A 144,179-nucleotide genomic window follows, 5' to 3' on the forward strand; every position below is an offset into this window, starting at 1 on the left:
GGCCCGAAGCTGGTGGGTGCCTTGGAGTGGTCAGGAACCCCTCTGGAGGAATCATTTGGGCCATGGGTGTGGCATGTCCTGCCAGCGACCCCTCTTCGAGGAGCCCCCTACCTCTGGAAAGATTCCCCTGTGGTGGGAATGTGTCAGGGAGTGGTCATGACGTGGCTTCCCCCTATTTTCCCGGCACCCCCTGCCGCCTCCATTCTGATGAAAGGTCTCAGAACTGGAATGTTAACTCTGTTTCTCTCTCCAGAGATGCTGCCAGAATGGCCGAGTATTTCCAGCAGTTTCTGTCTTTATTTCAGATTTCCAGCATCTGCAGTATTTTGCTTTTGTATAAGTTTGTTGTGATGTGGACTAGATTGAACTTATTTTAACCTCCATTCCTTGACCATGTTGGATTAATGTCATAAAATGTTATGAACAGTTTTTATGAACTGTAATATGGAAGATGGTGTGTCATTGTGACTAATGAGAGGAAGCTGGAGTCTGCCACATGTTGCTAAAGTGCGACCATTTGCTGCTGAAGGAAGAAAAGTAAAGAGAGGAAAACGATATGTGCAGGAAGGGTAAGAAAAAACACCGATCTCAACCCAAACTAAAAATTGATAAGAGGGATCCTCCCTAGCTTGTTTGGCTCAACTATTGAAAGGAAAGCCTCACTGGGCTGCTGGGGAGACCTGAGCAGGGAAGGAGCTGAAGGAAACTATCGTCCCATGGTTTTAGGATTTTAAACTAATCAAGCAATTTTCTGACCCCCCAACTGTATTTTGCCCCTACTTCTCTCCCTTCACCAGTGGTTTAAAATTCTTTATTTGAAGAGCCTTTTTCATCACAAACATTCCATTTGAGGTACTAACAGAGCCAACGTGTGAAGCAGAGGAGTACACAGTCAGGTGTGGCTTGTGATCACGCTCACCAGCTCCAATTGGTCTGGAAACCCGAAAGCGGGATGTTAATGCCACGGCTGAGTTAAAGAGCTATGGCAAAACCTGCTCAATGAACTTTCAGGTTTCCGACCTGTTGTCAATTTCTCTGCTGTAAGTTGGTCCAAAGGTTAAAATTCTGCCCATTGTAACATTCCCTCCCTCTGTAGTATTTTGTTGTTCCTTAAACAATTCTACGAGTTATGCCCCTGCTACTCTATCTGGAAATTTATTCCTGAAATAAGTCCTAAAAGTACCCCTTTTCTAGGGTGTACCTGTGTCCTTTTGTTCTTTCAGTTTAATTTAAAGTAATATTCTGGGTTAACTATTCCCACACCCTCAATGAATTCTCAGACACCTCCTTTTCAGGCTTGAAAAACCTAAGTGTCTCAGCCTTTTCCCATAACTCCTACAGCTAACCCTGGGCTTGGCCTCATGGCTGGTCTCTACCCTCTCCCTAGCACTTGAATATCTGTCTTGTTTCTTGGTGACCAGAACTGAATGCAACATTCAAGGTATGGTCTGACCAGAAAAATATATTTTGATCAATACCTTCTCCAACTTATATTTATTGTTAGCTATTTGTGCACCAGTCATGGAATACTTGTGTCATGTGTTTTTCCTTCCTATGTAGCACTGGACATATGTCTGCAGTAATTTTCATGCGCCATACAAACATGATCCATTTCATTCTATAATTTCTGAACTGCATCTTCTTATTCCACTGCCCCTCCTGATTTTACATTGTCTGCAAACCTGACTACTTTTCATTGAGTTTCTAAATTCAAGTCTTTTATTTAGATTGGAAACAGGAGTGGTTCCAGCACTGAGCCCTGAGGGCCCCCCACTCTGCCATACTGCCTCTTACAAGTATTCATTGTTTCCTACCCTTCAACCAGTTTCTCATCCGTTCCCAGGTTTATCTAGAATTCTGACAGCTCTAAGCTTAATTAATTGTCTTTCATTTGGAAGTTTGTCAAAAGCCTTTTGGAAGTTATGGTATATCAAGGTTTACCACAGTTCACTTGGGCTGCCACTTCCACAAAGAAATCAGCCAGGCAGGATCCTTTCTATCTGATTCCATGCTGACTGCTGTTTACCAGATTGTTATTGTACAGATAGTCCTCATGTTTACTCCTGATAATCGATTCCCAATATTTTACATAGAATGGAAGGAAAACAAATGGGTCTGTAGTTGCCTCTACCTGTTTTGTCACCTCTTTAGAATATGAGCAGCACATTAGTCTGTTTCCAATCTTTTGGTAGCTCCTCAGTGTCCAGTGATTCCATCATAATGTCAGAGCTTCACAAATCTTTTGCCTCATCACATTCAACACTCTGGGATAAATGCCATCTCTCCAAGAGGATTTATTTTTTTTTGAGCCAGAACTTCCATTTAATTTATAACAAAGTCATTGTTTGTACTTGGGATATCTTTGCTTGGAAGGGCATGTTGCTTATATCTCCACTTGTGAATACTTGGAAGAAACAATCATTTGGAATATTCACCACTTTGGGCTGGTCCTCAGCATCAAATCTGTTTGCATCTTTAATTGCTTTCTTTGATTGCCTTCTTGCTGTTGTACCTTTTTTGTATCATGACTGGACTAATTGTTGCTTTGGTGCCATCTTGAAATAGTAGACAATGGCATGCATAACATCTTTATCGATGTGAGTGTGCGTGAGTGTGTAAATGTGTATTATACCCCATTGATATGATGCTATCTTTAGAGGCAGTATTGTTCATAGAAAAGAGGTACTGCTGCATTCGTCCCAAAATGGTTTTGCTCTATGTCTCCGGGAAAAAGCATGACAGGCAATAAAGATAAATGGTAGCTGCACATGCATCATTTTACTCTGGTAAAAGTGCAGCAGCTGTTGCTCAGCTGGTAGCACTCTTGTTTCTGAGTTAGAAGGTTGTAGGTTCATAGCCCCTTCAATGAAGTACTGAAGGAGTGCTACACTGTCAGAGGTGCTGCCTTTTGAATGAGAGCTGCCCTCTCAGGTGGATGTTAAAGATCCCATGGCACTATTTTGAAGAAGGACAGGAGAGTTTTCCTGCTGTCCTGGCCAACATTTATCTCTCAATGAGCATCACTAAAACAGATTGCACGGTCATTATCACACTGCTGTTCATGGGATCTTGCTGGGCACAAATTAGCTGCCATGTTTCCTACATTACAACAATGGCTACACCTCAAAAGTACTCCATTGCCTGTAACATGCTTTGGGATATCCTGAAGTTATGAAAGGCACTATATAAATGCAAATCTTTATTTCTTTAACAGGTGGCCTGAACTCACACACATACATACAGAGCAGCAATACAATTTTCACATTGTTACACTACAGTACAACAGTGACTGCAGAAGTTTGTCAGGGACTTTGATGCATTTTGAGCAGTTCTGAGATTATGAAAGGTGCTATATAAATACATATCCTTTCTTTCCTCTTGGACTTTATGCAGCTTCCCTTGGCATCAGACAAGGCCTGCTATTAACATGGGAAAGTATGAAGATTTAGAGGAACAGTGCAGGTGCTACTTAGATGACACAATAATGTGCTATGCAAATACAAGTGTTCCTCTCTTTACATTCTACCACCTAAAATAAATGGAGCGAATCCAAAGCACCAGCAGGCATAACATGTTATGGAATTGCTTTCACTCAAAATATTTCCACATTATAAACAGGCTATTATACCATCTTTTGGGCATTGTCATGCCAAACATGTTAGCATGGCATTCACTGCCAACAGTGCAGTGCAACGCCAACACACAGTGCTGAGAAAAACTCCTGCAACAAAATCCTTATTAATTGGAACGGAGCATCCCACAATTAGCAATTTCCAATACATTATATAAATGTTAAGAAGAAACATTTTCCGCCATGAAGCACGGATAGATTTCCCACAAGGAAGAAGCTGCGGGAGTTTACGCTTAGTTATTATGTGATAATGATTATTTTGCACCTTACCGACAAGAATAATTAACACATTTCGCTACCAAATAGACAAAGGCTGTTCTGCAAACAGATTTAATTGTCTTGTTAATAGCAGCATTGTGTTGACTGATCGTGTGACTCTTTTTCATTAGCAGGAAAGCTTACTGGGGTGAGCCCCGGTTGGGGTGGGGTCATACTTTAAGTGAATTCATTTATGTGGAGAAATTATTAAACGCAAGTACCTTGCTATTGCTCATCAGAAAGTTGTCAACTGTCTGGAGGTTTGGAAACTGCCTTACCAGTGTTTGAAATTTTTGTAATCTGATGTGTTTCCTCTGTCACTTGTTTTCATAATGAAACACAATTAAATCTGCAGCTATGGACTTCATTTATCTGCTGAGTAAAGCTGCCCTGCTAATGATAGAAATTGGTCTAAATAACTGTATCAGTAGAACTAGAAATGAGTCATTTCATTAATTGCAGGTAGTGGTATTTAGTAAATTTAAACAAAGTGTCATCTAATCTGGTAGAAACACAGCAATATCTAAAACACTTTGCCAAATGTTGTAGCAATGCTATACAGAACTATAAAATGCATGCTTTTCCTTTGTATGATGTGATTGCATGGAGAATAAAGTCCACATTGTGGTAAGACTGGCTGAATTATTTACACGTAAAGTGCCTAGTTAAATATTAACCTAATTTGTACACCCGCTGGTATGCTGTTATTATTTAACTTCTGTCAAAAGTGATTCTCAGAACAACATCTTCAGTCCTCACTTTTAACTGTGTTTAATTCTGTATTTAAATCTACTACAGTAGGCAAGCAACAACATTCCAAGATGAGATGCTCTTTATCAATAAAACAATTAAGCTCAAGTTTCCACCTAACTTGCTAAAGACAGACTTGACAGAAATCTATGTTGTATTTCCATTTTACAAACAGTAAGAGCACCTCTGGTCAGAATTATGCTTTTAAAAATTTTGTCTGTTTGCAATTACAATGAAATCACATATTCTGAAAGAATGCACATTTACCAATTCACTAGAAATACCAAACAGAGGAACTCTTTCCAAGGTCTGGACTGACTGCATAGCTCCATGGAGAGTCGGCATGTACTCGATTGGCTCAATGGCCTCCTTCTGTGCTGTAAATGACATTGACTTTATGACTGTTGATGCACATAGTTACAAAAGTGCTTCTATTTTTTGTAAAATATGTTTTTAAGGACTTATAGTTGAATTATGGACATTGATTCATCTGGAAGCTTGAAAAGATGTTGAACTTGATGTTTTTAAAAAGAAGTCATCAAAAGGTTCCTGGACTTGGCTTGTAAACAAGTCCTCACTGAAAGGCACCTGCTTTCAGGTAAAATAGCAGCAGAGAGCTTGTTGTTTTGACTTGGGGAGATGTTTACAAAGAAGCGACAGGTCAAGATTTATGGAGATCAGGAGGCTTGACTTCTGGAATAATTTTGGTTTCACTTTGAATTGCTATAAAGGACAGTTGTTTGTTGCCTGCCAAGAAAATCCAAGCTCATCTCTCTTGAAAAGAAACCCTGCATATCCCGTGAGTCAGTCTCCTCTTTCCTCCTGTATTTGAAGAAACCTTGCATATTGAACGTATGGGAACTGAAACGCCTGTTTCCGCATTTCTGCTGTAAGGGCTATCTGAAGCCTCTGTAGCTGCATTTCTTGGAAAGCCTACCCAAACTGCTCTTCAACATCGCCTGGAAAGAACTGTTCTAGAAAATTCGAGTGACAGACATCTATATGCAATTGAGATGCCAAATCAAAACAAAGGCCATCTTTCCATATCTTCTCTTTTTCTTCAAGAATGAGCAAATATTCAGCCTAAGTGTTGTTTTTGTCTTTTTATTGTAACAGAGCTCGAAACAAAAATACCTTTTATTTTTCCAGTTAACAGGTGTATGTGTATGTGTGTTTGTGCATGAGGGGCTAAGGTAAAAAAAAGGAACTTTAATATTTCAATTTGTGTGTTTATGCTTTAATTCATTACTGGTTAAGACCTGTTTTATAATAAACTGATGATTTTGTTGTTTATTAAAGAAACTTGGTTGGTGGGTTTTATTCTGGGATAAAAATAGAGTCTATGATTGACTGTATTGGTAAGTGGGAAAAAATTTAAATATATGTTGTGACCTGTGGAGAGGTGGAACGAGAATAAACAGTGCACTCCTCCTGCCTCAGTCGTAACAACATGGTGACCAGATTAATTTGAATTCAATGCTTTAACTTTAAACCAGCACAAATAGCTTGAAAGCAGATCAATGCTGAGTAGTTCCATCCTGTAACAATTTGGGGTTGGAGTGCACTGGGCCCATCGTGGCATCCAGTATTTTGGAGTTGGTGGGCCATCTCTTCCAAGTTCTTTGCGTTCTGCTGCTTCTTTTGCTGCTGTCATCTTTCCTGCCCTTCCTCATCCGATGAGGAGCAGCTGCTGTAGTCCGTCTCAGACGTTAGTCTCCTCTTGCCATTGGTTTGGATGGTGACCTGTTCCCTTTTTTGGGCCTTCTTTGTGGTTTTCCTCTTAAACACTTGCCCGTCACCTAGTTGTCCCCACTGTTGCCTCCTCCTCCATTGATTCTGTCTGCTGAGGAGGGCTCTGGGCACAGGGTTGGTATTTGGAAGATTGCTGCAGCTGCCTCTTCTTTCTTCTCCTTGTCTTCCTTAGATATATTTTCCTTGCTGGGATGTTTGGTGGGGAGAGGCTTGCTGGTCTTCTTTGCAGCATAGCCACGTTCACCGTCCCATCCTCATGCCCCTCCTTGGTTCTTGCTGCCTGTGCATAACTGAGGCAGCTTTTCGGGCAGGTCCTGTAGAGGTGGCCTGCTCCATCACATAGGTTGCAGCACTTACGCTGCTTGCAGTCCTTTGTCTGATGGCCTTCCTGCTTGCAGAGCACTGTGCTGCAGTTGGCTGCCATATGACCAGATTTGCCACAGGTTTTTTTTATTTCCAAAATATACTTTATTCATAAAAATCAAAAAAAATACATTACCAAACAGTTTCAAACAGCACCATGTCAAAAAATACAAACAGTGCAAGGGTGATCAGTTTCCTTCAATAAAATCATGAGTTGTCTCACAACCCTTCCATTTCATTGTCATGCCATTTACATTTTTACATTTTACAGAAAATGAAAATTTTCCCAACACAGTTCGAGGGGTTTCCCATGGGTCCAGCCCCTCAGTTCAGCTTGGTGGGGGGATCTTACACAGTGGTCTTTCCCCATTGAGGCTTTGCTGCAGCTGCCCCAAGCTTTAGTGCGTCCCTCAGCATGTAGTCCTGGACCTTGCAATGTGCCAGTCTGCAACATTTGGTCATGGACAACACTTTGCGCTGGAAGACCAGCAAGTTTTGGGCAGACCAAAGGGCGTCTTTCACCGAATTGATAGTCCTCCAGCAGCAGTTGATGTTTGTCTCGGTGTGCATCCCTGGGAACAGCCCGTAGAGCACAGACTCCTGTGTTACCGAGCTGCTTGGGATGAACCTCGACAAAAACCACTGCATCTCTTTCCACACCTGCTTTGAAAAGCCACATTCCAGAAGGAGGTGGGCAACCGTCTCTTCCCCACCACAGCCACCGCGGGGGCATTGTGCAGAGGGGGTAAGACTTCGGGCGTGCAGGAAGGATCTGACGGGGAGGGCTCTTCTCACCACCAGTCAAGCTACATCTTGGTGCTTGTTTGAAAGTTCTGGTGATGAGGCATTCCGCCAAATGACTTTGACGGTCTGCTCGGGGAACCACCCGACAGGATCCACCGTCTCCTTTTCCCGTAGTGCCTTGAGGACATTCCTTGCAGACCACTGCCTGTTGGATCGGTGGTCAAAGGTGTTTTCCCGCAGAAGCTGCTCCGTGAAGGATAGGTGGTACGGCACGGTCCGACTGCATGGAGCTTTCTGCGGCAATGTGACCAGGCCCATCCTTCGCAACACCGGGGACAGATAGAACCTCAGCACGTAGTGACACTTGGAGTTTGCGTACTGGAGATCTACACACAGCTTGATGCAGCCGCACACGAAGGTGGTCGTCAGGATGAGGGCCACGTTGGGTACATTTTTCCCGCCCTTGTCCAGAGATTTGAACATCATGTCCCTCCGGACCCGGTCCATTTTAGATCCCCAGATGAAGCGGAAAATGGCTCAGGTGACTGCCACAGCGCAGGAGTGGGGTATGGGCCAGACCTGCGCTACGTACAGCAACAACGTGACGACAAACACTGGACTGCCCCGTGTAGACCAAGAATCCCTGACTTCCTATAGCAAAGCTGGAGATGGCTCTGTTGGTGTCTACCTTCAAGGTCACCTTCGCCTCCTTCACTATTTTTCACCGTCACCCTAACGGTGTTACTCACCACCTGGTGTATAAAACCCATGTTCTTTTTCCAAAAATATACTTAATTCATGAAAATTTGTAAAAATATATTACAGAACAGTTCAAAACAGTTCAAATGTCACATTTTGGGAAGTACAATAGAGTTCAGATTTCTTCGATACAGAAAACATGAAGTGCCTCACGATTCTTGCCATTCCATTTTAAATGCAATGTACATTGACACTACATAGCAAAAAAAACATTTTAAAAGTGTCTACAGTTACCTGCACTATTTGTTACACCTGCAGGTGGTGTTATGATTGGCATGTACAGTGTTAAATCCCTGTCACAGTAATTCTAGGAATATAACAGCACATTTGTACAGGATTGCAGTATGTGTTTCAGCAGCAGTAAGTGATCACCAACTGAAATTTAGACTATGCTGTGCTATGTCAGGTTTTTAAGAAGCCATTAAGCATTATACTTATAAACGATACATTGACAAAGCCTGAAGGGATAATTTCACATAAAACACACATGGCTTCCCTGAGCTACTTCCTGGCTCATGCATTCACTGCTGACAGTTCCATGCCAGAATATTGTTGATTTGTCTCTCCAGTCCATGAATCAACTCCTCCCACTAGTCCCCAGACATTTCCCCGAGCTTCCCTGTGAGCAGTCCAAAGTTGTAACATTTTTATAATGTGGGAAACTCCACAGAATTTATTTTTAGTGTGACAGTCCGCTGATCGTGAAGTAAACAATCAAAATCTGTTGCCACCCGTGTACACCATCCCCACCACTGAAGCTTACCTTCCCACTGCAGCCTGTGACAATGCTGATGGTAGCCTCCTCGTATTTAGCAGAAAGATGGAGATGGTAACAAATCCCACCCCATTGAGCGTATAACTAGGCCCTGGAGGAATGTGCCTTCCAGCCCTTATTGCTGCTGAACCCATTCCCTTCTCCTGCTCCATCCACCACCCCTTTCTGTTCCTCTGTTCTGATCCTATTCTCCTTTCCATTTCCCCTCCCCACTCACTCTTCCCCATCCACTTACTCCCACTATCTCCTTGCTCCATTCTGCTCCTCTTCCCTTGTCTCCCTGTCACTTCCCTCCTCCCCATTCCCCCTCCTGTCCCTATCAATTCCAAGAAACAGATGGAAAATATCCATGTGTGTAAAATAATTGGATTACAGCAAAGAACCAAAAAAAGACAAGTTATGTGCTAAACAGTAAAATATCATTCTCATCCTTGGGGTTTTGGTTGGATAAATTTAGGAAACTGTCATGTCAGTGTTTAGATTCATTAAATAAAGACAAATAAGGTGCTTGCTGCACTAGCGGAGGGACAGACCAAATTACTGGAACTTGTGTTGTTACTGCGCTTTGATATAGGGTTTAACCAGACAGAACAGTTAACTATTCTGAATATATTATAATTAACAGAAGAATTAATTTCAAAATTCAGGTGAAGTCTGAAAAGCTCCAAAAATGCAAATATTGGGCTCAATTATAAATCCTCTCCAACAAGCAGGAAATGATTGTCAGGGCCTCCATGTTCGTGGCCTTGCCAGGTTCTTTGCTTGGTAACAGGCTCTCCTGCACCCTTCCTAACTCCCCGTTAATATCACATTCATTGCCTTCAAGCTAAAGAAAATTGTTAAGATAAGTAGATTAGAGATACAGCACTGAAACAGGCTCTTCGGCCCACCGAGTCATCAACCACCCATTTATACTAATCCTACACTAATCCCATATTCCTACCAAACATCCCCACCTGTCCCTATATTTCCCGACCACCTACCTATACTAGTGACAATTTATAATGGCCAATTTACCTACCAACCTGCAAGTCTTTTGGCTTGTGGGAGGAAACCGGAGCACCCGGAGAAAACCCACGCAGACACAGGGAGAACTTGCAAACTCCACACAGGCAGGACCCAGAATCGAACCCGGGTCCCTGGAGCTGTGAGGCTGCAGTGCTAACCACTGTGCCACTGTGCCGCCCCTAATGACTTTGCCTTTCTCTTGTCTTAAATTAGTAGAATGATTCATGTTGCATGGCATGTGCTATGGCTCCCTACATTGCAAAAATAGATTCCCATTCATAGATTCAGATTTTTGCCATTGCCGCGTTGAGTGTTCTGGGCTTTTTTATTGATTGTGATTTCCCAATGTTACTTCTTTAAAGCATTCTTGGGCCGTGGCATTGCTGGCAAGGCTGGCATTTATTGTCCATCCCTCGTGCAACTGAATGGCTTGGTAGGTCACCTCAGAGGGCAGTTAAGAATCAGTCACATTGGTGTGGGACTGGAATCACCTATGGGGCAGCCAAAATGCTTTCCGATTATGAACATTTTGTTTTGTTTTTGACCCAAGAAAATAGTTATTTGCTCACAGCTGATTCTATCCAGTTTCAGGAAAGGAAAATGGAACCTGTCATTAAAATAAGGCATTGATTAGACTCCACCTACAGTACTATGTGCAGTTCTGGTTGTCTAATCATGGGAAGGATATTATTGCCTCTCAGAAAGTACAGGTAAGCAGGGTGTCAGGGATTGAAGTTATGAGGAAAGGTTAAAGAGGTTTGGCTTGCTTTCTTTGAGCAAGTGGAGATTCTGAGGTGACTTAACTAATGGGGGTCAACAGAGGTAATTCAGGCGAATTGTTTACACTGAAAGGGGACAGAAGTTAAAAATTAGAAAGTTAGGAGCAAGAAAGGAAGTCAAGCGCAACATTTTTATACATAAAGGCTAATCAACTTGTGGAATAAGTTACCAGGAAGGCAATTGAAGTAGAGTATAAATGGGGCTAAGAAGCAATTGCAACAATAACTTGCACTTTTATAGGAACATGTAACAGAATGTTTCCAAGATGTTTTACAGGGGAGCCAGAGGTCATGAACAGGAGTGGGATAAACATTAGGTAAGATGGCTTATACACACTACTGAGTCAGCGGCGCTTGAGATGGCTTGGCCATGTGAGCCGCATGGAAGATGGCAGGATCCCCAAAGACACATTGTACAGCGAGCTCGCCACTGGTATCAGACCCACCGGCCGTCCATGTCCCCGCTATAAAGACGTCTGCAAACGCGACATGAAATCGTGTGACATTGATCACAAGTCGTGGGAGTCAGTTGCCAGCATTCGCCAGAGCTGGCGGGCAGCCATAAAGACAGGGCTAAATTGTGGCGAGTCGAAGAGACTTAGTAGTTGGCAGGAAAATAGACAGAGGCGCAAGGGGAGAGCCAACTGTGCAACAGCCCCGACAAACAAATTTCTCTGCAGCACCTGTGGAAGAGCCTGTCACTCCAGAATTGGCCTTTATAGCCACTCCAGGCGCTGCTTCACAAACCACTGACCACCTCCAGGCGCTTACCCATTGTCTCTCGAGACAAGGAGGCCCAAAGAAAGATGGCTGAAAGCACAATCAAAGAGGTAGGTTTGCAGGAAGCTTTTTTTTAAAGCTGAAAAGTAGCCAGGTGGAGGGATTTTAAGAAGAGAATTCCAGAGCTCACAAGTGTGTGATGTCTGCGAGCTCTGAATAGATAGAATTAGATAAATAGGAGACAAGAGCCAGAAGAGTGAATGTGGGACTATGGAGGGATTTGAAAATGAAGGTGAAGATTTAAAAGTCAATGCACTGGGGGACAGGGAGGCTAAGGGAAGCCACCGAGGATTGGGATTGCGAACTGCCAATAAAGGGTAGCCTTGTTGGGTCCAAAGGCTTTTTCTTCTCTTCCTAAAAATGATGTTTAATGCAATCAATTCTAATAAATACTTCTAAGCAAGTAGCAGGATGTAATGAAAAACTGAATCTTATTGTTCATCATTAAAATGTAATACCATTTGTGCTGCGATCATCTCCTTCGCATGTATTTGTTCACAGATGAAAAAGTGTCACATCCTCTGTCTTCTGGAACAGTTGAAATGCATTGCTGGTCTTCTCTCATAAGCTAGGAAGAGGGCAATGAGAAAAGTTGAGCAGACTGCCTATCGTCAGCTGAGAAAAATGACAATCAGACATTGAGGGAAGTGGCCAGAACTAATAAGAAGGAGGAACTAAGGAAGGGGGTGTGGAAGATTCCATGCCTAGCTCTTGACAGCATAACCACTTAAGGGGCTATTGCTGGTTCTGGGTGCACATGAGAAACACTAATGTTTTCAGACAAGTCAGAAAGCAGTTGTTCAATTATTCTGATTTTCAGATAGGACATGATGATTTGCTGGAGCAATAGCACCAGAGAAGGATAGCATCTTTCCAACAGATGGATGGCAGGTGCTAAAGGATGGCTTAGACTATGTGGCCATATGTAGCTGCAAAAATTAGTGAAAACTGCATCATTGAGTTTGGCACCAAAATCCACAGTATCCATCAGCTAAGCTGAACTATTCTCAGCCAGTAAAGTCCTAGGTTTAACTCTGGGTTTGTGCTGAATTAACTGATTTTACTTGGAACAGCAGTAGGGATAAGAGAGGAAAAGACCTCAGGATTTCTGCTTCTAATTGTGATCTAAAGCCACATGCTGAAACTGTGTGTGACTGGGTGGTAACTGATTACAAGATAGGCAATGGATTTGTTGCCTCATAAATAAATAACTCATTGACTGTCACTCTCAAGGCTCATGTCTGAATAATTTCTGCTACATTACAATAGCAACTTGTTGCTTCCAAACTGCTTCACAGAGGCATTATAAAACAAAATACGACACCGAGCCACATAAATATTAGGTCAGATGACCAAAAGCTTGGTCAAAGAGGTAGGTTTTAAGGCAAAATAAAAGCAAAATACTGCAGATGCTGGAAATCTGAAATAAAAACAAGAAATGCTGGAAATACTCAGCAGATCTAGCAGCATCTGTGGAGAGAGAAGCAGAGTTAACGTTTCAGGTCAGTGACCCTTCTTCAGAACTGGTAAATATTAGAAATGTAAAAGGTTTTAAGCAAGTAAAGCAGGAGTGGGGCAAGAAATAACCAAAGAGGTGTTGATAGGGCAAGGTCACAGAGAATAACTGACCAGAAGGTCTTGGAGCAAAGGCAAGCGGTATGTTAATGATGTGGTGAAAGACAAAGAGTTAGTACAGAGAGGATGTTAATTGACAGAAAAATGAACAGCCCTGGCTTGTTTAGTTTGTTTCTACTGTGCCTAGCCACTTTTTTTTTCATGTTTGTGCTTGGGGGGGGGGGGGGGGGGGGGGGCGGCCAGGGCTGTTCATTTTTCTGTCAATTAACACCCTCTCTGTACTAACGCTTTGTCTTTCACCACACCATTAACATATCATTTGCCTTTGCTCCATGACCTTCTGGTCAGTTATCTCTTGCTCCACCCCTGCTTTACTTGCTTAAAACCTTTTACATTTCTAATATTTGCCAGCTCTGACGAAGGGTCACTGACCTGAAACGTTAACTCTGTTTCTCTCTCCACAGATGCTGCCAGATCTGCTGAGTATAGCCAGCATTTCTAGGTTTTAAGGCATATCTTAAAGGAGAAAAGCGAGACAGAGTGAACAGGTTTAGGGAAGGAATTCAAGGGCTTAGGGTCTAGGCAGATGAAGGTTGGGCCACCACTATTGGAGCAATTAAAATTGGGAATGCTCAAGGGACTAGAATCAGGGGAATGAAGATTTTTAAAAAACTTGCATTTATATAGCACCTTTCATAGACACCGGTCGTCTCAAAGCGCTTTGCCAATTAAGAACTTTTGATGTATAGTCACAGTTGTAATGTAGGAAACATAGCAGCCAATTTGCACACAGCAAGCTCCCACAAGTAGAAATGTGATAATTACCTGATAATCTGTTTGTATGATGTTTATTGAGGGATACATATTGACCAGGGCACCAGGGATAACTCCCTTGCTTTTCTTTGAAATAGTACCATGGGATCTTTTATGTCCATCTAAAAAGGGCAGAAAGGGCTTCAGCTTAGCATTTCATCTGAGCAACAGCACCTTCCTCACGAGGGCATTGCAGGTTCAGCCTTGATTTTTATGTTTAAGTTCTGGAGTGGGATTTGAATCTCAGAACCTGACTCAGAGGTGACAGTTCTATCAAATGCGCTGTGGCTGACATAGTTTCTTTTTCAGTCTCCAATCTTCACCTTTAAGAAACCATACTCTATTACCATGTTCCTTTTCAGAAAGCCAGTTGGTGAAGAATAGAACTGGAGCCAATCTTTACACACTTTTATAAACATTTATTAACAGGTTACACATTTCAATCATTCCCCTCCTAACCTCAACAACCACAGTTTCTGTCTGTGTCTATTTATTGTCTCACTCAGATATCTCTGAGGGTTGTGGGGCTGGCAGAGGCTACAGAGGTAAGGAGGGGTGAAGCCATGGAGTGATTTGAAAACATGGATGAGAATTTTAAAATCAAGGCATTGCTTATCCAGGAACCGAGAACATGAGTGATGGGTGAATTGGAGTTGGTGTGAGCTGAGACACTGGCAGCAGAGTTTCGGATGACATTAAGTTTATGGAGGGTAGAATGTGCGAGGCCAGTCAGGAGTGCATTGGAATTGTCAAGTCTAGAGTTAACAATGGCATGGATGTAGGGTTCAGCAGCAGATGAGTTGAGGCAGGGATGGAGTCGGCTGATGTTATGGAGGTGGAAATAGGTGGTCTTGGGAATGGAGTGGATATGTGTTTGGATCTCATCTCAGGGTCACATAAGACACCAGGGTTCTGAATAGTCTGGTTCAGCCTTAGACAATTACCAGGGAGAGGAATGGCGTTGGTGGCTAGGGAGCAGGGTTTGTGGCAGGGACCAAAGACAATGGGCTGAATTTAGCAGAGGTGGCGGGGGCCTACCACTGGGGCCGAAAGCGGTAGCACAACCCCGCTTTGGCTGGCAGCGGGACCCGGGGCCACAGTTTGCCAGTGGCAGCCAAGTAAGTGGCTGCCGCTGGGGTTGCAGGGCTCGATTAAGGACAGTGGCCTGTCGTGAAGAGCTGCCAACCCAATCAGAAAGTCGGCAGCTCAGCAACCTCAGCAGCGCCACTGCTAATGATGGCCACTGCTGGGACTGCACCTGGAGGATGAGGGCGCATTGATGGCTGTGCACCCTCAAAGTCAGCTAAGTGGGATCTGGGGACACCAGAGTTGGTAAGGCGGGCATTGGCGAGGGGTGGGGGACTGGGGTTCGCTGAGGACAGGCCGTTGGAGTGCCCATTGCCGCCGCGGGTGATGGGGGAGGTGCCTCTGTGGGCCAAAGAGTGCCCAAAAAGGCGGTACCCCATTTAAGTGGCTCAATTGGGCTCTGGGTGGGCGGGCTGTCTGCTAGCTTTCCCATTGCTGGCAAAATAGCATGACAGCAGGAAGACATCGGGCACCCAACAAACGCCTTCCCCTGCCATTTTGCCAGCCTTCCCTTATCCCAGTTCATCCCCAAAGAGCTGGTAAAGTTCAGCCCAAAGGCTTCAGGCTTCCCCATATGTATTTGGAGGAAAATTCTGCTCACCCAGTACTGGAAATTGGACAATCAGTCTGACAAATTAGAGACAGCAGGGTTGGAGGGGGAGGGGGAGGGTGGGTCAAGGGAGGTAGAGTTCAGTCACGTTTCCATATATACAATGAGTAGACTTTAAAAATAGTATCTAATTGGTTGTAAATCAATTTGGGATGTCCTGAGGTCATGAATGGTGCTATATAAATGAAAATCTTTCTTTCTAATGGTCACTTGGTGGATAATTGCCACCTATGGAACCATACCCAAGCAAGGAGTCAAAACTTTTCAGGGAGGCAATAAGATTGCCAAAGACAAAAAAAGAGTAACTTCATTCTGCTGCATTAATACAAATGTCTTGTAGAATCATTAGGCCTGAAATTCTGATGGCATCATAACAGTGCCGACAGTGAGCTGGGGCAGCAATTCTGCTTGCTCCACATTGCAGGATTAGTTAATTTAAATGCAGAGAGATGTGCAGGTTATGTAAATCTGGCCTGCAGAGTCTCAACTAGGCCAAATGGAGTGGAGTATTTGTGAAGGACTTGGAGTTTGGTCCCAAAGTGCTCATAATGGAAGTCAGACTCAGCTGTGGATTTGAAAATACCTGGAGAAGAGATGGAGGCCCAATAAAGCAGCAGGGATAAAACCTGCTCTTGCTTAAAGGACCAATGGCAGCACTGGGGAAATCAGGAAACCTGGGCAAGAAGGATGTCAGCTAGAGTCCTAGATGTTCTCTTTATGGAGACGCAAAGCAGAAGGGATCGGCCGTTTAGGATTAGAGGCACAGACCCATAAAACATTTTGCATGAACTCCATGGATCAAGATGGATATGGAAGTGTGTTCCATCTCCTTGACACCCATGAGTCATGCAAAGTGTAAGAAGGAGCTTAATGACCTCACCAGATCAGCCAAGATAAGCTAGATGCTTCCACCGGACCTTCTTTGCACTATTTTATATTTGTGGCATGCATTCATTCATTACCCTCATGGTAGTCTGAGACTATAGTCTGAACGTTTGATACTTTTTCTCATCCTCCGTCACCCGCCACCTGCAAATCAAACTTCTCTCACAGTGTGCCATGCATGAGCAAACTTCCCTTAACTCACCACAGCTTTCTGGCTTTTTGCTGCTCAAATAACTATATGTGTCAAACTGTTGTAAAAAAGACTGCTCAGCTTTTACTGCAATAGTCATGTCCTCTTTGTTAGAGGAGAAGATGGTCTAAAACCACAGAGAATCTCAGACTACTGGTGCTGTATCCTCTGTCAATAGATCCGGACCTATTAAGGGAAACCATGGAATCATAGAACGATATAGAACAGAAGGAGGCAATTCAACCTATCATGCCTGTGCTGGCTCTTGGAAAGAGCTATCCAATTAGTTCCACTTCCTTTCTCTTTCCCTATCATCCTGTAATTTTTCCCCCTTTAAATATTTATCCAATTTCCGTTTGAAAGTTATTATTGAATCTGCTTCCACCACCTTCTCAGACAGTGTATTCCAGGTCACAACAACTCACTGTGTAATTTTTTTGCTCCTCATATCACGTCAGGTTCTTTTGCCAATTACCCTAAATCTGTGTCCTTTGGTTCTGACCATCCTGCCACTAGAACCAATTTCTCCTTATTTGCTCTAACAAAATGCTTCATGATTTTGAACACCTCTACCAAATGTCCCCATTCCCTTCTCTGCTCTAAGGAAAACAACCCCAGTTTTTCTAGTCTATCCAAGTAACTGATGTCAGCCATGGAGATGCTGGGGAGCCATATAGCTAAATTTTTTGGGGGGGATGAAGGCTTAGGACGGCCAATAGCAGTGGAAGGTTTGTCTGGACCATCCGGAGCTGGCCTGTATAAAGATGTGGGAACACAAACACACTAGCAATCAACATGATCAGACACCTTTGAGAGCTATGGAGTAAATATCACAGTAAATATCACATGTTATAAAATCTCTTCACTTTCTTTTTCTCTACCCACAACTAAATGATGCTGAGGAGGAAGAAAGTGGCAAGCGGTTTTCCACATCTGCTCTAACAGACATATTAGATTTACCAACAATGAGGTGAACAATCCCACCTCACCCCCACTGCCCATCCCACCCCCCCCCCCCCCCCGCCCCATGTTGAATTTAATAAGCCGCTTGCCAGAGGAGGGCTTGAATGAGATTACAAATAACCTGCTTCTGCATGAAATGGGTGAATTTATTTCCATGATCCATAATGAGAACAAATAATGCATGTGGTCCTTCCCTTAGAAAACCCAAGGTCTTAGTGATTGGGTAGTACAACAGCCTTAAGGATGGATGGTATGGAAAACAAAAAATGCCGCACAGGTAACTGTGGAAGGAAAAGTGAATATTATATCCCCCTTCCCTTAAATACCAATCCCATGTAGTATAATATTAACACGTAGGGTGTATGGTGTAGTATGTGAAGAGTAGTCCCTTTGTACCCTTGTCAGCTGCGCATCCATGACAGAATGGGTGTGGACAAGGATCATTGGTTTCCCACTGCTACACAACTCTTACTTATGCCTCCAAGGAGCTGGTAGTGCACACCAGCGGGCACACCCTGGGACCTCGCCTCGCCTGGGGTGCTTGACTAATTGAGGAAAACAGCAACTTTGCAAGATGCTGTACAAGGGGCATCACTCTTTTCAAGTGCACAAAGCCTGAACTGGTGGCTGAGGCAGAAGAACCCACTATTCAGAGTCAATGGCTCACAAGGTGCAACAGCAAAATGTGTGACACATCTAGGGCAGTGCCATGACGCTTAAGGACAAATGGCCAGTTACCTTGGAACAGTCAGGGTACTCACCAAGTAGTTGTTACAGAATCTAGTGTGGACAGTAGTCGTAAAATAGGCAGATCCGAGTCTCCTGTGGAGATTTCTTCTGTAAATAGGAACAGGGAAGAAGAGGACTTACTAGGAAGTAGGGATAGCCGGGTGAATAATGAGGGCTGACAAAACTCAGAAGACCACAATCTGATAATGCCAGTCTCAAACCCAAGCAAGAACAATGCAGGGGTATTAGCCAATATCAGAGAGAGTGATTATGGCAAAATTTAAAGTGAAACCTATGAACATTGTATGTTTACAACTGTATGTGCCCGTGCAGGATCAAGTGGAAGTATTCTATGGGGAGGTGCAAAAAGCATTGAAGCATGTGAAGAGTGGAGACATCTTGAGAGCCATAGGTAATTTGAAAACAAAAGTTGTGGGAGAGAGGTGTGGAAATGTGATAGAAGTTTATGGACTAGGAATGAAGAAGAGCAGAGGTGAACAGTTCTGTGAGGAAAACTACTTGGTCATCTTGAATACACTCTTCAAACAACACCTGGAGGAGTCCAGGAGATGTTCACAGAAATCAAATAGATTTTCTGATGATCAATGAGAGGTAAAGACCAGCATCAAAAATACCTTCACTTACCCAAGTGCAGACATCAATTCAGATCACTGCCTGCTTGTAATGAAGATGAAGATCAGGCTGAAAATCCTGAAAAGAAATCTTCTGAAAGATCAAGGCAACCTAGATAGACTGAGTGAGGAAAATATGATGAAGAAGTATGCCGTGGAGGTTATTAAAAAGTATGAAGCTTTACTTCAGGAAGGGACAGATCAAGATCTTAGTGAGGAGGAAATGACAGAAAGGCATTGGGCAAGGTCAAAACAGAGCATGAAGCGCACAGTAACAGAGACAGTCCCTAAGAAAGAGAAAAGGAAACATCAAGAGTGGATGACTGATGAAATATTAGATATGATGGAGAAAAGGAGACTGAATAAGAACAATAAAGAAGAATATGACGAAATAGAAAAGCAGATAAGAAAAACATGTAGAGCAGCCAAGGAAAGGTGGTATGAAGAACGTTGCAAGGAAATAGAAGAATTAGAGAAAAGGCACAATATGAGAGCATTGCATGAGAAAGTTAAAGCACTGACAGATAAGAAGAAAAGAATAACTACAAATAGTGGCTGTATAAGGAGCAAAGAAGGTGAACTTCTCTGAAAAAGAAAGGGTAGAGAAACAATGGGTGGAGTACATCAGAGAGCTGTATGACAATGAAGACAGAAGTGAATTACTACCATCAGAGGGAAAAGAAGGACCAGAGGTAATAGAGGCAGAAGTCAGTGCAGCGATCAAAAAGATGAAAGCAAAGAAAGCACCAGGAATCGATGAAATGCCAACAGCATGGCTGAAAGCCCGACATGATAACATTGGGAAACTGACAGACCTCTGCAACAAAATTTACAGGATTCACACCTGTAGATCTTATGTAGTCAGTGTTCATTAAGCTCCCAAGGAACCAAAAATCCTTGAGTGTTTAGAGCACAGGACAATAAGCCTCATGAGCCATGTGATGAAAATGATCTTAATAATCATTTTGGAAAGAAATGACCAGTCTATAGAAGCAGAGATAGATGATAGTCAGTTCGGATTCAGACCAAAGAAAGGAACAAGAAAGGGTACCTTTAACTTGAGAGTAGTTGTTGAAAGATATTGTAAGTTCGAGTCAACGTTTGGGACCTTTAGTTCTGACTAGTCACTGACCACTCTGGGTACGAGGCATTTGGTACAAGCAGTAGTAACTTTATTAAGTGGAAGCACAAGTAGTAAAACAAAATGGTACTTAGCAAGGCAGTAGTCACACTCTGTTCTTACGAACACCAGCTCCGGACTCTTCAGTTGATTGGGGTGCTGTCTCCTGCTCTGTTGTCTGATAGACCATAGTCTAACTCCTGTTCTCTTGGTTGTGTGTTGAAGGTCACAAGCCTCTTCATCTTATACCTGTTTTGAGTCCAGCCTTGTGCCGTATTAGGTGACTGATTAGTTTACCCTTGAGTAGGGCGAAACCTCATCTTAGCCAACCTGATCAGTTTACGATTATTTTATTATTGACCTGATTAGATTGCCATTATTTAATTAGTGTCCGTTACTGTATTGCAAACTTACATGTCCCTCTTGCATGTTGTTTTTGCTTACTACAGGAGACCCTTTATCTAACATAGTTAACATAACATAGTTCTCTATCTATTGCTATGGTCTTATTATAGAGTTCGACAGACAAAAACGCTTATCCAAGCTTCTAAGCAGCCAAAGGTCAGAATATTTCCTGACCTAAGCTTTTAAAACAGCTTGACATTTCTTTCCACTGTCCTCCATACATCGGAATCTTACATTATTTAATAATTATGCCTCGCTTCTCGCCATTTTCCAAATTCATACTTCCGTACTAACCTACAATTCCTGGAAGTGCAAAAACCTGTGTATGTATGCTTTATAGACTACGAGAGGGCATTTGATAGAGTCAACCATCAGAAAATAATGGAGTGCTTAAACAAACTAGAAATTGACAGAAATGATTAAAAGATAATTCAGAATCTATATTGGAACCAATTAGCTGTGATGAGACTTGATAGCAACATGTCAGACAGCTTCCCAATCAAAATAGGAGTGCATCAGGAATGTGTTATGTCCCCAAAACTATTCAACCTGTACAGTGAAGTTATCTTTAGAGACATAGAAGATCTACCAGGTTGCAATAGTGGTGGGTTGAACATCAACAACTTGAGAGACACAGATGACACTTCATTGATTGTAGAGTCAGAAGAGGCACTGCAGGAAATTGTAAACAAAGTAAATGCAAGGAGTGTGGAACATGGATTAAGAAAGAATGTGAAGAAAACCAAGAAGTAAGTTGAAGAAAATTGAAGTAAATGAACAAGTCCTGGAACAAGTGAAAAGGTTCACATACCTTGGGCAGATTATCACAGATGATGGGAGATGTGATTGTGAGATCCGAAGGAGAATCGAGATAGCCACGAACAGCTTTGTCAGAATGAAGGACTTGTTAACATCAAAGAAACAGAACCTCATTCTGAGGAAAAGAATGCTGAGGTGTTACATTTTGTCGTACGAACATACGAATTAAGAGCAGGAGTAGGCCACTCGACCCCTCGAGCCTGCTCCGCTATTCAATATGTTCATAGCTGAACTGATTGCTCCACATTTCCACCTACCCACGATAAACTTCCACCCGCTTGCTTATCAAGAATCTATTTACTTCTGCCTTAAAAATATTCAAAGACCCTGCTACTGCTGCCTTTTGAGGAAGAGAATTCCAAAGACTCATGACTCTCAGAGAGAAAAAATTTCTCCTCATCTCTGTCTTATTTTTAAACAGTGACCCCTAGTTCGAGATTCTCCCACAAAGGGAAACATCCTTTCCACATCCACCCTGTCAAGACTGCTCAGGATCTTATATGTTTCAATCAAGTTGCCTCTTACTCATCTAAATTCCAGCGGATACATGCCTAGCCTGTCCAATTTTTCCTCATATCACAGCCCACCCATTCCAGGTATTAGTCTAGTAAACCTTCCCTGTATTGCCTCCAATGCATTTACATCCTTTAAATAAGGAGCCCAGTACTGTACACAGTATTCCAGATGTGGTTTCACCAATGCCCTGTATAGCTGAAGCATAACCTCCCTACTATTGTATTCAATTTCCCTCGTGATAAACGATAACATTCTATGAGCTTTCCTAATTACGTGCTGAACCTGCATACTAACCTTTTGCGATTCATGCACTAGGGCACCCAGATACCTTTGCATCTCAGAGCTCTGCAATCTCTCACCATTTAGATAATATGCTTCTTTTTTATTCTTCCTGCCAAAGTGGACAATTTCACACTTTCCCACATTATACTCCATTTGCCAGGTCTTTGCCCACTCACTTAACCTATTTATATCCCTTTGTAGCCTCCTTATGTCCTCTTCACAAGTTACTTTCCTACCTATGTGTCATCAGCAAATTTAGCAACCATATCTTCGGTCCCTTCATCTAAGTTATTTATATCAATTATATAATGTTGAGGCCCCACACAGATCCCCGTGGCACACCACTCATTACATTTTGCCAACCAGAAAATGATCCATTTATGCCTACTCTCTGTTTCCTGTTAGCCAACCAATCTTCTATCCATGCCAATATGTTACCCCCTACACCATGAGCTTTTATTTTCTGCAATAACCTTTGATGTGGCACCTTATCAAATGCCTTCTGGAAATCTAAGTACAATACACCCACCGGTTCCCCTTTATCCACAGCACATGTAACTCCCTCAAAGAACTCCAATAAATTGGTTAAACATGATTTCCCTTTCACAAAACCATGTTGACTCTGCCTGATTACCTTGAATTTTTCTAAATGCCCTGCGATAACATCTTTAAAAATAGCTTCTAACATTTTCCCTAAATCAGAGGTTAAGCTAACTGGCCTGTAGTTTCCTGCTTTCTGTCTCCCTCCCTTTTTGAATAAAGGAGTTACCTCGCTATTTTCCAATCTAACAGAACCTGCCCTGAAGCTAGGGAATTTTGGAAAATTAAAACTAACACATCAACTATCTCACTAGCCACTTCTTTTAACACCCTAGGATGAAGTCCATCAGGACCCAGGGACTTGTCAGCCTGCAGTTCCAACAATTTGTTCAGTACCACTTCCCTGGTGATTGCAATTTTCTTGAGTTCCTCCCTCCCTTCCATTTCCTGACTTATAGCTAATACTGGGATGTTACTTGTATCCTCAATAGTGAAGACCGATGCAGCATGTCTGTTCAATTCATCTGCCGTCTCCTTATTATCCATTATCAATTCCCCAGACTCACTTTTTATAGGACTAACGCTCACTTTATTAACTGTTCTTTTTTAAATATCTATAGAAACTCTTACTATCTGTCTTTCTATCTCTAGCTAGCTTTCTCTCGTACTCTAATTTTTCCTTCCTTATCAATCTTTTAGTCCTTCTTTGCTATTTTTTATATTCTGTCCAATCTTCTGACCGGCCTCCCATCTTTGCACAATTATAGGCTTTTTCTTTAAATTTGATACTATCTTTAGCTATTTTAGTTAACCACGGATGGCTGGTCCCACCCTTGCATTTATTTTTCTCGTTGAAATGTATCTATTTTGTGCATTCGGAAATATTCCTTTAAATGTCTGCCATCTATGTTATATGCCTTGGAGACAAAGGCCAGAATTTTAAGCCTCCCCAACAAGTGGGATGGTGGCGGAGTGGGGTGGGTGTAAAATGGAGCGGGAGGCTCCAGGAGGCATTCCTGACCCGCTCCCGCCTCTTCCACCCTTTACGCATGGCGGGGTTGGGGGGTGGTGGAGGAGGTGGGGGGCGAAAAACGGTCCACCTGCCCCAGGCCACTTAACGGCCACTTAAGGGCTTTCACCTGCCTCCACGCCGATTTTACGCGTGGCAAGCGGGCATCCTGGAGCCAGTAAAAGCCACCTGGGAAAACTAGGCAGCTGCTGATTGTCCCGGGGTGGGGGGGGGGGGGTGCCCTGCTCATCAGGCACAGGGTGCCCAATGGAGGGCCACTTCCGCTACCCCAACCACCCCCAGCACCCAGCACGCCCCCACCCGCCCTTCCCCCCATCCGACCACCCTTGCCTCGCCGGGGCCCGACCGATTGCACCCAGCAATTGGCCGGCAGCTTAATGAGGTGGGACTTCCTCCCTTAAGCGGGTGGAAGTCCCACCTCGGAACAATTAAAGCCTGGCGATCCGTAAAATACGGAACGGATCCCCAGGCGAAGGGGAAGTGGGTTCGCCACTGACTTTTCAGCTGGTGGCCAGCTCCCGTCTGCCCAACATAAAATCCCGGCCATGGACAACAAAGAGAGTATTGATAAGCTGAATGCATACGAGATGTGGACAAATAGGAAGATGTTCCGCATATTCTACACAAACAGAAAGACTAATGAGGAAGAGCTGGAAATGGCTGGAGTAAAGAGAAAATTAGTGCATAACATCAAAAGAGAGAAAGATATATTTTGGTCACATCATTAGAGCAGGAGGTAGACAGAGACAATAATTAGAAGGAAACATTGACAGAAAATGTAGGAGAGGGAAGCAGAGAAGAAAATGGATGGTGGAAATAATGGACTGGATGCAGCTGACCTCTGCAGAATGTGTAAGAGCGGCACAGGACAAACAGAGTTGAAAATCCACGGCAGTCAACCTCTGGGAAGAAGATGACACTAACGAACAAACAAATATGTATATGAATAAGCAACCCTTATCAGATATAGGAAATGTGACAACTATAACATTATTTACATAAAACATTCAACCATAACAAGAACATTTGGAACCTCAAGGTGTAGTATTTGTTTGGAACCGTACTGGTCATCAGCTGACTCAACAAGACTTTGTGACAATGACTTGTGGGTCTATTGTCGAACAGTCCATCCTCTCCGCCTGAGGATTGCGTTTGGGAGGATTGTCCTCAGTTGTCGGTATGTTGCTTGTTGTCTCCTCTTCTTCAAAACGTATGCGGGTATGCATAGGCAATGCTGGTTGGTTGCCTTGTGCATAGCTAGCAGAGAGTCCCCTGAGGTGAGATCGATTCCTTCGCAGTACCACACCATTTGGTGTTGTCACCTTATATGAACATGGTTCTTTGCACAACTTGGACACATCTGCTGGGATCCATGGCTGTTCTTGTTGGTGAAGGACCCTCACCTTCTGGCCAACGTGGCAGTAATTCTGCACATCATCTGGGTCTTTCAGCTTGTCTTGTTTCTGACGTAACTGGTCTGTGATCAAGGACGACTTGGTGAGATGTTAACTTGGTATTGTGGTTCTCAGCGGTTGACCAAACATAATCTCAGCAGGTGATGACAATCCGGAGTCTAATGACAATGTGCGAAGCTGCAATAATGTAACTTGGATATCCTGACCAGTTTCTGAACACTTTTAAATCAGCGATTTGACTGCCCGGACCATATATTCAGCCATCCCATTCAAACAAGGATACCTGGGTGATGATGTGATATGGTTGATGGACCATCGTTCACACATATCCTGGAACGGTTTTCCGGTGTATTATGGGCTGTTGTCAGACACCACTTCTACTGGGACACCAAAAAGACTAAAGATGGCATTAACAATGTTGGACACTGCTGTACTTGGTGTATCTCAAAGCTTCTGCACAATAGGAAATTTGGAGTGATAATCAACCACTAGCAGATAGTCTTCTCTGCCCATAAAGCACAGATTGGTTGCTTTCTTGATCCATGATAATGATGGTATGTGGTTGGACAGGCTCTTTCTGTTGACTAGCCTGGTGTTCCTGACATGCATCACAAGATATCACCATTTGGTCAATGTTCTTGTTGATGCCGGGCCAAAATATTGACTCGTGGGCGAGTTGTTTTGTTCTTGCTATTCCCATGTGTCCTTGGTGGACCTGGTCAAGTATGCCAGACTGAAGTGTTGCTGGGATGAGTACTTGGCATCCTTTGAACAGCACTCCATTGGATATACTGATTTTGTCTCTGTATGACCAATATGTTATTAGATCCGTACGGATCTTCTGAATGGTCTCTGGCCAACCCTCTACAACTACTTCCCATAGAGCTCAGAGTTGGGGTCTTGAGAAGTCTCCCTTTGGAGTTCCTCGATCTTGTTTTGACCGAAGCACATGAGATCTGCATCGTAGACATCCTCCAAACATGTGCAGACTTCATCGATCTGGAAGTCAAATTGCATTTCTCGCACCTTCCTTTTGTTGGGCAGTTTACTTAGTGTCCAAAAAGATCATCCGATTACTGGGTTTGTATCTGACATCACAGCTGTAGCCCTGAATCTTGATGAGTAACCTCTGGATTCGAGGTGGTGCACTCATGAGCGGTTTTCTCCAGATCATCTCCAGCGGCTTATGATCTGTCTCGACTGTGAAGTCTTTTATGAATAAGTACATGTGGAACCTGGTGATCCTGAAGACAAGAACGAGAGTCTCTCATTCAATATTGGAGTAATTTGCTTGTGCTGGTGACAGACTTTTTGAACCAAATGTGATAGGTTTGCCATCTTGAAGAAGACATGCACAGAGAACTTTCTGCAATGCATCCACTTCTAATGCTGTTGCCTTCCAAGGGTCATAGTGCTGAAGACATACCATCAGTACTGATGACTCAGCTGACACTGTTTGTTTCAACGCATTAAAAGCATATTGGTGATGGTCCTGCCATAGGAATGGCATGTTTTTCTTCAGCAATTCCCTTAGTGGAGATGCCTTCTCCGAAAAGCTTGGTATGTATGCAGTAAGGACTTTGAATTGACTTAGACACCTTTGTAGGTTGTCCTTGTTTTGCTGTCTCAGCATTGACTGGATGTCTTAGATCTTCCCAGGCAGATGCCTGAGCTTGAGTAAATGGCACCGAAAAATTTATGTGATCAGTCTTAATGGAGCACTTTTTGCTGTTGAAAATCACACCTTCGTGTCTGGTGGTCTCTATTAATAAGTATAAGTTTCTGTCATGCTCTTCTTCTGTATGTCCTACTACGGCGATGTCATCCGCAATACACACACAACCCAGGACTCTTTCCGTTATCTGGTCCGTATGCTGTTGAAATATATCCTGGCTGACCGACAGACCAAATGGTAAATGGAGGAAACAGTACCTGCCAAAAGGAGTTCTGAACATTGTTAGCTCTTGACAAGCATTTGGGCCAATATCCGTTCCTTGCTGCTAATTTGGAAAATAGTTTTGCTCCAGAAAATGTTGGATTATCTCTTTTAGTATTGATATCTTGTGAGGACATCTCTTTAAGGTGTTGTTTAACCTTCTTGGGTCTAAACATAGTCAAATTGAACCATCCTTCTTGATTGTCATAGTGATGGAACCGCACCAGTTGTGTGATGTTGCATTCGTCAAATGATGCTTTGTTTTTCCATTCCATCAAGTTCCATCTTCAACTTTCCTTGAATGTGCATGCTGCATTTTTGCGGCATGTCAGTTGATGGCATTGCACCTTCTTTAGGGTGTAGAACTGCATCTGCGTGGAAATTCCCAACTGTGTCAAACCGATCCAGGTACAACCTCTGAAGGTCTTGTACCGATCCAATGGGATTGCACCTATTTTGACTTCTGTGGTCTTCTGACTGGGCCAGCTCATGGATGGTGACCATGTCAAGTTCATTGCACGCTGGCAACCCTGCTATTGCTGGTCCTGACACATCCACTATGTAGAATATCTTAATAGACCATGTTGACCCTTTGTACCTGCTTTCCAAGTCGAAGGATAAAAGCCAAATACTGCGGATGCTGGAAATCTGAATTAAAAACAGAAAGTGCTGGAAATACTCAGCAGGTCTGGCAGCTTTTTTAAAATTTTCAAATTATATTTTATTCATAAAAATCTGTAAAAAATACATTACAAAACAGTTCCAAACAGCACCAAGTCAAACAATACAAAGAGTGCAAAGAAGATCAGTTTCCTTCAATACAGGAGTGTGTTGCCTCACAACCCTTCCATTTCATTTTACATGCCATGTACATTTTACAGCAAACAAATATTTTCCGGATACAGTTCAAGGGGTTTTCCATGGATCCAGCCCCTCATTTCAGCTTGATGGGGGGACCTTACACAGTGGTCTTTCCCCATTGATGCTTTGCTGTGGCTGCCCCAAGCTTTAGTGCGTCCTTCAGCATGTAGTCCTGGACCTTGGAATGTGCCAGTCTGCAACATTCGGTCGTGGACAACTCTTTGTGCTGGAAGACCAGCAAGTTTTGGGCAGACTAAAGGGCGTCTTTCATTGAATTGATAGTCCTCCAGCAGCAGTTGATGTTTGTCTCGGTGTGCGTCCCTGGGAACAGCCCGTAGAGCACAGACTCCTGTGTTACAGAGCTGCTTGGGATGAACCTCAACAAAAACCACTGCATTTCTTTCCACACCTGCATTGCAAAGACACATTCCAGAAGGAGGTGGGCAACCGTCTCTTCTCCACCACAGCCACCTCGAGGGCATTGTGTGGAGTGGGTGAGACTTCGGGCGTGCAGGAAGGATCTGACAGGGAGGGCTCTTCTCACCACCAGCCAAGCTACATCTTGGTGCTTGTTTGAAAGTTCTGGTGATGAGGCATTCCGCCAAATGACTTTGGCAGTCTGCTCAGGGAACCATCCGACAGGATCCACCATCTCCTTTTCCCGTAGGGCCTTGAGGATATTCCTTGCAGACCACTGCCTGATGGATTGGTGGTCAAAGGTGTTTTTTCCGCAGAAACTGCTCCACGAAGGATAGGTGGTACGGCACAGTCCAACTGGATGGAGCGTTCCGTGACAACGTGACCAGGCCCATCCTTCGCAACACCGGGAACAGATAGAACCTCAGCACTTGGAGTCTGCGTACAGGAGGTCTACACACAGCTTGATGCAGCCGCACATGAAGGTAGTCATCAGGATGAGGGCGATGTTGGGTACATTTTTCCCGCTCTCATCCAGAGGTTTGAACATCGTGAACCTCCGGACCCGGTCCATTTTGGATCCCCAGATGAAGCGGAAAATGGCTCGGGTGACCGCCACAGTGCAGGAGTGGGGTATGGGCCAGACCTGCGCCACCTACAGCCACAACGTGAGCGCCTCACACCTGATGACCAGGTTCTTACCCATAATGGAGAGAGATCGCTGCTCCCACATGCTCAGCCTATGGTGTATCCTGGCTACTCGCTCCTTCCAGGTTTTGGTGCATGCCCAGGCCCTTCCGATGCTGCAGCTCTGGCAGAATCTGTGGAGACAGAAACAGAGTTAACGTTTCAGGTCTGTGCACTTTCTGTTTTTATTCTGAGTCTAAGGAACCTAGGCACTTTATTGTCGAGCTATTGTATGTCGTAAGCTTCATGTTTGTGGGTTGGACCACAGACTTCGATGCCTTGTGGTACATGTCCTTGGGAATGCAGAAAGGAAGAGTGTTAGCACTTGCACCTGTATCAATCTTCACCCTCAGTTGATGCCATCCAGCCTCATTTGGGCAGACGATCTGGAGGGTTGCAAAAGCTTCCATTTTGTTCGTGGAATGGACCAGTTCCACGAGGATGATTGTGTGAAATAGCTGTTCACCTGTAGTGTTGCCATCTCGATCCATCTGATTCATTTTGATCAGACGTTCCCTCATTTCATGGATGGGTCGATGCATTTGGCGATGCAAGGAAAAGTCTTGCCTCCCTTCATCTCTGGGTGGTGTACTTCTGCTGCTTGGTCACCACCCACACTGACTTCTTCCCGCGTTCTTACAGCTGGATCTTCTGCAAAGTTTGGTCCAGTGCCCGCTAAGCCCGCTAACCATGCAGATGTCTGCATATGCCAGGTATCTGAGCAGTTGGTGGGAGAGCTCACAGTTACTGCACACCTTGTTCTGCCTGGGTGCCTTGGATATCATACCAACAGGCGTTTTGGACCCTGAGGCTGGCAAACACTGTTTCCCTGCGATAATTGCCTTGTATCTACTCCCGTTCTGTAGCATATTCTCCACGCTGTTTCTCTTCAGCCTTTCCAGGAGGACCTTCTGGAATGCCTCAATAGGAGTGGAGACGATCACCAACTCCATAATTCATTCTGAGAGTTCAGTATCAGAGAAGTCGCATTCTTTTGCTTTCTCACTGTACTGGTTAACAAAGTTGTCCATGCTCTCCTTGGCTTTCTGTCTATACTGCACAAGTGTACTCTGAAATGAAGTTTAATCATAAGCTGATTTTCTAATGTTGCCCACAGCTTTGATGGATCCTTCTGGTAAGCATCAGATAAATCACAGGTATTGATTCTGTGCAGACATTAGTTTCCTTTGGCGATCCTAGTTTTTGTCGCCTGCTTTTCTGCATCCACAACCCCATGGTCCAGGAAGCATAGTTCAATCCTCTGCTTAAACCATATGAACTCACCACGGACAGAACCATAGAACCATAGAAAGATTACGGCACAGAAGGAGGCCATTCAGCCCATCGTGTCTGCACCCCCCCGAAAAATCTAGTTGCCCAATCTAATCCCAACTTCCAGCACCTGGTCCGTAGCCTTGCAGGTTACAGCACTTCAGGTGCAAGTCCAGGTACCTTTTAAATGAGTTGAGGATTTCTGCCTCCACCACCGCTCCTGGCAGTAAATTCCAGACACCCACCACCCTCTGGGTGAAAAAGTTTTCCCTCATGTCCCTCTAATCCTTCTACCAATCACCTTAAATCTGTGCCCCTGGTAATTGACTTCTCCGCTAGAGGAAACAGGTCCTTCCTGCCTACTCTATCCAGGTCCCTCATAATTTTGTATACCTCAATTAAGTCACCTCTCAGCCTCCTCTGTTCTAAGGAAAACAACCCTAGCCAATCCAATCTTTCCTCATAGCTGCAACTTTCGAGCCCTGGCAACATTCTTGTAAATCTCCTTTATACTCTCTCCAGAGCAATTATGTCCTTCCTGTAATGTGGTGACCAGAACTGTACGCAATACTCCAACTGGCCTAACCTGCGTTTTATACAGTTCCAGTATTACATCCCTGCTTTTGTATTCTATACCTCAGCCAATAAAGGAAAGCATTCCATATGCCTTTGTCACCACTCTATCTACCTGTCCTGCCACCTTCAGGGACCTGTGGACATGCACTCCAAGGTTTCTCACTTCTTCTATCCATCTCAATATCCTCCCATTTATTGTGTATTCCCTGGCTTTGTTTGCCTTCCCAAATGCATTACCTCACACTTCTCTGGATTGAACTCCGTTTGCCACTAATCCGCCCACTCAACCAAGCCATTGCTATCTTTCTGGAGTCTACAGCTATCCTCTTCACTATCAACTACACGGCCAATTTTTGTGTCATCAGCAAATTTCCCAATCATGCCTCCCACAATAAAGTCCAAATCATTAATATATAGCACAAACAGCAAGGGACCCAATACTGAGCCCTGTGGAACACCACTGGAAACCGCTTTCCATTCGCAAAAACTACCCTTTGTTTCCTGTCACTGAGCCAATTCTGGATCCAACCAGCCACATTCCCCTGTATCCCATGGGCTTTCATTTTTCCCACTAGTCTACAACGTGGGACCTTGCCAAATACCTTACTAAAATCCATGTAGACCACATCCACTGCACTACCCTCATCAATCCTCCTTGTTATTTCCTCAAAAAACACAATCAATTTAGTAAGACATGACCTTCCCTTAACAAATCCATGCTGACTATCCCTGATTAATCTGTGCTTTCTAAATGGCAGTTTATCCTGTTCCTCAGAATTGATTCTAATAATTTACCCACCACTGAGGTCAGACTGACTGACTTATAATTTTTGGCCTATCCCTTACACCATTTATAAATAATGGTATAATGTTCACAGACCTTCAATCCTCTGGTACCTCGCCCATATCCAGTGAGGATTTGAAGATGATCCTCAGCGCATCTGCTATTTCCTCCCTGGCTTCCTTTAACAATCTGGGATGCAATCCATCTGGCCCTGGCGATTTATCCTTCCTCAAGGATGTCAGACCCTCTAGTACTTCCTCTCTCATTATGCTTATCGTGTTTATCCTCTTGCTCTTAATGTACTGATAAAACATCTTTGTGTTTTCCTTGATTTTACCTGCCAATAATTTTTCATGTCCTCTCTTTACTTTTCTAATTTCCCTTTTTACTTCACCCCTGCACTTTCTATACTCCTTAGGTGCTTTCCAGTCCATCTCTGGAAATATGGCTGCCATTGCCTAAGCCTTTCACTCTTTTCTCCCCACCGAGGGGAGTTGCAGCAAGCTGTGATGTCTGCAGAGCCGAGCAGGAGCCATGCCCTGAGCTGTGTTGCTGCAGAATGGGCTTGTGAGCTTGCAGGCGGGAGGGGCCCTGGCGTCGGGGTCGGCTAATGGTGTGCGAGTGCGGTGATGGCGGAAAGGAATCCGCTCCAAAACATGACACTGCACTGATCTCTGTGGCTGAAACTACCAATAATTTTCTTGCTGGCTTAAGGCAAAACTGGGAGTGCCCTCAAATCACCTTCAATCTCTACTCACATCATTGCTGTCCCGATGTGAGAGCTGTGATCCAGTCGCAGTGCTTCAGGTAGGATTTCTGACATGATTAGTCGTCTTCAGCTGCTGATCAATGCTGTTCATGCACTACAGCTGTCACCATATTGTATTATCTCTTTCTAGACTACAGCAAATGAAGCTGAAGGGCAGGCCTAAAGGTTTCGAATGCAAAGCTTTTATGAAGACTTGTTGTTGCTTCAGCTTACACGTGCTAACTAACTGTGCAAGAGAACTGAATCACTTCATAGTGCATCACTTTCTGTGATGGCATATATATTAGCATAAATATATATTAAAATTATAATATTTAACATACTAATAAATGCACTCACAACATGGGTAGCTTGTTAAAATAATTCAAAGTCCAACTAAGGCCTACAGCGTCGGGAGCCTGGCAGTTGCCTGCAGGCAGCCTCCTGGTGACAGACTGAGGGGTGGGGGGGGGGGAGGGGGTGGGACCAGCAGTCTAGGATGCCCCACCCCCCAGCCTACCTGGCCACACCCTCTCCACAATGGGGCTTGGCCGCTGTGGCCATCTTTTATTTTGAATTTGTTAAAGTTGCTGCGAGAGCACCTCCAGATGTAAATGCCCTCTCTCTTACCTGCAATGCAGGCTGCAGTCCCTTCTGTGTTCAATCTGATCTGCCTCCCTCCTCACAATCTGCTGACTGCCCCGTAATCTAAAGCCCCGTGATGCGTGAGCCAAAACCACCACCCCCCTCCCCACAACCCGCGAACCAAAGTTTAAGAGAATTGAATGGAGCATAATTTGTAATTGTTGCTGTTTGACTGCTTCAAGAGATAAATGAAATTAGGAAGAGTGCAGCATAGCAGAAATTCATGTGATCCAATGAAAGGAACATACATTAAATTCTCAGTTTAGTTCCTTGTAGACACAAGCCATCAGGGTGTGGATTGTGGAACAGTAAAATTAAAAGGAAAAGCTGCAAATGTTGTAAATATGAATAAAAAATAGAAGATGCTGGAAATTCACAGCAGGTCCACCAGCACCTGTAAAGAGATAAAACAAGTTACGTTGTGGGTGTAAATTTTTGGTGGAAGTTAAACACTCAGACCAGATCTGTGATGCATTTTGCCATTTTTCCTGGGCTACTAGCTGTAGTATGAACCTCAGATAAAATAATCCATATTATTGGTTGTCTATGGGACAATCCTTGAGTGAGAAAACTGGCACAATGCATTTTAGCATTGGACAAAAAGCCACAATGCAACACTGGCATAGGATGAGAGTGAGGGTTTGAAGATTACTTGCTTGCTTTGTTGGCTATGAGCAGACATTGAGGTTAGAAGTTTTAGGGAACTGGGAAGGAAGAAAATAGAGAAAATAATGAATTTCATATGAAACCAAGCATTTGCATCCTCCAGTGATGTAATTTCTGTTGATTAAAACTTTTATCATCAATTTAGCTCGAAATATATTATTGGACTTCATTCTGTGTTAGATATCTAACAAAATGCAGAGGTCTCCATTTTCATGTTGACTATCAGTGCAACTCCTTCTGAGGTCTCTACAAAGTAGTGCCAAGCTAGCTTGGCAATTTCTCAGTCAATAGAACACATTACAGATATGAAGTTCATAGCAGTCTGATGCTTTGTTAATAAGATCAAAACAATTTGAGTAGATAGCAATCATGAATACAACTATTTCTTTCAACAGGATATAGGTGTGCGACTCGGGTTGGATTTTAAGTCGTCTCTCGTGAGCTATTCAATTCCTTCCATTTACCTCCTTACTTAAAGAAGAAAGAACAGCTGGGGGAACAAGATAAAGTTCTTTCCATGCTGATATTGTTCCATCTGTATTTTTTTAAATGAATTGAATAAACTAACCCTTACCTGTTAGGATAAACTTTAGTTTTAACATATACTGGCTTGAATGCTTTGGGATCAGCTTCGAAACTAGGGCTGAGGTATTGGCCCCCATTAAAATAAAAGGATATACGCAGACTGCTAGTAAAACAGCTCTCACTGCAGTAGCTTAAGGTATGAGCAAATAATTCAAAATCACAGACCTCAAGAGCATGAAGGAGACTAGGCCTGCCCCAGTCTTGTGCTGCTGATCCTCTCCAGTGCTGACCTGACTGTAAATCGTGGAGGTCAACTCATTTACAAATCTATTGATGTTGGCTGAGTACAACTCAAAGTTCACAGAAGGATGCTACGCAGAGGCAGGATTTGGAAATGATCAATTGCAATTTAAAAAGCTTAGAAAGGCTGAAGGAATGTAGTAGCAGACTGGGGGAACAGCAGGTGAATGGTTAGAAAGAATGAGTAATCTGTCAGGTAGCTGTAATGCAGGGCTGATGCTGCACTTTTAAAAAAATATCTTCAAGTGGAGGAATGGGAAGAGGCAGCAAAGAAGGGAGTATGTCATTGGAAAGAGGTGGAAAAGGAAGAGCAGAACATTTTAGTGAGGCCACCTTCAGACATTTCTGGATGGGCACAGGGAAAGAAAATACTTACAAATCATAACACAACTCTTAATTGTCCCAATTCACTTGCAATCTTGCAGAATCAAAAGAAAACTTACCAGACTCAACCAATTAAATTGCTTAAAGTTATTTTTCAAAATTCCTTTTTTTCTCAGCAATTGACATTTCTAATTGTATTTGCGACATAAAAATGACAGGGTTGAGGCAGGCTAGTTATGTTGGAAAAGGGACGGAGCAGTAATATTTGGTCTGGCATAGAGCCAGGCACATCTCACTGTGCTGATATACCAAAGGCTCCTCCCAGTGCTGACAGATCCTGGGACCTCACTCCTGAGATGACAGAGCTATTGATCTTTCTATCAGTGCGACCATAGCTTGGGACCTCCTTTTCATTAGTAGTAAACTCCAGAGTTCCCTCCAGTGCAGCCAAAAGCCCAGGAACACACCCTTACCAAACTCAATGGGCCCCTACTTAGTGCCAATAAAGCACAGGTAGATATCTCCAACCTCATCATCTTGTTCTGTCTTCTGGGCTTCAAAACGAAAACAGTTAAAAGGTGAGTACATAGGCAATGGAATTTATAATACCGAGGCTTGAGCATGATTCCGAAGCAGTCCATGAAACATACACCTAATGACAGAACAAAGAACAAAGAACAAAGAACAAAGAACAAAGAAAATTACAGCACAGGATCAGGCCCTTCAGCCCTCCAAGCCTGCGCCGATCCAGATCCTCTATCTAAACCTGTCGCCTATTTTCTAAGGGTCTGTATCTCTTTGCTTCCTGCCCATTCATGTATTTGTCTAGATACATCTTAAAAGACGCTATCGTGCCCACGTCTACCACCTCCGCTGGCAACGCGTTCCAGGCACCCACCACCCTCTGCGTAAAGAACTTTCCACGCATATCCCCCCTAAACTTTTCCCCTCTCACTTTGAACTCGTGACCCCGGGTAATTGAATCCCCCACTCTGGGAAAAAGCTTCTTGCTATCCACCCTGTCTATACCTCTCTTGATTTTGTACACCTCAATCAGGTCCCCCCTCAACCTCCGTCTTTCTAATGAAAATAATCCTAATCTACTCAACCTCTCTTCATAGCTAGCGCCCTCCATACCAGGCAACATCCTGGTGAACCTCCTCTGCACCCTCCCCAAAGCATCCACATCCTTTTGGTAATGTGGCGACCAGAACTGCACGCAGTATTCCAAATGTGGCCGAACCAAAGTCTTATACAACTGTAACATGACCTGCCAACTCTTGTACTCAATACCCTGTCCGATGAAGGAAAGCATGCCATATGCCTTCTTGACCACTCTATTGACCTGCGTTGCCACCTTCAGGGAACAATGGACCTGAACACCCAAATCTGTCTGTACATCAATTTTCCCCAGGACTTTTCCACTTACTGTATAGTTCACTCTTGAATTGGATCTTCCAAAATGCATCACCTCGCATTTGCCCTGATTGAACTCCATCTGCCATTTCTCTGCCCAACTCTCCAATCTATCTATATTCTGCTGTATTCTCTGACAGTCCCCTTCACTATCTGCTACTCCACCAATCTTAGTGTCGTCTGCAAACTTGCTGATCAGACCACCAATATTTTCCTCCAAATCATTTATGTATAACACAAACAGTGGTCCCAGCACGGATCCCTGTGGAACACCACTGGTCACACGTCTCCATTTTGAGAAACTCCCTTCCACTACTCTCTGTCTCCTGTTGCCCAGCCAGTTCTTTATCCATCTAGCTAGTACACCCTGGACCCCATGCGACTTCACTTTCTCCACCAGCTTACCATGGGGAACCTTATCAAACGCCTTACTGAAGTCCATGTATATGACATCTACAGCCCTTCCCTCATCAATCAACTTTGTCACTTCCTCAAAGAATTCTATTAAGTTGGTAAGACATGACCTTCCCTGCACAAAACCATGTTGCCTATCACTGATAAGCCCATTTTCTTCCAAATGGGAATAGATCCTATCCCTCAGTATCTTCTCCAGCAGCTTCCCTACCACTGACGTCAGGCTCACCGGTCTATAATTACCTGGATTTTCCCTGCTACCCTTCTTAAACAAGGGGACAACATTAGAAATTCTCCAGTCCTCCGGGACCTCACCCGTGTTTAAGGATGCTGCAAAGATATCTGTTAAGGCCCCAGCTATTTCCTCTCTCGCTTCCCTCAGTAACCTGGGATAGATCCCATCCTGACCTGGGGACTTGTCCACCTTAATGCCTTTTAGAATACCCAACACTTCCTCCCTCCTTATGCCGACTTGACCTAGAGTAATCAAACATCTGTCCCTAACCTCAACATCCGTCATGTCCCTCTCCTCGGTGAATACCAATGCAAAGTACCTCACCTATTTTCTCTGACTCCACGCATAACTTTCCTCCTTTGTCCTTGAGTGGGCCAATCCTTTCTCTAGTTACCCTCTTGCTCCTTATATATGAATAAAAGGCTTTGGGATTTTCCTTAACCCTGTTTGCTAAAGATATTTCATGACCCCTTTTAGCCCTCTTAATTCCTCGTTTCAGATTGGTCCTACATTCCCGATATTCTTCCAAAGCTTCGACTTTCTTCAGCCGCCTAGACCTTATGTATGCTTCCTTTTTCCTCTTAGCTAGTCTCACAATTTCACCTGTCATCCATGGTTCCCTAATCTTGCCATTTCTATCCCTCATTTTCACAGGAACATGTCTCTCCTGCACGCTAATCAACCTCTCTTTAAAAGCCTCCCACATATCAAATGTGGATTTACGTTCAAACAGCTGCTCCCAATCTACATTCCCCAGCTCCTGCCGAATTTTGGTATAGTTGGCCTTCCCCCAATTTAACACTCATCCTTTGGGACCACTCTCGTCTTTGTCCATGAGTATTCTAAAACTTATGAAATTGTGATCACTATTCCCAAAGTAGTCCCCTACTGAAACTTCAACCACCTGGCCGGGCTCATTCCCCAACACCAGGTCCAGTATGGCCCCTTCCCGAGTTGGACTATTTACATACTGCTCTAGAAAACCCTCCTGGATGCTCCTTACAAATTCTGCTCCTTCTAGACCTCTAACACTAAGTGAATCCCAGTCAATGTTGGGAAAATTAAAATCTCCTATCACCACCACCCTGTTGCTCCTACATCTTTCCATAATCTGTTTACATATTTGTACCTCTATCTCACGCTCGCTGTTGGGAGGCCTGTAGTACAGCCCCAACATTGTTACCGCACCCTTCCTATTTCTGAGTTCTGCCCATATTGCCTCACTGCTCGAGTCCTCCATAGTGCCCTCCTTCAGCACAGCTGTGATATCCTCTTTGACCAGTAATGCAACTCCTCCACCCCTTTTACCTCCCTCTCTATCCCGCCTGAAGCATCGATATCCTGGGATATTTAGTTGCCAATCGAGCCCTTCCCTCAACCAAGTCTCAGTAATAGCAATGTCATACTCCCAGGTACTAATCCAAGCCCTAAGTTCATCTGCCTTACCTACTACACTTCTTGCATTAAAACAAATGCACCTCAGACCACCAGTCCCTTTGCGTACATCATCTGCTCCCTACCTACTCTTCCCCTTAGTCACGCTGACTTCATTACCTAGTTCCTTACAGGCTTTAGTTACTACCTCCTTACTGTCCACTGACCTCCTCATTTGGTTCCCATCCCCCTGCCACATTAGTTTAAACTCTCCCCAACTGCATTAGCAAAAGCACCCCCAAGGACATTGGTTCCAGTCCGGCCCAGGTGTAAACCGTCCAATTTGTAATAGTCCCACCTCCCCCAGAACCGGTCCCAATGTCCCAAAAATCTGAACCCCTCCCTCCTGCACCATCTCTCAAGCCACGCATTCATCCTGACTATTCTTTCATTTCTACTCTGACTATCACGTGGCACTGGTAGCAATCCTGAGATTACTACCTCTGAGGTCCTACTTTTTAACTTGGCTCCCAACTCCCTAAATTCTGCTTGTAGGACCTCATCCCGTTTTTTACCTATATCATTGGTGCCTATGTGCACAACGACAACTGGCTGTTCACCCTCCCCCTTCAGAATGTTCTGCAGCTGATCTGAGACATCCCTGACCCGTGCACCTGGGAGGCAACATACCATTCGGGAGTCTCGTTTTCGACCACAGAACCGCCTATCTCCTCCCCTTACAATCGAATCCCCTATGACTATAGCCCTTCCACTCTTTTTCCCGCCCTTCCGAACAGCAGAGCCATCCACGATGCCATGAACCTGGCTACTGCTGCCTTCCCCTGGTGAGCCATCTCCCTCAACAGTATCCAAAACGGTATACCCGTTTTGGAGGGAGATGACCGCAGGGGACACCTGCACTGCCTTCCTGCTCTTTCACTGCCTTTTGGTCACCCATTCCCTTTCTCCCTCAGCAATCCTAATCTGCGGTGTGACCAATTCGCTAAACGTGCTATCCACGACCTACTCAGCATCGCGGATGCTCCAAAGTGAGTCCATCCGCAGCTCCAGAGCCGTCATGCGGTCTAACAAGAGCTGCAGCTGGACACACTTCCTGCACGTGAAGGAGTCAGGGACATCAGCCGTGTCCCTGAGCTCCCACATTGAGCAAGAGGAGCATAACACAGGTCTGAGATCTCCTGCCATTTTTAATCTTAAGCTTAGGTTCGTCTTAACTTAAATAAACGAAAAAGGAACAAAAGGTTTTTACCAATCTCACGATAAAAAAAAAGAGAAATAGAAAAAGCCTTACCTTATCTACAGACCACCAAGTCCTTTTTTTTGGTTAGAGGAGGAGGGTAGGTGGGAGACACTACTGGGTGTAGTGTCTCGGGTTCCGAAACAGCCCAAATATATAGGTATTTACTTACCCAGAAGCCCCCTGGTCCACCGAAAACAAAAGGAAAATTAAGTTTAAGTTGAAACTGACCTTCCCAGCTGATCACTCGCTCAGCACTCTCTGCTTCCGAATAAGCTGCTGCAGTGAAAGGCAAGTTATTTTAAACAGCCCAAATATATAGGTATTTACTTACCCAGAAGCCCCCGGTCCACCGAAAACAAAAGGAAAATTAAGTTTAAGTTGAAACTGACCTTCCCAGCTGATCACTCGCTCAGCACTCTCTGCTTCCGAATAAGCTGCTGCAATGAAAGGACTACGGTAAATTGGTCCACCGGCCTCATTTGCCATTTGTACCTCCAGAGGCAACTTGGTGTTCCTGGGGGGAGTTGTGACGTGGGGAAGCACCAAGATTGACCAGCTCAGACACCAGCTGAGGTCTTAAGACAGCCTCGGAGTTTTTGAGCCTAGTGAAGCGATGGCTGGCAGTGGTCAGCAGATTTTATATGGGCCAGGGAGAAGGACTCTTGCTCCTCCAGGCTCCACAATAAGGTAAGTAAAAAGATCAGATGTACCTTTGTGCTGGCATCCACCTGTGGCCGCTTTTCGCGCAATCAGGTTTTGCAAAGGGCACTTCAAACAGGCGCTAGGCTTCTTATTTGAATATACCTAAGCCCGATATAGGTGTGTGTTCTGTCCACCTACGGAAGAACCTTTACCAATATGGTGAGCAGTGCACTTCTGGCGCAGAATGAACGTGTATCAAACCCCATCATATTGGACCCTGTTTAATGGGTGCAGTGCAATCCAATTTCGATGCCAGAATGTTATCAAGCCAACTCAATTCATTAAAAATGGACAGGGTCACAAAATTCACCGCCCAAAACAATGACAAAAATGCCACAATACCATGTAATAGACATGAAACCTGGCTCATTCAGCACCATTATTACTGGTCTAATAGTACAGCACCATTGGGGTTAAATTGGGCTGCGTAAAGCCTGTTTTTTAGGCACTATGCGGCCTTCTAAAGCCCCAAAATGGCAGAAAGGAAGCATGTGCATGCATGTCTGGCCAATGTGCACCGCCCGCCATATTGGACAAGGACAAGAGGCATCCTGTACCTGTGTCTTAAGCTGGTGTTAGTCCCTTTGCATATATAAGGGGCCTAATGCTTGCTTCAGGTCCCTGCTCCAACACTGGTTGGCTCTGAGGCTGCCAATGCCAACGTTGGCAGCTTCAGGAAAAACAAACCCCAGACATCGTGTACCTAAAAGAATAGTAAGTAGTTACCATAAAAACCACCCCTGTCTCGCTCCCTGACTTCTGTGATTCAAAACTCGAAGATTCGACCACTCCTCTGCTAGCACAGTGGCTCAATCTTGTGACACTTACCTTGTACAGCCTCCTCCTCCTTCATTGTAATACGGTCCATGGCCCAATATCAGGGGCTCCACAGACCTCACCATTTATATGCAGGGTAATTACCCCATGCCTGGGGTCAGCTGGGGTGGGGGGGGCACATCCCCTGTGTGTTGCATGGCATAACATCCATATTGCTAGAAAACAGTGTAACACTCGACTCATTGTGAGCAATGCCACAGGAGATTGACTAGTAATGTAATAAAAATGTCTGGCACACATTTCATGTCTTTCACACTACACTTCACATTTAATCCCAGGATAATCTTGTCAAATGCTTTATGTCACGCTTGCAGCTGATTGGGTCATATCCAAATTTACTCCAGATTTTTGGCTTTTATATAAATTTTACTTGAAACTTGGAGTTCAGATATGAAATAGAAAGAAGTGTGTGAAACTAAAGGGTTGAAGTGGGGTGTTATCCTGATTAGCCATCATTTTTGGCTATGGCAGGCAATTAGAATCATAGAATCAATGAATGGTTACAGCACAAAAGGAGGCCATTTGGCCCATCATTTCCATTCTCTGCTAGAACAATTCAGCTAGTCCCATTCTCCCACCCTTTCCTCGTAGTACTGCAAATCTTTTCTCTTCAGGTGCTTATCTAATTCCCTTTTGAAAGCCATGATTGTATCCATCTCCACCACCCTCTCAGGCAATGGTCCCTGTTGGTTCTTTTGCCAATCACCTTAAACTTGTGTCCTCTGGTTCTTGATCCTTCCACCAATGGGAATCGTTTCTCTCTATCTACTCTGTCTAGACCCCTAGGAGAACCCTCATGAAAATTTAATCCGAGCTGCTCAAGATGTAAATAGGTGATGCTGCCAAGATCATATTTATCGTTTATCTCTAGTTTCACTGAGAAGCTGGTGGTGGAAATTCTCCTGAAACTGCTGCATTCTTTGTGGTGATGGTGCTATCACAATGGTGTTATCTGGAGAACTCCAGGCTTTCAACTCAGCAGCAGTGGGGGAACTGTGATAGATATCCAAGCCAGAGGGGCACATGACTTGAATGGAAAGTTGTGGGTGATGTCATCACATTGCTACTCTTGTCCTTCTTGATATTAATGGTTGTGGGAACATGGATGTGCTGCTGAAGTAAGCTTGGTGAATTGCTGCAGTACATCCTATAGATAGCACACACCGCAGGCTTAGTACACTTGGAATTGATTTTGAGTCCAGTGGCCGGGACACCAATCAGAGAACGTTCTGTCCTGGTCCAGTCAGGCTTCTGGTCAATGGTGACACTTGAGATGTTGGTAGTGGGCAATGTGATGATTGTGGCAGCATTTAAGATAAGAGGGGAGATGGTTGGTCATTTTCATGTTAGAGTTTTTCTTTGCCGAGCATTTTTTGTGCCATTCATTTGGATCATCCATTTGGCATTTTTGTCTGAGGTGAGTGTAATTTTGGAGTTTGAATATAGGATCTTCCTGGTTCACGAGAAGTACCCACTAAGGCACTGGAAGAACATTTCTAAAAATATATTTATTTTATGTCTTCGTCCAGGAATTACAAATGTGGGAAAATACTTGTAAAAAATCCTCAGTAAACACATTTTTCAAATATTATGTGCCAAACATCACAATGTAACACTGTCAATATATGGAGCATATGGAACAAATATAGTGACAGATAAAGAAGCGAGAGAAGCGTTTCTAATCTGCATAAAAGACTTGGATGCCAATATGCAAGCTTGGCAAATTTGTTGACAACATTAAGTAGCATGAGAATGCAACAGAAGGTTTACAGACAGATTTTAATGGGTTGTACAATTAGGCAGACAAATAACAAACAGATTTGAAAATTGATGAATGTAAAGCAATGCACATTTATTGAAAACACTTGTTATGCTTATGCAAGGAATGAAATTAAATGATCACAGAGACTTAGAAATGGACTTGGGAGTACTAATAGACTCATCACATTCAAAATCTGGAGAATATGGCCAAATAACTTGAAATCAAATAAGGATACAAGGGTAAATAAAATAATTATTAGGTATTCTACAGGCTCAGCATTGAGTTCAACAACTTCAGACCATGACCACCATTTTCATTGTTTTTGCTATGTATCCATCTTAAACTAGTTTTTCATGTTTTTGTTTTTGGATAGAGCTGTTCATTATTCTGCCATTAACACTTTCTCTGGACAAATGCTTTGCCTTTTACTACCACTATTACTACCCCCTTTGCCTTTTATTCCATGACATCTTTGTCACTTAAGCTCTGCTGCCCTGTGCCCTATCGCAGACCTTCCCTTTTGTTCTTCCCCACACCCCCCCTTCCCCCCTTTCACCCGCTCAAAGCTTATCACATTTCTAACCCTTGCCAGTTCTGATGAAAGATCACAGACCTGAAATGTTAACTCTGTTTCTCTCTCCACAGATGCTGCCAGACCTTCTGAGTATTTCCAGCACTTCCTGTTTTTATTGAGGATACAAGGGTATTAATTTTTATCAGCTCATGGAATGTGAGTGCCTCTATAAGGCCAGCATTTGTTGCCTATTCCTAATTGCCCTTGAGAAGGTGGTGGTGAGCCGCCTTCTGGAACCGCTGCAGTTCATATGGTGTAGGTACACCCACAAGGCTATTATGAAGGGAGGTCCAGCATTTTGACCAAGCGACAGTGAATGAACAGCAATATACTTCCAATTCAGGATGGTGTGTGACTTGGAGGGGAACTTGCAAGTGGTGGTGTTCCATGCATCTGCTGCCCTTGTTCTTCTAGGTGATAGAGATCGTGCATTTGGAAGATGCTGTTGAAGGAGCCTTGGTGAGTTGCTGCAGTGCATCTTGTAGATGCTACACACTGCTCCCACTGGGTGCCCATGGTGGAGGGAGTGAATGTTTAACATGGTGGGTGGGGTGTCAATGAAGCTTTTTCCTGGTTGATGTTGAACATCTTGAATGTAGTTGGAGCTGCACTCATCCAGGCAAGTGGAGAGTATTCTATCTGTTATGGCCAGGTGAGGAGGGGGTCTCAGCCTCCCCTCTTACTCCTTCCTCTTTATTTTATTTTTATTTAGAGATACAGCACTGAAGCAGGCCCTTTGGCCCACCGAGTCTGTGCTGACCATCAACCACCCATTTATACTAATCCTACATTAATCCCATATTCCTACCACATCCCCACCTTCCCTCAATTCCCCTACCACCTACCTATACTAGGGGCAATTTATAATGGCCAATTTACCTATCAACCTGCAAGTCTTTGGCTGTGGGAGGAAACCAGAGCACCCGGTGAAAACCCAGGTCACAGGGAGAACTTGCAAACTCCGCACAGGCGGTACCCAGAATCGAACCTGGGTCACTGGAGCTGTGAGGCTGCGGTGCTAACCACTGTGCCACTGTGCCGCCAAAAAACAATCCCTGCTGGGTGATTATCCACAGACAGGTGCCTTCCAGTAAGAGCTTGTTTACAAGCCAAATCCAGGAACCGTATGGTGACTTCTTTTAAAAAACACAGAGTTCAGCATCTCCTCAAGATTTGACAGCAACAGGGTTTATTCTTTTTAAACAGTGGTTGTGCTTACCACCACTGTGAGTGTTTTATTTTTTTCCTTTCCTGTGATTGTGAAAGAACCAATTGAACAGATTTTCTTGAGTTTAAACAAGAAAGAGGTAAGTTTACTCTACTTAACACTGCAACCTGATTTTAAAAATACTAAAACTATGCTGCACATTCACCCACACATTCACACGAGAATCACACACACACAAGTAGATTACAGGAGGGAAGATAGATTTGGTGGTTGGTTTAAAGTCCCGAATAAATGGAACTTAAATACACTCTGTAAAGTGGATGGTCCAGTAGTCTTCAGCTGAAGTTGTATTCTTGAAGTACTTGGTTGGTCAAAGTGTATTTTGGCTGGCTTGCTTTGATCAGGGTTTTCCTGAAGGCAGAATCTGTAGTTGGCTCTCTTCCTCTGGTTGCTGGCTGTAGCAGTCTGTAGGCTTGGAGGATCCCCCAGTCGCAGACAGTTTTCACTTGATGTTTTCTGGGGTAAGAGTGAGAAGAGAGAGACAAGGGAGTAGCAGCCTTCTGTGCTGTTGTACACTCAGGTACTACCTGTCTGCTTGTCTGTGTGACAAACTTCCAGTTTCTACAGAGATAAGTAAATGGTCACATGATTCTCTCACACCCCTTTGTTTTTACTGAGGTCTGAAGTCTAAAACCCAAAACTTCTCTTAGGTGGGGATGGCAGTGTTTACACCTTGGAGGGACGTCTCCATTTATGAATGTCTCGAGATGGTTTGGAATGTTCCACTACTCAGTTAGTTAAAGCATTGTTCTGGCTGGGCTTCTTGTTAGACTTTTTGTCTCCGGTTCAATCTCCTGGAATTTCAGATGTAACTGGCAGTGGCCATCTTGGCTACTAGTTTTTTAAAAGTTACTGTAGGGTTTTTTTCCATTAAAAGTCTAATGTAAGCTTTCAGCCGATGAAATTAATATTTCCCATTTGGCATATAGATTTTCCTGATACATCACACTCCTGACTTGTCCCTTGCAGATGCTGGACAGGCTTTGGGGAATCAGGAGTTGAGTTACACACTGCAGAATTCCCAGCATCTGACCTGCTCTTTTAGCCACAGTATTTATATGGCTGGTCCAGTTAAGTTTCTCGTCAATGGTAACCCCCTAGGATGTTGATGGTGGGGGATGCAGCGATGGTAATGATGTTGAACATCAAGGGGGGATGATAAGATTCTCTCTTGTTGGAGATGGTCATTGCCTGGCACTTGTGTGGCGCAAATGTTACTTGCCACTTATCAGCTCCAGCCTGAACGTTGTCTAAGTTTTGCTACATGTGGGCATAGACTGCTTCAGTATCTGAGGTACTGAACACTATGCAATTGTCAATGAATATCCGCACTTCTTACCTTATGACGGAGGGAAGATCATTGATGAAACAACTGAAGATGGTTGGGTCTATGACACTACCCTGAGGAACTCCTGCAGCAATTTCCCGGGGCTGAGATGTTTGGCCTCCAACAGCCAGCTAGGTATGACACCAACCAGTGGAGAGCTTTCCCCCTGATTGCATTGACTTCAATTTTGCTAGGGCTTCTTGATGTCTTACTCAGTCAAATTCTGCCTTGATGTCAAGTGCAGACACTCTCACTTCACGTCTTGAATTCAGCTCTTTTGTCCATATTTGGACCAAGGCTGTAATGAGGTCTGGAGCCAAGTAGCCCTGGTGGAAACTAAACTGAGTGGGTTATTGCTGAGTAAGTGTCGCTTGATAGCACTGTCAACGACACCTTCAATCGCTTTGCTAATGATTGAGAGTAGACAGATGGGCGGTATTTGCCGGATTGTGTTTGTACTGCTTTTTATGGACAGGACATACTTGGGCAATTTTCCACATTTTTGCGTAGATGCAAGTGTTATAACTGTACTGGAACAGCTTGGTTAGGGGCATGGCTAGTTCTGCAGCACAAGACTTCAGTACTACAGCTGGGATATTGTCAGGACCCATAGCCTTTGTATCCAGTGTCTTCAGCCATTTTTTGATATTAGGTGAATCAAATTGGCTGAAGACTGGCATCAGTGATGTTAGGGACCTCAGGTTGAGGCTGAGATGGATCATCCACTTAGCATTTCTGGCTGAAGATGGTTGCAAATGCATCAGCCTTATCTTTTGTACTGATGTCCTCAGCTACCCCATCATTGAAGATGGGGATGTTTCTGGAGCCTCCTCCTCCCCTGGTTAATTGTTTAATTGTCCACCATCATTCACGACTGAATGTGGCAGGACTACAGAACTTTGATCTGATCCATTGGTTGTGGGATCACTTAGCTTTGTCTACCGCATGCTGCTTCTGCTATTTGGCATGCAAGTTGTCCTGTGTTGTAGGTTCATCAGATTGGCAACTGGTGCTGCTCCTGCACTCTTCATTGAAACAAAGTTGATCCCTTGGCTTGATAATAATGCTTATTGAAGGATATGCCAGGCCATGAAATTACAGATTGTGGTTGAATACAATTCTTCTGCAACTGATGGCCCACAGTGCCTCATTGATGTTCAATTCTGAGCTGCCATATCTGAATCTATCCTATTTAACATGATGGTGGTGCCACACAGCATGATGGAGGGTATCCTCTGTGTGAAGACAGGACTTTATCTCCACAAGGACTATGTGGTGGTCAATCCTACCATTGCTGTAAGGACAGATACATCTGCGACACGTAGATTGGCGAGGGCAAGGAAAAATAGGTTTTTCCTTCTTTTTGGTTCTCAAGGAGCCCAAGCAAAATTGAAGTCAGTGGGAATCAGAGGAAAAACTCTCCACTGGTTGGTTTCATATCTAGCACAAGGAAGATGGTTGTTGTTGTTGGAGGCCAATCGCCCAGCCCCAGGAAATTGCTGCAGGAGTTCCTCAGGGTAGTGTCCCAGGCCCGACCATCTTCAGCTGCTTCATCAATGACCTTCCTTTCACCATAAGGTCAGCAGTGGGGATGTTCACTGACGATTGCACAGTGTTCAGAACCATTCGCAATTCCTCAGATACTGAAGCAGTCTATGCCCGCATGCAGCAAAACCTGGAAAACATTCAGGCTTGGGCTGATAAATGGCAAGTAACATTTGTGCCACACAAGTGCCAGGCAATGATCATCTCCAAAAAAAACCTGAGCTTGAACACATTTAAGCCCAGAAATAACTGTTCACAAGGTCACGAGTTGTTTATGGATTAGGAAGGCTATTAGTTCCATCTTAATTCATTTATCCAGAAAGGTTCTAAAATCTAAGCCGTTTCAGTATTCAATTCTTTCTTAAAAGATTCCAGGGCTTTTACCTCAACTGCTGTTCCTGGACGTCTGTTGCATACTTTGTTCACTCTCAGTCTGACAATATTAGCAGATAAATCATAACATGTTGGCATAACATTTCTCCATTTACTATTCTACTGGTGGCATTGAATTGTTTATTTCTAACAGATTGATTGCACCATTAAACTAGTAAACTGAAAACGTTGTACAAACATGCTAAGTGTTCATCAAAAATTTTACCAACTGTCATGTCCAGCCTTTTGCATTTCTAATTTCTTGTGTTCTTGTCCTCCAGAGGGTTGTGGATGCTCCATCGTTGAATACATTTAAGGCTGGGATAGACAGATTTTTGGGCTCTCAGGGAATCAAGGGATATGGTGAGTGGGTGGGAAAGTGGAATTGAATCCTAAGATCGGCCATGATCGTTTTGAATGGCGGAGCAGGCTCAATGAGCCATATGATCTACTCCTGCTCCTGTTGCTTGTGTTCTTGTGTTCTAATGCCACTGGCTAAATGTCTGTTGTCATATCAAGCTGCATGGGCCAGGAAAATCATTTGGCTTGGTCCCTAGTCTGTGCTGAGCTGTCTGATTTTAACTAGGATGAGTGTAGCATTGTAACATTTAACATTGAAGAAGAGAGATCAGCCAATTTTCTCACTCCTGAGTGCAATTCAGTGACCCTTGCTGGTAAGTACAAAGGATGGACAACAAGTGAGGATAGGATTAGGTTCAGCTACAATGCCTTCATGGTCAAATATTCTACTGACACATAGAAAGAATGGCTAGATGAGTGAGGTACTGGAGAATTGCCCTGTCAATGAGACAATGGAGATCATATTGTGAGGCTCCACTTCTAGCATGGAATCTCACTAGCACTGTGTGTGGGTCAGAAAATTAGTGCTGCAATATTTATTGTAGCCCTAACTCCATTATTGTGTTTCTGTCACATTGGGAGAGGAACTTCACCAAGTTACTCCAACACCTTTGAATGAGTGCAGAGATAAGTGGGGAAAATTGGCAATTAACTCTTGGATTTCTAGACATCCTTACCACCTCACTTTATCACACCATCCCAGGTGGTCTACATAAGTAAGTACAGAACACTTTAACCAAAGATTAAAGAATGTCTGAGAAAAGATCAAAGGAATTAAACCGATAGATAAAAGTGACTAATGCAATGAAATGACAAGTTTCCATTGTAGCTTACTTCCTCTTTAAGGGATTAAATTGATAAGTACTTTGATCCTTTGGAACAGAAGTATATTTATTGTTCCCATTATGTGAGCATATTGCATACCTGTGCAACTGCAGATGCACTTTGGTTCCTGGGAAAGAAAATACTGTTGGAAGTTAATTATTAACTTCCTAGTTTGCTTTGTGACCACCTCTTACATTCATTAAATTGTTTAATGACATGTACTGGCAAATTTAAAACATACAGCACATTTAATCATTGACAGCTTTATTTTGGCTTGAAATCCTGATATGAAATATCGGACACTCAGTGGGAAACCGATCTAGTAACTCACAATTGCACTCAAACACAACCTGTAACCTCATGGCCCAGCATATTCCCCCACTCCACCATTAGCATCAAGCCAGGGGACGAACCCTGATTCAGGGAGGAGTGTAGGAGAACATACCAGGAGCAGCACCAGGCACACCTAAAAATGACATGCCAACCTGGTGAGGCTACAACAGAGGACTACATGGATGCTAAGCAGTGGAAGCAGCATGCTACAGACAGAGCTAAGTGATCCAACAACCAACAGATTTGATCAAAGCTCTGCAGTCCTGCCACATCCAGTTGTCAATGGTGATGGACAATTAAACAACTAACTAGAGTAGGAGGCTGTTGTGTGTTTCGTTGGTATGCTGCCACCTTATCTACTTAGTTAATCTAGTTTAGAGAGATTCCTTAGTCTTGAGTACTCAGAATATTAACCTTTATTACATTATAAATATGTACAGCGTCACACCAGTCTGTGTGACTCCCCTGAAGCCATGCTGCATCTCTCTTCAAGTCTTTCTCACATATGATCTCTTACATCATCATGATAGGAGGTATTCTTTACGCTTTCTCAACATTAACCCTTTCAGACCTTTCTACTAAATCTTTGATAGTTCTGACTCCTTGCTCAGCTTCACCGTTAGATTGAGGATATCTAGGGGAACTTGTAAGATGTACCATTCCACCTTTTCCGCAAAATGCGTGAAGTAGTCATTCGCAAATTGTGGTTTACTATCGGACATCAAAATGGAGACGTGTGACCAGTGGTGTTCCACAGGGATCCGTGCTGGGACCACTGTTGTTTGTGATATACATAAATGATTTGGAGAAAAGTATAGGTGGTCTGATTAGCAAGTTTGCAGACGACACTAAGATTGGTGGAGTAGCAGATAGTGAAGGGGACTGTCAGAGAATACAGCAGAATATAAATAGATTGGAGAGTTGGGCAGAAAAATGGCAGATGGAGTTCAATCAGGGCAAATGCAAGGTGATGCATTTTGGAAGATCCAATTCAAGAGTGAATTACACAGTAAATGGAAAAGTCCTGGGGAAAATTGATGTACAGAGAGATTTGGGTGTTCAGGTCCATTGTTCCCTGAAGGTGGCAACGCAGGTCAATAGAGTGGTCAAGAAGGCATACGGCATGCTTTCCTTCATCGGACGGGGTATTGAGTACAAGAGTTGGCAGGTCATGTTACAGTTGTATAGGACTTTGGTTCGGCCACATTTGGAATACTGCGTGCAGTTCTGGTCGCCACATTACCAAAAGGATGTCGATGCTTTGGAGAGGGTGCAGAGGAGGTTCACCAGGATGTTGCCTGGTATGGAGGGCGCTAGCTATGAAGAGAGGTTGAGCAGATTAGGATTATTGTCATTAGAAAGACGGAGGTTGAGGGGGGACCTGATTGAGGTGTACAAAATCATGAGAGGTATAGACAGGGTGGATAGCAAGAAGCTTTTTCCCAGAGTGGGGATTCAATTACTAGGGGTCACGAGTTCAAAGTGAGAGGGGAAAAGTTTAGGGGGGATATGCGTGGAAAGTTCTTTACGCAGAGGGTGGTGGGTGCCTGGAACGCGTTGCCAGCGGAGGTGGTAGACGCGGGCACGATAGCGTCTTTTAAGATGTATCTAGACAGATACATGAATGGGCAGGAAGCAAAGAGATACAGACCCTTAGAAAATAGGCGACATGTTTAGATAGAGGATCTGGATCGGCGCAGGCTTGGAGGGCCGAAGGGCCTGTTCCTGTGCTGTAATTTTCGTTGTTCTTTGTTCTTTGTTCTTTGTATTATCTAGTCAGGTATACCATGTGTTGCAAAGATTTCTTGTAACACTTGAATGACAGCTTCAGTTGTCATTGGGTACAAACATTTGACCTCAATCCACCTTGAAAAATAGTCGATGACAATCAGGTTGGTTTTTCCAATAAATATGACTAGATCCGTCACCAGACATTCCCACGATCTGGTTGGGAATTGGGTTGAGATAAGAGGGTTCCCTCTAATCCTGTCTGTGCACTACACATACCTGGCAATTTTATTTATTTATTTTTTTTAGAGATACAGCACTGAAACAGGCCCTTCAGCCCACCGAGTCTGTGCCGACCAACAACCACCCATTTATACTAATCCTACATTAACCCCATATTCTCTACCACATCCCCACCATTCTCCTACCTACACTAGGGGCAATTTACAATGGTCAATTTACCTATCAACCTGCAAGTCTTTGGAGGTGGGAGGAAACCGGAGCACCTGGCGGAAACCCATGCAGACACAGGGAGAACTTGCAAACTCCGCACAGGCAGTACCCAGAACTGAACCCGGGTCGCTGGAGCTGTGAGGCTGCGGTGCTAACCACTGCACCACTGTGCCGCCCTTTCTTGTATATCTTTCAATATTCCCGTCCACCACATGGACACCTGAGCCCCTGCTCTACATTTAGTTATGCCCATATGACCCTGGTGTATTTTCTCCAAGATGTCTACTGGTGTGTCTTTGGAATCTCCAGTCTCTCTTCATATACCAGCAGATCATCCACTATTGTAAAGTGTGATCGAAGAAGATTTTCATCCTCTTACCACTGGGACGCTGCTGCGGCCAGACTTGCTTGCAATATTGACAGATATAGTTGCATTCTTCATCTTGCAGCTGAGCACGAAGAATTTCTTGGACAGTAGTAGGAAGTGCGAATTCACAAATGGTTCTCGTCTGTTGAAGACCTGCCATTATGCCCTTGCTACTGACAATGTGTCCTAAAAAACAAATAGATGTTTTTGAAAACTCACACTTTTCATTAAGTGTTAGGCCTTCATCTTGCAGACAATTCAAAACTGCTCTAACCCTCAGGTCGTGTTCTTCAATGTACTCACCGTGAACTAAGATGTCGTCCATAAGGCATATTGCATTTTTAAGGCCCCGTGGACATAGTTCGACATTTGGAATATTTCCGGTGCTCATGTTATACCAAATGGTAGACGAATAAAACAAAATCTTCCAAAAGGAATAATGAAGGTTGTCAATAACCTTGACTTCTTATCCAATGGAACTTGTCAAAAGCCACTATTCATGCCAAGCTTCGTGAACATGGTACTTTTGGATAACTTTGCCAAGCTCTCATCCACTGAGGACAGCTAATGAACTTCTCTTGTCACATCCTTATTAAGTTGAGTTAAGTCTACACAAATGTGAAGATCACCGTTAGGTTTAGGAACTGGAACCATTCCCAAACACCACTCTGTAGATTCAGTGACAGGAGAAATGACTCCCGTCCTGGTCATGTCTTCTAGTTGCTGTTGGACTTGCTTGATTAGTCGGTGTGGTATCTTCCGAGGTGTGAAAAGACATGTTGGTTTAGCAACTTTTCGCAAAGTAATATCATATTTGGTCTTCAGTCTCCCTGGACCAGTAAATAATTTCGGGAAGTCGTTTTGGAAGAGACTCCTGGATTCTTGTTGCTTAACTTCTTCCATTTTCCTTATAAGTTGAAGGTCAATACAAGCTCTTCTACTTAAGAGAGAGAATTCCTGATTCCTTAGAACATGCAGTGTTTCTAAAATCTGCTTTCCCTTGTACTGGAGCATTGCCTGTAGCTTTCCCTTAACTTAGAGTTCAATCCCTCCTGCGCCATGTAACTGAGTTTCTGTTGGTTGCTGGCAATGCGTTGATAATCAAGGCTCTTTTTCTTATAAGACCATTACACTTGCTCCAGTGTCCTGTTAAAAATTAGTGATATGTCCATGTCTGCAGATCAAAATGCCTGATTAGGATCATTGATCTCACCAAGAAAGTTTTTTGATTTTTCCTCTGATGGTGGTTGTTTAACCACTCTATGTTTGAATGCTTTTTCTTTCGAACTTGTGGGAGTAGAGATTTTAATTTGGCCCATTTTCCCAAAATGCCCCATTTTCTTACAGTGGAAGCATTCTGCTTTGTTTGCAGGACACATTTTGTGCCCGTGGGTCTTTTTGGTGCCATAGCGCTGGCAGGGTTTCATGGCATCTTGCACTTCCCACAACCCTTCCTCCACCCTCCCTCCCCCCCACCCACTGCAACTGTGTATCTTCTCTTCTGATGCTTCTGATTAAGGAACTGTACAGTGGGTGGAGGTTTCCTGAGCTAAGGGGCTGGATTTTACCTTAGGTGGACGGGAATTCACCACCGACGTAAAAGTCCTGCATTTTACGGGTCCCTGGGCTTTAATTGTCCCAAGGCAGGACTTCCACCTGCTTGAGGGAGGAAGTCCCACCTCATTGAGCTGCCAGCCAATCAGTGGGCCGGCAGCTCTTAGTCCCAGCAACGCCACTGGGAGTGTTGGCCACTGCTGGGACTGCAGCCCAGCCGACCAGATGGAGCCAAGAGACAAGGTAAGTTGGGCATGCTTCACCAGGGAGATCGGTCCTTCTCTGGTGAGGCTGAAGTGGTCATTTGTGGGGAGGGGGCCGTCTTGGGTCCCGGAGGTGGGTTGGGAGGTGGGGGCAGCTCTCAATCGGGCACCCTGTGCCCAACTGTCATGCATCCCCTCCCCGGTACGCGGAAAGGCCGGCAGAAATCGCTGGGCAGTCTTTCACATCTCCAGCACGCCCGCGCAAAATACCCGTGGAGATGGGTGAGGGCCCTTAAGTGGCCGTTAAGTGACCACTTAAGGGCCTTGATTGGCCTCGGTGGGGGGGCGCAACGGGCCATTTCCCCCCCACCGTCCGACCGCTGTAAAGTTGACTGGAGGCGGAAGCGGGGCGGGTAGGCATCCCGGAGCCTCCCGCTCATTTTTATGCCACCCCCACGCCACCATCTGACCCGCTAGGATGGTGTAAAATTCAGCCCAAGGTCTTTCTTCACCTCTCAGGATTGCTCTGTTGTTCCTTCAGACCTCCATTTGTCTCACCAGCTGAATTGCTTTGTCCAGGGTGAGGTCTTCTTTAGACTGCAATAAATCAGATAGGGATTCATCAGTAACACCTACTACAATGCGGTCTCTTATTAATTCTGCTTTTAGATCAACATATTCACATCCTTCAGCTAGTCCGTAAAGGTCATCAATAAAAGCATTAACTGTTTCACCTGGTTTCTGGATCTTTCTATTAAATTTTATTGCTCCACAGGTTGAAAAAGCTATCAAAGGCTTTTAAAACGTCATCAAATTTAGCTGATGTCTCATTAATGCCTTGTCTTGCAAGAACATCATCTGCTATTGCCCCAGTGGAATACAGCAATGTGTTAACTTGCTCTGCTTTCGACTGGCTGTCTAATTTGAAATCTTTTTCTCCAGAGTAACCAATTTTGGGTTTGATTTGGTCCTCCTATGTGTCCAAACCTCTCTGGTATTGTGAATTTAAGATCCATAGCTTCTATTTGGTAGACTTGCAGTCTCGACCTTTTCCCTCCAGTAGCAGAAGTTTCCTGTGCTTTTCAGCTCCACGCTGACTCCTGCTACGGCCACCATTTCTCCCTGTCAAATGTCGCCGCTAAACTTTGGATTTATTTCCTCCTTGTTTTACACGCAGTTTCATAACATGACTGCTATACTCCTTTAACTTCCTTTTCTTAGAGCATTGAGTAGTTGCAGCCTCATTTTTTTTTATTGCTCGCTCCAGTCATCACGTGTAATGGCATCGACGTCGGATCTGCCCTCACTAAGGACTTTTGATTTTCCTGGTGCTGCCTGCCTAGTGCTGTTAGGAACAAATTTTTACCCCCTTTCAAGGTTGCTCACCAGATCCCCGATTGTTGCTTGGTTCTCCGACTTGAAGCCTGTGATTGCTGGACTGGATTTCTACAAACCAATTCCCTGATTCTCCGTGTCTCCTTCATCCACGGAGCAGCTCTGGAACTTTTCCACAGCCTCTTCTTGAGTTCTACAGTTTTGGTGCTTTTTCAGGTCAGCCCTCTTCAAAGTATGTCTTCAAATTCTTCTTCTGGGCGTTGCATGGTAAGCACCACTGTTGTTCACAATCTCACCGCTGTTCACCATATTGTACATTTGGTTGGTATGCTACCACTTTAATATACTTAGCTAGTCTAGCTTAGAAAGATTCCCTCGTCTTGAGTACTTAAAGCATTAACCTTCATTACATTATAACTATGTACAGCTCCACATCAGCCTGTGTGACTCCTCAGAAGCCACACTGCATCTCTCTTCAAGTTTTTCTCACTTATATCATCATGGTAGGAGGTATTCGTTGCACTTTCTCAACATTAACCCTTTCAGACCCTTATACTACAGAGGCTCCACAAGCTCCCCCATACTCAATGATGAGGGAGTTCAGCACGTCAGTGCAAAAGGCAAGACTGAAGCCTTGCAACCATCTTCAGCCAGAAGTGGCAAGTGGATGATCCATCTTGGCCGCTTCCTAAGGTCCCCAGCATCAGATCCCAGTTTTCAGCCAATTTGATTCACTTCATCTGATACCAAGACACGGCTGAAAAAGTTGGGTACAGCATAGGCTATGGGCCCTGACAGCATCCTGGCAGCAGTACTAAAGACTTGTGCTCCAGAACTAGCTGCGCCCCTAGCCAAGCTGTTCCAGTACAGCTATAACACTGGCATCTACCCAACGATGTGGAAAATTGCCCAGGTTATCCTGCCTACAAAAAGCAGGAAAAATCCAATCTGAACAATTACTGCTCCATGTGTCTACTCTCGATCATCAGGAAAGTGACGTCATTGACAATGCTATTAGGTGACACTTACTCAGCAACAACCTGCTCACTGATGCTCAGTTTGGGTTCTACCAGGATTGTTCAGTTCCAGAGCTCATTATAGCCTTGGTCCAAACTTGGAATAAAGAGCTGAATTCCAGACATGAGGTGAGAGCGACTGCCCTTGACATCAAGGCAGCATTTGACCGAGTATGGCATCAAGGAGCCCTAGCAAAATTGAGGTCAATGGGAATCAAGGGGCAAACTTCACTGGTTGGAGTCATACCTAACACAAAGGAAGATGGTTGTTGTTGTTGGAGGCCAATCACTTCAGCCCAAGGACATCACTGCAGGAGTTCTTCAGGGCAGTGTTCTAGGCCAAACCATCTTCAGCTGCTTCATCAACGACCTTTCCTCCATCACAAGATAAGAAGCAGGGAGGTTCATTGACAACTGCACAATGTTCAGTCCCATTCACAACTCCTCAGATACTGAAGCAGTCTATGCCCACATGCAGCAAGGCCTGGACAACATTCAGGCTTGGGCTGAAAAGTGGCAAGTAGCATTTGCACCACAAAAGTGTTAGGCAATGACCATCTCCAACAAGAGAGAATCTAACCATCCCCCCTTGACGTTCAACAGCATTACCATCGCTGAATCCCCCATTATTAACATCCTGGAGAATTATCATTGACCAGAAACTTAACTGGATGAGCCATATAAATACTGTGGCTACAAGAGAAGGTCAGAGACTGGGAATTAAGCAGTGAGTAACTCACTCCTGACTCCCCAAAGCCTGTCTATCATCTACAAGGCACAAGTAAGGAGTATGATGGAATACCCTCCACTTGCCTGGATGAGTGCAGCTCCAACAACACTTAAGAAACTTGACACTATCCAGGACAAAACAGCTCACTTGATCAGTAGCTTATCCACCACCTTAAACACTCATTCCCTCTACCATTGGCGCACAGTGGCAGCAGTGTATACCATCTACAAGATGCACTGCAGCAACTCATCAATCCTCCTTCGACAGCACCTTCCAAACTCATTTTCTTTACCACCTAGAAGGACAAGGGCAGCAGATGCATAGGAATGCCACCACCTGCAAGTTCCCCTCCAAGTCACACACCATCCTGACTTGGAACTATATCGCTATTCCTTATTGTCGCTGGGTCAAAATTCTGGAGCTCCCTATCTAACAGTATTGTGGGTGTGCCTACACCAGATGGAGTGTAGCAGTTCAAGAAGGCAGCTCATTACAACCTTCTCAAGGGCAATTAGGGATTTGGCAATAAATGCTGGCCTTACCAGCAATGCCAACATCCCATGAATGAATAAAAAAAATTGATGAAATGGAATTTATAAAAGGAAAAAATAACTTGACATATATGTAGCAAGAATTGTTACTTCTTTTACCCTTTGGTTAATAAGACATTGCCAGCCATCGCTCTTTTAACCCTGACAATGCTGCTGTTCAGCCTTGGGACTGTCGTGATAGCAATTTCAGAACATGTACCCTCCAGTTCTGGTCCAATCAATCTTGCCTAGGGTCCTTTCTCATGTTAGCAAGCCACCCAAATGGCCTTTTCCCAAAAATGTATCTGCAATGGAGGAGGCTGCTTCTTGCAAGCTTTTTCCCCTTTCTCATTTGCTGTGGCTTGGTTTCACAAGTGCCAGCCATACTCCAGTACTTAAGTGACCATTCTTTAGGGGTGAGGCTAGACAGCGGTTCAAGAAGGCAGCTCACCACCACCTTCTCAAGGGCAATTAGGGATGAGCAATAAATGCTGGCCTGGCCAGCGACGCCCACATTCAATGAATGAATAAAATAAAGAGGCATTAAGGTGAATTGTAGTGCCTTCTCTGCTGCTGTAATTGAGGTGTGGCTTGTGACTGAAAAGCTCACATCTCATCCCCGTGTCTCAGGAATATGTAAGCGATGGAATGTTAGATAATTCAGTTTATCTGGGATATGCTAATTCGACACCTAATTATTACTGCATTTCCAGACTCACTCTAGTTCTAATTAATTTTGCAGTGGGGATACATTGAAAATATATTAAAAATAATTATGCAGAATGTTGAACAAGTGGAGTCCTGAATGCTTTTTATGCAATTGTTTGAAAGTCCACATTTCAACAATTTGTCTCTACAATTGACAGAAAGTTCCACCCAGATTTCCTTTAGCTGGTTTCAGAAGAATACAGATTTCTTTGTTTTTATCACTGGTTAAACAATTCCGAGAAAGTTAGTTGAGGAAGCAACTGTAGAACAGTTTACATTCCCTTCTAATGGAGAATATATTATAAATTGCCTGAAGGACAAATTAATTTGAATGAAAACAGTGTGTGTGCAGTAAATGTCCAGTGAAGTGTGTGTGACAGTTTGATCGACTACCTTAATGTTAATAAATCAGGAATGGCCCAAATAAAATGTCAAGGCACAATTTCTATCTTTTAAACAGAAAATGAAACACTTTAAAAATGTGAAAATTTAAGTGAGACCATTTGTTCTAGCTTGACAAACTTTACTGTACGGGCCAACACTTTAACTGTTATTTATTACAAATAGAAACTCTTTTCATTTTGCTATACTGCAGTTTTAGATTGTGGCCAAGAATTTCTACTGCATTGGCACAGAAAAGATGTTATACCTCAATGGATTTCCTTCAGCTGAAATATTTTCAAATAATTAAATAAATCATTACATAAAATGGCATGTACATACAGAACTACAGAGATATGTGTATCCACATATCTACTGGTTATATATTAAGTTTGATACGTGAGGCAGATGTTTCATTGAAAATTTATTTCAGGTATCTGGAGTACTTCTTACCCAATAGGGGAAACCATGATAGGTATTTTCAGTGCTAAAGGCGTCACACTGTGTGATGCACAACAGTTGCTATTTATAGTGAGAGTATATTTCACTGTGATTGCATAATCTGGCTACTGGGCTCCCAAGAAATGTCTTTCTGAAGTTATTTTCTTTGCATATTTTTTCTCAGTAACTGAAATTTCCAATGCCTACAATAATTATTTCAGTGAAATCAAAAAATTACATATTTCATAATAAATTCATCCATCAAATTTCTGTCCTGTCTTTTAATGTTTTATGTTTTTATTGGAAGGGTTCAGCCTCTCCCTAAAGTTTGGGGTTAAACTTGATATTTTTGGTTAGAGCTATGACTCTGTGAGCTGATTTTAGATTGTATATGCAGTGTACCTCATTTCCTAGACTGTACTGATCAGTCAGCTCTACTGATGAAATATGTTTCTTTACTTCTTTCTACTTATGGCTTTTCTTCTGATAATTTTGAAAAACAAGCTGGAAAATTTCAAGAAAAAAATTGTTGTGATAAGATTTGTATTGAGATTTTTTAAAAAAAAGAGCAGAGAGGCTGTGGGCCAGATTTTCGAATCGGCGTCAGAAACCCAATGCCCAGATAATTTCCAGGCACGATCCCATGCCTCAACTGCGTCACTCACAAGACACTATTTTTTTATTCGTTCATGGGATGTGGGCGTTGCTGGCTAGGCCAGCATTCATTGCTCATCTCTAATTGCCCTTGAGAAGGTGGTGGTGAGCTCCCTTCTTGAACTGCTGCAGTCCTTGGGGTGTAGTACACCCACAGTGCTGTTGGGAAGGGAGTTCCATGGTTTTGACTCAGTGACAGTTGAAGGAATGGCAATATAGTTCCATGTAAGAATGATGTTTGGCTTGGAGGGGAACTTGCAGATGGTGGTGTTCCCATGCATCTGCTGCCCTTGTCTTTCTAGATGGTAGAGGTTGCAGGTTTGGAAGGTGCTGTCGAAGGAGCCTTGATGAGTTGCTGCAGTGCATCTTGTAGATGGGACACACTGCTGCCAGTGTGCATTGGTGCTGAAGGGAGTGAATGTTTAAGGTGGTGGACTGGGTGTCAATCAAGTGGGCTGCTTTGTTCTGGATGGTGTCGAGCTTCTTGAGTGTTGTTGGAGCTGCACCCATCCAGGCAAGTGGAGAGTATCCCATCACACTCCTTGTGCCTTGTAGATGATAGACAGGCTTTGGGGAGTCAGGAAATGAGTTAATCACTGCAGAATTCCCAGCCTCTGATCTGGTCTTGTAGCCACAGTATTTATGTGACTTTGGTCTAGCTCAGTTTCTGGTCAATGGTAACCCCCAGGATGTTTACATTTTGAAATGTACATTCCCTAGGTGGGCAATTGGTGGCATCGAGCATCTCCAGGAGGTGGGAGCTGCCTGCAGAGTGCACGTGACAAAGGCAGACGGCAGCCGAAGAGAACAGGCAGCTCCTTAGAGGGCCAGCAGCATAAAAGAATAAGACAGTGTTCAACATCCAAGACTGAGATTTGATTTGATTTAGATTTGATTTTGATTTAGAGATACAGCACTGAAACAGGCCCTTCGGCCCACCGAGTCTGTGCCGACCATTAACCACCCATTTATACTAATCCTACACTAATCCCATATTCCTCCCACATCCCCACCTGTCCCTATATTCCCCTACCACCTACCTATACTAGGGGCAATTTATAATGGCCAATTTACCTATCAACTTGCAAGTCTTTGGGCTGTGGGAGGAAACCGGAGCACCTGGAGGAAACCCACGCAGACACAGGGAGAACTTGCAAACTCCACACAGGCAGTATCCAGAATTGAACCCGGGTCGCTGGAGCTGTGAGGCTGCGGTGCTAACCACTGCACCACTGTACATGATCTGATGCAACATCCCTGAGGGCCCATAATTTTCAACCTCAAAAAAAAAATTTCCCTTCACCTTGTTGTGAACGCACTCCAAACAGTTCAGGTTAGCCGGAGAAAAAAAACTGTGTGAATTTTCACATGAATTCTTTTTGTTTGCCATAACTTTTGTGGGATGGCGGCCTCCAATGTATCTTTATTCAATTTAATGTTACCTTAACTTTCAAAAACAGTTTAATTTAGAAGCTAACTGATCATATCACCTGCATTTTGTTGATAGTTAGAAAAGTTCAATGACCATCGCTGACACCTGTGAGACAGAAATTCTAATTTCTAACATTTATGAGACAGAGGGAGAGAGGGAGACAGAAAGAGAAATACATATAAAGTGGAAATGTAAGATAGGCAAATTTAAATTTTTTTGAAGTTTAACCAAAGCCTCTGAAGAAAACAGGAAGAGAGGGGAGGAAGGAAACTGATTAAAAGGGGCCTCTTGTCTCTCAGGGCAATGAGGAGTAGACAATAAATGCTGTCTTGCCAGTATCACTCACATCCCTTGAACAAATAAAAAAAATCTGAAGACCTGGCAAATGAAACCTTTGGACAGTCCAAGCTTGGCTATAGCATTGCTTCCTCCAATAATTTGTTCCCAACGACCACAACATGACTTTATAGTGAACCCTTACTTTTGCTTCTCCTTAAATATGCTTTCTGTTGTGGCAATGTTACAAGACATCACAAAAATGCTAAACAATTTTTCCTCCTCACCTTTTCTAATTTTCCATTCTAGCCCTTCTTTTCCTGAAGGCAGTGACTCATTCTCCTCATATACATCATCCAACTTGTCATTCTTTACGTGTGAGCCTGGAAAGTGGGTGTTCAACTGTGGCCTATCACAGCTGAATATGATCCTGTCATCATTTTGACAATTGTGTGCACTTTATGCAGGGTCAGTCAATGGAAAGGATAAAAGACCATAGACAGTTTTATCCCCCTCCCCTCCTGACCATTCAGCTTACATAAGAAAGGCACTAAATGTTGATTGGCATTGCAGCCTTATCAGTTGCCAGGGTCTGTCTCAGCATCTATGGAGTCATAACACAGTTTCTCTCCTACAGTCATGTTGCTGCCTGAAGATAGAGTTGCTGTCAGCATAGGGCTGTCAGTGCACCAGAGAGGAAAACTATGTTACCTAATCTGAGAGCAGACAGCTACAAAGAATACACAATGAAAGACAATAGAAAAGAATCGCTCATCACACAGGAATGCCAATGCAGAGTTGGGAAACTTTAGAATTTTCTTGAAACCTAGCTAGAGAAGCTGAGAAAAACTCTGCAATGAGTCAAGATATCCTCAGAGAATTTCAACTCAGCAGTGAAATTGCGTTATGTGATTGTGCATTATCTCTCAAGTGCATGGAACTCTCTTGGAAAATATACACTTACCTGTGGCAGATCAGGCTGTAGTCATGGACTGTTAGTTCTTTTCATTAAGGAAGGAAATTTTCAATAGCTGTCTGGTTAAAAACTGATTTAGTTATTTCTTTCAGTTACAGCATGTTCCAGATAAATATAGATCTAAGATCAAATACCTAAATAAACAGTTATGGGTTTCCTAGAGCAGTGCAATGTAATAAAGGCTGAGGATTTGTTTGTGCTGTTCATGTTTCAACTTTACTCCACATTATATAAAGTCCAGTCCAGGCTGTGTAGATTTGCAGATAGTTACAAAAGTTTTGATGCTAAGCTATTGGCCACACAGTGAAGTGACACTGCTTCGGCATCCAGCATTCATGTTACATCATTGTCTCTGCAGGCAATTCTAACTGCAGGTGCAGTGTTATAATATGGGGTGGAGCTACCTCTTGAGACATCACATCCTAAAGTAATGCCAGCTGCAAACACCAACAGTTGCTGGCAGTGATGGAGAATCCCACTGGCTGCTGTTTTGTTCAAATGCAGCTTGTCTGTATAAGGCAGCAATATAGCTTTTACATTGCTTTTCTGTATAAACCTCCCCCTCTAGCCTGTAAAAGTCCACGATGGTTGAATGCCAGTGCACCATGTGGCACATCATATTTGTACATTGTTCTTTTGTTTCTAGTGCCAGATTTGAATCCATACCAGGCATTGGGTGGAACTTTCAATTTTGGCGGCAGAGTAAAAAAGATTGGCCTAATGGATTGGCCACATCGAAGTCAGTCGAAAGGAAGATCAGACGGGGTATATACTGGTGGCCGATCCGTTACTGCTCACTTCGGCCATTGTGTGCACTATTACAATTTGGTGCAATGTAATTGCCTTAAAAATTAGTAATCCAGAGGTTATTAAAAGTTTGTGATGCCTAACTTCTTAAGCAAGGAAATGAAATGAGAAGTCTTACCTGTATGACACAATGGTCAGGGATGGCGGTGCCAGAACACTGATCTTCAGGGCCTATGTGGGCTTGCATTACAATGAGGTCATTTCATGTCATAATACAAGGTCAGCTCATTTACATATAATCATAGTTTAATCAGCAGATACAAATGATTCATTATTCTCTGCAATCCAATGTCAGAGTTGGTTCTGTGGTAACATTCTTAACTCTGAGACAGAAGGTTGTGGGTTCAAGCTCCAGTCTAGAGAGCTAAACACACAATCTAGGCTGATATTTCAGTGCAGTACTGAGAGAGTGTTACACTGAAGTTTCAGCCTCGATTATGTAACTACTATGTTTCCCTACATTATAACAGTGACTATAATTCAAAAGTAATTTAATGGCCATGAAGTGCTTTGGGATGTTCCGATCCTGTGAAAGGCACTAAATAAATGCAAGTTTTTTAATGCACAAGAAATTAACCAAACTAAACAACGATAAAAATGTAGTTTGTGTTGCTGCCACATGCTGCTAATATTACCATTTCATACATTGACACCATCCTCCGAATTCCCCTGATCTCCTGCCAAAATTATGGCAGCAGATTGAGAGGTCCCCAATACATATTCAGGGCCAGTATGTCATACATCTAGGAGTTTGATTCCTCTAACACAGTATGTTAGTATATATACAGGAGTGTGATATCTCTGCAGCACGGTATGTTATATACATAGGTGTTTGATATCTCTGTACCACAGTATACTACTGTAACACAGAGGTGCTGAAATTACATTGTGGGTCACTAATGGATGAAATCTAGCACACTTATCTCTCCATTATTTTAACAGAGATATGTTTAAAATGGGTAAATACTGAAACTAATATAGCAAAGAGGAGCTTCAGACAAACGTAACAGCGTTTGTCCTCTTGCATATCAACAACAACAACTTGCATTTATTTAGCTCCTTTAACACAGTAAAATATCCCAGCCGCTTCACAGAAGCGATTATTACACAATCGCTGTAACCACATAACGAGATATTAGAACAGATAACCAAAAGCTTGATCAAAGAGGTAGATTTTAAGAAATGTCATAAAGGAGGAGAAAGAGGTAGAGAGTTTTAGGAGGGAATTCCAGAAGTTTGGGCCTAGGCAGCTGAAAGCATGGTTGCCATTAGCGTTGCGATTAAAATAGGTGATGCACAAGAGGCATGGCATAGTCTGGGACCAGAGTTTCTTTAAATATATGTGTGTGATACATCTGTAGCTTAGAGTATTATTATATAAATTGTTACAAGGATTATTGCTGGTGTATAAATACAATAACACATTACCCTGCATGGGTCTATAATTATATTCCTTTGGCCACCTTGTCTCGAGAGACAATGGGTAAGGGCCTGGAGATGGTCAGTGGTTTGTGAAGCAGCGCCTGGAGTGGCTATAAAGGCCAATTCTAGAGTGACAGACTCTTCCACAGGTGCTGCAGCTAAAATTGGTTGTTGGGGCTGTTACACAGTTGGCTTTCCCCTTGCGCTTCGGTCTTTTTTCCTGCCAACAGCTAAGTCTCTTCAAACGTTACTCTTTAGCTCCACCTTTATGGCTGTCTGCCAGCTCTGGCGATCACTGGCAACTGACTCCCACGACTTGTGATCAATGTCACAGGACTTCATGTTGCGTTTGCAGACGTCTTTAAAGCGTAGACATGGACGGCCGGTGGGTCTGATACCAGTGACGAGCTCGCTGTACAATGAGTCCTTGGGGATCCTGCCATCTTCCATGCAGCTCACATGGCCAAGCCATCTCAAGCGCCGCTGGCTCAGTAGGGTGTATATGCTAGGGATGGTGACCGCCTCGAGGACTTCTGCGTTGGAGATACGGTCCTGCCACCTGATGCCAAGGATTCTCCGGAGGCAGCGAAGATGGAATGAATTGAGACGTCGCTCTTGCTGACATACGTTGTCTAGGCCTCGCTGCTGTAGAGCAAGGTACTGAGGACACAGGCTTGATACACTCGGACTTTTGTGTTCCGTGTCAGTGCGCCATTTTCCCACACTCTCTTGGACAGTCTGGACATAGCAGCGGACGCCTTTCCCATGCGCTTGTTGATTTCTGCATCTCGAGACAGGTTACTGGTGATAGTTGAGCCTAGGTAGGTGAACTCTTGAACCACTTCCAGAGCGTGGTCGCCGATATTGATGGATGGATCATTTCTGATGTCCTATGCTATGATGTTCGTTTTCTTGAGGCTGATGGTTAGGCCAAATTCGCAGCAGGCAGCCGCAATCCTGTCGATGAGTCTCTGCAGACACTCTTCTGTGTGGGATGTTACTGCAGCATCGTCTGCAAAGAGGAGTTCCCTGATGAGGACTTTCCGTACTTTGGTCTTCACTCTTAGACGGGCAAGGTTGAACAACCTGCCACCTGATCTTGTGTGGAGGAAAATTCCTTCTTCTGAAGACTTGAACGCATGTGAGAGCAGCAGGGAGAAGAAGTTCCCAAACAGTGTAGGTGCGAGAACACAGCCCTGTTTCACGCCACTCAGGATAGGAAAGGGGTCTGATGAGGTGCCGCTATGCTGAATTGTGCTTTTCATATTGTCATGGATTGAGGTGATGATACATATATCATATAATACATATATAATAACATAGTGTACCAGAGTTTAACACTCCTATAAATATATCATACATAAATCTCCTGTACATAAATAACATTCAGTGCTGTAGTTCTTACACTCCTGTACATATATACTAATGTACTGTGTATAGTTGCAACAATCCTATGCATGCATAATAGTGCAATAGCTGCACTTTCGTACATGGTATATTAATGCATTACATAGAATATACAGCACAGAAACAGGCCATTCAACCCAGCTAGTCTATGCTGGTGATTATAATCCACGTGAGTCTCCTCCCATTTCATCTGCCTCATCTCAGCCTTTCAGCATATTTTCTATTCCCTTTTCTCTCAAGTGCACATCTAGTTTCCCTTTAAAAGAATTTAATCTAAATGCCTCAATCATGGATTGTTTGCTGCGTGTCTATCATCTTTCGTACATGGAAAGATGCCAACCAATCATTTCCTGTGGTAACAAGTTCCATATTCTAACCACTCTCTGAGCAAAGAAAATGTTTCCTTATTTCCCTATTGGAATTATCAATAAGTATCTTGTATTTATGCCTACGGTTGCAACACTTATGCATTTATAATACTATAACACTCATATATATGAAGTACATCTGGGAAGCACTGCCTGAAAGGGTAGTGGAAGCAGATTTGATTGTAACTTAAAAAAGGCAATTGGAATAATACCTGAAAAAGAACATTTTACAGAGCTATGTGGAAAGAACTGAGGAATGGCACTGATTGGATAGCTCTGACAGAGAGCCAGCACAGGCAGGATGGGCCAACTGGCCTCCTTCTGTGCTGTAAGATTTGATGCCGTTACATTGCATGTGTTATAGAAAAATTAAACATCTTAAATGCAATTCAAAATAGCAATGCTGATAAATTATCCCTCAACTTTCTGTGCAGTACACACTATTTTAGGTCAACATGGCAATACTCATCTGTTGTGTATAAAAGTTGTTGAATATCTATAACAGTCCCTTGGTATTATGCCTGTAGGCGGTGCAGTGAGAGTCATGTTATACGACCCATTAAGTATAGTGAGGCCCAGCTAACATTACGTACCAGCCCCAGTGATCTGACCTTTCCCATCAATTGGAAGAAGTATTCATTGTAGAAATCCTGACTTTTTATATTTCACTAAACGAACTCCCACATAGACATTCAGATAAAAAAAAGGTGGTGTCTGGAATTAATATCTTATATTTACTGCCTTACAGTTAAGCAGCTGGGAGGAGTGATATTTAGTGAAGCAGCCAGGAAGACCAGTGTGAACAGATATCCCCAACTGTAATTCCAGTTAGTTTGCAATTGAAGCAGAATTTTCTGATGCCTGAAATCTTTGTAATAGGAAATAGCTTTGATGAAGAAGTCACCATTCATCACATTGTAGTAATTACTTAAATTTCATGGTTTGGAAGCATAATCCAGCATCATGTTCATAACAGTATATTCCTGCATATACCATGCATCCATCAGCCATTGCCCAGCAATTACCGAACAAAAATGGTAAACCGTCTTTGCTTCCCCCACCCCACTCCCCTCACTGAGCAGGAATACCTCTAACCTGCCCTCCCAACTCAGCAGAAAAATATCCCATGGCTAACTCACCCCTCCTCCTAACAACTGAATAGGGCACTCTGCCCATGCCAGTCAACCTCCATCTCCCCACTGAGGAAAATCATTCTCGCTCCCCCCACTACCCCCACTCCCCTCAATGTAGATGGCAAGGTGGAAGTCCGTTGACTTCATGTCCATTTTGGGTGTATGTCTAAAATCATCCTCAATGTCCCCACAGAGGAGGCGGTGGTGTTGTGGTATTGTTACTGGACTAGTAACCCAGAAACTCAGCTTACTGCTCTGCAGACATGGGCTCAAATCCCACAGTAACAGAAGGTGGAATTTAAATTCAATTAATAAATCTGGAATTAAAGGCTAGTCTAATGATGGCCATGAAACCATTGCTGATTCTTGTAAAAACCCATCTGGTTCACTAATGTCCTTTAGGGAAGGAAATCTGATGGTTTGGCCTATATGTGACTGCAGACCCACAGCAATGTGGTTGACTCCTAACTGCCCTCTGAAATGGCCTAGCATACCACTCAATTATATCAAACTGCGACAACGTCAATAAGGAATGAAACTGGACGGACCACCCGGCATTGACCTCGGCACTGGAAGCGACAACAGCAGACCCTGCAAAGTCCTCCTTACTAACATCAGGGGGCTTGTGTCAAAGTTGGAGGAGCTGTCCCACAGACTAGTCAAGCAGCAGCCTGACATAGTCATACTCACGGAATCATACCTTACAGACAATGCCCTGACATCACCATCCCAGGGTATTTCCTGTCCCACCGGCAGGACAGACCCAGCAGAGGTGGCGGCACAGTGGTATACAGTTGGGAGGGAGTTACTCTGAAGCCCTCAACTTTGACTCCAGACCCCATGAAGTCTCATGGAATCAGGCCAAACATGGGCAAGGAACCCTCCTGCTGATTACTACCTACCGCCCTCCGCCAGCTGCTGAATCAGTACTCCTTCATGCTGAACAGCACTTGTAGGTGGCAAGGGTGCAGATGTACTCTGGGTGGGGGACTTCAATGTCCATCACCATGAGTGGCTTGGTAGCACCACTACTGACTGAGCCCCAAAGGACATAGCTGCTAGACTAGGCCTGCAGTAGGTGATGAGGGGAAAAACATACTTGACCTCGTCCTCATCAATCTGCCTGCCGCAGATGCAGCTGTCCATGATAGCATAGGTAGAAGTGACCACCGCATAGTCCTTGTGCAGATGAAGTCCCACCTTCACATTGAAGATACCATCCATTGTGTCCTGTGGCACTACCACCGTGCTAAATGGAATAGAATTCGAACAGATCTATTAATCCAAAACTGGACATCCATGAGGTGCTGTGGGCCATCAGCAGCAGCAGAATTGTACTCAACCACAATCTATAACCTCATGGCCCAGCATATCCCCCACTCTACCATGAAGCCGCGAGACCAACTCTGGTTCAATGAAGAGTGCAGGAGGGCATGCCAGGAGCAGCACCAGGCATACCTCAATGAGGTGTCAATCTGCTGAAGCTGCAACCCAGGACTACTTGCGTGCCAAACTGTGGAAGCTGCATGCGATAGAGTTAAGCGATCCTATAACCAATGGATCAAATCTAAGCTATGCAGTCCTGCCACATCCAGTCATGAATGGTGGTGGACAATTTAACAACTCACTGGAGGATGTGGCTCCATTAATATCCCTATCCTCAATGATGGGGGAGCCCAGCACATCAGTGTGAAAGATAAAGTTGAAGCATTTGCAACAATCTTCAGACAGAAGTACCGCCTTGATACTCCAGAACTTGCTGCGCCCCTAGCCAAGTTGTTCCAGTACAGCTACAACACTGGCATCTACCTGGCAAGTGGAAAATTGCCCAGTTATGTCCTGTACAAAAAAAGCAGGACAAGTCCAACCCGGCCAATTACCGCCCCATCAATCATCAGTAAAATGATGGAAAGTGTCATCGACAGTGCTATCAAACGGCACTTGCTTAACAATAACCAGTTCACTGATGCTCAGTTTGGGTTCTGCCAGGGCCACTCAGCTCCTGACCTCATTACAGCCTTGGTTCAAACATGGACCAAAGAGCTGAACTCAAGAGGTGAGGTGAACGTGACTGCCTTTGACATCAAGGCAGCATTAGACCGAGTAGGGCATCAAGGAGCCCGAGCAAAACTGAAGTCAATGGGAATCAGGGGAAAAGCTCTCCGCTGATTGGAGTCATACCTAGTGCAAAGGAAGATGGTTGTGGTTGTTGGAGGTCAATCATCTGAGCTCCAGGACATCACTGCAGGAGTTCCTCAGGGTAGTGTCCTAGGCCCAACCATCTTCACCTGCTTCATCAATGACCTTCCTTCAATCATAAGTTCAGAAGTGGGGATGTTCGCTGATGATTGCACAATGTTCAGCACCATTCACAACTCCTCAGATACTGAAGCAGTCCGTGTAGAAATGCAGCAAGACCTGGACAATATCCAGGCTTGGACTGATAGGTGGCAAGTAACATTCGTGCCACACAAGTGCCAGGCAATGACCATCTCCAACAAGAGAGAATCCAACCATCTCCCCTTGACATTCAATGGCATTACCATCATTGAATCCCCCACTATCAACATCCCAGGGGCTACCATTGACCAGAAAATGAGCTGGAGTAGCCATATAAATACCGTGGCTACAAGAGCAGGTCAAAGGCTAGAAATCCTGCGGCGAGTAACTCACCTCCTGACTCCCCAAAGCCTATCCACCATCTACAAGGCACGAGTCAGGAGTGTGATGTTTGCTGTTGATTGCACAATGTTCAGCACCATTCGCGACCCTGCAGATACTGAAGCAGTCCGTGTAGAAATGCAGCAAGACCTGGACAATATCCCGGCTTGGGCTCCTCGACTTCTCTGTCTCCATCTCTGGGGATGGGCTGTCTACTGATATTCACTATAAGCCCATCAACTCCCACAGCAACCTTGACTGCACTTCTTCACACCCTGCCTCCTGTCAGGACTCCATTCCATTCTCCCAGTATTTCTGTCTCTGCACATCTGCTCTGAAGATGCTACCTTCCATGACAGCGCTTCTGATATGTCTTCCTTTTTCCTCAACTGAGGATTCCTCCCCACTGTGGTTGACAGGGCCCTCAACCATGTCTGGCCCATTTCCCGCACCTCTACCCTCACCTCTTCCCTCCCTCCCAGAACCGCGACAGGGTTCCCCTTGTCTTCACTTTCCACCCCATCAGCCTCCATATCCAAAGGAACATCCTCCGCCATTTGCGCCACCTTCAGCGTGATGCCACTACCAAACGCATCTTCCCCTCCCTTCCCCTGTCAGCATTCCGAAGGGATCATTCCCTCTGCAACACCCTGGTCCACTCCTCCATTACCCCCACCACCTTGTCCCCGTCCCATGGCACCTTCCCTTGCAATCGCAGAAGGTGTAATACCTGCCCATTTGCCTCCTCTCTCCTCACTATCCAAAGCCCCAAACACTCCTTTCAGGTGAAGCAGCAATTTACTTGTACTTCTTTCAATTTAGTATTCTGTATTCACTGCTCACAATGTGGTCTCCTCTACATTGGGGAGACCAAACGCAGACTGGGTGACCGCTTTGCGGAACACCTCCGCTCAGTCCAAAACCATAGCCCTGAGCTTCCGGTTGCTTGCCATTTCAACACATGCTCTCATGCTCACATCTCTGTCCTGGGATTGCTGCAGTGTTCCAGTGAACATCAACGCAAGCTCAAGGAACAGCATCTCATTTATCGATTAGGCACGCTACAGTCTGCCGGACTGAACATTGAGTTCAATAATTTCAGAGCATGACGGGCCCCCCATTTTACTTTTCTTTTTAGTTATTTTTTCTTTTTTATATTTTTTGTGTTTATTTTATTTTAGGTTGCTCAGTTTGTTTCTACTGTGTCTATCCACTGTGCTTTTTTTTCATGTTTGTGGCTGTTCAGCTTTCAGTCCATTAACACCCTATCTGTACTAATGTTTTGTCTTTCGGCACACCAAATTGTTTGCCTTTGCTCCATGACCTTCTGGTCAGCTGTTCTGTGACCTTGTCCTATCAACACCTTCTCTTTTGTTATCTCTTGCGCCACCACCGCTTTACTTGCTTAAAATCTTTTACATTTCTTATATCTGCCTGTTCTGAAGGAGGGTCACTGACCTGAAACGTTAACTCTGTTTCTCTCTCCACAGATGCTGGCAGACCTGCTGAGTATTTCCAGCATTTCTTGTTATTATTTTAGATTTCCAGCATATGCAGTATTTTGATTTTAGTATAGTGTGATGGAATACTCTACACTTGCCTGGATGGGTGCAGCTCCAACAACACTCAAGAGGCTCGACACCATCCAGGACAAAGCAGCCGGCTTGATTGGCACCCCATTTACAAACATTCACTACCTCCACCACCGATGCACAGTGGCAGCAGTGTGTACCATCTACAAGATGCACTGCAGCAAAGAATCAAGGTTCCTTAAACAGCACCTTCCACACCCATAACCTCTACCAACTAGAAGGACAAGGGCAGCAAATGCAAGGGAACATCACCACCTGCAAGTTCCCCTCCAAGCCACTCACCATCCTGACTTAACTATATTGCCGTTTCTTCACTGTCGATGAGTCAAAACCCTGGAATTCCCTTCCTAACAGCATTGTGGGTGTACCTACCCCACATTGACTGCAGAGGTTCAAGAAGGCAGCTCACCACTACCTTCTCAAGGGCAATTAGGGATGGGCAATAAATGCTGGCCTAGCCAGCAACGCCCACATCCCATGAATGAATAAATAAAAAACCCAAAAAACATGTGCCCTTTCCAGCAGGGATCACTGGTTAGTGATCAGGACAGGGAACTCAGGCTGACAATTCTCTCCTTATTCCTGGGACCCTGAGGCCAATCGTATCCCCCCTGTTGCTGAGCCAACTGTGATCACTCAACTCAACACGGACACACTGGGTATTGGTCTCATATGGCTCCACTATACATTGAACAGTGCATTGGGTAACTGATCCAACATGGTGGCCTCACCATTTTAGAATTATACACTCCAGAACTCAAAAATAATTTGCAAAATAGCAAAAAAATGTTGAAGAACATTAAGGGCAGCGCAATCTGTCTTTGGAGTTTATATAATTTTCATAAACTTTTCTCGTTTTACTCCAAATGGGCTTCTTAATTGCATTGCTGACTTGCAATTCCCATCTTGATATCTATTATTCTTTGCATAATATAGATTTAATTGTATGCTGCAGGTGAGGAAGTAACACTTGAAGGAAGTTTGGATTGTCGGTAGTGTTGTAACATTATAGCCTCAAGTGTCTGATCTGCATTCCCTGTGATCCATCACTATTTACAATGAAATGCATAATGCATCTATAAGGAATATGTTTAAGGGGTAATTCCACATCCTGGTGCTGTCAGGAGGAAGTGATGCTCGTGACAAGCATAACTCAGGAAATCACAGGCATCGTCCCTGGGACTATCCTTTCATTAAAATTAATGGACGGAGTCAGTCAATGTATACCAACTTTGTAGCAAAACATCTGCCGATGATCAATTGGTGAATTAGGAATGAGATTCTTTTGGGCCTCCTTATCTCGAGAGACAATGGATACGCGCCTGGAGGTGGTCAGTGGTTTGTGAAGCAGCGCCTGGAGTGGCTATAAAGGCCAATTCTGGAGTGACAGGCTCTTCCACAGGTGCTGCAGAGAAATTTGTTTGTTGGGGCTGTTGCACAGTTGGCTCTCCCCTTGCGCCTCTGTCTTTTTTCCTGCCAACTACTAAGTTGAATGAGATTACAACATCTACTATTAATGTGTTATTGGATATTACTGAGAGTGAAGATGTGAGATGTTGCTTGCTGATGTGACTACAATGATCGTTAAAGAAACAACCCCTACTAACTTCATTCTGTGGAACAAAAAAACTATCCTGATGCAAATATTTAAGACTTAGGTAATCGTTAAAACATGAGTTAGCTTGTAGTTTATCATACCAACTGAAACCGTGAGGCTGAATTTTCCTGGCCCCAAGAAGACGGGGTTGGAGGTGGGGGGTGTTGGGAAAATAGTGGACGAACACGCCGGGACTGCTCCCCGTGTCTTCCCGTCGCCCGTCTATTTTCCTGGGGTGGTTGAGGTGTGGTAACGGCAGCCTGCTGGCTGGTGGTGGGCATCCAATTGAGGCAGTTAAGGTGATAATTAAAAGAGATTTTTGCGCGGGGTTTGGAATTTTGATTAAGGTGCACGGGTCCCACGGAGCTTCAGTGGCCCGCCAGCTGCAATTCTGCGAGAGCGTGGGTGGAGGCGTAGTGGTAATGTCATTGGACTAGTAATCCAGAGTCTAGGCTAATGCTGCAAGGCCATGGGTTTGAATCCCACCACGGCAGATGGTGAAATTTGAGTTCAATTAATAAATCTAGAATTAAAAGCTAGTCTAATGGTGACCATGAAACCATTGTCGATTGTTGTAAAAACCCATCTGGTTTGTGAATTCCTTTAAGGAAGGAAATCTGCTGTCCTTACCTGGTCTGGGCTACATGGGACTCCAGACTCTCAGCGATGTGGTTGACTCTTAAATGCCCTCTAAAATGGCCTAGCAAGTCACTCAGTTCAAGGGCTGTTAGGGATACACAATAAATGCTGGCCGAGCCAGCAACACCCACATTCCACAAACGAATAAAAAAAAAACACAGCAGGAAGTCATTGTTGCCTGTAACTGATGGGCAATAAGAAGTGTAGAGTATCCAAGCAGGAAGGCTCAGGGCTGCCATTGGAAGTGAGTGTGCTTTAAAGGGATTGCTGTGTGGAAGAACCGCTGCGGAGGCCAGTAATTGAAAGCTTTCTTCACAGGGCCCCTGCAGCAAGGCAAGGCAAGGGGATTAACACCCATTGAGGGTTGAAGCTGCAAAGGGAGATGGGTGCTCTGCACTCGGAGTTTGCCTCCTCCAGTCAGGAGGTGACCGAGGGAGAGGAACTTCAGCAGCCGCATGGGGAGGGGCAGCAGCGGACAGAGGAGCACCAGTGGCATGTCGCTGTGCTAGCACACACATGTAGAGGGAGCATTGTGACATTAAGGCAGTCGGATGCTCAAAAAAGGCACTACCCAGCACACAGGATCTCCAGACAACGGCTCAGCTTCATGAACCTGTCAGAGCACCAGCGTCTCTGAAGACTTTGCTTATCAAGACATGTGGTGGTTGACCTATGTAGCATGCTGGAGGAGGAGGTGAGGCCACTGGGATGTGATGGGCATCCATTGCCAGTGAAGGTGACCGTGACACTGAACTTTTTCGCTATAGACTCGTTCCGGGGATCAGCTGGGGTCATTTGTGGGATCTCGCAATTTGCAAAGCTTCATTGCATCAAGCTGGTGATGAATGCTTTGTTCGCAAGGACAGGGGCATGCATAAGGTTCCAGACCAATAATGCAAGTCAGTCCGAGAAGGCCATCAGCTACAGAGCCATGGCAGGATTTCCTTGGGTTCAGGGGGTCATTGACTGCACACATGTGGCCATCAAAGCTCCCTCGGAGCAGCCAGGTGCTTTCATCAACAGGAAGGGGTTCCACTCCCTCAATGTGCACATCATGTGCAACCACCGCAAAAGAATCATTCAAGAGTGTTCTAGGTTCCTGGGAAACTGCCATGACTCTTTCATTCTGAGACAGTCCCAGGTGCCTTAATTGTTCATTCCACTGAATGGATGGATCCTGGGTGACAATGGTTATCCACTGATGACGTGGCTGCTCACAGCAGTGTGGAACCCCAACACCGAGGTGGAGGATTCATACAACTGCTGCCATCTAACTACAAGGGTGAACTTTCAGCAGGCAAATAGGCAACTGAAAATGTGCTTCGACTATTTAGACCGCTCTTGGGAGGCCCTCCAATACAGCCCCTCTAGGGTTTCTGATAGTGTGGTTGTCTGCTGTGCTCTGCACAACCTGGTGCAGCAGAGAGGAATTGAACCAGCGCCAGATGATTCTCTTGAGCGCGCCTCCTCCTCCGATGAGGAGGATGAGGGGGAAGTGGAGATATAGTTGGCAGACAATGGCCATGCACAGGAAGCCCCAGGGAAACCCAGGACTCCCTCATATACAGTAGATTTAGCTGACGGACCCATGCTGCCACTGGACCAGAGCTAAGTGCCTCCCTGTGGATGCCTGGGTGGCATAGGATGCCATGCCATCACAATGACCCAGGCCCCTTGAACAACCCATCCCAAGTCCTTCATCCATCCTCACGCTACAGTCACCCGCACCCCTTTTATGGGCTCCATCTCCACGTGCCTACATCTGGTCATGTCTCCCTGGGGGAGTTAAAATCACAGGACACGGTGAAGTAAGACATCAAACTTATGTTTAGTTGCATAAATGAAACACACAGTGCCATGCATTAAATAAAGGCAAAGCCACGATACCCCTTGTGCAAGTAGGTGTGTTTAAGCATTTGCTTTCAAGTGCTTTAAATTTTTTGAGCATGTGACCAGGTGTGTAGATGAGGGTAGTGCAGTTGATGTAGTTTACATGGATTTCAGCAAAGCCTTTGACAAGGTCCCACATGGGAGACTTATCAAGAAAGCAAATGCATATGGGATACAGGGTAACTTGATAAGGTGGATTCAAAATTGGCTTAGCTGTAGGAGACAGAGAGTGATGACAGACGGCTGATTTAGTGACTGGAGGCCATTGTCCAGTGGCGTACCACAGGGATCTGTGCTGGATCCCCTATTGTTTGCTATTTATATAAACGACATAGATGACTATGTGGGGGGTAGGATCAGTAAGTTCGCGGATGACACAAAGATTGGCCGAGTAGTTAACAGTGAGGTTGTGTGTCTTGGGTTACAGGAAGATATAGACGGGATGGTCAAATGGGCAGAAAAGTGGCAGATGGAATTTAACCCTGAGAAGTGCGAGGTGATACACTTTGGAAGGAGTAATGTGACAAGGAAGTATTCAATGAATAGCCTGACACTGGGAAGTTCCGAGGAACAAAGGGACCTTGGCGTGTTTGTCCATAGATCTCTGAAGGCAGAAGGGCAGGTTAATAGGGTGGTGAAAAGGCACATGGGACACTTGCCTTTATCAATTGAGGCATAGATTACAAAAGCAGGGACGTCATGTTGGAGTTGTATAGAACTTTGATAAGGCCACAGCTGGAGTACTGTGTGCAATTCTGGTCGCCACATTATAGGAAGGATGTGTTTGCACTGGAAGGGGTGCAGAGACAATTCACCAGGATGTTGCCTGGGATGGAACATTTAAGCTATGAAGAGAGGTTGGATAGGCTTGGGATGTTTTCACTGGAGCAGAGAAGACTGAGGGGTGACCTGATCGAGGTGTACAAGATTATGAGGGGCATTGACAGGGTGGATATGGAGCAGCTGTTCCCCTTAGTTGAAGGGTCAGTTACGAGGGGACATAAGTTTAAGGTGAGGGGCAGGAGGTTTAAGGGGGATTTGTTTAGAGATACAGCACTGAAACAGGCTCTTCGGCCCACCGAGTCTGTGCCGACCATCAACCACCCATTTATACTAATCCTACACTAATCCCATATTCCTACCACATCCCCACCTGTCCCTATATTTCCCTACCACCTACCTATACTAGGGGCAATTTATAATGGCCAATTTACCTACCAACCTGCAAGTCTTTTGGCTGTGGGAGGAAACCGGAGCACCCGGAGAAAACCCACACAGACACAGGGAGAACTTGCAAACTCCACACAGGCAGTACCCAGAATTGAACCCGGGTCGCTGGAGCTGTGAGGCTGCGGTGCTAACCATTGCGCCACTGTGCCACCCCAAAGGAAGAGGAAAAACATTTTTACCCAGAGGGTGGTGACGGTCTGGAATGCACTGCCTGGGAGGCTGGTCGAGGCGGGTTGCCTCACATCCTTTAAAAAGTACCTGGATGAGCACTTGGCACATCATAACATTCAAGGCTATGGGCCAAGTGCTGGCAAATGGGATTAGGTAGACAGGTCAGGTGTCTTTAATGCATCGGTGCAGACTCGATGGGCCAAAGGGCCTCTTCGGCACTGTATTATTCTGCGATTCTGCTTCTATGTTGTGCCCCCCTGCGCCTGGAACTGATGCGGCTGGTCTTGCTGCTCTGCTGCATTAGATGCCTGTGGCAGACAACCTCTGGGTTGCGGGGCCCTTGAGGGGTCTGGCACAGGTTTTGCCACCTGCAGGGGTAGATTCTGTCATCATTGCAGCATTTGTGTCATGGTCAGAGGGCTTTAAATAGCCGGGATGGTTGCCGCCCCCAATGTCATGGTGGTGCGGTGGGGGGGGGGGGGGGGGGTGCGGTGCTGTCCGTCCCTGGCAATGGTATCAGCTGGCTGTGCGCAGGCGCTGGCACCATTTTTAAAGGGCAGCCATCAGCCCTGCCAGCTTATTTAAATTTTTAAAGCCCTACCCACAAAATTAAATAAATAAATTTCTAAGGCCCCTTCCCCCGCCCCCCCAATAACAATTACAATAACTATTTGCCTTCCCCCCCAAAATACTTAGCTTTTATATCTGACCTTCCCCCCGACCCCCAAACTGCACAATGTTTAAGGTTCAATTCTTCCCACCATCCCCTGCACCCATTACGTATATTTGACTCTGTCTCCAACCCCGCACTGCAAATCTTAGCTCCTCCCCTCTCCCCGCCAGCGTGGCGCCGTGTTTCCCCAGACGAGGATCTGAAGACGGGGGATACCAGCCGCTGCGCTGAAGATTATGGTGGGCCGTCAAGATCGCAGGTAACTGAATGTCAATTCATTCATTTTATTGATTTGAATATTTTGATTGTGGTCCCGTCGCCCAGTGGTAGGGGTGTCGCCATAGAGCCTCACCGCCAGTGGGAGGATCGGGCCGGGCCCTCACAGCATCGAGGTCCGGGACGGGCCTCATTCGTAGCCATCTTCAGGGCCCCCCGGCCGTGGCTTCTGACGCCTAGGGAAGAACACCACACTTGTAGTGTCTCCCACCCGCCCTCCTCCTCTAACCAAAAAAAAAGGACTCGGTGGGGTGTTTATAAGGTAAGGCTTTTTAGATTTCTCTGGTTTTATTGTGATTGGTAAAAACTTTTCGTTCCTTTTTCATTCAACTAAGTTTAAACTTAAGATTAAAAATGGCAGGAGATGTCAGACCCGTATCATGCTCCTCTTGCTCAATGTGGGAGCTCAGGGACATGGCTGATGTCCCTGACTCCTTCACGTGCAGGAAGTGTGTCCAACTGCAGCTCTTGTTAGACCGCATGACGGCTCTCGAGCTGCGGATGGACTCACTTTGGAGCATGCGCGATGCTGAGGAGGTCGTGGATAGCACGTTTAGTGAATTGGTCACACCGCAGATTAGGATTGCTGAGGGAGAAAGGGAATGGGTGACCAAAAGGCAGAGAAAGAGCAGGAAGGCAGCGCAGGAGTCCCCTGCGGTCATCTCCCTCCAAAACAAGTATACCGTTTTGGATACTGTTGAGGGAGATGGCTCACCAGGGGAAGGCAGCAGTAGCCAGGCCCATGGCACCGTGGCTGGCTCTGCTGTTCAGAAGGGCGGGAAAAAGAGTGGAAGGGCTATAGTCGTAGGGGTTTCGATTGTAAGGGGAGTAGATAGGTGGTTCTGTGGTCGGAAACGAGGCTCCCGAATGGTATGTTGCCTCCCAGGTGCACGGGTCAGGGATGTCTCAGATCGGCTGCAGAACATTCTAAAGGGGGAGGGTGAACAGCCAGTTGTCATTGTGCACATAGGCACTAATGATATAGGTAAAAAACGGGATGAGGTCCTACAAGCAGAGTTTAGGGAGTTAGGAGCCAAGTTAAAAAGTAGGACCTCAGAGGTAGTAATCTCAGGATTACTACCAGTGCCACGTGATAGTCAGAGTAAAAATGAAAGAATAGTCAGGATGAATGTGCGGCTTGAGAGATGGTGCAGGAAGGAGGGGTTCAGATTTTTGGGACATTGGGACCGGTTCTGGGGGAGGTGGGACTATTACAAATTGGACGGTCTACACCTGGGCCGGACTGGAACCAATGTCCTTGGAGGTGCTTTTGCTAACGCTGTTGGGGAGGGTTTAAACTAATGTGGCAGGGGGATGGGAACCAATTGAGGTCAGTTGACAGTAAGGAGGTAGTAACAAAAGCCTGTAAGGAACTAGATAATGAAGTCAGTGTGACTAAGGGGAAGAGCAGGCAGGGAGCAGATGATGAATATAAAGGGACTGGTGGTCTGAGGTGCATTTGTTTTAATGCAAGAAGTGTAGTAGGTAAGGCAGATGAACTTAGAGCTTGGATTAGTACCTGGGAGTATGATGTTATTGCTATTACTGAGACTTGGTTGAGGGAAGGGCATGATTGGCAACTAAATATCCCAGGATATCGATGCTTCAGGCGGGATAGAGAGGGAGGTAAAAGGGGTGGAGGAGTTGCATTACTGGTCAAAGAGGATATCACAGCTGTGCTGAAGGAGGGCACTATGGAGGACTCGAGCAGTGAGGCAATATGGACAGAACTCAGAAATAGGAAGGGTGCGGTAACAATGTTGGGGCTGTACTACAGGCCTCCCAACAGCGAGCGTGAGATAGAGGTACAAATATGTAAACAGATTATGGAAAGATGTAGGAGCAACAGGGTGGTGGTGATAGGAGATTTTAATTTTCCCAACATTGACTGGGATTCGCTTAGTGTTAGAGGTCCAGATGGAGCAGAATTTGTAAGGAGCATCCAGGAGGGTTTTCTAGAGCAGTATGTAAATAGTCCAACTCGGGAAGGGGCCATACTGGACCTGGTGTTGGGGAATGAGCCCGGCCAGGTTGTTGAAGTTTCAGTAGGGGACTACTTTGGGAATAGTGATCACAATTCCGTAAGCTTTAAAATACTCATGGACAAAGACGAGAGTGGTCCTAAAGGAAGAGTGCTAAATTGGGGGAAGGCCAACTATACCAAAATTCGGCAGGAGCTGGGAAATGTAGATTGGGAGCAGCTGTTTGAAGGTAAATCCACATGTGATATGTGGGAGGCTTTTAAAGAGAGGTTGATTAGCGTGCAGGAGAGACATGTTCCTGTGAAAATGAGGGATAGAAATGGCAAGATGAGGGAACCATGGATGACAGGTGAAATTGTGAGACTAGCTAAGAGGAAAAAGGAAGCATACATAAGGTCTAGGCGGCTGATGAAAGACGAAGCTTTGAAAGAATATCGGGAATGTAGGACCAATCTGAAACGAGGAATTAAGAGGGCTAAAAGGGGTCATGAAATATCTTTAGCAAACAGGGTTAAGGAAAATCCCAAAGCCTTTTATTCATATATAAGGAGAAAGAGGGTGACTAGAGAAAGGATTGGCCCACTAAAGGACAAAGGAGGAATGTTATGCTTGGACTCAGAGAAAATGGGTGAGATTCTAAACAAGTACTTTGCATCGGTATTCACCGAGGAGAGGGACATGACGGATGTTGAGGTTAGGAACAGATGTTTGATTACTCTAGGTCAAGTCGGCATAAGGAGGGAGGAAGTGTTGGGTATTCTAAAGGGCATTAAGGTGGACAAGTCCCCAGGTCCGGATGGGATCTATCCCAGGTTCCTGAGGGAAGCGAGAGAGGAAATAGCTGGGGCCTTAACAGATATCTTTGCAGCATCCTTAAACACGGGTGAGGTCCCGGAGGACTGGAGAATTGCTAATGTTGTCCCCTTGTTTAAGAAGGGTAGCAGGGATAATCCAGGTAATTATAGACCGGTGAGCCTGACGTCAGTGGTAGGGAAGCTGCTGGAGAAGATACTGAGGGATAGGATCTATTCCCATTTGGAAGAAAATGGGCTCATCAGTGATAGGCAACATGGTTTTGTGCAGGGAAGGTCATGTCTTACCAACTTAATAGAATTCTTTGAGGAAGTGACAAAGTTGATTGATGAGGGAAGGGCTGTCGATGTCATATACATGGACTTCAGTAAGGCGTTTGATAAGGTTCCCCATGGCAGGCTGATGGAGAAAGTGAAGGCGCTTGGGGTCCAAGGTGTACTAGCTAGATGGATAAAGAACTGGCTGGGCAACAGGAGACAGAGAGTAGCAGTAGAAGGGAGTTTCTCAAAATGGAGACGTGTGACCAGTGGTGTTCCACAGGGATCCGTGCTGGGACCACTGTTGTTTGTGATATACATAAATGATTTGGAGGAAAGTATAGGTGGACTGATTAGCAAGTTTGCAGACAACACTAAGATTGGTGGAGTAGCAGATAGTGAAGGGGACTGTCAGAGAATACAGCAGAATATAGATAGATTAGAGAGTTGGGCAGAGAAATGGCAGATGGAGTTCAATCAGGGCAAATGCGAGGTGATGCATTTTGGAAGATCCAATTCAAGAGTGAATTATACAGTAAATGGAAAAGTCCTGGGGAAAATTGATGTCCAGAGAGATTTGGGTGTTCAGGTCCACTGTTCCCTGAAGGTGGCAACGCAGGTAAATAGAGTGGTCAAGAAGGCATACGGCATGCTTTCCTTCATCGGACGGGGCATTGAGTACAAGAGTTGGCAGGTCATGTTACAGTTGTATAGGATTTTGGTTCGGCCACATTTGGAATACTGCGTACAGTTCTGGTCGCCACATTATCAAAAGGATGTGGATGCTTTGGAGAGGGTGCAGAGGAGGTTCACCAGGATGTTGCCTGGTATGGAGGGCGCTAGCTATGAAGAGAGGTTGAGCAGATTAGGATTATTTTCATTAGAAAGACGGAGGTTGAGGGGGGACCTGATTGAGGTGTACAAAATCATGAGAGGTATAGACAGGGTGGATAGCAAGAGGCTTTTTCCCAGAGTGGGGGTTTCAATTACTAGAGGACATGAGTTCAAAGTGAGAGGGGAAAAGTTTAGGGGGGATATGCGTGGAAAGTTCTTTACGCAGAGGGTGGTGGGCACCTGGAACGCATTGCCAGCGGAGGTGGTAGATGCGGGCACGATGGAGTCTTTTAAGATGTATCTAGACAGATACATGAATGGGCATGAAGAAAAGAGATACAGAACCTTAGAAAATAGGCGACATGTTTAGAGAGAGGATCTGGATCGGCGCAGGCTTGGAGGGCCGAAGGGCCTGTTCCTGTGCTGTAATTATCTTTGTTCTTTGTTCTTTGTTTAACAAGATCCAGCCCGAGGTCTTTGAAGCACTTCCGACACCGCGTCCATGTTTGAGCCAGAGCCCCATGGCTGCTCACTTTTTCGGCCACCTCCAGCCAGGCCTTCCTCGTGAGGCTGGCTGGCCACCTCCTCCTGACCTCTGGGAATAGTACCACTCTCTTTTCCCTCACCGCCTGGAGCAGCACCTCCAGGGAGGCGTCAGAGAACCGTGAAGTGACCTTTTCTCATACTCCAGCCATCTGGGTGGCACAGTGGCGCAGTGGTTAGCACCGCAGCCTCACAGCTCCAGCGACCCGGGTTCAGTTCTGGGTACCGCCTGTGTGGAGTTTGCAAGTTCTCCCTGTGACTGCGTGGGTTTCCGCTGGGTGCTCTGGTTTCCTCCCACATGCCAAAGACTTGCAGGTTGATAGGTAAATTGGCCATTGTAAATTGCCCCTAGTGTAGGTAGGTGGGAGGAGAGTGGTAGGGAGTATGGGATTAATGCAGGAGGGAATATGGGATTAATGTAGGATTAGTATAAATGGGTGGTTGATGGTCGGCACAGACATGGTGGGCCAAAGGGCCTGTTTCAGTGCTGTATCTCTCTATGACTCTCTCTCTCCATACACAGACTTCCACTTCAGCCTTCTCTGCATGCAGGTGGTATGAAGGCTGCAGACACCTCTTTATAAATGGTGTCCTCAAGCACCCTGCCAGCACTAACTCCTGCCCACCACCCTATATTGGTGTGTTTCTCCGCAGCACTGATGTTAATTGGCTGCATATTGGAAGATTGCTGCAGAAGCCCCGCCTTCAGCGCGTGTGGCCGCACAACCCAGAAATGACTCTGGCATCGGGATCGTGGGGCAATTGGCAAAATCCACAAGTGGGGAATGATTGCTGCTGTTCACTACTTACAATAAATTGTAAAGTGGTAATTCGGGATCGCTGCTCTCATTGAGGAACAGGTGTATCCCAGAGATTGACGGGTTCTTAGCCTTTGATCTTCCATCCATCAATTGTAAAGAAATATGGAAAATAAAAGGACTGTGAGCCTGCGATCATTCGAGATGTCCTCCTTATGAGTGCCATGTCCTCCAGCAATGGCAGATATTGGAATCATCCCTCAAATGCAATTGCTATAGCTGTGGTTTGGATTTCATCAGATCTTCTGTACGAGATTACAGCTATATAAATGTTCTGAACTTCCATCATTCTTTTTATAATTTGCATAGTTATATCTAAACACTGCAAAGCTTGTTATATATAGTTTAGTTGAAAATTCCACATAGGAATGAGACAGTCAAAAGCATGTTATGAAGCATAAAGGGGTTCAAATGTTCGAAGAAGAAACTCTTACTTTGAAGTTCAAGTTGATGGATTTAATATTCTTGTATATCGATTCTAAAATGTCCCATAAAACAAATAAAATATTAATGCATAGGTTTTTTAAATGTTTCATCGGATGTGGACATCGCTGGTTAGGCCGCATTTATTGCCCATCCCTAAATGCCCATGAGAAGATGGTGGTGAGCTGCCTTCTTGAACTGCTGCAGTCCATGTGGGGTAGGTACACCCACAATTCTATTAGGGAGGGAGTTCCAGGATTTTGACTCAGCGACAGTGAAGGAACGGCGATATAGTTCCGAGTCAGGATGGTGTGTGGCTTGAAGGGGAACTTGCAGATGGTGGTGCTCCCATCTGCTGCCTTTGTCCTTCTAGGTGGTAGAGGTTGTGGGTTTGGAAGGTGCTGCCTGAGTAGCCTTGGTACATTGCTGCAGTGCATCTTGTAGATGGTACACACTGCTGCCACTGTGCATTGGCGGTGGAGGGAGTGAATGTTTGTAGATAGGGTGCCAATCAAGCGGGCTGCTTTGGCCTGGATGGTGTCGAGCTTCTTGAGTGTTGTTGGAGCTGCACCCATCCAGGCAAGTGGAGAGTATTCCATCACACTCCTGACTTGTGTCTTGTAGATGGTGGACAGGCTTTGGGGAGTCAGGAGGTGAGTTACTCACCCCAGGATTCCTAGCCTCTGACCTGCTCTTGTAGCCACTGTATTTAAATGGCTACTCCAGTTCAGTTTCTGGTCAATGGTAACCCCAGGATGTTGACAGTGGAGGATTCAGTGATCATAATGCCGTTGAATGTCAAGGGGAGATGGTTAGATTCTCTGTTGTTTGAGATGGTCATTACCTGGCACTTGTGTGGCACGAATGTTACTTTCTAAGCTTCTGAAGTCTCTGTGCAATTATATCATTGATAACAAATGCTGTGTATCTGCCACTTGTTCATGGTTAGAAGCTAAGGTACAGTGAGTTCTTGCTGGATCAGGATGGGCAAAAAAGTCTTTTCTATAACCAGAGTTCCACATCTCAGGAATGGATTGATCTCTGTAACTTCCTCTAGCTCTACAACCCTTCGAAATGTTCTGTCCTCCTCTGATTCTGGCCTCTTGCACATCATGATTTTCATCGCTCCACCATTGGCAGCCATGCCTTCAGCTGTCTAGGCTCTAAGCAGTGGAATCCCCTCCCTAAGCCTCTGCATCTCTCTTCTTTAAGCTGCTCCTTAAAACCTATCTCTTTGATCAAGCTTTTGGTCAACACTCCTGTGAAGCACTTTGGAATATATTAAAGGTGCTTTATAATTGCAATTTGTTGTTGTTTTAGTTGTGTTGGTGCTGAGCAAATTTGATGTAGATTTGAATATAAAAGCAAGTTCTTTCTTTCTTAAATTGGAATTTTTTGCAATTTACTTTCAGAAATTTATTGAGATTTCTTTTACTGCCAAACTTCATATTGTTTGTCAGTCATTTAGATGAATTTTTACATTCATTGTGGTAAAGTGATGTTAGTGATGAGAATGGAATATTTGTTTCCCCCAGTATTAGTGTCAAGCACTCACCCATCAGGTATAGTAAAGGGGAGGGACATCATCACCAGGTTTCAGGATTAAGTGCTCCAGCTCATAGGTTGCTTAAAAGGGTAACTTCACTAATCCCATACTCTCAGCAGGGAACCATGCTGGGGAGGGGGCGGGGAGGGGAGGAACTGAGATTTCCCTTCTATTGTAGCCCTGCTTCTTACATGTTCTCCCTTTCAGCAATAACTCTCTTGCTAGTGTCATGCAGGCCCCCACCTGCTAAGAATGAGGTATATTAATTTTGCCACATGGACATTAAATTTCAAATTGTTGCTGGGAAGAAGAGAAGGCCTGTTACAAGGGGTTGCCAGGCCCCTGGCTGGAAAGACATTTTTGCATATTAACAGACAGCATTTGTAACCAAAGGGCCATTCCCTGAAACGCAATCCACAAAGCCAGAAATGGTTATACCAGTCTGTCATGTGACTACCCTGCTGGCCAACTTGGGGAGTTATAAACTGGAGAGACAGTGTTTGAACTGGCAGAAAGCTGAATGCTCCTGGACTGAAGAAGACCTCCTGTCTGTCTGCCTGGTCCCATCCCTTTCTCACCAACTTCTGAATCCATTGAAGACACATGAACCCCAAGAGAGAAAAGTCTCCTAAAGTGAACAAGGTTTAAGAAGAATACCGGGCCCCAGTGAAAAACAAGATCTACCTACAAGCAAGGACTCTCCAGTGAGCTCAAAGACCCGTAACAAAAACTCTTCAGATATTGCCTCAAACTTTTCCACTTTAGTTCTTCTGCTCTTTTCTGTCCCTATCTGCATGTGTGTATCGTGAATGCATGCTAGCATGGTTGTGTATCTGTAGGCATTCACCGAATTATAGTTTAAGTTTAAGTTTAATAAAATTTCACTTTTCTTTTTTAAACCTAAGAAAGCCTATTTGTGCTGGTTTCTTTGCCTTATAATCAGAAAATGGTGAACAAGGATTCATCAAGGGGGAGCTAAAAACATGGTGTGCTTAAAATTAAACCCTGTTACGGTGAGACCAGGTGAAGGCTGAAAGGGACCCCTAGACCTCTTTCTCACCTGGTCATAACACTAGGAATAAAAACAAAAAGTGCTGGAAATACTCAGCAGGTCTGGCAGCATCAGTAGAGAGAGAAGCAGAGATAACGTTTCAAGTCTGTGACCTTTCATCTCTGCTTTTCTCTCCACAAATGCTCCCAGACCAAGTGAATATTTCCAGCACTTTTGTTTTTATTTCAGATTTCCAGCATTGCAGGATTGTGCTGTCATTCTCTTGCTAGGAACACAGAATCAGTGAAGTTATCCTCTAAAGTTCTCTTTACCTCACTCCAACAATGTGCTTTAAGACCAAGGTGCTTTGAATTTTCTTAGAAAAGCATCCTCTGCTGCAGCTGTATAATATTTCCCTTTCCACCATCTGTGTGGCCTCCCTGAGTGAGTCAATTTAATGTTGTAGATGGCAATTTTCTGCTGTGGACTAACATTTATGGGGAACGGAATTGACACATTTAAACACATCTAAACTGATTGCCATCTACAGCAGGGAATAAGATGTACTTCAATCTCTCAGTTTCCAAGTGTACCTCCCAGTATAGAACTGAGCTGTACACATCTGGAAAGTGCCAGGGTGTGTTGTTGAGGTAGCTTATGGCAGTCAGGGTGGCAATGGAGATACTACAATTGTGCAGGGAGCAGAAAAATCAATCTGAGTTCCTGCTCCTAATCACTATCCTCCTGGAGAAGTGTGGATGTCAGGTGAGGATCGGGTCAGGCTTGGCTGAATCCCATCACCCCAGTCAAATAGGGCCTGATTTCAACTGTGTGCAACTCTGTGTTTTGAACGAGTTAAAATCTTGCCTGAATAATGTCTGAACTGGCACATTAAGAGCGGTCACCTTTATGAAGTACTGGACAATACCTGGTGCTAATGGCACCAGATCATAGCCTGAGGCAGCCAGGGTGAAAGTGGCCACTGTCAGTCGTGCAAAATGGGTTGATTGCGAGTTGGCGCCCATTTTACACTCCATCCGATTTTTTTCCCCATTCACTTCAATGAATAAATAAGGTCACCAATTCTTAACATTGGGAGAAAGTTCAGAAGAGACTGGAAAGAACTTCCAATCTAGTCGATAATCAGTAAGCACAAAATAAAAAAGAAACTGCCAAAATGAATCAATCTGCTAATGAATGTACAAGGGACTCATCATGATACATAAGAGGAAGAGCTGTGTAGATTAGCATTGAATCACAGAATAACAGAATTGTTACAGTGCAGAAGGAGGCCATTCAGCCCATCGTGTCTGCACCGGCTCTCCAAAATAGCAATTCACTCAGTTCCATTCCCCAGCCTTTCCCCCATAACCCTTCACATTCTTCCTTTCATAGAACAGTCAAACTCCCTTTTGAATGTTTCAATTGAACCTGCCTCCACCACACTTTCAGGCAGTGCATTCCAGACCTTAACCACTCTATGCGTGAAAAAGATTTTCCTCATGTCACATTTGCTTCTCCTACCAAATACTTTAAATCTGTGCACTCTGGTTCTCAATCCTTTCAAGAGTGGGAACAGGTTCTCTCTTTCTACTCTGTCCAGACCCCTCATGATTTTGAATACCTCTATCAAATCACCTCTCAGCCTTCTCTTCTCCAAGGAAAACAGTCCTAACTTTTCCAATCTATCTTCATAACTGAAGTTTTTCATCCCTGGAACCATACTCGTGAATCTTTTCCAATGTCCTCACGTCTTTCCTGAAGTGTGGTGCCCTGAACTAGATGCAATACTCCAGCTGAGGCCGAACTAGTGTCTTATACAAGTTCAACATAACTTTGTTGCTCTTGTACTCTATGCCCCTATTAATAAAGCCCAGGATACTGTATGCTTTATTAACTGCTCTCTCAACCTGTCCTGCAACCTTCAATGACTTATGCACATGTACACCCAGGTCCCTCTGCTCCTGCACCCCCTTTAGAATTGTCTTTATTTTATATTGTCTCTCCATGTTCTTCCAACCAAAATGAATCTCTTCACATTTCTCTGCATTGAATTTCATTTTTCACCTGTCCGCCCATTCCACCAACTTGTCTATGCCCTTTTAGAATTTTACACTATCCTCCTCACAGTTCACAATGCTTCCAAGTTTCATATCATCTGCAAACTTTGAAATTGTGCCCTGTACACCAAGGTCTAGGTCATGAATATATATCAGGAAAAGCAAGGGTCCCAACACTGACCCCTGGGGAATTCCACTACAAACCTTCCCCCAGCCCAAAAAACATCCATTAACCACTACTCTTTGTTTCCTGTCACTCAGCCGATTCCATATCCATGTTGCTGCTGTCCCTTTTATTCCATGAGCTATGAGTTTGCTCACAAGTTTGTTGTGTGGCACTGCATCAAATGCCTTTTGAAAGTCCATGTACACCACATCAACAACATTGCTCTCATCAACCCTCTCTGTTACCTCCTCAAAATTCTCCAGCAAGTTAGTTGAATGTGATTTTGCCTTAAGAAATCCATGCTGGCTTTCCTTAGTTAACCCACATTTGTCCAAGTGATAATTAATTTTGTCCCAAATTATTTTTTCTAGAAGTTTCCGCACCACCGAAGTTAAACTGACTGGCCCTTGTAGTTGCTGGGCTTATCTTTGCACACTTTTTTGAACAGGGGTGTAATGTTTGCAATTCTCCAGTCCTCTAGCACCACCCCGAGTCAAAGGAAGGCTGAAAAATTATAGCCAGTGCCTCTTTGATTTCCACCCTCACTTTCCTCAGTATCCTTGGATGCATCTCATCTGGTCCTGGTGTTTTATCCACTTTAAGTACAGGCAGCCTATTTAATACATCCTCTTTATCAATTTTAAACCCTTCTAGTGTTTGAATTACCTCCTCTTTCACCATTGCCTGGATTGCATCTTCTTCCTTGGTAAAGACAGATGCAAAGTATTCATTTAATACCTCAGCTATGCCCTCTGCCTCCATGTGTAAATCCCCTTTCTGGTCCCTATTCGGCCCCACTCCTCCTTTTACCACCTTTTTACTATTTATATGTCTATAGAAAACTTCTGGATTTCCTTTAATACTAGCTCCCATTTCAAGCTCTCTTTTTGCTTCTCTTATTTGTTTTTTCACTTCCCCTCTGTACCTTCTATATTCAGCCTGGTTCTCAATAATATTTTCTACCTGGCATCTGTCATAAGGACACAGAAACTGGATCAGCTCAGCCATCTAACAAGTAAATCAGTGCCTAACCCTCATGCTGAATGTATAATTGTAGTGTGCTACCAGGGCGTTGTCAGGTGATAACTTGCCAAAACATTCGTTAACATCACTGAGAGAAGTGATTCAGTACCAGACGGCTTCCGCTGCTTCCAAATTCCAAACTAATCACCTGGGATTTCTTGTTCTTACGAAGACAGTCTGAACATGTTCACTTAGTGCACTTTATTGCAAATAATTGGCAAAAGAAGTGAACAGAGCTGAGTAAGTAACTGGAACACTGATACACTGGAAAACCTTTCATTAGGCTCTCACAACATGTGCAACGTTGACAGCTTTTTAGTTTAAACTTTTGGGACAAGAGGCAAAGTAACAATTTATCTATTGAAGTGTCTATCTCAGCCTGTAAAACAGTAATGCATGTACGAGGCACTTGTGTGCATGTCCCAGCCCGTATTTATCCCTTAATCAACATCATTAAAAACAATAGATAATTTGATCATTATCATATTGCTGTTTGTGGGAGCTTGCTGTGTGCAAATTGGCTTCTGTGTTTCCTACATAACTACAATGGGATCACAAAAGTACTTTATTGATTGTAAAGCACTTTGGCACATCCTGAGGATATGAAAGGTGTTATATAAATGGAAGTCTTTCATATTCATCCAGAGACATATGCACCAGCTTGCCTCAGTTGCTAGCCCTCTTGCTTCTGGGTCAGAAGATTGTGGGCTCAAGGACCACTCTAGGACTTTCTATTGGACAACATTAAGGGGCATTGAATTAGGGGAAGGGTAGCGAATTGGATTAAAAACTGGTTATAAAGGAGGAAACAGAGAGTGGAAGTTAGGGGCAGTTTTTCATAGTGGTTGGAAGTGTGTAGTTGTGTTTCAGAGTTCTGCTTTGTTCACTGTGTATGTGAATGATTTGGATATGGGGCTAGAGGAACTGATGTCCAAATTTGAAAACAATAGTTAAATTGGAAGCATACAAAATAGTTCTGAGGACAGAAGGAAGCTGCAAGGAGATATTGATCAGGTGATGGAATGGGCAGATGGAATTCAGTGTGAGTAAATGTGAGGTGGTACATTCTGGTTAGAAAAAAGATTAACCATTCTTTGAATATAGGAAAGCTGGGTGATGTGGAAGAGTGCAGGGATTGAGAGATGGGGGGATGGTAATGGGTGGAGGATTGAGTTTCACAAGGCCATAAAAACAGTACATCAAGTCAGTAAGGTCATATAGAATACTAGCTTTTATGGGAAGAGGTGCAGAATATAAAAGTTGAGGTGCAAGGGTGAATCTATTAAAAAATTAGGAAGACCACAGTTGGATTACTACAGTTTTAGGCTGTACTGTATAGGAACAATGTTTAGGTAACAAAGAGGCAACAGAATGCCAATTCATTTGGATGGTGTCTGGTATCAGGAAATACAAATATGAGGAAAGACTTGGAAAATTGGAACTGTTTTTAATTAGAACAGAGGAGATTAAGGGGTAAAATAACAGAGATGTTTAAAATTGTGAAAGGACACACTAAACATAAACACAGGAGGTGAACTTCCGAGGGGATTTTCTTGCTCATCCACCATGGGAAAGGGGCCATTAAAAACTCGGGAAAACAATGTAAAACAAATACTGTGTCCAGGGTTTCCATGGCTTTTCCACTGGTTATGGAGGACATGTTGGAGAAAGCTCCTTGGAGATCTATCTCCAGACTGTTGCCAGCATTTGAGAGGTCCAGAATATGGGGAAAAAGATATGATTAAATGCAAGAGATTGAGGGCACAAAGCAGGAAACACATTTTTACGCAAGGAGTATGAGGCTGATGAGCACACCACCACATTTAGAGATTAATGTAGAGACCATCACAGCAATCTTCTCTGGATCAGCTGCTGTAACTTCAGTGAAGACCCCATTTGCAAGGATTATCCATGGTTTCTGCTGATGCAGGGCGGCACAGTGGCGCAGTGGTTAGGACCGTAGCCTCACAGCTCCAGGGGCCCTGGTTCGATTCTGGGTACTGCCTGTGCGGAGTTTGCAAGTTCTCCCTGTGTCTGCGTGGGTTTTCTCCGGGTGCTCCGGTTTCCTCCCACATCCAAAGACTTGCAGGTGATAGGTAAATTGGCTGTTATAAATTGCCCTTAGTGTAGGTAGGGAATATGGGATTACTGTAGGGTTAGCATAAATGGGTGGTTGTTGGTCGGCACAGACTCGGTGGGCCGAAGGGGCCTGTTTCAGTGCTGTATCTCTAAATAAAATAAAATAAAATAAAATAAAAATCTTCCACTGAAGTTAAGGCGGCTAGTCAGGAAAAAACCCCGAGGAACCTCTTGCTACATGTCAACACTTAAGAATAGGTTAGATAGGTGGTTGAATGAAAGAGGAATAAAGGGATATAGGAACGAGGGAGGCAGGGACACAGGATAAGAACTACTACTTGTTCGCAGGACAAATACTAACATGGGCTGGTTGGGCTTATTTTTATGTCATTCTAGGATACTCCAGTACTGAGGGAGTGCTGCATTGCAGGAGATGCTGCTTGAATGATCCTATTCTCCAAGGATTCCACAACATTATTTGAAAAGGTGCAATGTATTCTTAGTGGCTTTGACAACATTCATCCATCAACCAATCCAATCCAAAAGACGTCAGACCAACTGATCATTGCCTTGTCACTAGGTGGTGAAATCTGCTATGCAGGTAATGTACATGTAAGGGGTCCATAATGTATTTAATATATAGGAGGTTCTGTTGTACCTGAGGTTTTGCAATATTTCTATCAATTTTTGACTGATCATGCATCTGTGAAGCACCTTGGGATGATTTACTATGTAGCTACTCTATATATATATATATATTATATATAGGTGCAAGTTGTTTCTATTGCTGTCGATTCCAGCCTGTTTAATTCGTGGGTAGATTCCAGAACACTGAAACAGCAGGAAAACAGCCGCTGTTTTAAAATTGTAATTAGTGCCTTGTTTCTGGTTGGAGAAGAACCACATCACTGTCTTGTATGGCTTGGCATAAGCATGCTAGCTTGCAGCGGCCTTGATAAAATACCAAACACAAGCATCTGGCAGCAGTGCTTATGTTACCACTCGAAGCACCATTGTGTTCAGCTCTTACCCACTAAGCTGAGGGCGTGTGGGGGACGAGGGGTGCTTTAACTATGATGTGGCTGTCTCTGTTTGTTTGAAGCGAAAAAGGAAGACGATTGGTGTTGGAGGCAATCAGCAACCTTTGCTGTGGTTTACCCACAGAACAACAGACACAGCCTCCTGGCATTTACAGAGAACCTTTAAAGTAGAAAAACATCCCAAACATTTCAGTGAGAAGTTCTCAAAAAAAAAAGGACACTGGGCAAACAAACATTAAAGCTTGATCAAAAAATTGGTTATAAACTCTTTGATATAGTTTGTTTCAAATTCAGAAGGCACCAAAATTACTATTCTTTCTCTGTCAAAGTACTGTACTTTGATCCTTGCAGGTGAGAAAAGTTTAGGTTCACAGAGGTTGAAGGAAGCAGATGTCCCTTTGTGTCAGAAAATGGTAACACTGCAAATGAAACGCAAGAAAACAAAATAGAAACCCGAGAGAAGGGAAAGATGGTGAGGCACAGAGGTTTAAGAGAAGAAATTCCAGAGCATGGCCCACAGGATGGGGTTAAGGGGAAAAGATTCACAATAGGCTTGGGTCAGAGGAACAAAGGTTTTTGGGGGGTAGGGAGGAGATTTATAAGGCAGGAGGAGATTACAGAAATAGGGAGAGGCAAAGCCATGAAGAAATTTAAAGGAACAAAAGCAAAACACTGCAAATGCTGGAAATCTGAAATAAAAACAAGAAATGCTGGAAATACTCAGCAGGTCTGGCAGCATCTGTGGAGAGAGAAGCAGAGTTAACGTTTCAGATCAGTGACCCTTATATAACAGATTTAAAGGTATGGATTTTAATATTAAATTTGGGGCAGTGGGCTGTCTTAGTGATGGAGAAAAGATATGGATCAGAAGCACAGTTCAGGGTTCAGCAGAATGCTGAAGTTGTGAATAATCTGATCTAGCTTGAGACAGTGGTTGGAGAGGGAGTCTGGTGGCAATGTAACTGAGTTTGTGGCAGAGGCCAAAGGTGAAGACTTCAGTCTTCCGAATGTTTAACTGGAGGAAATTGCAGCTCAACCAAGACTGATGGCACAGAGGCATGGAGAGGTCAAGAGAGGTTGTGGAGAGGCAGAGCTGGGTGTCACCAGGATGTACATGGAAGCTGACTTAATTTCTATGGCTGATGAAAACGTGGAGACATTTCAGTATGAGAAATTGTCATATAAATGCTTTCATTTATTTTCTTATTCTTTTCATGCAGGGAGACAGATTTGGATCGGAAGTTAATTTCCATTTACTGCAAGTTTATTGTCTTACTGCCCATGTTTCAACTCTTTGAAATAGTTTAGCTCTATTTAAGAAATTTGTCTCTGTATATTGTACTTCGGTCTTTGCAGGTGGGACAAGTTTAGGTTCACAGGAGTTGCAGGCGGCAGATGTCTCTTTGTACCTGTAAACTGATTGTAACTGAATGAAACACAAGAAAACAGACAGATTTAGGAGATATAAATTGATAAAGAGACACAAGGAAGGGAAAGGTTAGAGTGAAAAACTGAAGGAGACAGAAGAGTACGCATGGGTTTCTGATTCTTGTGATCAAATCTGGTGCCCATCATCAGCAGCTAATCATAACAATAATCAGACAGTGACATTATGAAAAATGAACTGTATAATATGGGACAAAGGGAGTCTGCTTCATATCCACTTCCCTGTCCTGCAAAGTAAACAGTGCTGATAAGTGGCACAAATTGTACCTCTGACTGCTTCCTGTTGTATATTCTGTTTATACCACAGGCTGAATTGAGTGCAAATAGTTTATATTTATTTGAAAATACTTTTAAAGTGCATCACAGTGGCTACGGCCAAAGACTATTTTTTTAAAATGAAGAAACTTAAGTCTCCCATATAAACACTTTAATAACTTTTATGCAGTTGGAAAAACGTTCCTTTTTGTTCCTTCTCAGAACTAGTACTAAATTACAGATGGCTTGGCTTGACATCCAGTAATAACAAGGGTATTGGAGCTTGGAAATACAGTTGTACCTAGCTGATAATGAATGTTTCTCTGCATGATGACTTACAGGCCTGCAATATTAGTTTGCACATGGCTTGTGGAAAGGAATTAAAGGGAGGACCATTTTCCCCATGTGCTTCACAGTTGTGTGGTAGGTTGAACTTTGCATCTCTGATTCTTTACACATTGAGTTCCTGATCATAAGGAGGAGCTGAGAAGAGGTCAGATTCATATCCTCAGGGAATTAGTGAAAATTAGAGTGAGAACTATCTTTTAACCATGCTTGTGCATCTTCCAGGGACAGCAATTCAGAGCAGAACTGGAGGCTAGCGAGAAGATTACCTCAGTGTGTCGCATAATCCTGGAAGGCATGTGAAAGGAGAAAGAGAGAAAATATAAAGGTCATATTTTACTGACTTGGAAAATTTCATTTAACAACCTGAGACCATTGACTTCAGACTGCACTGTCCCTTTTATCTCCTCTCTTCCTTTCCTGAAGACTGCTGGGCAAGGTTACATGGATTCCATTCACTTACGTCTACCAATATCAACTAATCATCTAAGCTTCCACAGCATGGTGAATTTAAGCTTAGGACATCACAGCTCAGGCTTAAAATTGCACATAAATGCACTTCAATCATGATTGTTGGATAATGGTCCATTATTTGAAACCCTAGCCTATTTTGCAAAACAGTAATTCAATTATACTGTGGCCAATTGTATACCCTTACCACCTCACTCTCTGTGAAGAGCTAATTCAGCACATGCTACAGACTGAACATGAGAACTTCCTGCTGTCCATGACTCAGCTACTCTACAAAAATTGGCTGAACCTTTAGGGCAATAATGCCGATTGATATACCTGTTGAATATATATTTATATTAGACCCTTCAATGCTTCCATCAACTGTGATAAGATTAGAACACATTATCTTCTGAAACACTCGGGGTGAATTGCCTCAGAGATTCTGCTGCTCCTGTACTGTAACTTCACTGGAATTTATGCGTGTAAATAGTGCTTCTGTCCCTCTTCTGGTGATGTTATGCTGGTGGGAGTTGGAGAAGCTACAAGGAAATGCAGCCTTGTGTATTCAAACTGTTTCTCATAGTAGTTTGATGAAATAATTATTAAAGTGTTTCTAGCAGTTGGAATAAGAGGAGCCCATCATGTTTGTAGGACATTTAAAAATATCCTTTTATACCAGCCTAATGCAAATCTGCTCCTTCACAATCCATGCCAGCATTGGTGTCAAGCAGGGGGTTATTTTGTTACATGTATAATTGGAATATTTTCTTTATAATGTGATATAAGAACTCTTCCCTGACAGTGATTTAAGGCATATATATTGTTCTCACTTTGAAAATAAAAAGAACATAACTCATCATCAGTCGCAGACAACAGGTAATTGGAAGTGCAGACAATCAGTTTGCTGCCAACTAATTGCATTTTGATAGTGCAGTCAAACCTGATGCTAGCATTGCTACTGATAAATTCTTCAGTGTTTCTTGGATTTAGAATAAAGGTGTAGGAAAAAGTCACCCTGCAAAGGTCAAGATATTGTTTTCCTGTCATCTCTCACACTCCCAATGAATTCAATTAAGAAAGCTCATTTGTGCTGCATATCTTTTACTGTACATGGTTTGATTCAGTTGTTAATCCTATTAGCAAGCTCATCCTGATGACATTACTTGTTTTGCATTTACATTATAACAAACGGGGCAGTGGTTAGCACCACAGCCTCACAGCTCCAGTGACCCGGGTTCGGTTCTGGGTACTGCCTGTGCGGAGTTTACAAGTTCACCCTGTGACCGTCTGGGTTTTCACCGGGTGCTCTGGTTTCTTCCCACATCCAAAGACTTGCAGGTTGTTAGGTAAATTGGCCATTATAAATTGCCCCTAGTGTAGGTAGGTGGAGGGAAGGTGGGGATGTGGTAGGAATATGGGATTAATGTAGGATTAGTATAAATGGGTGGTTGATGGTAGGCACAGACTGGGTGGGCCGAAGGGCTTGTTTCAGTGCTGTATCTCTAAAAATAAAACAAAATAAAAATCAGCACAGGAGATCACAGTAATGTCCAGGAAAGTAATTCTGTTCCAAAGTAGGCCGTAATGTTCCTTGTGGGACTCAGAAGAACACTCCTGGCTCCATAAAGGAAAGTTTTTGACTTACCAGAAGGGCTCCTTCAGAGGTCTTCAAACAAGCTTCAGATTTACTTCTGCCTCACAAGAAAGCTACAATAGCAGCTAGTAAAGTAATAGGACCATGATGTGCATTAATTTATGAGACCCCACCTCCTTTAGGTTGGCGGCTTAACCACCTGCAAAACTCTGCAGATTAGCATTGCAAATAGTCAGAAATGGCCAGTATTTGAGCAGGCAAGTAATCTGCTCACTTTTACTATTCCCTTGCTTCCACTGTTTCTGTCAAGTAGGTAGGGTTAAAATCGATCAGTGGAAGTTGTCAGCTTGAAAAAATTATTTTTATTCTTCTAAAACAATGCTTGAATCTTTACAAAACAGAGAAAGTAACTGCACTAAAGATGAAAGCCTGCATCCCAGTAACATTTGCTCTCAAATAGAAATGATGGAAAACTATTTTTGGCTGACAGGAGTCAGAAGATGAATGCCACTCAGAACCTATGTATCACATTTTGATTGGCACTATTCAGATGCCTAGACAGTGGTAATGAAGAAAGCTTTCAGCTATTTTTACAGTTTGTATACGCTGGTTAAAGAATTGAGGTAAGACTGCAGAGCTATACAAAGATCTGGAGTATGTTATTAGCAGGCTGCCCATTTTGTACAGTAGGATAAAATAAGCTTTTAAGAAGGGTGTAGCACTTGATGAGGGCAATAGTACAGTCCTATCCTACTGCTGATAGAAACCTACGCATTATGTACATAGAATGCAAGCAGTACTACAAAGAAACATTGTCCTCTCAGAGCTGAGGTGCACCCCCCTGATTGGGAATGCTCTTCAAAATGCATGAGTAGAATTACCATGCAAGTCAATGCACAGGTCATGGGTGGTAGAAAGAAATGTTCTGAACTCATGAAGATTCATGAAATACTCATGATTTGCCTGCTTTTGGTATATGGCCTTATGAGGAATTCCAATAACAATTAATTTTTATTGCTGCTTCACTGACGTAACATGCAGAGCTATTGGGCAAACCTTCAGCTCATTGACATATGCACATACTTGCCCATATTGCTCCAGGACATAATCGGTTGCTTGCACACAAATATGCTTCCAATGTTACACATAAATCTTACAAGTTAGGACAGAAAGCATATTGCCATCACAGCTACTTGAATGTTGCACGTTGGTGAATTCACACAAAGGTGTATGTAGACAGGACCCTGAAGCATAATGTGTCCATGATCTTCTAAATTTTAACGTGTGTTTTAAAAAAACTCTTCTGACAGGGAAGAGCTAAACCTACAGGCAGGAACAAGTATGATTCACAATTATTGTCCATTGACGTTCCATGGGTAAATGGTCTACAGATTCTGGGGATGGAGGCCATAGAGGGAGTGGGAGAGGTTAGCGTCCAAGGTCTCCTCCAAACTCTGTAAAGGACAAGGTTTTTCCCAACCACTCAGAGTACTTCAGAGCATTCAGATGCTTCTGGTACAGGCTAGGTACAACAAGGGCAAAAGGTGAGGAACAAAAAAAACAGGACTCCTTGGATGACGAGAGAGTTAGAAATAATGATGAAACAAAAAAAAGAGGGTGTATGATGCATATCAGGTGAATTCTTCAAGTGAAAACCAGGTCAAATACAATAAGTTGAGAGGGAGGTGAAGAGGAAAGTAAGAATGGCAAAGAGAGGATATGCAAATAGAATGGCAGCCAACATAAAAGGGAACCCAAAAATCTTGGCATGTAAATAGTAAGCAGGTAGTAAGAGGTGGAGTGGACATACTAGCGACAAAGAGGGTGATATATGCTTAGAGGCACAGGGTAAGGCTAGAATACTTAATGAGTACTTTGTATTGCTATTTACTAAGGAAGAGGAATATGACAAAACATAGGTAGAAACGGAGGGAGTAGAGGCAAAGGATAGGGTAAAAATTGAGGGGGAGGAGGTACTGAAAAGGCTGGCTATGCTGACGGTAGATAAGTGACCTGATCTGGATGGCTTGCTTTCCAGGTTGCTAAAGGAAGTGGGGGTGGAGATAATGGAAGGGCTTGCTATAATCTTCCAATCTTACCTAAATAAGGGGGATGTGCCAGAGGATTGGAGAGTGGAAAATATGACACCCTTATTCAAGAAGGGTTTAAGGACAGTCCCAGCAATTATAGGCCAGTTGGTTTAGCATCAGTGGTGATTAAGGTTTTAGAAACAATAATCGGGGAAAAAAAATCAACACGCACTTGGAGAGATTTGAGTTAATTAAGGAGAACCAGCACAGATTTGTAAAGGCAGATCATGCTTTAGCAATCTAATTGAATTTTTGGTGAAGTAACAGAGAAGGTTGATGAAGGGAATGCGGTGGATATTATCTAGATAGATTTTAAGAAAGCGTTTGATAAAGTACAGCATAAAAGTCTAGTTAATCAAATTGAAGTTTCTGGAATAGGAAGGCCAGTGTCCAATTGGATAAACGATTGGCTTAAGGACAGAAAACAGCAAGTTGTAGTAAATGGTTGTTTTTCCGACCGGAGGATGGTACAGTGGTGTTCTCCAAGGGTCAGTGCTCAGACCACTGCTTTTTTGATGTATAGACATTACTTGGATCTTGGATTACAAAATAGAATTTCAAAATTTGCCAATGATACCAAACTTGGAGGAGTGGCAAACAGTAAGGATGATAAGAACCGCCTGCAATAGGACATAGATAGGCCAGCAGAAAGGGCAGACAAGTAGCAGATGGAATTTAATACAGACAAGTGTGAGGTGATGCATTTTGGAAGAAGGGATAGGGTGAAGCAATATAGACTTAATGCTGCAGTTCTAAAGAGCATGCAGGAAAAGAGGGACCTATAAGTGCATGTGCATTGATCTTTGAGGGTGGCAGGACATATTGCAAGAGAGATTGGTAAAGCGTGGGCTTCATAAATAGAGGCATTGAGTACAAAAGCAGGGAAGTTATGCTGAACCTTTATCAGGCTCTGGTTAGGCCACTAACCAGTTCCAGTCATCACACTTTAGGAAAGGTGTCAGGGTCCTTGAGAGGGTGCAGAAAAGATTTACCAGAATGGTTCCAGGGATGGGGGATTTTAGTTACAAGGTTTGGTTGGAAAAGCTGGGGTTGTTCTCCTTGGAGCAAAGGAGATTGAGTGAAGATTTGATAGAGGTGTACAAGATTATGACAGGCTTTGATAAGTAAGACAAGGAAAAATTGTTCCCATTAACCAATGTAACAAGGACTAGGACACAGATTGAAGGTTTTGGACAAGAGATGCAGGGGAAAGTGAGGAAGAACTTTTTTATGGCAGTGGGTGGTAATGACCTGGAACTCGCTGCCCATGAGAGTGGTGGAAGTGGAGACAATCAATGATTTCAAAAGGAAATTGGATGGGGACTTGAAGGAAATAAACTTGCAGGGTTATGGGGATCAAGCAGGGGAGTGGCATTGACTGGATTGCTGTGAGGAGAGCCGGAATGGACTCGATGGGCCAAATAGCCTTCTTCTATGCCGTAAAGGACTCTATGACCAGTGGGGGAACAATAAACCTGCTCCGATCCTCTCTTCAGGAGCAAGAGGCCCTCTAAATTATTAGGATGCAGGATATAAAGGCTCTGGGTGAGGGAGAGGATGCTGGCTGAGTGGTGGGACAACATCTTCTTGCTAGCCATCAAATTCAGTCAGAGAGTCACCTTTACCAATCAGCAGTATGTTTGGTTTAAAAAGCAACAAAAAACAACTCTTCAAAAAACAGTTAATCCCACTTTTAGGAACTGCTGTTATCCAGCAAACAGCACAGAAGCTGCCCAGCACCTCTTTCATATGGGCAAGCAGCACACGCAGAACTGAATGGTGAGAAAACATTAGGAATTCATCATGTGGCATATCTAATTGAATTGCATGAATTTTGGGATTACGATAAGCTGACCCATACTATTAGTGCAGCCAAATAAAAAAGTCAGGCTTCTGCTGAATCCAGAGTGCGCTGCTGCTGAGGCTCGCACCTCCTTCCACTACTCCACAATGCTTGCAAAAAGATGGACTCCAAGTATTTCATAGGGAATGAAGAGGTACAAAGGGTTGAAAGATTAAAGCAAGAGAAATTGGTGAAAAAGAGAAAATCTCGATGAGGAAGGAAAAAAATGGAGAAATCTCCAAACCAAGGTAATCCAACTCATACTAATTTACAGAATATGAGGCACAATTGGGGAACATGAGTCACTGGGGACAATTTTCGAGTGGAAATTGTTGAGTGGGCAGTGTGTGGAGTGCGCACTTCGCCTGCCCAAAGGAATCCACGAGGTGCTCATGCCATTTTCGTGGTCGGGCTGAAATTACATTAATTCATCAAGCTGCCAGCATATCTTCTGAGAGCAAAGTACCAAACATAACAGGCAGGAACAAGTGTGAATCATAGGGGGGCTGTCACACAAAAGAAAGTGAGCAAGAACATACAAGGAGATGGCTTTCTGTAGACACATTGGTAGTAAGAAGATAGTCAAAGTAGAGATAGATCTACTTTAAATATATTGACATCAATTTGGAGTCCTTAATGAACAGACTACATGGAAATACTCTTAAACTGTGGCCTGGCTGCAGAATGGCTTTCTTTGTATTGGATAACAAATTAGCCCATGACATTCCTGCCTAATAATAAGCCAACCTTTGCCTCATTGGCACCTTTACTTTCAGCACCTGTTGCATAATTGGACCCGATATCTTCAGTGAATAGATAAGCTGCAGTCAATATTTCTAATCTATTTCACTTCAGATAGGGGTCAGAAGTTAGAGAATGTAAAGTCCTAATTCATGAATATTTTGAATCATTCCTTGCAGCCCAGGCAGCATCTCAGTTAATAGATCTACAGGACAAATCATAACTGTGCTTTCCCAAGTGCATTAACCTATCAACGCAGTACATTCTTGTCAAGCATCCAGGAAAGGGCTGAGACAGTCCTAGCAGCAGACAGAGGAGCAGCCCTTCGGGGGGGGCACCAGTGTCACCTTTCAGTCCCTCATCCCCTCCAACCCAGGAGCCATCTGTGTGCCAGGACCCTGTAACAGAGGCAACCACTGCCATGGCGCAACCACAGCAGCCTGTGGAGAAGCCCCTCCAAGATGAGGATTAAAGCCAAGGGCATCTCAGCCGATGACAGAGACTAGGGAGCAGGCTGACTCCACTTCATCCTCTACCACAGGTGGAGCACCCTATAGAAGTGTTAGAGAGAGGAAGGCACTATAATGTTGAATTCACTTATTGGGTCACCTGGGTGCTATTGTCTACATCTGTCTGTTATTTATTTTGCATCACAATATAACTTCTTCATGTCATCACTCTGACAGGTGGTACGACCGAGGTGGGAAGAGTGCACTTCTAGTCACACCTCTCCACAGGTCACAACATCTATTTAAATTTTCACACTTCCTGATATGGTCAATCATAGACTCAATTTTTCCCAGAATGAAACAGGCCAACCAGATTACTTTAATAATCAACAACATCATCAGTATAATGAAGTAAAACATACACACATAAATTGAAATATTAAAGCCCCTTATTTATCTCAACCCCTCACACACACACACACACACACACACACACACACACACACACACACACACACACACACACACTTGTTAACTGGGAAAAATAAAAGGGATTTTTGTTTATAGCTGTTACAAAGAAAACAGAAGGAAAAAATAAGACATTTAGGCTGAAAAGAAAGTATGGAAAGATGTCCTTTGTTTTGGTTTGGTGTCCCAAATGTGTATAGACAGCTGTCAGTGGGTTCTTCCCAGAACAGTTCTTTCCAGGCGATGTTGAAGATCAGTTTGGGTTGGCTTTCCAAGAAATGCAGCTACAGAGGCTTCAGTTCCCACACATTCGCTATTCAAGGCTTCATCAAACATGCAAGGTTTCTTCAAATACAGAAGGAAATAGGAATCTGACTTATTGGAAATACAGGCTTTCTTTTCAAGAGAGAAAAAGCTCAGCTGTGTCTTCTTTGGCAGGCAAAATCCAACTGTCTTTTGTCACAAATCAAAGTAAAACTAAAAACATTCCAGAAGTCAAGCCTCCTGACCTCTATAAATCTTGAGCTGTCACTTCTTTGTAAACATCTCCTCAAGTCAAAAACAACCCCTGCTGGGTGATTATCCACAGATAGGTGCCTTCCCATAAGACTTGTTTACTAGCCAATTCCATGAACCTTCTGGTGACTTCTCCTAAAAATAAAACACAAAGTTCAGCATCTCTTCAAGATTCCAGATGAATCAGTGTCCATAATTCAAGTATAAGTACTTAAACATATTTTACAAAAGCAATAGAAGCAATCTTGTAACACAGGTGTGTAGTTAAAGTCTCATCTTAGATTGGGGACATAGCATTGTGACACAGATGGTGGGGACATGGGGCTCTGAGAATGTTGGTGGAAGAACTGATCTGCATGTTCATGGCTGCTAATGGGACCTCGCAGTTAATGGTCATAGCACTGAAAGAGCTGTCTGTGCTGGAAGGTGAGTTTAGTCATCATCAGCCGTAAGGGTCCAGGGGGGCGATCAGGTGAAGAGCTCCTGAATCAGTGCGGCCCGTGCTTCCATGCTAGCCTGCAGTTCATCCTGAGATCTGGGACTGCGTTGACAGGCATCCTCCGCTGCCTGCATACCTCTTAAGTGAGCTTTTCCTCCTCTTCTTCCTCCTCCCAGTTCTCCTCCAAGGTGGAGTGGCATTCTAGCTCCTCCTCTGCATCCATCTCCAGGCCTCTTTACAGTGTCATGCTCTGCAGGGTACAGTAGACGACCATGATTGGGAGACTCTGGCTAGCTCATACTAGAGGATACCACCTGACAGGTCAAGACAATGCAAGTGCATCTTCAAGCAGCCAATGGTCTGTTCAATGCGGCTCCATGTTAGGAGATGGCTCTGGTTGCAGCGCCTTTCCCCATCCGTGTCTAGGTTTTGAACGGTCGTCAGGAGCCACCTCCTTAGGGGATAGCCCCTATCTCCCAGCAGGCACCCACGGAGTCTGGATGTGGGCCTGAAGAGGTGCAGCATCTGGGACTCTCGCAAGATGCCAGCTGCCTGGGAACTGGGCACAGACCTGCAAGATTCACTTCCTGTGGTCATTGACCAGCTGGTCATTCAATAAGTGGTGGCTCTTTATGTTGAGGAATCTAACTGGCTGGTCTGTTGGTGCCTTGATGGCTACAGGGGTGCAATTGAGAACTCCCTGGACCTGAGGGAATCCATCAATGGTGGCAAAGCCCAAAGTCCTCTGTGCCTGCGCAGGCCCATTTGTGTCAAAGTGGATGTGGCTCCCCATTCTCCGGAATATGGCATCTATGACCTGCCTGATAGCATGATGAGCTGCCGTTAGCGAGATGCCACCTAGATTCACAGCTGATCCCTGGAATGGCCCGGTTGCATAGAAATTCAGGGCGACGGTAAACCTGACGGCTGTCATGGGGTATACAAAGCTTCAGGTCATTGTAGATCACAGCACAAAGGTCTAAGACCATCTGCCTGGATAGGTGCAGACTCCTTTGGCACTGGTACTCTGTCATTTTCAGGTGGCTGACTCTTGGGCAGTAGACCCTATGTCTTGGGTAGTGCCTTCTTCCCCTTGCAGCCCCCCACTGTGCTTCTCTGGTCCCCTGCCGTCAAGGAGTTTGCATCTGCTGAAGCTCATCCAGGCGGCTCTGTCTAATGTCAGAGTAGCCTGTTCCCATCTGAACTCCCTCAATTGGGCTTTGTGTGTTCACCAGGCCTTCCCATGTCAACCCCAGCTGCCCAAGTGACGCCAGCAGCCTCACGTCCCTCTCCAGATTCCTGCCGCTCACCACTGAGAAAAGTAAGTCTTACAGCTCCAGCATTGGCCACTCTGTGGCATTTTTGGAGCAGCTGAGCTTTATTTTGGGCCTCTGCATTATGTTAATCATCCCTTCCCATAGCCCCCATGGCCCCCCGCATAGTTCACGCCTTCTAAATCCTGGCGTGTTCCAGACATGATGTTTTCCCTCTGCCCTTCCATTGAAAATTCGAGATTGCTGCTGACCAGTCTGTTAATGAGTTCCTCATGGAGCTCAAGAGGCAATTAATTGGAGGCACGTGGGGTTGCAGTTCCCTCCCTCCTGGCATCCCTTTAAAAATGGTGTTGCGTTCCGGAGGACGCGGGATCCAGTGCCGACCTCCGAGAACATGATCTTCAAATCACTTCTGCACCCCTTTCCGCCCCCAGCGAGCTTTAAAAATCCGGCCCCAAGTATTTTGCCTTCAAACGTTTTCTGAACCACAGAATCTGATAGTGTTCTTCAAATTTATTGTCAAGAATAAGTGGCTTGAGCCAGTTCTGAGCTCAGGCATTTGGGTGCAGCATTAGTCCTTGTTATCATTTTGCCAGTGTTTGTGCCAGGACTTCAAACTGATTCCTGAGAGTAGGACAAAGTGACACTGGTTCAAATTCACACAGGCAAATTTTAAATGGTATTGGGAAGTTCTTCACAAACAAGTGGTCAATAAACAGACTGAGGGTGCAATCAAGGAACTGAAGGCAAAAACTGGAATCAATTAAGAAGCGCTAGATGCCCTGACGCAAGGTCCAATGTTTCTTTCTGAACAGATGAACTGGGATGCATCAGATTCCCTTTCTCATCTGTGTCTGTCTTGTGATTGCGAGAGTATTTTTTGGTCAAATTGTAAGATAGAAGGTACTTAGATACAATAATGTAAAGAGAGGTTAGATTCATAGTCATGCTAGGATCTTTCTTCTCCCAACATCCACACTTCCAGTAGAAGCCATAGTTAGTGATCAGTAACAATGCATATGCAGTAAGAGAGCCATAAATGGAGTTGCAGTGAGTGATGATTGAGCTGTCCAAAGCTTTGGAATGTAAATCTGCTGACTTAACAACAGAACATACACTGCATAATACGGTGGCAGGGTGGGAAGATGTATTTGAAGTGGTAAGAGGCTTGGGTGGAGTATAAACACAGATATAGACCAGTTGCACTGAATAGGCTGTTTCTGTGCTGTCAATTCAATGCAGCTCTATGTGGACAAGGAGGCAGCCACCGGATTATGGGGCAATTTTCAGTTTATGGTCATCTGTTTTGCACTTGAAAAATGGGTACTAGTCCTCTGAATTTTGTGTAGGGATTTCACTAGCCTGATGTCAACTGGAAGTGCCCCCAGCACCACCTAATACCGCATCAACTGCAGCCCAGCACCAAGTCTTTATTGCCTGTGACTCTGAAGATGACTGTAACTTGGGGAGAGGAATGGAAAGGAGGTGGGGATTGGGGTGGGGGGAACAGGGCCTGTGTGTGTCGAGAAGTCTTGTGATTGCTGGGGCTGCAGGCAGGAACAATAAGAGGTCTGAATAGGACATCTACTTTAGCAGCTCTGGTCAAATCAATAATTTTGTTCACACAGCTGCAAGGTCCTTGGTGCCATGCTATAATCTTCTCTTGCTTTGCCACCTCTGCTCACTGTTGGTGGGTTATTTGCTTTGGGACCCTTCTCAGAAACAAAACCTCTTTCTCCTGCTGACCTCCTCCACGACAATCTCTATGGTGCTGTCTAAAAACCCCAGGGCTCTTGCAGTACTTCACTACTTATTCTTGCTGTATTCTTCATATACTGAAACATGCAGCATAGGCAAAGCGCACCTCCCCTTTAATAGATGCAGGCTGCCTTTAAATGGCATCACATCCACCCAAATTCCCTACCCAAATAACCAGTCCGAGTAGCTCAGCCAGCTCACCTATCATATGGAAATGGTGTATGAGCCCAAAAGTAGTTCATGCCTTTTCGGTCACATCATTGGTTGGGCGCTACGGATGTCCCATCCACTTTGTGCCCATTTTGGGCACAAAATTGTCTGCCTGCCCTGCCCCCAGCAAGTTAATTCTATCTGACCTAAAAGATGATGAGTGACATAGTCCTTTTTAGAACTTTCCAGTTTGCTTGTTCCCAATTACACTTAAATCGGTGGATTCTCTAATCTCCTGCATTTAGGAAAGCGGTGGTGATGAGCTGAGCAACTGCCCAGTATGTGGGACATTTGGATTAGACAACTTAATTACAGAAACTTCCATCAATCGACTCACTCCATCAATGAACAAGGTAAAGGCAATTCTTTCAGATTGGACCCACACGACAATATTAAAATTATGGATATAATTATTCCCACTGCTCTTCCAAGGGCAGAACTTACGATGGTTGTCAAATGTAAAACAAAATATGTGTGCATTCTAGGTTTTTCATTAGTCAGGATGTTACATAATATACAGTGTGCTTAAAAGATGCCTGAAAAAACAAATTAAAGGCATTTCAATGATGTTTTGGTTAAACAAAAAAATAGCAAAGGGCTGTAAAAGCTTCACAAAGGCAGTTGCATTTTCTTTCAATGACAGCAGCTGTGGGAAGTTTCCTATTTGTTTGAGAATGTAGACCCTTGACTCTCAACCAACACTTTCAGATCTGTGAGCACAAGACAGAGAGAGAGAGAGAGAGAGAGCGAAAGAGCAAGAGACTCTTGAGAGAGATGTCACTTTCAAAATGCTTGAACATTCCTTTGCTTCTGAGAACAAATCCGTATGAAAGGGTAAGCATTCACCGCAATTACTCTGAATGTGTTTTTTCATTTTCTTCTCTTGTCTGCTGAAGATACGACTCATGCAGGAGGGCAGTTGCACAGTGACTTTCCAATACCTTAACCCAAGTGTCCAACCTTAATAAGCTTAGGTAGTGATTGTCAATTGGCTATTTAACCATGGGGGCACACAGCAGATCGTAATTCTATCCTCACATGATATCCACACACAGGCATATTCCAACAGTGTGTAATGAATAATGATCATAATTTTTCTTTTCTTCCTTTCTTAGCCCAGAGCCTTTGGTCAGTCCACCTGAGATTAGCTCACTCAGCACAGACCAAGGATCGAAAACATTCTCAATATTTTTAGAGGAGTGGGACGTTTAAAAACAGAATGTGTAACAGATCTGCTTTCTGATCATTCTAACATAAAGCATGTGGAACCCATAAAAAAAGATACAATACTGCCTCTTTAACAGAACTGACAATATTTATTTTAAACAACATAGCCTGTTATTATGTGTGTTCCTTTAAAGACCGAGGGTTAGGGAAAAAAGCTCACGAACACAAATTGCCAGATGTGGTCCTATGAGGACATTTTGTTTATGTATTTCAGCAGTGAAATGCTCAGGTGATTTCAAATAACATTTTGTGAGCCAAAATAATCTGAGAAAATTAACAAAAACATATGGAACATAACTAAAACATAGACCATATTTTAGTACTCTGCAGCCTATTTTCTTTCAGCTGCTAAAGTAGTCAGTTTTGGAGGCTCCTCCAATGGTTCAGCTGGTTAAAACAATGAATAGTTGGACCATACAGATCAATAATATCCTGCATTATTTGGCTCATTGGTACTACTCTCATTTGGGTCCATTCATAACTATCCAATCATAGCCAGAGTATCTCCATTAATAACTTCTCTGCCCTCCTCCACATTGTTGTGACAGGTGAGAAAGGTGTCTAGGGGTCTTTCTCAGCCTTCACCTGGTTTTATCGTAACAGGGTTTAATTTTAAACACACTGTGTTTTGAGCTCCCCCTTGGTGAATCCTTGTTTATCACTTTCCAATTATAAGGCAAAGAAATGAGCACAAACAGGCCTTCTTAGGTTTAAAGAAGAAAAGTGAAATTTATTAAAACTTAAATTTATACTCTAATTTGGTTAATGTCTACGGATACACGCTGCGCCCCACGCTAGCATGCATACGCGATACGCACATGCAAATAGAGACAGAAAAGAGCAGAAGAAAAAATAAAGTAGAGAGGTTTGAGGCAATATCAGAAGAGTTTCTTGTTATGATGCTTCGAGCTCACTATAGTCGTTTTGTAGGTAGTTCTTGCTTGTAGGTAATTCTTGCTTTTCTGTGGGGCCCAGTATTCTTCTTAAACCTTGTTCACTGCAGGAGACTTTTCTCTCTTGCGGTTCCTGTATCTTCAATGGATTTCAAAGCTGGTGAGAAAGAGATGGGCAGACAGGAGAGAAGTCTTTTCCAGTCCAGAAGCAAACAACTTTCTGAGTTCAAATTTTCTGAGGCAAGTTGAAATTCAAAAAACTCCAACAGCCAGTTGGTCATGTGACTAAACTGGCCTGATCACTTCTGTTTACGTATTCAGCCATTTTAGCAGTTAACCTGGAATGGTAGCCTCTCCACCTTCAATGTCAGGTAATCAAAAGTCCATTGTGGATTAAATTGGAGCAGGAAGTGGCCCCTTTGTCCTTTCCAAGTACTGTCTGTTACTATGTAAATGTCTTTCCAGTCAAGGGTCTGGTATTTTTTTTGAAAACAAGTTCTTTCTTTACTCCAGTAACAGTTTAAAAATCAATGTTCATGAGGCAAAATTAACGCCTCTCATTCTTGGCAGGTGGGGGAATATCTTCAGCCTGAGAGTCCCCTAAACCTCAATTTTTGGCCCCATCTACTTCCTTATCTACATGCTGCCACTTGGCAATATTATTCCTAGACATAGTATCAGCTTTCATACGTATGCTGAAGGCACCTAACTCTACCTCTCCACCACCTCTCACAACTTTTTGGCTGACTCTGTGCTATCAGACTACTTCTCCGCCATCCAGTTTTGGATGAGGCATAAGATCTTTAAGCTAAGGACAGGGAAGACTGAAGACATCATCTTTTCCCTTACCACAAACTTTGTATTCCAGCCACTGAATCTTCTCCCTCTCTTGTCCCTGCCCATTGCCTCAGGCTGAATTGAACTGTTTGCAACTTTGGCATCCTTTTCAACGCCGGTCTGTGCTTCCGATCCATATCCTCTCAATCATAAAGACCACCTATTTCCACCCACATAACATCCGTTGACTCCACCCTCACCTCAGTGCATTTACTACTAAAACCACATCCATACATTTGTCACCTCCAGATGACTATTCCAATGCTTTCCCAGCCAATCTCCCATCTTCTATGCTTTGTAAGCTCTAGCTGATCTGAAAACCTGCAGCTTTATCCTATCCCTCACCAAATTCTGCTTGCCCGTCACCCTTGTCTAGCGCTGCAATGCACAAGCCTCCTCCCCCGACCTCACGAGCTCTTCATTCTTCTGACTCTGGCTTCTTGTGCTTCCCCTCGCCCAATTGCCCGACGATTTGTGGTCGTACCTTCAGCCATCCATACTTCACATGCTGCAATACCTTGTAACTTGTAACTTGACAACTTCTCCTACTGTTAGTAGGAGCCTCGTTAAAACCTACCTCTTTGAACAAGTTGCTGGTTACCTCTGCTAATGTCTGGTTTCTTTTACTCAACATCTGCTCTTTTTCTTTATACCTCTGTGAAGCACCTTGGGACAGTTTGTCTGCAGTGTCAATGTTGCTATATAAATGCATTTTTATTGTTGGCCCAATATGGGTTCAACCATGAAGAAAGTTGAGGTAATGGAAGGCTGCCAGCATCCTTGGAGCCCTATCCCAGCATGAGTTACTGCCTTCCAGGGAAGAAGGAAGAAATCTGAGGAACAAAATATATGGATTTTAACAACAATCACAATTCTCTACTAAACACTTGCTAATATTCTGCCTCTTTCCAACAATATGCTGCTTGACAGAAGATTTTCTGTTCAATGTGCCAATCAAAATATTCATTAACAATAGCTCACAGTTTTACAGTGAGTTTTAAAAAAGTTACAGAACAGAGGTCGAGTGATGTATAGCGTTATGGTCCTAGAATAAAAGTTTCTTAACATAAAATATAATACTTCCCTAGTTAACACTATGTGCAGACAGTTCCTTTTGCCTATGTTGCAGGAAGCAGTGAACTGTGTTCCTGGAGCCCATAATAAATTGTGCATTGTAAAGTGTACACCCTGTTCAGTCATAAAATGTATCAACAGTAGTGGGCTCTGTATAATATTTATATACTGGAACATTAACAAATGCCTGTTCCCCTGACTTGTTTTCCTTCCATAGTTCTATACATAAATGAGAATGTCTCATGTCCCTTTTACTTTTCTCTGCTTTAAAACAATTATACATATGTTATTTTAGTTAAGATTGAATATAAAACAATATGTAAGGGGAAAGCACCTCGTCTCAAACAAACTTATGCGACATGTGAGTATAAATCTTTCAAAGGGAACTTTATCAATTCTTGAGCGAAGAGGACGCTTGCAGCTGTAGGAGGTAAGTGGTTAATTAGTTAAAATAATCTATGAAGTGTTCAAAATTATAAAGGAAATGTGGAAAAACCATTGGCCGTTGAATTAATAATTCGAGGGCAGATCATCAGGAAAGGACTGAAGGGAGATGTTGAAGAGATTTTTTTGTTTAAATACAAAAGCTTGTTTGGATTTTGCCTGCCAGATTCCATAATTAAAAGCGAAAATAAAGTATCAAAAGGTAAGATGAAAGGTCAAAGGAAATGGGACAAAGTGGATAGCTGTTTGAGAGAGCTGGCTCAGGTGTAATTGGTTGAATGGACCTCTTCTGTTGTAAAACGCGATGATTCTAAGCTTGGACAACTGTAATCTCCTGGTGCTTACTCAATTGTCATAGACTTTATAAAGTGGGAATTTTGCAGAACCTTCCTGAACTGGACACAAGGGGTAGGATTTTACCGTGACCCAGATGTCGGGACGGAATGGGAGTCCAGAGTCCACACGTACTGGCAGCAGAACTGGCTCAGCAATTTTACCAGAAGCCGCCTCCTAATTGGCCTCTGGGCTTGCCGTCCAATTAAGGATGTAGGTGGGACGAAGTTGATGCTGGCGCAATCAGAGGGCTGGCAGCTGTAGAGCCTTGGCAGTGCCACAATTAGGGCTTCAGAGTTAAGTAAAAAGTGAAATTCGGAGAGGACCAAGCAAACAGGCCACTCCGAATGGCCCACTGTGGCCATGGGGGTGGACTTCCCTGACCCACGGCCCCCTCTTTAAAGCATGGCTCCTCCAGCTCCAATGGCCTCCCCGGACAGCCGCTGGGGGGTTGCCTCCATGAAGCTGGCGGCCTCCCCACATGGCGAAGGGCTGCTCCGCCACTGGAAAAATGCCGGATGGCCCAAAGAATCCACCCTAATAGGACCCTTCAGTATTTAAATTCGCTGCCTGCCTCTCTGCAGGCAGCCACTCTGCATCCGATCCTGCCACTGGGAAACCACCCTGCAGTGAGACTCCGTCAGGGAGCCAACCCAATAGGGCTCTTTGCTATTTTCCCAGCACCTCAACCTCCCAACCTGCCATCCGGAGTTGGGAAAATCCTGCCCAAGGTTTTTCTCTGTCTTTTTGCTCATGCCAGGAGACAGCATGACCAGGTTTGGTGGCTCTATGGAGGAGGTCACACTGTCTACTTGATGGGGTGAGCAAAATGGGCCAAATAGACATTTCTCACCATTTAGAAAAAATATTTGTAACACGAACAGTGAGTTCTCTCCCTATCTATGACAACAACACTGAGGCCAAACATCCAATCCACAAGGAGGAGTTGAATGGGATAGTCCTGGAGTCTGGCCATAAAATTGGGATTTACAAGTACTGGGTAAAATATAAACCAAACACTTTTGCCTTGCTCATCATCTCTCTTCTCATTTAATCACTGCTGTCTCCTACCATATCGCAGACCTTTCCCTTTGTTCTTTTCTCTCCCTCCACATCCACGCCCTTTTGCCTTTGCTGGATCCTTGTTTAATAACTGTTAATCTCTAACATCCTCCAGTTCATCCTATCCTATCTCTGTAACCTCCTCCAGCCCTACAACCCTCCCAGATCTCTGCCTATCACCAATTTCCTTTGCTCCACCACTGAAGGCTGTGCTTTCTGCTGCCTAGACCTTAAACTCTGGAAATCCCTCTCTAAACGTCTCCCCAACCTCTTGCTCCTCCTTTAACAAGTTCCCTAAAACCTATCACTTTGTCCTAGCTTTTGGTCACATATCCCATATCTCCTTAATGTGGCTTGGAATCAAAATTTGTTTGATAATTGCTCCTGTGAAGGTCCATGTCTACCACATCTACTAATATAAATGCAAGGTGTTGTTGTTCTGGTGAAAGGTCATCGACCTGAAGAAGTACCTTTGTTTCCCTTTCCACAGCTACTACCTAACCAGCTGAATAATTTCGAGCATTTTCTGTTTTTATTTCAGATTTCCAGCATCTGCAGCATTTTGCTTTTGTTTGCATTATTGTAGACAGGGGTGAGTTGCATCTTTGTAGACTTAAATCATAAGACTGGGTCGATGTCAGCCAAAACAATAACAAAGTGCGGGTTTGCACAATTTCAAATTTATCATGTCTTTCACCGCCTTGTAAAGAGGGCTTATGTATTTAATCTTTATCATTTCCTATCTAAATCAGGAAACCACCTTAAAGTGCTGCTGGGTAATGCTGCCAGCTCATCTCACTAAATACAAGGGAGGAGCTGACCTTAGACCTAAAATTACTACTCTTAGAACATGGGTTTTGTTAATTACTCCATGACCATGGAGACATTAGCTTAACACCAGCCTCTACTGATTGTAAACAAATAAAATAAACATATTTGAGTCAATTTTCCTGTCCGGTGTACATTGGCGGGCAGTGGGCTTTGCCTGTAAGATGAAGCAGACGGGACAGTGGATCAATTTTGTGGTCTGGCCTGGTGAATTGGTGATATGCTCGTGCTAATCTTGCTGCTTACTGGTAACTCGCCCTTTGGGAGTCCATGAGATCCAGGGATAGGAAGGTCGGGGAGGCAGAGACTGATTTGGGCCTATAGAAGCACCTTTAAAAGGAGGGTTGAAGAGCTTGGGGAAGGTCAGAAGCAGGTTTAATTGGTGGGGAAATGTAAAGTGCACACCCACACACCCAGTAGCGAGGAATTAAATTTAAGGGTGTCTTTAAGGCTTCAAAATCCCAGAAGAATGAAGAAAAGATCATTGCCAGACCTATTTCCAGCTTTACCCAACTGAGGCTCATGATCCCTTCATGTAGTGCTGCAAATGGACAGCTCCCAATCAACAATATTGACAAAAGCAAAATACTGCAGATGCTGGAAATCTGAAACAAAAACAAAACATGCTGGAAATACTCAGCAGGTCTGGCAGCATCTATGGAGAGAGAAGCAAAGTTCACGTTTCAGGTCTGATGAAAGGTCACAGACCTGAAACGTTAATTTTGCTTCTCTCTCCACAGATGCTGCCAGACCTGCTGAGTATTTTCCACAATATTGATGGTTTGTGGGCAGGCTGAGAAAGTTGTGCTAGCAGCATTGATCAACAGCAAAATTATATAGATATACTTACTGCATCATTTGCCACCCATTTTAATATATTAATGAGGCTTCTACCTGTTTCCTGCAGGAGCATTGGCCACCTAAATTGAGGTCCACCTGAAAATTTGGACATACAGATCTCCACTAAAATGTTGTTGACATATTTTTTTTAAAATGTCCTTTTGGGCTCCCCATTTACACCTAAAAATGGAATGGTGGTGAGATGAAAATCAGCCCAGTCAAACGTGACACTAACTCGCATTAGTATGAGGACCATTGTTTATCATTGTAATTGGAATTTACCTTTCAGCACAGTTCCATCCAATATTCAGGTTTGTCAAGCTTCTGCACATTAACTAAATAAATAATCTTGAACTAATATTAGACTTTTAAGCTCATTTTTTTTTTGTTATTTCAAATTTTCTTCTTCCCCCCCAAAAAAGTTAATTCATATTAACATGCACAGTGGCGCAGTGGTTAGCACTGCAGCCTCACAGCTCCAGGGACCCGGATTCAATTCTGGGTACTGCCTGTGTGGAGTTTGCAAGTTCTCCCTGTGACTGCGTGGGTTTTCGCCGGGTGCTCTGGTTTTCTCCCACAGGTGATAGGTAAATTGGCCATTGTAAATTGCCCCTAGTGTGGGTAGGTGGTAAGGGAATATGGGATTACTTAGGGTTAGTATAAATGGGTGGTTGTTGGTCAGCACAGACTCAGTGGGCCGAAGGGCCTGTTTCAGTGCTGTATCTCTAAAGAAATAAATATTTTGCCTTTTATGTACTTAGGATGTCTCATAGTGCCTCATCACCAATTAATTACTTTTGAAGTGTTACACGACTATATAGATAAATGCAGGAGCCGATTTCCACACAGCAACATTGAGAATAGTGACTAGTTGATCTGTTTTGGTGGTATTATTCAACAGCTTTGCCGCCCAGGAATTAGGAGACTCCCTGTTCTTCTTTAAAAAGTGCAATAGGATTTTTGCATCCATCTAACAGACAGACAGGCTTGTCTAGAGGGTAGAAGCTGCCTCAGTACCACACTGACATATCAAGCTAGATTATGTACTCAGGAGCTGGAATGGGGCTTGAATCTACAATCTTTTGACTCAGAGGCCAAAAAGCATACTAGTGCACTAAGCTGAAGGTACTGAACGATAATTGCTACAGAGATCCATTGGTGAAGGGAATTCGAACCCCAATCTTAAGCCTCCCCCTACCCTCTAACATCCACCAAATACCTCAGTCAAGTGCCCTTTCTTCCTATGTTAGTCTAGCTATTTGACCATGTATCATAGTGCCATAACACACAGGAGGCCATTCGACCCACTGTGCCTGTGCCAGTTCCTTGGTAGAGCAATCCACTTACACCTACTCCCCTGTTCTTTCCCCATAGCTCTATAAATATTTTTCCCTTTACGTATTTATCCAATTCCCTTTTGAAAGGTATTATTGAATCATACGAACATACGAATTAGGAGCAGGAGCAGGAGTAGGCCACTCGGCCACTCGGGCCTGCTCCACCATTCAATAAGTTCATGGCTGAAATGATTTCTCCACTTTATCACCTACCCCCGATAACCTTTCACCCCTTGCTTATCAAGAATCTATCTACCTCTGCCTTAAAAATATTCAAAGACTCTGCTTCCACCGCCTTCTAAGGAAGAGAGTTCCAAAGACTCTAAGAGAAAACATTTCTCCTCTTAAATAGGCGACCCCCTATTTTTAAACAGTGACTCCTGGTTCTAGATTCGTCCACAAGGGGAAAGAGCCTTTCCACATCCACCCTGTCAAGACCCCTCAGGATCTTATATGTTTCAATCAAGTCGCCTATTACTCTTCTAAATTCCAGCGGATACAAGCCTTGCCTGTCCCATCTTTCCTCATACGATAGCCCGCCCCTTCCAGGTATCAGTCTAGTAAACCTTCTTTGAACTGCTTCCAATGCATTTACATCCTTCCTTACATAAGCAGACCAATACTGTGCACAGTACTCCAGATGTGGTCTCACCTATGCCCTGTATAGCTGCAGCATAACCTCCCTACTTCTGTATTCAATTCCCCTCGCAATAAACGATAACATTCTATTAGCTTTCCTAATTACTTGCTGTACCTGCATAGGAACCTTTTGTGATTCATGCACTAGGACACCCAGATCCCTCTGCATCTCAGAGCTCCGCAATCATTTACCATTTAGATAAGCTGCTTTTTTATTCTTCCTGCCAAAATGGACAACTTTGCATTTTCCCACATTATACTCCATTTGCTAGATTTTTGCCCACTCACTTAACCTATCTATATCCCTTTATAGCCTCCTTATGTCCTCTTCACAACCTACTTTCCTACCTATCTCTGTGTCATCAGCAAATTTAGCAACCATACCTTCGGTCCCTTCAGCTAAGTCATATAAATTATAAAAAGTTGAGGCCCCAGCACAGATCCCTGTGGCACACCACTCGTTACATCTTGCCAACCAGAAAATGACCCATTTATGCCTACTCTCTGTTTCCTGTTAGCTAGGCAATCTTCTATCCATGCCAATAGGTTACCCCCTACATCATGAGCTTTTATTTATTTATTTTTAAATCGGCTTCCACCACCACCCTTTCAGGCAGTTCATTTCAGATTATAACAGGGTCACTGACCCGAAACGTTAACTCTGCTTCTCTTTCCACAGATGCTGCCAGACCTGCTGAGTGGTTCCAGCATTTCTTGTTTTTATTTCAGATTTCCAGCATCCGCAGTATTTTGCTTTTATTATTTCAGATTATAACAACTTGCTGCATAAAAAAAATGTTTCTGCATGCCGCCTCTGTTTTCTTCTGCCAATCGCCTTAAGTTTATGTTCACTGGCTACTGAACTTTTTGTCCCTGGAGGCAGTTTACCCTGACTTACTCTATCAAAACTGCTCATGATTTTGAACACCTCTATCAAATCCCCCTATTAACGTAGGACATCACAGTCAACCTCAGTCCTGTTCTTACTTGATGTTCAAATTCCAGAAGCAGTCACTGCAAAATGATCAGGGGTAAAGGTCAATTGCAATGTCCTTATTGGCTGAGGTCAACTAGCTCAGCACAGGCCGAGTGTTTGAATCCTGGGACCTTCTTGGTTTGGGGTGCAGCAGCTGGTGCGTTTACTTATTAAGCTGCCAACGTGCATCCAGAAAACATTTCTTCCCACAAAAGGCAGTGAGAATGTGGAATGCAGTGCGACAGAAGAACACCGATGCAAAATAATTTAAAATCTTTAAAAGGGAGATAGGTACTTACTGGGAAAGGTATTAAAGGTTATGGAGTAAGATGGAAATTGAAATTAAAAAGAAATGGCAGAGCAGACTTAATTATCTGAGTTGCCTGCTCTGACTTTGGTATTCATAAGCCATCAGTGAAACTCTGTTTTCATTCTTAAAACACAAGAGGCAGCTCTGGAAGTACTATTTACAAGATTATCTGAATTAAGGAAGAATTTTGAATATTGTATCCAATAGTACAATCATGTTTTCACCTGGATGTGTGTACTGCAACAACGCTCAAGAAGCTTGACACCATCCAGGAGAGAGTAATCTGCTGGATCTACCTTTACCATTGGATTCATTCTCCATTTCTTCCACCACTGGTACTCTGTGGCTGCAGTACTTATCATAGAAACAGAGAATCATAGAAATTTACAGCACAGAAGGAGGCCATTGGGCCATCATAACTGTGCTGCCCGAAAAAGCGCTATTCAGCCTAATCCCACTTTCCAGCTCTTGGTCCATATCTCTGTTGGTTACGGCACTCAAGTGCATATCCAATTGTTTTTTTAAAATGCGACGAGGGTTTCTTCCTCTACCACCCTTTCAGGCAGTGAGTTCCAGACACCCATCACCCTCTGAGTGAAATAAATTCTCCTCAACTCCCCTGTAATCCTTCAATCAATTAATTTAAATTTATGCGCCCTGGTTATTGACCTCTATGCTAAGGGACATAGGTCCTTTCTATTCACTCTATCTAGGCTGCTCACAATTTTATACACTCTGATTAAATCTCCCCTTCGCCTCCTCTACTCCAAAGAAAACAACCCCAGCCTATGCAATCTTTCCTCATATCCAGATTTTCCAGCCCTGGCAACATCCCTGTAAATCTTCTCTGTCCCCCTTTCTAGTGCGATACATCCTTCCTATAGGCCGTGACCAGACTGCATGCAGTGCTCTAGCTGTGGCCTAACTAGTGTTTTATACAGTTCTAGCAAAATCTCCCTGTTCTTATACTCTATGCTTCGGCTAAGGGCCTCTTTTGGACCTCCTTATCTCGAGAGACAATGGATATGCGCCTGGAGGTGGTCAGTGGTTTGTGAAGCAGCGCCTGGAGTGGCTATAAAGGCCAATTCTAGAGTGACAGGCTCTTCCACAGGTGCTGCAGAGAAATTTGTTTGTCGGGGCTGTTGCACAGTTGGTTCTCCCCTTGCGCCTCTGTCTTTTTTCCTGCCAACTACTAAGTCTCTTCGACTCGCCACATTTTAGCCCCATCTTTATGGCTGCCCACCAGCTCTGGCGAACGCTGGCAACTGACTCCCACGACTTGTGATCAATGTCACAGGATTTCATGTCGCGTTTGCAGACGTCTTTATAGCGGAGACATGGACGGCCGGTGGGTCTGATACCAGTGGCGAGTTCGCTGTACAATGTGTCTTTGGGGATCCTGCCATCTTCCATGCGGCTCACATGACCAAGCCATCTCAAGCGCCGCTGACTCAGTAGTGTGTACAAGCTGGGGATGTTGGCCGCCTCGAGGACCTCTGTGTTGGAGATACGGTCCTGCCACCTGATGCCAAGTATTCTCCGGAGGCAGCGAAGATGGAATGAATTGAGACGTCGCTCTTGGCTGACATATGTTGTCTTGGCCTCGCTGACATAGAGCAAGGTACTGAGGACACAGGCCCGATAGACTCACTTCTTAATCACCTTATCTACCTGTCCTGCTACCTTCAAGATCTGTGGACATGCACTCCAAGATTCCTCTGTTCCTCTACACTTCTCAGTATCCTTCTAATTATTATGTATTCCCTTACCTTGTTTGCCCTCCCCAAATGCATAACCTCACACTTCTCTGGATTAAGTTCCATTTACATATGAACATACGAACTAGGAGCAAGAACAGGCTCGACCCTGCTCTGCCATTCTATAAGATCATAACTGATGTGTTTGTGGACACAACTCCACTTTCCTGCCTACCCCGATACTCTTTGACTCCCTTATTTGTCAGGAATCTGACTACCTCTGCCTTAAAAACATTCAGTGACCCTGCCTCCACCGCTCTCCAGGGAGGAGAGTTCCATAGACTCACATAGGAACAGGAGTAGGCCATTCAGCCCATCGAGCCTGCCCCGCCATTCAATATGATCATGGCTGATCATCCACTTCAATGCCTTTTCCCCACACTATCCCCATATCCCCTTATGTCATTTGTATTTAGAAATCTGTCAATCTCTGCTTTAAACATACTCAATGACTGAGCTTCCACAGCCCTCTGGGGTAGGGAATTCCAAAGATTCACAACCCACTGAGTAAAGAAATTTTTCCTCATCTCTGTCCTAAGTGGCTTCCCCTTATTTTGAAATTGTGTCCCCTGGTTCTAGACTCCCCAACCAGGGAAAACATCTTAGCTGTATTTACCCTGTCTATCCCTTTAAGTGTTTTGTAGGTTTCAATGAGATCACCTCTCATTCTTCGAAACTCTAGAGAAGACAGACCCAGTTTCCCCAATCTCTCTTCATAGGACAGTCCCACCATCCCGGGAACAAGTCTGGTAAATCTTGGTTGCACTAGACTTGTTCTTGGGATGGCGGGACTGTCCTATAAAGCGAGATTGGGGAAACTGGGCCTGTACTTTAGCCTCTAAGACCCTCTGAGAGAAATAAATTCTCCTCATCTCTGTCTTAAATGGGAGAGCCCCTTATTTTTAAACTGTGTCCCCTAGTTTTAGTCATTCCCATAAGGGGAAACATCCTCTCAACATCCACCCTGTCAAGTCCCCTCAGGATCTTATATGTTTCAATAAGATCACCTCTCATCCTTCTAAACTCCAGTGAATACAGACACAACCTGTTCAACCTTTCCTCATAAGATAAGCCTCTCATCCCAGGAATCAGTCAAGTGAAGCTTCTCTGAACTGCTTCCAATGTAATTATATCCTTTCTTAAGTACTTTCTTACCACTTTTCTGCCCACTTGACCAGTCCATTGATATCTTCCTACAGTCTACAGCTTTCTTCCTCCTCTCCTTTATCATCTAGAAGATGCACTACAACAGCTCATCAAGCCTATTTCTACAGCACCTTCTTGTACTGTGACCTCTATCATCTAGCAGGAAAAAAGCAGCAATATGTGGGAAGGCAACCATCTCCAAGTTTCCCTCCAAGTCAAACATCATCCGGACTTGAAACATATTTCACCATTCCTTCTTCATCCCTGGGCCAATATCCTAGAACTGCCTACCATTGTGAGGGCACCATTACCACAAGGACTGCAGCAGTTTAGAATGCCCACGACTATCTTTTCAGAGAAATGGGGATGCAGCCTTGCCAGCATCATATCTTGCAAACAAATAATTAAAAATATTGTGTAATTCCTCCAATCGATAAAGCAGTGGGTAGCTGAGCTGTACAGAATAGGAAGGCCCCTAGTTTGAGCACCAGTCTGTGCATAATTAGCCTATCTAAGCCAGATAAGATGTATAGATGCTACAACGGCCTCAGGACTCTTGGGTTCAGGAGGGAGAAATTAGTCAAGGCTTCCGCTTGTGCTTTCTCCTGTAAATTTGGTGCCAACCTTGCCAATATTCACTGTCTAGACTCACAAATGAGATCACTTGGGTGAGGTAAAGGAGGGTGAGTTGTGCCCATGGATGCAGATCCGACAAGGAGTCAATATATTCAGCAGAAGAGGAAAGTAGAAAGAAAAGAAATTGAAAAATAAATCTGTAAAATGTAGATACAGTAGAAGTTCTGAACATTTCCCATCGAATTCCTGTGTTAAAGAAGTCATGTTAACTTGTTGGTGCGATTGAGAAGGTTGAATGGTGGAGCAAAAGAGTTTATCTGATACCAATACCAGTAGAGGCATATCAACATGACTGTTGTATGATTGTTTTTAAAAGTGATGTCCCTTTAAGATCTTTGTATGCTAATGAGCTAAATACAAGGATGTAGTCATGTGACAAGCCAGAGTCACTCTGCAACTGTAACACCCAGAGTAAGGTTCTGTAAATAGTTTTCTCTGTACTGTACATATTAGTTTAGCTGTTATAAACCTGTTTGAGATCTTCAGCATAACTGGACTCCACGCATCTCATTTATTTATTTATTTTTATTCATTCATGGGATGTGGGCATCGCTGACTAGGCCAGCATTCATTGCCCATCCCTAATTGCCCTTGACAAGGTGGTGGTGAGCTGCCTTCTTGAACCGCTGCAGTCCATGTGGGGTAGGTATACCCACAGTGCTGTTAGGAAGGGAGTTCCAGGATTTTGACCCAGCGACACCGAAGGAACGGCAATATAGTTCCAAGTCAGGATGGTGTGTGGCTTGGAGGGGAACTTGCAGATGGTGATGTTCCCATGCATTTGCTGCCCTTGTCCCTCTAGTTGGTAGAGATCACGGGTTTGGAAGGTGCTGTGAAAGAAGCCTTGGTGCATTGCTGCAGTACATCTTGTAGATGGTACACACTGCTGCCATTGTGCGTGGGTGGTGGAGGGAGTGAATGTTTGTGGATGGGGTGCCAATCAAGCGGGTTGCTTTGTTCTGCATGGTGTCGAGCTTCTTGAGTGTGGTTGGAGCTGCACCCATCCAGGCAAATGGAGAGTATTCCATCACACTCCTGACTTGTGCCTTGTAGATGGTGGACACGCTTTGGGGAGTCAGGAGGTGAGTTACACACCACAAGATTCCTAGCCTCTGACCTGCTGTTGTAGCCACGGTATTTATATGGCTACTCCAGTTCAGTTTCTGATCAATGGTAACCCCTAGGATGTTGATAGTGGGGGATTCAGTGATGGTAATGCCATTGAATGTCAAGGGGAGATGGTTAGATTCTCTCCTGTTGGAGATGGTCATTAACTGGCACTTGTGTGGCGCTAATGTTACTTGCCACTTATCAGCCCAAGCCTGGATATTGTCCAGGTCTTTCTACATTTCTACACAGACCTCTTCAGTATCTGAGGAGTTGCGAATGGTGTTGAACATTGTGCAATCATCAGCGAACATCCCCACTTCTGACCTTATGATTGAAGGAAGATCATTGATGAACAGCTGAAGATGGTTGGGCCTCGGACACTACCCTGAGGAACTCCTGCAGTGATGTCCTGGAGCTCAGATGATTGACCTCCAACAATCACAATCATCTTCCTTTGTGCTAGGTATGACTCCAACCAGCAGAGAGTTTTCCCCTTGATTCCCATTGACTCTTGTTTTGCTCGGGTTCCCTGATGCCACACTCGGTCAAATGCTGCCTTGATGTCAAGGGCAGTCACTGTCACCTCACCTCTTGAGTTCAGCTCTTTTGTCTATGTTCGAACAAAGGCTGAAATGAGGTCAGGAGCTGAGAGGCCTTGGCGGAACCCAAATTGAGCATCACTGAGCAGGTTATTGCGAAGCAAGTGCCGCTTAATATGTGCCTCTCAATAGCACCTTTCTTGAAGAGAGTGCACAGCATTAATGCCATATAACAAGCATATTTGGAGATTGCACTGTTGATAATGTTATTCATAAATCTGCAGTAATTCACCAACAAAGTCAGAAGGTACTTCAAAGTGATGTTGAGTTCTTAATCAGTCTACACTGAGTGGTTTCAGATTTATCTACCTTTGAAAGCTGGTGGTAAGGTAAGCCATTAAATGAGATATTATTTTCATCCCCCTAATCAATTTTCTGCCCTAACCCTATTGGCTCACACTGGGTTCAAAGTGTTCTTTTAATATTTAAAAATGATCCTTACATAGTTTGACATAGTATTTACAGCGCAGCAACAGGCCACTTGGCCCAACAGGTCCACATGAGTCTCTTTCCATGCTTCTTCATCTAACCCCATCAACAGATCCTTCTATTCCTTTCTCCCTCATGTTTTTAATCTAGTTTTCCCTTAAATACATCCCTTCTAGTTGCTTCAACTACTTCTTGTAAAATCAGAGAAATTTGCAGCACAGAAGGAGACCGTTTGACCCATCATGCCTGGGCCGGTCAAAAAACAGCTATCCAACCTAATCCCACTGTTCAGCTCTTGGTCCATAGCCCTGTAGGTTACAACAGTTCAAGTGCATATCCAAGTACTTTTTAAATGCAATGAGGGTCTCTGCCTCCACCACGCTTTCAGACAGTGAATTCCAGACTCCAACCATCCTCTGGGTGAAAACATTTTTTCCTCAACTCCCCTCTAATCCTTCTACCAATTACTTTAAATCTTTGCACGTTCCAAATTATAACCACTCACTGGGTAAAGATGTTTCTCCTGAATTCGTTAGTGAAGTTATTAGTGAATATTTTATGATGATGGCTTCTAGTTCTGGTCTCTCCCCACTGCCCCACCCAAGTGGAAACATCTTCTTTACATCTAAGCTATCAAACCCTCTCGTAATCTTAAAGACCATATGAGGTCATCCCCATAGTCTTCTCTTTTCTAGAGAAAAGAGGCTTAGCCTGTTCATTCTTTCAATTCTTCATCTGTAAGCCTGAACCGATTTTAAAATCATAAGAAACAGGAGTAGGGCATTTGGCCCCTCCACAGTGGTATATAGATTTTATTTTGTGCCCATAATTGCATTGAATCTGCAGAGGAGCGGGATTTTTGTTCCCCTGCGAGTCTTGATGCTGGATTGTTCCCAGATTTTGGACTAATTTGCAAATGCTTGGTGTATTTACATATACACCACTCATAAGCCTGAACCGATTTTAAAATCATAAGAAACAGGAGTAGGGCATTTGGCCCCTCCACAGTGGTATATAGATTTTATTTTGTGCTCATAATTGCATTGAATCTGCAGAGGAGCGGGATTTTTGTTCCCCTGCGAGTCTTGATGCTGGATTGTTCCCAGATTTTGGACTAATTTGCAAATGCTTGGTGTATTTACATATACACCACTCAACTGTTACAGAATGTTGCCCTTATTCTTTTGCTTAGTCTTTTTCTTTACTTTTTTGATATCCATTGCCCCTTCACAACAGTGTTTTTGTATTTCACTACCCCTTTCTCCTCTGACTGTGTTCTTGCACTGTTTATTTCAGCCAAGCCTCCTGCTTTCATTCTTATCGTTTTATTAAACCTGCTTTCCTTCTCTTGTTTCAAACCTAGATTTTTCCTACCATTTGCTATATTAGTTTAAATCCTCCTCACTCTTCTACTTACTCTCCACAAGGACATTAGAGTACAGCTTGATTCAGGTGAAGGCTGTCCCTTCAATAAGTTTCCCTTTGTTCCAGAGCTCGCTCTAATGTCTCAGAAACATAAACCCTTCTCTCCTGCAGCCACATATTGACTTTCTTCATTTTCTTCTCCTTAACCTGTCCAGCATGCAGCCTAGGACCTTGGATTAGCATTCGTGAGGATTTGGTTTTCAAACCTAGTGAAAAATGTCTTAGCTCCCTCTGCATGACCTTAACCATACTTATAGGAACATAAGATAATAAGAAATAGGAGCACGAGTAGGCCATTCGGCCCCTCAAACCTGCTCTGCCATTCAATAAGATCGTGGCTGATATGCCCCAGACCTCAACTCCTCTTTCGTGCCAGCTCCTCATAGCTCTCAACTCCCCAATCTTTCAAAGATCTCTCTACCCCCTCTTTAACTACTTTCAGTGATCTAGCCTTCACAATTCTCTGGGACAGAGAATTCCAAACATTCACTACCCTCTGAGAGAAGAAATTCCTTCGCATCTCAGTTTTAAATGAGTGTCCCCTTATTCTTTATGTCCCCTAGTTTGAGATTCCCCCACTAGTGGAAACATCTTCTCAATATCTACCCTGTCAAGCCCCCTCAGAATCTTGTATGCTTCGATAAGTTCACCCCTCATTCTTCTAAACTCTATTGAATAAAGGCCTAACCTGTTTAGCCGTTCTTGATAAGTCAATCCCTTCATCCCAGGAATCAGCCTAGTGAATCTCTTTTGAACTGCCTCCAATGCCAGTATATCCTTTCTTAAATACAGGGACCAAAACTCTACACAGTACTCCAGATGCAGCCTCACCAAAACCCTGTACAGTTTGAAGCAAGGCTTCCTTATTTTTAAACTCCAAACGTCTGGCAATGAAAGCCAAAATTCCATTTGCCTTCTTAATTACTTGCTGCACCTGCATGCTAACTTTTTGTGTTTCATGCACAAGAACACCCAGATCCCTCTGTGCTGCACTTTTTTCGAGTCTCTCTCCATTTAAATAATAGTCTGCCTTTTGATTCTTCCGACCAAAGTGCATGACCTCACACCTTCCTATATTAAACTCCATCTGCCAAGTTTTTTCCACTCACTCAACCTATCTATACCCCCTTGCAGATTCCTTGTGTCCTCATCACAACATGCCCTCCCACCCATTTTTGTATCATCAACACATTTGGATATATTACACTCTGCCCCCTCCTCCAAATCATTAATATAGATAGTAAATGATTGAGGCCTTAGGACTGATCCTTGTGGCATTCCACTAGTTATGTCTTTCCAACCTGAAAAAGACCCATTAATCCCGACTCTCTGTCTTCTGTGTGTTAACCAATCCTCAATCCATGCTAATACATTACCTCAGATATCGTGAGCGCCTATCCTGTGCAATAATCTTTTATGCGGCACCTTCTGGAAATCTAAATATACTACATCTACTGGTTCCCCTTTATCAACTCTGCTTGTTATATCCTCAAAGAACTCTAGCAAATTTGTCAAACATGATTTCCTTTTCACAAAACCATGTTGACTCTGTTTGATTGCGTTAAGCTTTTCCAAATGTCCTGCTATTTCTTCGTAATGGACTCTAGCATTTTCCCAACGACAAATGTTTGGCTGACTGGCCTATAGTTTCCTGCTTTTTGTCTCCCTCCCTTCTTGAACATGGGCCTCACATTAGCCGTTTTCCAATCCACTGGGAGCCTCCTGGAATCCAGTCAGTTCTGGACTATTTCGACCAATGCCTCCACTATCTCTGCAGCCACTTCCTTTAAAACCCTTGGATGTAGGCCATCAGGTCCTGGCGACTTGTCTGCCTTTAGTCTCATTTGTTTGTCATATACTTTGTCCCTCGTGACAGAGACTGTTACAAGATCTTTCCTCCCATTAGCTCCTTGCTTATCTGTGGGATGTTTACAGTGCCCTCCCCCGTTAAGACAGATGCAAAATATTGGTTTAAATTATCTGCCATTTTCCTGTTCCCCGTTATCAATTCTCCAGTTGCATCCTCCAAGGATGTTATTGGTTCCATGGCTTTTGGCTCCACTCTTTCCGTTTCTAGGAGTTTTCCCATCTGTTCCAAGATGATCCAGGGAGGCACTTACCATAAAGAGCCCTGGTGACAATTAAAGAAAATCTCATTTGTACACCTGACTACAGACTCTCCTATTGTGACCACTCTCTTATTGTTGTCATCTGCCACTTCTCACTCATCTTGCTCTAAGGTGCAACGATGTTGCCCAGGGCCACCCTCCTCAGTGTGGTTTTGATTGTCCACCTCATACTCGGCCAATACAGTGTGCCTGAATATCCATGAGGTTCTCCCGGTCCCCTGCTGCCCCTTTGGGGAAAGTCAGCAGAAACCCTGGAGAGCTGTTTATGCCATTTGTCCGGGGGTCCCACTAATCTCCAGCTGGAGAACCTTCATGCAAACATCAGGGTTAAGTATCTGTTGGGCAGTTGCAGTAACTCAGGAGCTCACTGCACCTGTGAATACGGCATTCCTTTGCTGGTCCTATGGCTGGTGCCCACTTCCCTCCTTTTACATTACCCTTGTATTTTGAGCTGTTTAGCACTGCCTCATGGGTGAGCCCATCCATAGAAACATAGAAAATAGGAGCAGGAGTAGGCCATTCGGCCCTTCGAGCCTGCTGTGCTATTCATTATGATCATGGCTGATCATTCAATCAGTAACCTGTTCCCACTTTTGCCCCATACCCTTTGATCCCTTTAGACCCAAGAGCTATATCTAACTCCTTCTTGAAAACATACAATGTTTTGGCCTCAACTGCTTTCTGTGGTAGCGAATTCTACAGGTACACTACTCTCTGGGTGAAGAAATTTCTCCTCATCTCAGTCCTCATCCAGAAATGCCTTTTTTTTCTGAAGCTGCTGAATGTGACTCACTGCTGCTCAAGTGCAGAGATCCTCTGCTCCAGAGATTTAGTCCAAACATGCTGCCCCTGGACATACCAAGGATCCCTGATGGCCCAACACATCTCATGCTCTGTGCACTTCACCAGGGTTCCTTACACTGCGTCCCCTAACGTCTAATTAAAAAAAAATGTAGACAGCGTCAACCTAAACTTCCAGTTGTAAGAATCAAACTGCGCTTACACACTTCAAAAAAAGTATTAATTTTAGGGAAAGAAAATAAAATAATACTTTGTCCAATGACAGTTCAAGACTGTACTTTCTCTAAGGCTGACTTTCGACTGAAGCTAAATTCCACAGTCTGCTGTGCCTGACACTTCACTGGCCTCACAGTGTCTTTATAACGCGCAATGGCAAGATTTTCTTTCATCTCTATGCAGAACGTCACAATGATACAAAGCAATGTAAATAATTTGTTGAACATTGGGAATCGTACAGCAACAATTTTCTCAGCTCTGCGATGGTGGGATTGGGGACAGAATGGGTTGGAATGGCTCTCCGACGCATTCCGGAGCGGGCTGGGACACAGAGGCAGTCAGCCAATTCAGCTGATTAGGGATCCAATTTTGTGGGCACGCTCCAGAGCTACCAACCCTCTGATCATTCACATACCAAGGTTTGAACACTTAATCTATGTTGCAAATCCTAGTTTTTAAAAAATATCCTAGTTAAACAAAATAAAAAATTAAATGAAATCTGTCAGTGCTAGTAAAATCAAAGTGTAATTTGATTTATATTGTTGGTGGTTTAAAGGATGAGGGGGAAGTACAAATGACAATCTAAATGTGGTGAATAGGAACAGCCTTCCAAAAAGGGCTGAATGGTGCTTTTATTCCTACCAGTATATAGTTACGAAAGTGTTAAACGCATATTGAACCATGGTGTGGTTGCAATTAACTGCTGAAATTACCGTTACCCCTGAGGTCACAATTTTCTGCTCAATAATAACTGGATGAGAAAACGACTTACACACCAGTTATAATTTCCTAGATTATTTACCCTCCCCATACCAAATGTGCAAGATTTTCTGCTGGCCTTGTCCAAGATAGCATCTGTTTCTGTGGACTTGCAACAATTACTTTTGCTGCACTGACTCTCTGAGATTGTTGCAATTTGTTAAAAGGGCAGTGTATTCTTCTGCTTTGTCGCATAATCCGATGGGGGTAGTTGACTCTTGTAGTGTTTTCTCCTCATACCACTTCTTCTCAAGATGGTGATACATGCTGGGGAATAAATTCCTGAGACAGTCTGCTAACTCACCACTTTTCAGTGCATGTGCCAATAGTTACCATCACAGCCAACCATCACAAAAGCTGGGTGCCAACAGCACAAGCCAGTACCTGCAGATGATGTTGTTGAGGAGCAGAGTGTGAGAACCACACTGTATGAAGAAGGCTCAGAGGAGAAGTGAAAAACAAATAAAAGAAGCAAAGGGAGAGTATGAAAAGAGACTTGCGGCTAACATAAAAGGGAATGTAAGCGTCTTCCATAGGCATATAAATAGTAAAAGAGTGGTAAAAGGAGGAGGGACCTTAAAGGGGATTTACGCATGGAGGCAGGGAGCATGGCTAAGGTCCTAAATGAGAACTTTGCATCTGTCTTTACCAAGGAAGAAGATGCTGCTCAAATCATGGTGAAAGAGAAAGTAGTTGAGACACTGGATGGGCTAAAAATTAATAAAGAGGAACCTTTAGAGAGGCTGGCTGTACGTAAAGTTGATAAGTCACCAGGACCGGATGAGATGCATCCAAAGACACTTTGGGAGGTAAGGGTGGAAATTACAGAGGCACTGGCCATAATCTTCCAATCCTCCTTAGGTACAGGAGGGGTGCCAAAGAATAGAGAAATGCAAATGTTACATCCTTGTTCAAAATAAGGTGTAGCGATAAGCCCAGCAACTACAGGCCAGTCAGTTTAACCTCAGTGATGGGAAAGCCAAATGACCGGCTGGATGTTATAAGTTTCAAAATTGGCAGTCCGCTCGTGCAGACCACACGTCGTGGAGCCGCTGTGATATTCAGCGCGGCAGCTCATTTAAATGGCTGGGGAAGACCCCCCCCCCCAATAACGTGTAGGGGGTGGGCGGTCCGGCAACGGCATCAGGCGCTATTGCGCAGGCGCAATGCCCTTTTTAAAGGGCTTCGAGCCCTAATTTACAATTTAAAGTTTTAAAGATACAGTGCTTTTAAAAAATGAATTAAATTTATCCTGACCCTCTCCCCACCAATAACCATGGAAATAATAACCTGCCCTCTCCCTCCCCAAAACACTTACCTGGTGCTCCCAACCTTGCCCCCCGCCATGTTCATCAACTTTAAACTTTACCCCTTCCCACCAGCCCCTAGACCAATAGAATTAGTTTTCCCTTGCTCCCTGAACTCCCATACTGAGAAAATTACCTGCTTGCCCCTCCAAACCAGTGTTCCGCCTTACATCACCAAACGGAGATCCGAAGGCACAGGAGTGCTGGTCACCGGCATCAATATGGCACCGGAACAGATGGTGGGAGCGGGTAAGTAATTAATTCATTGATTATACGAAATGAACATAATTAAATTTTGGTCCAGTCGCCAAGCGACGAGGGTGGGGGGTGGTGCGGGTGCCGCCACAAGGCCTCGCTGCCGCCAGCCCGATAATTCGGGACAAAATTAATAGTCATTCAGACAAATATGGATTGATTAAGGAGGAAGGGGTGAGATCATGGAGGCATTTGAACATAAGGGTGAGAATTTTTAATTTAAGGTCTTAGTAGACCAGGAGCCAGTGTAGGTCAGTGAGCACAGGGGTGATAAATGAACAGGTTTAGGACAGTCTACCACGCAATCCCATTGCTCTTTCCTTGAACTGCAAGTGCAAGCTGCATCCATGCACAGATAAGACCCACTAACAGCAGATCTTCTCTGGCAGCTTTGCTTTTATAACACGCTCTCATCCCTTCAGATGAGGACACTGCTAATGCAACATGAGGGGAGGGACAACTGATTTCTTCACCAAACAATACTTGCGAAATCTTCTGGTTTTCTGTTGCCCTCTCCTGAATACTGTCACTGATTCATGTTGGAGTTAGCATACTTCAAAGGTGAACTCAAAAAGTGAGTGTTGGTGAGCTTTTCCGTCATGTGTTGAGTCCCACCTATGTCTGAGCGCACCCTTGCAGAGCACACGTGTACTTTCCAGTAACAATTATTAGATAGTGATCAGGAGTAGGAGCTCTGTCTGATTTTTTCTCTCCGCAGCTTAGAGTACTGAAGTCAATTATAACTTCTCCTATCGCCACCTGATCAGTTATCTCAATGCTGCTGCGGGATGGAGCCTGGGACTTTCTTGGTCAGGATGGTTTAGTTGTAAACCAGGCATTACAACTAATAACTGAGCTCCAAATGTTACATTCAACAGACTATTGAAGTGAGAATACAGTCCCTTTTGACTGTTGCTGTCATCTATTCCAGCTTGTCGGCACAGGAAAATGATAGCAGAGGCTGCAGCTATGATAGCTGATAATATTTCAAGTGCCAAATTGAATAAGCACTCCACAGGGACTGCACACTGTGAGAAGAATTAAGATTTATGAAATGGATACATTTCCAGCTGACAGGATTGTCAGTTCTTTCAAAGTTTTAGTGAAGGAGCTTATGATAGGTTTGGTGAAGAAGACTCATTTTTCATCTCGTCCTTCTACAATGCCAACACTACCATCTTTCTATCACATTTTGTTTTAATGTCTCAGCTAAATAAGCAATAAGACTTCAGTTTAACTTTTCTTCTGAAGGGTAACACCTCTGACAATGTAGTACTCCCCCAGTATTGCACTGCTGTTGTAAAGCTCAATTGATCCTAGTGTTACATAGGCTGTGTCATGGCACCAACGCTCTTTTCCATCTTCCTCGCTGCAACACTCCACCTCATCTGCATGAAGCTCCCTGCCAGAGTAGATCTAATCTACAGGATGAATGGGAAACTATTTAACCTACGCACCTCCAGTCCAGAACCAAGGTCACCCCAACCTCTGTCATCGAGCTGCAGTACGCTGACGACGCTTGTGTTTGTGTACACACTCAGAACCTGAGCTTCAAACCCTCATTGATGCATTCATGGTGGCATATTAAAGAATGGGCCCTAAGCTAAACATCCGGAAGACAAAGGTCCTCTACCAGCCTGCTCCCGCAGCGAAACACTGCGCCCCGCCTATCAAGATCCATGGCGAACCACTAGACAATGTTAATCACTTCTCATAACTTGGGAGCCTCCTCTCAGCAAAGGCAGACATTGATGATGAACTCAGCATCGCCTCCAGTGTGTCAGCGCAGCCTTTGATCGTCTGAGGAAAAGAGTGTTTGAGAACAAAGACCTCAAACCTGGCACAAAGCTCATGGTCTACAGGGCCGCAGTGTTACCTGCCCTCCTGTATGCATCAGAAACATGGATACTCTACAGCAGACATCTCAAAGCTCTGGAGAGATATAACCATTGATGCCTGCGCAAGATCCTGTAAATTCAGTGGCAGAAACCCACTGGCTTCAGGAGGGTGTTGTTGCCACCTGATCAGGAGAGCAGGTGAAAATTGAAGATGCTGGGATTCCAGCAGGGATGTTGATAGGTGAGTTAGAGTCATAGAGTCATAGAGTTATACAGCACAGAAACAGGCCATTTGGCCCATTGTGTCTGTGCCGGCCATCAAGCACCTAACTATTCTAATCCCATTTTCCAGCACTTGGCCCGTAGCCTTGTATGCTATGGTGTTTCAAGTGCTCATCTAAACACTTCTTAAATGTTGTGAGGGTTCCTGCCTCTACCACCTCTTCGGGCAGTGCGTTCTAGATTCCAACCACCCTCTGGGTGAAAAGATTTTTCCTCAAATCCCCTCTAAACCTCCTGCCCCTTACCTTAAATCTATGCCCCCTGGTTATTGACTACTCTGCTGAGGGAAAAAGTTTCTTCTTATCTAACCTATCAATGCCCCTCATAATTTTGTATACCTCAACCATGTCCCCCCTCAGTCTTCTCTGCTCTAAGGAAAACAACCCTAGCCTTTTCAGTCTCTCTAAATAGCTGAAATGCTCCAGCCCAGGCAACATCCTGGTGAATCTCGTCTGCACCCTCTCCAGTGCAATCACATCCTTCCTATAGTGTGGTGCCTAGAACTGTACACAGTACTCCAGCTGTGGCCTAACTAATGTTTTATACAGCTCCATCATCACCTCCCTGCTGTTATATTCTATGCCTCGGCTAATAAAGGCAAGTATCCCATATGCCTTCCTAACTACCTGTGCTGCTGCCTTCAATGATTATGGACAAGTATACCAAGGTCCCTCTGACCTTCTGTACTTCCTAGGGTCCTACCATCCATTATATATTCCTTTGCCTTGTTAGTCCTCCCAAAATACATCACCTCACACTTCTCAGGATTAAATTCCATTTGCCACTGTTCCACCCATCTTACTAGCCCATCTATATTGTCCGGTAATCTAAGGCTTTCCTCCTCACCATTTACGACACCACCAATTTTCATGTCATCTGCGAACTTACTGATCATATCTCCTATATTCACATCTAAATCATTAATGTACACTACAAACTACAAACACCAATCCCTGTGTTACACCACTGGTCACAGGCTTCCACTCGCAAAAACAACCCTCGGCCATTACCCTCTGCCTCCTGCCACTAAGCCAATTTTGGATTCAGTTTGTCAAATTGCCCTGGATCCCATGGGCTCTTACCTTCTTAACCAATCTCCCATGTAGGACCTTATCAAAAGCCTTACTGAAGTCCATGTAGACTACATCAATTGCTTTACCCTCATCTACACATCTAGTCACCGCCTCGAAAAATTCAATCAAGTTAGTTAGACATGATCTGCCCCTGACAAAGCCATGCTGACTATCCTTGATTAATCCCTACCACTCCAAGTGGAGATGAATCCTGTACCTCAGAATTATTTCCAATAGTTTCCAATGACTGAGGCCAGAGAGGATTTGAAAATTTGTGATGGAGCCCCTGCTATCTCTTCCTTTGCCTCACATAACAGCCTGGGATACATCTCATCTGCGCCTAGGGATTTATCCACTTTTGAGCCTGCTAAAACAGCTAATACTTCCTCCCTTTCAATGCTAATATGTCACAATCCCCCTTCCTGATCTCTACACCTACGTCGTCCTTCTCCATAGTGAACACAGATGAAAAGTAATCATTTAAAAACTTACCTATGTCCTTCGGCTTCACACAGATTGCCACTTTGGTCCCTAATGGTCCCTACTCTTTCCCTGGTTATCCTCTTGCCCTTAATATACTTATAAAACACCTTATGATTTATCTTGCCAGCTAGTATTTTTTCATGTCCCCTCTTCACTTTCCTAATTACTTTTTTAAGTACCCCCATACACTTTCTATACCCCTCTAGTGCCTTCGCTATTTTCAGTGCTCTGAATCTGCCATAAGCCTCCTTTTTTTCCTGATCCAATCCTCTAAATCCCTTGGCATCCAGGGTTCCCTGGACATGTTGGTCCTGCCCTTCACCTTAATGGGTACATGTTGGCTCTGAACTCTCACTATTTCCTCTTTGAATGATTCCCACTGGTCTGATGTAGACTTTCCTCCAAGTAGCTGCTCCCAGTCCGCTTTGGTCAGATCCTGTTTTATTATATTGAAATCAGCCTTCCTCCAATTCAGGACCTTTATTTCCGGTCCATCTTTGTCCTTTTCCATAACTACCTTAAATCTTACAGAGTTATGGTCACTATCCCCAAAATGCTCTCCCACTGACACTTCTACCACTTGTCCAGATTCATTCCCTAGGATTAGGTCCAGTACTGCCCCTTCTCTTGTAGGGCTTTCTGTGTACTGACTCAAAAAGCTCACCTGTATGCATTTTAAGAATTATGCCCCCTTTAAGCCTTTTGCACTAAGACTATCTCAGTTGATATTAGGGACGTTGAAATCCCCTACTATTAATACCCTATCATTTTTACACCTCTCTGAGAGTTACCTTCATATCTGCTCCTCTATCTCTCTCTGACTGTTTGGAGGCCTGTGGTACACTCCCAGCCAATTGATTGCCCCCTTTTTGTTTTTAAGTTCTACTCATATGGCCTCATTTGAGGAACCTTCTAAGCTATCATCCCTCCTTACTGCAGTAGTTGACTCCTTGATCAACAGTGCAATGCCACCTCCTCTTTTATCTCCTCCTCTGTCACGCCTGAAGGTTCTATACCCTGGAATATTGAGCTGCCAGTCCTGCCCCTCCCTCAACCATGTCTCTGTGATAGCAATAATATCATAATCCAATGTGCTAATCAATGCCCTCAATTCATCTGTCTTACTAGTAAGACTCCTTGCATTAAAATAGATGCAATCCAGCCTTGCATTTTTTACTTGTGCCTTAACAGGTCTATATTTGCTCTGCCTTCCAGACTGACTCAGTTTCTCTTCTATAATTGACTGTGCATCACCCCCTACCGTACCTCCACTCTGTATCCCATCCCCCTGCCAAATTAGTTTAAATCCCCGCCAACAGAACTAGCAAACCTCCCAGCAAGGATGTTAATACACAAGGTAAGATCACATGGGGTTAGGGGCAATTTATTAGCTTGGATAGAGGATTGGCTAACCAACAGAAAACAGAGAGTCTGGATAAATGGGTCCTTTTCTGGTTGGCAAGATGTAACTAGTGGGGTGCCACAGGGTTCGGTCCTTGGGCCCCAACTATTTACAATCTATGTTAATGACTTGGATGCAGGGATAGAAGGTACTAGGGCCATATGACACTAAAATAGGTGGGATAGTAAGTTGCAATAAAGAAACAAGAAATTTACAAATTGATATGGATAGGTTAGGTGAATGGGCCAAAATATGACAGATGGAGTTTAACGTGGATAAGTGTGAGGTTATCCATTTTGGTTGGAAGAATAGAAAGGCAAATTATCTAAATGGAGAGAAACCTCAGAGTGCTTCAGTGCAGAGGGATCTGGGTGTCCTTGTACATGAATTGTAGAAAACTGGTATGCAGTTGCAGCAGGTAATGAGGAAGGCAAATGCAATTTTGGCATTTATTGCTAATGCAATAGAGTATAAAGGTAGGGAAGTGTTGCTGCAACTGTACAAGGCATCAGTGAGACTGCAGCTGGAGTATTGCAAACAGTTTTGGTCCCTTTACTTGAGGAGGGATGTAGTTACATTGGAGGCAGTTCAGAGGAGGTTCACTAGATTGATTCCAGAGATGAGGAGTTTGTCTTATGAAGAGAGATTGAGCAGTTTAGGCCTTTACTCTTTGGAGTTTAGAATAATGAGAGGAGATCTAATTGAGGTACATAAAATGATTAAGGGGATTGACAAAGTAGATGCAGAGAGGATGTTTCCTCTGGTGGGGCAATCTAGAATGAGAGGTCATTTCTTTTTTCTTTTCTTTTGGGCCTCCTTATCTCGAGAGACAAGGGATACGTGCCTGGAGGTGGTCAGTGGTTTGTGAAGCAGCGCCTGGAGTGGCTATAAAGGCCAATTCTAGAGTGACAGGCTCTTCCACAGGTGCTGCAGAGAAATTTGTTTGTCGGGGCTGTTGCACAGTTGGCTCTCCCCTTGCGCCTCTGTCTTTTTTCCTGCCAACTACTAAGTCTCTTCGACTCGCCACATTTTAGCCCCGTCTTTATGGCTGCCCGCCAGCTCTGGCGAACGCTGGCAACTGACTCCCACGACTTGTGATCAATGTCACAGGATTTCATGTCGCGTTTGCAGACGTCTTTATAGCGGAGACATGGACGGCCGGTGGGTCTGATACCAGTGGCGAGCTCGCTGTACAATGTGTCTTTGGGGATCCTGCCATCTTCCACGCGGCTCACATGGCCAAGCCATCTCAAGCGCCGCTGACTCAGGAGTGCGTACAAGCTGGGGATGTTGGCCGCCTCGAGGACTTCTGTGTTGGAGATACGGTCCTGCCACCTGATGCCAAGTATTCTCCGGAGGCAGCGAAGATGGAATGAATTGAGACGTCGCTCTTGGCTGACATACGTTGTCCAGGCCTCGCTGCCATAGAGCAAGGTACTGAGGACACAGGCCTGATACACTCGGACTTTTGTGTTCCGTGTCAGTGCGCCATTTTCCCACACTCTCTTGGCCAGTCTGGACATAGCAGTGGAAGCCTTTCCCATGCGCTTGTTGATTTCTGCATCTAGAGACAGGTTACTGGTGATAGTTGAGCCTAGGTAGGTGAACTCTTGAACCACTTCCAGAGCGTGGTCGCCAATATTGATGGATGGTCTTAGGATAAGGGGTAACAGATTTAAAACAGAGATGAGGAGAAATTACTTCTCTCAAAGAGTTGTGAGTCTGTGGAATTCACTACACAGAGTGTGGTGGATGCCAGGACATTGAGTAAATTTAAGGAGGAGATAGACAGATTTTTAATTAGTAATGGGTTGAAGGGTTATGGAGAATGGGCAGGAAAATGGAGTTGAGGCTGAGATGAGATTAGCCATGATCATATGGAATGGGGAGCAGGCTCAAGGGGTTGAATTGCCTACTCCTGCTCCTCGTTCTTATGTTGGTACCGTTCCGGTTCAGGTGCAACCCATCCAACTTGTACAGGTCCCACCTTTGCCAGAAACAGACACAGTGATCCAGGAAACTAAAGCCCTCCCTCCTGCACCATTTCCTCATCCATGCATTCATCTGCTCTATCCTCCTATTCCTATATTCACTGGCACGTGGCACCAGGAGTAAATCAGAGATTACAACCTTTGAGGTCCTGCTTTTTAATCTGCTACCTAGCTCCCTAAATTCTTGTTGCAGGACCTCATCCCTCTTTCTGTCTATGTCGTTGGTACCAATGTGTACCATGACCTCTGACCCCCTCCCCCTTCAGAATGTCCTGCAGCCGCTCCATGACATCCTTGACCCTAGCACCAGGGAGGCAACATACCATCCTGGAGTCATGTTTGCAGACATAGAAATGCCTATCTGTACCCCTTAGGATAGAATCCCTATCACTATAGCTCTCCTGCTCCTTTCCCCCCCCTCCTGTGCAGCTGAGTCACCCGTGGTGCCACAGACGTGGCTCTTGCTGCATTCCGCTGAGAAGCTATCTCCCCCAACAGTAATTGTGTTAAAATCACCCCTTCTGTGTTGTACATGTACAGTTGCTCAATTTGATGACATTTAATTCCTATAGGATTAGGGTTCAGGAATAACCATATTCTTCAAAACATTCTCAGCAAGTCTAGGACATTTCAGAATCTTCTGAGACATGTAACTTGGATTTAGTTTTTAGGGTAATAAAAGGTAACCGTGCTTAGGAAACTGCTATTTCTACACTCAGCCTTGCTCAGAGCACATGGTACATAGTGCCACTGAACCTGAACAGCTAACAAAGCTGAGTCCCACAGGAAAAGGAAAATCCCTTCTTTCTCTTTCTCAGGCATGTTGAGACAGCCCTAAGCAAGGTAGAATGACAGCACAAATAACCCCTACCCTTTTACCACAGGCAAATAATAATAAGGCCTAGCTTTTACCAAATAACATCTGTCCTCATCAGGTGATGGAGGACCGCTGAAGCCATCCATCTATTCACCTGTCCCTCTGCTCTAGTAAACAGTACAGCTCAGATAACATCACTGAAGGGTGTCGGTTCCCACCATAATATCATTCAATCTTCAGGCCTCGGTGACCCCTTACTGCACTCAGCATGTTTAGCTGGTTTATCTTTTTTCTGGTAACTATCTAACTTACGATTAATTGTTTCTGCCCACATGCAATGCCCATGAAATGTTAATAGGACTGCAGTTTCAACAAAGTGGGCAGCGTGGTGTGACATTGCTTCAATGGATTGTGCTACTGAATGGCAGGGCACATATTTGTGTTAAAGTTTCTCATATCACGGGCTGTCCATCTCGGCCACTGCTTTCAAGGGACAGGAGGAGCAAAAAGCTCAGAGAGAGAGAAAGAGAGAAAGGGCCAACTGTGGGCTTCCAATCCCTTCACGACCTTACCCCTCCTTATCTCTGTAATCTCTCTCCAGCCCTACGCCCCTCCAAGATCTCTGTGCTCCTCCAGTTCTGGCCTTTTGAGCATCCCCAATTTTAATTGCTCCACCATTGGTAGCCATGCCTTCAGCTGTCAAGGCCCTAAACTTTGGAATTCTAAACCTCTCTGTCGCTCTCTTTCCTCCTTTAAGATGCTCCTTAGAACCTACCCTTTGACCAAGCTTTTGGTTATAAGCCCTTATATCTCCTAATATAGCTTGATGTCAAATTTTGTTTGATAACACTCCTGTGAAGTGCCTTGGGAGGTTTCACTGGCCTGATCAAGGTGCCTGGAGTCTCAGTCATGGTATGGACACAGGGTGACTTGAAATTGGGGAAAATAGAGTAAAAGTGTAAGATAACCTGCCAAAATATTTGCCTCCTCTAATTTTAGTAAAAAATTTGAAGCGAGTGAAACAATATATTTAAATGTGATATCATCCCAAATAGTTTACCTGTAACTTCTAGGTATCACTGTGCTTGGTGTCAGCAGTCCCTTTGGAGGCCTTTGGCAACCAAATTTTGAATGTATTTTTGAAATTGTCTAACATTTGAAACTATCTTTATTAAGATGTTAATATTCGTATCTGAGGAAGGGTATAAATTGGGAGGAAAGTGTTACTTCAACAAGGAAAGGCTTAGGTCCATTAGGGCGGCACAGTGGCGCAGTGGTTAGCACCGCAGCCTCACAGCTCCAGCAACCCAGGTTCAATTCTAGGTACTGCCTGTGTGGAGTTTGCAAGTTCTCCGTGTCTGCGTGGGTTTTCTCCGGGTGCTCCGGTTTCCTCCCACAAGCCAAAAGACTTGCAGGTTGGTAGGTAAATTGGCCATTATAAATTGCCCCTAGTATAGGTAGGTGGTAGGGAAATATAGGGACAGGTGAGGATGTGGTAGGAATATGGGATTAGTGTAGGATTAGTATAAATGGGTGGTTGATGGTCGGCACAGACTCGGTGGGCCGAAGGGCCTGTTTCAGTGCTGTATCTCTAAACTAAACATCACAAACTTCCTATCATTTAATACTGATGAAATAAATAGGGATGAACAGAGGTTTTATGTTACCTCTGTCGTGATGGATGGGCAATCTTCACAGATCCTTCCCCCAGGTACCCATCCCACTCTAATGGTTACTATGTACATTGTTCGTTTAGTTCTGATAAAGCACGCCAGCGTTTCATAAATTATATTGACATTCCCGATAACTGCTTTTCCATCACTTGAAACAGAGGCAATGGTTAGAGACAAAATAACTTTTGTTGATAACACTCAATAAATGTTTGTGCCATTCCTCGGCTGTTTGAAAGGAAACATTAAGACTTTTGATTTGAAATGAGTTAATGCCTCTGCTAAAATAACGGGCTGAGGAATGTCATATGAAAAGACCAAACATTTATCTATCATTATCAGCAAGACCAGCTTGTTGCGATGAGCTCTATCATGAACACTGACCGATGTCAACTTTAATCGCACAATGCGTGTTCCCATTGCTGTCATTACTGGTGATCAAAAAAACCCCCAAATCATCTCAAATTTGCACTCCAGCGGTAATTTCATGAAATCGCCCTTTTTGGCTGTTAAGAGTGCATATTGTGAATTGCACGTTTGCCCATTGATTAAAATTGTCAGATTAATTCTCATTATGCAGTTCGGGAAGGCAAGACTCTGTGCTGAGAGTGTGACTTTGTAAAATTACCGCTTTGTTTTGGGGTGGAATTGCTGCCAGGGTTCTCCCGATCTCCAACCATAACTTTGGTGGAAACCCTTGAGAAACGGCCATTCAAGCTGTTTCTCCGGGGTGTTCGCTGATCTTTTGCCAAAGTTACAGTAGTAGATTGAAGTACCCCGGAGTAATTCTATCCCATTATTATTATATAACTAATAGATCCCTCAGAATTAACGCTGAAGATATATTTTTACCTCAGGGTTTAGATGTTGGTTAAAGCTGTCTGAATTTTGTTCTGGCAGTTTACAATGTCATCTAAATCCCTTGTTATGATTGCCGCTGTATTATCACTTCAGATATCCATTACCTCAGAAACTTGTACTCAGCAGAACTATTCTTCTCCGGCAGTGCATTCTAAAATTAGCACTGCAGCCCCGAGAATAATATCAAGTGGTTTTTGTTTGCAGGAATTTATTGCTGAATAACTATTATTTCCACGCGTAGACAGTATTGAACAAAGCTCATGGACTGTACAAGGCCCTACATGGAGAAGGTCTTAGGTTGGTTGCTGGTCTGTTTGTGTTGAGTTAGCAGATCCGGGCCGGGGTAGTTCTGAGCTTCCCTACCCCAGTGGCACTTAAGAGTGGTATAGTTTCACTAAAGAGTGGGAGAGCTCCAGCTCTTGATCTCTATCTTGTGACCACTGCTGGAAAATGCTCATGCCTTGTCAGTGGTTAGGGTTGAGCTTGGCTGTGATACCTGCCAACACTTAGTGTGAAGGTTTGCACGTAAGAAAAGCTACTTGGGTGAGAACTGGAGGGCTTCCAGGACCCGTGGAACGGTATCCCAGCGTGAATCACCAACTTTCGGAGAGAAGGCACAAGAGGAGAAAATTAGAAATTGAAAAATTACTTTATCACTGAAACAATAAACAGCATATTAATAATTTAAATCTTTTATTTCCCACGTTTAATGGCTTACATTTTGGCATGCCGTAGTACTTCAAGCTACTGCGTAGAGCAATAGTGTGCTGCGTGTAGCTATGTGCCTTCAGGAAGATTTCCTCCAGTTAGTATTTCAAGCAACATCATTGGCATGTTCATAAAAAGTGCATTTTTGATTTCACTATTAATATTAACCATAGGAAGCCTTCATGAACACCTTCGTAATGTTGCTGTACACTGTGACCAGAGCACTTCTGCTCCACCCCAATATTTCTCAGTTACTGTCTTGACCATAAAATAAAAAAAAACTATTTGCAATTAAAGTAGATCCAGTGTCAATAATGTTGCAATATCCATTATTCCTTTAGACTAAATAACATTTTCCCTGTGTTTATTTTTGTAAAAAGCCTTGCGGTATTTGATATTTTCTTGGAAAATGTATTCAGGATAACAGCATAGGCTCTGCACTCTCTGAGGGTTAACAACAATTTTAACATTAGTATTAAGAGCTAGTGCAGACTACTTCTTTTTAACATGCCCAGCAGAGGAGTCACTACTCTTCATTGGTTTTTGGAATACGGTAGAGGTAATTCTTTCAAATTCCACTGTTATGAAGAATTTGTGACTGAAATGCATGGATCTTTAGAGTCACTGGCTCCCACTCAAGTGCACTTGTTAAAATTGATGGGTGTTCATGGGTATCTACAATTTGCCAAGCTGGGAACTGCTCTCACAAATGCATCAAATCCCAATCTGCACTATATTTATTCAGGTGTTAATATTACACAATTTTTCCAACCACAATGAAGCCTTGAATTTAACCCTGCCCGCCCAATGGGAATGGGACAGACAGTGTGTTCCCAATGTGCTACCACCTGCTGCCATTTTAACTGCTGGGTTAGGATCCAATGCGCAGTTGAGATCCTGGCGCAATTTTAACTCCTGATCCTGGCAGCTACGCTGCTCTGCCCCGCCACATATCCTTCTTCCATTCCTCCTGGAGACCTAAGGGGACTCCTAACAAGATGCCCATGACCAAGCATTCCCTTTCTCCTGATGACTCCTATAAGGTGTCCAACAAGGTAGGGTAGCACAGCACTCATTCTTTTTAGGTGAAGTCCTCAGAGAATATCTGGAATAAATATTGATAGAGTGTTCTTGAAGTCTTGACAAAATGTCCCAGAAAGTTTCCCGGTGTGTTTCACAAGTTCTCTTCAAACCTCCAGCAGCAAGTAAACAGTCAAAAATGATATGCCTTTAATTGGCACTGAAACCTCAGGAATGACTTTTTTTTTTAGAGATACAGCACTGAAACAGGCCCTTCGGCCCACCGAGTCTGTGCCGACCATTAACCACCCATTTATACTAATCCTACACTAATTCCATATCCCTACCACATCCCCACCTGTCCCTATATTTCCCTACCACCTACCTATACTAGGGGCAATTTATAATGGCCAATTTACCTATCAACCTGCAAGTCTTTGGCATGTGGGAGGAAACCGGAGCACCCGGAGGAAACCCACGCAGACACAGGGAGAACTTGCAAACTCCACACAGGCAGTACCCAGAATTGAACCCGGGTCGCTGGAGCTGTGAGGCTGCGGTGCTAACCACTGTTTACTCCTAATCAGCTAGTTCCTCTTAGGAAAGGATGTTAGGTCAAGCGCTGTCCACCAAAATGCCATATAGCCTCCTTAATGAGCTCTAGCAAGTAATTTAAGTGGCAACCAGCTGCTTAACGATCCTGTGAGCGGCCATTCCTAGTGCAAGGTACAAATCCTTCATCAAGATATGGCTTGTACTAGAGATGGGCTAAAACGTCGTGTCAGCTCAAGACCCCATCTTGGCCACCTCTGAGGCTCTTTGGTGCTAAAAGCAGCTGGAGAAAATGCCCCTGAAAACTGTGTGTAAGTCAAAGTTAGAGGGATGGGATCAATTAAAGGGGAGTTTCACAAGGAAGGGCCAAAATTTTATTAAGTGTCGAGAGAGCAAAAAATATCAACCCATCAGCATCTTTTGTTACGATTGAAGGTTCAGGGCATTAAAAATGTGTCAGACTGAGAAGAAGGTAAATGAATGGGGGTTGGGAGGGGTATAATTTTACCCTAACTCACACTTAAACTCTGCTCAATTTCGCTTCAATTTCACGTAGCCTTTTGGTGTTCCACCAACTTTACAAACATTCTTAAGAACATCACTGCAGAAGTTTCGCAGGGTAGTGTCCTAGGCACAACCACCTTCAGCTGCTTCATCAATGAGCTTCCCTCAATCATAAGGTCAGAAGTGAGGATGTTCATTGATGATTGTACAGTGTTCAGCACCATTCGCGACTCCTCAGATATTGAAGCAGTCCATGTCCATACGCAGCAAGACCTGAGCAACATTCAGATTTGGGCTGATAAGTGGCAAGTTACATTCATGCCACACAAGTGCCAGGCAATGTCCACCTACAGCAAGAGAGAATCCAACTATCTCCTCTTGACATTCAACGGCATTACCATCGCTGAATCCCCCACTATCGACATCCTGGCAGTTGCCATTGACCAGAAACTGAACAGGATCAGCCATGTAAGTACTCCAAGAGCATGTCAGAGACTGGGAATTCTGCAGCCAGTAACTCAACTCCTGACTACCCAAAGTCTGTCCACCATCTACAAGGCACAAGTCAGGAGTGTGATGGAATACTCTCCACTTGTCTGGATGGGTGCAGCTCCAACAACACCCAGGAAGCTTGACACCATGCAGGACAAAGCAGCCCACATGATTGGCATCCCATCCACTACCTTCAACATTCACTCCCTCCACCACTGGCACACAGCGGCAGCAGTGTGTACCATCTATAAGATGCACTGAGCAACTCACCAAGGCTTCTTTCACAGCACTTTCCAAACCCACGACCTCTACCACCTAGAATGACAAGGGCTGCAGATGCATGGGAACACCACCACCTGCAAGTTCTCCTCCAATCCACACACCTTCCTGACTTGGATCTATATCACCATTCCTTCACTGTTGCTGGGTCAAAAACCTGGAACTCCCTTCCAAACAGCATTGTGGGTGTACCCGCACCAGATGGACTGCAGCTGTT

General features: G+C 44.0%; 2 long non-coding RNA genes across 2 annotated transcripts; one reads left to right on the top strand and one right to left on the bottom strand.

Annotated features, from left to right (window-relative positions):
• Nucleotides 1–9,391: 9,391 nt before the first annotated feature.
• On the bottom strand, nucleotides 9,392–34,615 carry LOC137349351 (uncharacterized). Its single transcript, XR_010969349.1, has 4 exons — nucleotides 34,552–34,615; nucleotides 29,126–29,244; nucleotides 18,483–18,558; nucleotides 9,392–12,167 (listed from the first exon to the last, which is right to left on the bottom strand). It is a non-coding gene; the product is annotated as an uncharacterized lncRNA (long non-coding RNA).
• Nucleotides 11,057–96,187, top strand: LOC137349343 (uncharacterized). The gene is made up of 3 exons (XR_010969348.1): nucleotides 11,057–11,136; nucleotides 92,097–92,301; nucleotides 95,012–96,187. It is a non-coding gene; the product is annotated as an uncharacterized lncRNA (long non-coding RNA).
• The last annotated feature ends 47,992 nt before the right edge of the window (nucleotides 96,188–144,179 follow it).

This window comes from Heterodontus francisci, chromosome 2, assembly GCF_036365525.1.
Source record: "Heterodontus francisci isolate sHetFra1 chromosome 2, sHetFra1.hap1, whole genome shotgun sequence".
In the NCBI taxonomy this organism is placed as follows: domain Eukaryota; kingdom Metazoa; phylum Chordata; class Chondrichthyes; order Heterodontiformes; family Heterodontidae; genus Heterodontus; species Heterodontus francisci.